The following is a 144,179-nucleotide window of genomic DNA, read 5'->3' as shown; positions in this document are numbered from 1 at the left end:
GTTTTCGAGCTGACGATTATTATAATCATACAGAATCATTCAATACATTTCAGTCTACACAGTAGAATGGAATAAATATTTATTGACACGCAACTCTCTCGCGAAAAAAAAAATACATTTTGCAATAAAATTAAGCAAAAAGTAGCAATAAAAATATCATCACACTCCATTTTTATCATTTAACAATTTAAACAAACAAACTGTAACTTGAAACAACCTTCCACGCGAGGCAATTTTTGTTTTGAGTAGGTTCTAAAAATGCAGACGATATTTCTGAAATCTTTTGAAGGCTTAATATGTTTTGGCCGAAGCTCTCACGAAATAGATCGTTGCGTTGGTTTCAAGATAAAACTTTTGCAATGCCAGCAACTATAGAACATATGCAAACGACATTCGCTGAAGGCTGGAAAGATGATCGCTATTTATTTTCGTTACACTCCTGCACGCGAGATCCGTCTAATGATTTTTATAATAATGTCCTTCCAAATGATACAAAATCATGAATTGTTTAAAATAAAACAGATAAAGATTAACAAATTTAATTTCCACATAGGGTGAAATTTTATCATATTCATTATGCAAAAAAATTTCGGGCAAAAACTATAAAATAGAATATTTTATATTCATTTGCTAGAATAAAAAAATCTTATAACGTAATAAATTTAATTTTCTTTAGTAAGCTTAGAGCTCTTTTATTACAATATGTAAGTTACTGGAAAGAAATATGGTACGAAATAAAAACTTATACAAAGTACATATACAAAGTACATAAAACTTATAACTTCCATACATCTGAAATGATTTTGATGCATCGCATGAATCTTGAAAGGTTACATTCTTTATTTCTTGTCAAATTATAAAAACTTCTAGCTGCCTAATTAAGAAATTAAGTTACTAATTAACTAAGTCATTATCTCAGTATGTAGGTCTCCTAACCATTTACTGAAATCAACTGTAATTTAGTATCTAGGCAATTTATTAAGTAAATCAATGAGCAATTAACTACGTAAACGAATAACAAATTACTTAGACAAGTAACTAACTCTCTAAATAATACGAAAGTAAGAGACAAAAAAAAGTAATTAGCAACTAACTACCTAAACAAGTAACTAATTGTGTAAGTAACTAATTAAATAAGCAATTAACTAAAAATGCAGATGATATTTCGGAAATCATTGATATTTCTGATCAACTAGAATCCTGATTTAGAAATTAAGTTACTAATTAACTAAGTCCCTAACTCAGTATGTAAATCTCCTAACTATAATTTAGTATCTAGGTAGTTAATTAAGTAACTCAATGAGCAATTAACTACGTGATGGAATCAAAAATTACTTAGACAAGTAACTAACTCTCAAAATAAATACGAAATTAGCAGACAACAAAAGTAATTAGCAAGGTAAGTAACTAACTGCCTAAACAAGTAACTAATTAAGTAAGTATAACGAATAAAATAAGCAATTAACTAAAAATGCAGGTATTTCTGAAATCATTAAGAGGCTTAATATATTTGGCCGAAGCTCTCGCTCTCATTAAATAGTTCTTTATTTGATTCCCGGATGAAACAATGCAATTGGATGCCTGCAAGTGACGTCATTGCAAGTATATCGCGGCATTTGTAGATTCAGAAGCCGATCAGGTTCGAAACCCACACGTGGTGTCGCTTACAGGTATCCAATTAAATCTGATTAAAAACACATGGATAGGCATAATTATTTCACTTCTTCTCGAGTTGCAAGTACCCATTTATAGTACATATGCAAATGACATTCGCTGAAGATTGGGAAGATGATAGCTATTTATTTTCGATAGCTATTTATTATTTAATGTCCTTCCAAATGATATAAATTCAAGAATTGTTTGAAATATGACAGATAAAGAGTAATAAATTAATTTTCCACTGTAAAAAAAATTTCATCGTGTGAATAAGACAAAAATTGTCGGGCAAAAACCATAAAATAATGTATTTTAAATTCATTTGCTTATGTAAAAAATTCCTGAAACTTAATAAAATTACTTTTCTATAGAATATTTAGTACTGTTTTATTACGATACGTAAGTTACTGGAAACCAATGTGACATGAAATAGGACTTATAATTTCAATATGAAGTACGAAGCATATGAATAATTTTGTTGCTTTTGAAATGTTTGTCTTTATTTCTTGTCAAACAATAAAAACTTTTTTTTTAACTACTGAGCTAAGAAATTAAGTTACTAAGATGTCAGTCTCTAAATTTAATTTGATGTTATACCGCTTATCAAAACGTGATGAAGTGACGTAATACTGCTGTAATATCAACGTGACGTAGTACCGCTTATAAAAAACACAACAACCGAGATAAGTGAAAAATGTTCATTGTGAGGGACATTTTCGAAAAATATTTGAGATTTACCAGGGGAAATATCTTGCTTTTAATCCTATTTAACTATGCAACATTAATTCATTTTGCCAAGTCTTTAAATTTAGCAGATTTAAGTAGTAAAAGTACCAAGCAAGAAGCTTTGAGTGTTAAAGATTTGGCAACAATTGCCTTCGAATTAACTTAGCAAGTCTCTCTTTTGGCAGCAGATCAAAACGCAGTAAGTGCAAATGCTATGACGCGAACTATTTAAATTAGTGTTTAGAATATATTAATTTCGCCAACTGGAACTGCAAGGAATAAAGGCAAGGCATCATCTTTAAAGCTAGTTTTCTCAATTTCATTATGTTGCTTTAGAAGCTTTATCCACTAATTTTTTCAATTAGATATTTGCAATCGGAAAAAAATTAAGTGATTATGCCCAAACCTGACATTTAAATCAGATTTAATTCTATACCTGTAAATGACGTCACTCGTGTATGTTGAACCTGATTGGCTTTAGAATCAAAAACTGAACAAATACCACTATTAATCTACAATGACGTCACCATTTGCAGACGAAAAAATTCTATCATTATTTTGAAAATTGTTTATGTAATCAAACTAACTATTGTAAAGTATAAATCTTATTTAGTTCATGTCATAGGGTTTAGACGTTACCATCAAAAAATCCAATTTTTCAGTTATTTTAATTTAATTTACTTCCTAATCCTCTCAAACATATGTTAATGAAGAATAATTTAAAAGTATCAAATTTTCAAATTATAGCAAATACTACCAATATAATAGGAATCTCGTGACATTATTTTATACATCATTTAATTTTTAATATTTTCATTTGAAATATTCTACTACAAAAAAAAAAGAATTTCTAACTTATGCGGAGAAAAAAGTACGAGAAAAAGATATGTTTTCAAAATTCCGTGTTGTGTTTTTTTTTACCCGTTCTTTTATTTTTTTCCTCCTGTATTCTATTTCTTCTTCTAGAAAAGTTGTTGTTATACATGAGCTGTCACATTTTTTTAAAAGATATGAATTTAAAATCAAGGAGAAAAAGCATTGCTTTTAGACAACGTCCCTGTTTTTTTCCATAAAAATGACTTTTAATGCATTATTTATATGCGACAAAGACTGAAATAAAGTCTGAGATGTACCTATTTTATAACAACTCATGTGCAGTGAAGTTGTCTAGTATATACATACTAGCCGCCTTATCTGGTACAATAAAGTGAAAAATGAAACAAACCTGAATTTAGATAAACTACGAAAAAGGGAAAAATAATTTGCTAATTATTTGCTACTTTAAAGTTTTAGGCTCTCTGATTCATTTTCTAATTAGTTTTTTTTATATAATTGAAAACTCAATAGCAAAACAATGACAACTTACAAAATAGGATAATAGAAATATTCTTGTTTTATGTAACATCAAGTTTGAGTTTCAAATCTAAACTGTATGCAAGGTGTTCCTTAACGGGTTTAAGGCATTTTTTAAACTATTTGTCAAAATTGAAGATGAAAAAATAAACATGTGAGCAGTCGCTGATTAATATTAAAATGAAGAAAAAACAAAAATATTTTAAAAATCTGACAAATGGCTACTGGGGAAGACCTAAACTAAAAAATCGAAATTTATCTGATTGCTAGAGAAAAAGAGAACATTTGAAAGGTTTTAGAAGCACCATCGTCCAATTACACTGGTTTTAATATTTTCGCCACGCATCTTTCACTAGTGATTTCACAGATTTCGATAGCTTTTCTGTCTCTTACTCACCTGAATTTTAATTTGCGGCATGAAATGTGATTGCTTTCATGATGTTAGCTTGATTTCATATTAGACAAAAGTTTTACAAATAAGTTTTTAAAGTGATGTCTAGTAATTATGATCATAAATAATTGACTTTTCAATTCCTTCCTTTTCTAATTTAGGGCAAACAGCATATCTCTAAACCCCCCCCCCCCACACACACACATCTGAAAAAAAACACGCTGTTATGCAAAGTGATATCCTTTAAGTCATTTATAGTAAATGTAGCTTAATTTCTGCATAATGAGTGTGTATATATATATATATATATATATATATATATATATATATATATATATATATATATATATATATATATATATATATATATATATATATATATATATATATATATATATATATATATATATATATATATGTATATATATATATATATATATATATATATATATATATATATAAATCCAATACACAGCCAATATCACGATCAAATAGCTAGGCCTCTAATAATACTAATTTTCTTTTTTTTAAACTTTACCAGGTTTTAGAAAATTTTCAAGCAAATCAAAAACTCTTCGCATACAATTATTAAAACTTTTATCTTACAATAATTTTTTGTGAAAAATAATTTTCAAAAAAATTTTTTTTCGTTAATTTAGTATTCAAAATGCAAAACTTTCATTCGAAAAATTTTTGATTTGCAAGATACATAAATTTTTAAACCAATTTAAACTATGCAATTTTAAATAACAAAATATAAAATTTGAACAAAATTGGTAAAATGGTTCTGGCAAAATGAATTGTTGATAAATAGAGCAGTTTTCTGATTAAGAAACTATTAGATCGATTTTGTTCACATTTTTTTTTCTGTCATTTAGAATGGCGTAAAAATCCAAATTCAAATTCATTCATTCAAATGGCGTAAAAATTTTGTTTTCATTTATTATTATTTATTTGTTATTATTATTTGTTTTCTATAATTATTTGTTTGTTATTATTATTAGTTATCATTTATTATTATTTGTTTGTTCATTTAGTTTAAGCTCAAAATTTTTCAGCCCTCATAAAATAAAAAATATTAAAAAATATTTTTTACATTAAATTATATTTGGATAGATGAATTTCATAATTGTGTGCAAAAATTTTCAATTAGCTTAACTTCCAGAGAAATGATGAAATATGTAAAAATTGAAATTAACAATAAAGGGTCCAAACTTTCAACCGTTCTCCTACCTAAGAAATAAAGCCATATTTTCCAGATTGCTTCTATACCCCATATTTAGTTTATCAAAAATCCAAATCAGTCAAAGAGAAGTATGTTTATTCAGAGAAAGTACGTTTTCGCGTTTGATTCTGTAACTTCATTAACAGTCGGCTGTAATTAAATAGCCTATTTGAGATCTTTCCTTTGATCCATTAAAATTAGCAATAAGGTCATGAAAATCTGATCAATAGAATAAAAGTTGATCAGGGGATTTTGTTTTCTCTTTTGTTATCAGCACACACATTATCTAAAAAAGTCATGGTTATGATTAGTTATTGCAGACCAGAATAAAATATTTTTTTGAAACTTTCATCCCAAAAATTAAAATCTATCTATAATTTTTTTATTTTCTAGCATCGCTCAATTACTTATGTAATTTTCTGATAACGCTCTATTACATATTTTATGACAACAATCTATTACTTATTATATTTTGATAATGCTCTATTAGTCATTGCTCCTGAACTTCTAACTTCTATCTGAAATATGCAATCCCACATCAAAATAAACTCTAATGAAATTTAATTTTTGTGGAATGTAAGGGATGTTAGAATCATTGTTTAATCCATAGGGTCTATATATGGAATCTATAAAATCGAGAAAAAAAACTATATAAGAGAAAAAAAATTATATAAGCAAAAAAAAACTATTACTTTAGATTTTTTTGTAAAAAAATATTTTTGATATCTAGAATTTAAATTACTTTAAAAAATCCTTTTTGACTTAATGATAATTACTTTTGACCACGAAAGTGATAGGCAGCATTTAAAGATGATGCCTTAATCTCTTCTAAGTGATTAAATTGTTAATTATTGGAATATTTTTAAATTCATTAATAAAAAAATTTGCATCTTCTATGCTGCAATGCTTTTACTTTAATAAATGAACAGAATTTTATTAAAATATGCGTGTTCTGTTTCAGAGAGTTGAAGAGAATAAAATTAGACTTCGCTTCTCGTGTATTTTCTAATGAGCTCTAATTTTCCAATATGCATCATCTAAAATAAATTAAAACTTTCAGATTTTTATCACCAACTTCGAACAAACTTTTGATGATATAGATCGAAACTGATTGTGAAGCACCATTTACATTCTCCAAAAAAGAATTATAGTTGTTAGTTAAAGCAGCCTAGAATATAATCTTCCTAAAATTCCATCCCATCAACTATACACTCACTGATATTTCTCTACTAATTGTAAAGAACTTCTACCGAAAAGAAGACAAATAATATTTTTAATTGAGATTCTCCAGAAAGGGAGAGCTTCTGTGTCTAGAGACAGTGATTCATCTATCTTGTTGCTAATGGAATTCGACGCCCAATCAACAAATGGATCACTTCAAACTTCGCCCAATCAGGAACTTTAATGGCGACTGCCGAATCGAATGCTAATTGGTGTGTCTCGGCCGTTGATTTATGGAAATCTCTCTCGATTGTAGAGTGGAAATCCTTTTGTGAAAGTGATTGAAAAATAATCTCGAACCATAGTCAACAAGCGGTTTGGGAAGAGAAAAATAAAGAATTTTTTTTATTAGATGGCAGCAATTAGATTATCGTCTGAAAAGAAATAGCTCACGTTTTTTTAATCGGAAGTTAAAACGATTTTTTAAAAGAATTTTCAGCTAATTTATGTCCAATTTAGTTTGTGCTTTATTTCTTTATTCCATCAATAAAATCAGTAAAATCGTGTTAGCCAACTAAAATGACAATTTTTCTGAAGAAAGCTTTAAGGGAATGCAGTATCGCAAGAACCACGTGTTCATTTTTTATTTTAAAACAAATTATAGTAACATCATAGCCTATTGTTTAAGTGTAGAAATATTCCTGATTCATTATTAAGGAATTAGCATTCAAATTGAGTCGACTATCGAACGATATCTGAGGAATACTTTGCAACCTTCTTTTTACGTAAATACAGATACGAGAGTTAGGTCATAGGTTCCTAGGTTAAGACATAGTTAAGACATTTAGGGGGTGTTAGAAATATTTTGGGTATTTGAGAGGAAGTGTGATTTCTTAGAGAGCTGATAAATTCTTTTTTTTTTTTTTGGTTCGGTATTAAATAATTATTTACATTTTTAATTCAACATGTAATATGTTTTTAAAACAGTTATGTTGAAAAAATTATTTATTAAAAATAAATAAATAAAATAAAAAACGTTTTGTTAAGATGGTAAAAAAATGCCTTAATATCCACATTATATTTTTATCATTGCATAGCACCACTTCGTAAGAACCTGAAAAGTATGTCCCCCTTCCGTTTCCTTAGATCTTGTTTAAAAGGCTTATCTACTCTTCAACTTAAACATGCATTTTTTTAGCATTTCGTAAAAACGTTAGTTATTTATTTTTTGAAATTTTTTTTTACTCTTTTTTTTCTAACGTGCATGATAAAGAACTTGGATACATTTATTTAAGCCAGCAGAGCGATCAGGGTGCCTAGCTCAACAACTCATAAGACTTTGCGCACTGATGAATTTAGTAGTCCGATGTAACGAACATGAACTGCAAGTGGGGGAGAATCAGACAGATGTCAGTCACTACGTCTTAAATGTGCAGTGTTTAAATGTAAGAAAGATATCACTAAGTTAAGACTACTAAAGGATCGGATTTCTCATTTATGGTAGCCCGTGCGAATGCTTTCTCTCTTCTAGGAGGTGTTGCCTAGCTGCGATACCAATGGTCACGGATTCGAATAATACTTGGGGCACGAATGTTTCTCACAGTGTTTGTCTTCTGTTGCGTGAATGTGATCCACCCTATGAACGGGTACCTGTAGCGGTGTAGCGTGAGCAATGTTGCTCGCCTCCGTGACTCAGGTTGACAGGTGCCCACCTTGTAACGTTAAATGTGCAACACTTCCAGCATCCTTCGTGACTCAGGTCGCAATAGTTCAGTGCCAGACATTCGATACGAAAAAAGATATATATTTAAGTTAGTTCATTTGTATAAGATATGAAATTGCTTGTTAAATAACTCAAAGGAATATTTCAAAATATAATTATAACTATTCCTTTTCACTCCGAATTGGGGCATAGGGCTTCTATCATAGCTTTCTATTTCACCCTATTTGTGGCCAGATATTTTGCTTCGCTCCATGTCTTTCAATTCGTTTACAATCGTCTTATGTCAAGTATTTTTAGGTCTTCCTCTTTTTCTATTGCCTTGAGGGTTCCAATCAAAAACTTGTTTCACTTTACATTTTTTCAGGCTTACGTAGAATATGGCCAACCCATTTCCAAAAACGCTTTTTTAATTTCCTGATCAATAGGTTTCTGTTTCGCTTTTTCAGGATTTCTGCATTACAAGTTTTACGGAACCACTTGATACGCAAGATTCTTCTTAAACAGTTGTATGCTTGAAGTTTTTTCAGGTTATTTTTATTACAGTGCCATGTCTCAGATCCTAATAGTAGAACAGATTCTGAAAATTCTAATTTTTGTTGAATTTGTTATGTTTTTGTTTTTCCAAAATTTATTGAGAATAGCTAACTGCTTCGAGCTTTGTTTAATCTATTTAGTATATCTTCATCGATTCCTCTTTTGTTGTTAATTATACTTCCAAGACACGTAAAACTGCTTATCTTCTTTAGTGCACTATTTTCTTAGAACATGTCATTTGATTGTTGATAATTAATTTTCAAAATTTTAGTTTTATTTTGGTTGATAACAAACCCCATTTTCTATGCCTCTACGTTTAAAATGTTTGTGTTTGTCTGCATGTCTTGAAGGATGTTTGTCAGTAAACATAAGTCGTCTACAAAATCAAGATCTGAAAGATATTCAACCATCTTATACCCATTTTATTCCCTGATACTTTCTTCATAATTCAATGTGGTAAATAGCAATTAAAAGGATTGTTGGAAGAAGTATACAACCCTGATTGACATCCGAATCAACCTTGGAGGATTCAAAATGTTGATCGGCACGGATAACTCGTATATTGTAATTTATATATTTCAAATAATGTTCACAAATTATTCGGGAATTCCATGGTATTTCAACAGCTTCCAGAGTGCTTCTCTGTGTAAACTGTCAAATTAGATATGTCAAAATCCATGAAATTTAAATGTATTGTAGATTGCCATTCAATAGATAGATTCAATAGTTCGGCTATAATTTTGAATGTATTGTTGATTGCCATTCAATAGATAGATTCAATAGTTCGACTATAATTTTAAATCTATTGTTGATTGCCATTCAATAGATAGATTCAATAGTTCGACTATAATTTTAAATGTATTGTTAATTGCCATTCAATAGATAGATTCAATAGTTCGACTATAATTTTAAATGTATTGTTGATTGCCATTCAATATATAGATTCAATAGTTCGACTATAATTTCAAATGTATTGTTGATTGCCATTCAATAGATAGATTCAATAGTTCGACTATAATTTTAAATGTATTGTTGATTGCCATTCAATATATAGATTCAATAGTTCGACTATAATTTCAAATGTATTGTTGATTGCCATTCAATAGATAGATTCAATAGTTCGACTATAATTTCAAATGTATTGTTGATTGTCATTCAATAGATAGATTCAATAGTTCGACTATAATTTCAAATGTGTTGTTGATTGCCATTCAATATATAGATTCAATAGTTCGACTATAATTCTTAATGTCGCAGTGTGGTCCTCTTTCATCTCTGAAATCTGATTGCTTTGGTCGCAGACTTTTGTCAATTGTATTTTTCATTTTTTCCAGCATTATTCTAGTGAAATTTTTGCTACATACATTTAACAGAGTGATTCCTCTCCAGTTGTCATATATCGCCAAAACATCATTTTTTTTGGTAGTTTTATCAGCAGGCTTTCACCCCTGTCATTAGGCCACTCTTCGCTCATCATGATTTTATTAAATAGGTCAGTTAAAGCTTTGTTTACAGTTTTTTAACATTTTCGAAATATATAATTAATTTCAGATATCTTATATATTATTCTTAAAATAAAACTCTCCAAATAGATTTTTAAATATGTTTAATTCAGTATTAAGTCTACTAAAAAAACACCCAAGCGATGATTTGCAGGTCGACATGATTATATTAATAATCACAATTTCCATTTTTCCTAACGTATAAGAAAAATAATGTTTTAATTTAAACTGCAAAGGGATTTATTGAATTTATTTTTATGCAAACTAAAAATTTTACACATTTGTTTGTTTTTTTTTTTGAAAAAATTAGTATAAAAACGTTACCAATATAAGTATATTCATCATTTGGTATATTCTCTATAACATAAAGGCATGGATATAGAAGCGAATCATGACAAAAATATTAAAACCTTTTAAATTATAATTTATTTATTAAATAATAATTTAAAAATTTAAACTATTAATAATTTCATGTTATTTATTTATTTTATTCTTGGAAAGGGGAATTGCCCCACTACTCAGAAGACACGCAAGAAAATCCGATGCCTCGAAGGCATTCTTTCAGCTTTAGAAAGAGATGGTAGTCACTAGGACTCATGCAAGGTGAGTATGGAGAGTGTTACAACATTTCCCAAAATCAGATGTTAACCCAAAGGAAAGCTATTTTCTTCGCGCTGAGACTTTCCTTTCAGTATACTCCACATAGCCCCACTTCAAAACATAATCAAAGAGTGGTCTATGGGAAGATGACCACTCTTTAAGCCAATGTATTGTATGGGTAGTCAACCTGTGAGGTAAAAATCCACAGTCTCAATCTGACCAACACTAAACGCTTTAACCCGTCATGCAAGAGTTCTGTACCGTTACACATTCTCACCTCAGGATCCAGATAACCATTCATAACATAATGATGCATTTTTGCTAAGAGCAACTTCGATTTTGATCTAAGACTACTAATTACTTTCTGTAAACATCATTTAGAGCAGTAGAAAGGACTCGGTCTGCGTCTACGTTACTCAGTTAATACCCATTTTACAGGAGTGGCGATTTTGTATTCTCTACACATCGACAACAGCGACGCACAACCTCTTCGATAACCTTTTTTCGCATGTCCAGTGTTCCGCGATTTTGTTGCCACCACTTCATTCAAAACTCTAGTATAAAAAAATAATTATACAACAAAAGGAAACTGTGAAACTTTAAAAAGTTTGAAATTTGAAGGCAATTGGTGAAGATTTGTTTGAGTAATTGTTCACCCAACTTAAGAAATTGTAGCTTCGAGAAAAATGCGTTTGAAATTTTCTGGACGCGCACATTGAACTGTGAGGGACTGCACAAGATATTAAAATTCGAGAACTTGGGTATTTGTCTGCTTATAAGCTTTTTGAGGATATCATTTTAATCTGTTGAGGTACACTGCAAAAAATTTCGTATCAAATTACGGTATAATTTATCGTCACTTTGAGTGCATCATCCTTAAAATCCAATTTACCGTAAAATATTATACCGTAATTTTTTCTATAATATTTATATAATTAAAGTGATGCACTGATTTTACTGTATTTATTACTATAAAAATTGCCGTATAACAGATTTTTTGTTGCGTAACACGTATCATTAAATATGGATTTCACTGTGAAAACTCCTGGCACCCTGATGGTCGGTACTTTTTAATGTAGTTTAATCCGGAATTTTTAACAGTTTACTTTTAGGCAATATAATATATTATAAAAAGTGGTCTCTAAGGATTATCTAATACTACAGTAACATAACAGTAATTTCTTTTTATTCGTTTTAAAAATATTTAAAAAAAACATTTCAGAAAAAAATAGATCTTAAAGTGCAATATTCTTTAATGACTGATTTGTTTTAATAAACATAAACAAATTATTTTTCAACAAAACGCATACATTTTCGTGTCAGAATTGCAATTCATAATTCCACTTCCCCTCCATTGTTTCAACAAACATAAACCAAAACAATTTCTCATTGGAACAAAAAAAAAAAAAAAAAAAACAGATGGAGGGAATATTAATCCCAACACATAACCGCGCCATTTTATGGGCCAAGATAAGTCTTCCAGATACGCAACAATTTATGCTTGGCGATCCAATCTTAATCCAAAAATATTTTTCGACACCCGTACCTAATCGGAAAACAATCTTATTTATGTACACAATCGGGGCAGATCCTGTAAATATGCGTCGATGATTTACGGGTGGATATTACATATTGGACCATTCCTTTACCTCTCGTCTGAATCAAACAAATAAAGCTTACGATGTAATTTATTCCACTTGGCATTACGGAGAAAACGCAGCAATGCTTTTACTGTAACTCTTTAGGGAAGGCAGTAAAAAAAGCTTCCACTACATTACCTCCCTTTTTCCTTTTGTAGCATAATAAAAGAAATGTTGTTTACCGATCAGCGACTATCGGGTATTTTTTCTTCTTTTTTTTTTTTAAAGGAATCGCAAAAGCATTAAAGATGGTTGTTCTGTGAACTAAGTGGAAGAAAACAATTTAGCCTTGGTAACAAATTAGTTAATTCCTAATTTTATTTAAGTGTTTAATATGATTGAGTAAGAGTTGTGTAAAGTTAACTGACTAATGCTATTTAATGTTAAGTGTTAAATAGCAATAAATGTATTTTATCTAAACAATTATAAATTTGGAATTGTTTTAACAATAAAACTTTATCCTGTTATAACCTGTTAAAATATATAATTCGTATGAATATCCAACTCAGTGAACAGCGGGAATTTTTCAAAGGAATTTCAAAAAGATTCAAGATGGTTGTTCTGTAAACTAAGTGGAAGAAAACAATTTAGCCTTGGTAACAAATTAGTTAATTCCTTAATTTTATTTAAGTGTTTAATAAGATTGTGTAAGAGTTAACTAACTAATGCTGTTTAATGTTAAGTGTTAAATAGCAATAAATGTATTTTATCTAAACAATTATAAATTTGGAATTGTTTCAACAATAACACTTCAGTCTGTTATAAGTCAATTGTTAAAATATATAATTCGTATGAATATCCAACTCAGTGAACAGCGGGAATTTTTCAAAGGAATTTCAAAAAGATTCAAGATGGTTGTTCTGTAAACTAAGTGGAAGAAAACAATTTAGCCTTGGTAACAAATTAGTTAATTCCTTAATTTTTTTTAAGTGTTTAATAAGATTGTGTAAGAGTTAACTAACTAATGCTGTTTAATGTTAAGTGTTAAATAGCAATAAATGTATTTTATCTAAACAATTATAAATTTGGAATTGTTTCAACAATAAAACTTTATCCTGTTATAACCTGTTAAAATATATAATTCGTATGAATATCCAACTCAGTGAACAGCGGGAATTTTTCAAAGGAATTTCAAAAAGATTCAAGATGGTTGTTCTGTAAACTAAGTGGAAGAAAACAATTTAGCCTTGGTAACAAATTAGTTAATTCCTTAATTTTATTTAAGTGTTTAATAAGATTGTGTAAGAGTTAACTAACTAATGCTGTTTAATGTTAAGTGTTAAATAGCAATAAATGTATTTTATCTAAACAATTATAAATTTGGAATTGTTTCAACAATAACACTTCAGTCTGTTATAAGTCAATTGTTAAAATATATAATTCGTGTGAATATCCAATTCAGCGAACAGCGGTTAATTTTTCAAAGGATTCGCAAAAGCATTAAAGATGGTTGTTCTGTGAACTAAGTGGAAGAAAACAGTTTAGCCTTGGTAACAAATTAGTCAATTTCTAATTTCATTTAAATCTTTAATTAGATTGATTAAGAGTTGTGTAAGGTTAACTAACTAATGCTGTTTAATGTTAAGTGCTAAATAGCAATGAATGTATTTTATCTAAACAATTATAAATTTGGATTTGTTTCAACAATAACACTTCAGCCTGTTATAAATCAACTGTTAAAATGTATAATTCGTATGAATATCCAATTCAGCGAACAACGGGTATTTTTCAAAGGAATCGCTAAAGCATTAAAGATGGTTGTTCTGTGAACTAAGTGGAAGAGAACAATTTAGCCTTGTTAACAAATTAGTTAATTCCTTGATTTTATTTAAGTGTTTAATTAGATTGAGTAAGAGTTGTTTGTAAAGTTAACTAATTAGTTATTTAATGTTAAATGTTATATAGTAAGAAATATATTTTATCTAAAAAATTATAAATTATAAATAAATTGTTTCATCAATAGCACATTAATGAAAAAAAATATGTGACAATGCAACTGTTTAAATGAATAATTTGAATGAATAATCAATATAGTGACAGCGGATATTTTTTCAGTGAAATCGTAACTAATTAAAAGTGGTTGCTCTGTAAATTAAGTGGAAACAGAACTGTATAACTTTGGTAACAAATTAGTTAATTCCTAATTTCATTTAAGCATTCAGTAAGATTGAGTATGATTTGCTCAAAGGTAACTAATGAATGTTTATTAAAGTTAAGCATTTAACTAGAACTTAGTTTCTTTAAATTGAAAACTTATAACTTTGGAATTATTTCAACTATAACACGTTAATGAATAAAAGTGAGTTACAAAAGCTTGTCATTCTCCTCTGGATCTTTTTGTCATTTCTGTACAATTATGTCAACGAAATTAATATGACTATTATGACTCATTATAATTCACTTGTATCATTAATCGTACGTTATTTTATACTAATAAATAATAAATATTATTATCTGACCTACAACTGCAGCTCTTTATAGTCATTTTCCATCTAAACAGAAGCTGAATGTGGTAGTGACATGGAGCTTTTGGAGCTCTAACTTCTTTCAACTTGTGAAAAGTAAACAATCATTTAATGATCGACTTTTCGGGCGAGCAAGTTCACACTTTTCACGTAACGTTATTGTTATTTATTTGATAATAATTCTTTTATCAATATTTTAAATAATTCTGTGGAAAAATGAACTACAATTAAAAAAAATTCTAAATTTTAAAGAATAATGTACTACAATTCACGGTTTTTAGAAACTTCAGGAATATTCTTACTGTATCTTGCTTGAGCGTTCTGCCTAAAATGCACCAATAATGTACTCAATTTCTAAATGTATATTTCATATGAACTTTTATTTTAATGAAAAAGTTATAGTTAAAAATACTGTCGATGCAGCGTTAGAAAGCATTTTGTAGTGAAATGAAAAGTTTGTTTTCAAAAATTTTTAATTCAACACAAAGTCATATTAAGATTAAAACCGATTAAACTGTTTTCTAATGGTATAATCGAAACAACCTAGAGCGAGTTCCAAATAATCCAAGTCAGGTAACTGATCCACTGATTCCTATTAGTTTCCAACGATAGCAGCAACTATTTGTGAAACGCTTCTTTTCTTACACCGACCACAGAAATTGATGTTAAACTATTTCCTGTTATTTTCTGATAAATAACAGCAACTTTATGAACACTTAAAATTTTATTTCAAGTCAACTCTGTTCCTCATGTAATTTTGCAATAAACAGAAGTATCTATATTATATAAAACGTAATTTGGAATTCTCCTTTCTTATTTATTGACCAACAACAGCAGTTTTATGTCATTTTTTTCTATTTAACGAAGATATTTTTTCGTAGTTTTTGATCATTAGCATGTCTATTATTCTCAGACTAACAACAGAAAATGCTTCATCATTTATTTCCAATTAAATTATTTATTTCCAAGACTCTTATTTGTTAGTTTTGAGCCAAAAGAAGTACCTGTTGAAACTATTTTCTTGTTATTTTATGACTAACTGCTCCATTGTTATATTTCCTTTAAAGAGAAATTTCTTTTTAAGTTAATTTTCAACCAATAGTTGTGTAGTTGCGAAATTGTTTTCTTCTTATTTTATGATCACCACAAGCACCAGTTTACTCGTTACTTTTAATTAGAGGAATCTTTCTTTCTTAGTACTGCTACAATAACAAACAATACGCAACAGTACTGCTAATTAATAGCAGTACTGTTGCAAATTTCGTTATTTATGTACATAACAATAGCAGCAGCTATTTCATCACTTACTATTTAAAGATGTAATTGTACTATACAAATTCCGAATCAAATTACGGTAAAAAGTACTGGCACCCTGAGTGCCGGTATTTTTTACCGTAAATTCCATTTTTACTGATACATTTTACTAGTGTTATTTTTTTTTCGTGTTACAGAAGAAAAATCTGATGCACCGTAACATTTTCACTAATAGCTACCATAAAATCACTTACTCACTCTTATTAAATAAATATTACTGTAAAAATTATGGTATTAAATTTTACTGTAAAAATGAATTTTACGGCAAAATGGATTTTACGGATGATGCACTCGTAATTTTATACAGCGTGTTCCTTAATAGTTTCGAACACAAACAATAGTTTCTAAAGCTGTTTTTTTTTCTTGTGATTTTTCCATTTAGAGCAGAAACCTTTCCTGACCAGTGTTTAAAATATAGCGACACTTTTCCAAAATGTTCCTTGGTATTTTTAAATCAACGTCAGCTACTGTTTCATCGTCATTTTACTATCTAAAATATAACCTTTAACACTTTAAGTTCAACACAATAATAGCAACTATTGCTAAACTTTTCCTTTATTTTATGTGACCAATAAAGGCAACTGTTTTAACGTTATTTCCCTTCTACAGCAAAAGCTTTTACACACATTAAGTTCTAAATAATCGCATCAACTGTAGCTAACCTTTCCTTTTTTCTTGTGATTTTTCCATTTAGAGCAGAAACCTTTCCTGACCAGTGTTTAAAATATAGCGACACTTTTCCAAAATGTTCCTTGGTATTTTTAAATCAACGTCAGCTACTGTTTCATCGTCATTTTACTATCTAAAATATAACCTTTAACACTTTAAGTTCAACACAATAATAGCAACTATTGCTAAACTTTTCCTTTATTTTATGTGACCAATAAAGGCAACTGTTTTAACGAAATTTCCTTTCTACAGCAGAAGCTTTCACTCACATTAAGTTCTAAATAATCGTATCAACTGTAGCCAACCTTTTCCTTGGTTTTATGTGACCAATAAATGCAATGCTTTATCGGTATTTCCTGTCTAAAGTAAAACATTTCACATGTTAGGTTTTAAATATTCGTAGCAAAAATTGCTAAACTTTTCCTTGTTTTTATGTGGCCGATAGATGCAACTGCTTTATCGCTATTTCCTGCCTATAGCAAAACCTTTCAAACGTTAGGTTCTAAATAATTGCAGCAACTAAGGCTAAACCTTTCTTCGCTATTATTTTATCAACGGAATTTAATAGAAAAAATAATAAATAAAACTTTAACTTCAAGAAAAATCTATTTATACCAATATTAATATTAATTTTTAACCGTTTTCGAATAAATTAATGAAACAAAAATTGAGTTTAATTTTTTAAACAAAATAATTTGAAAACATAAAAAGATAATATAATAGATTATAAACGTAAAAGAAAAATATGCTTCTAGTGTTTCTTTGCATTTATTATACTTAACGAATTTAAATCTTAAACTTGAATTAATTAAGAACGAATAATTTTCTGAGAGCCCTTATTTTTCTATAAAAATATAACCCAAAAATAAATCTTCGGAAACTGCCATTTAATTTTGTTTTTTGTTAGCTATGAAGAAAAGTTGTTCGTTAAAACAATTTTCAAAGGCAAGTTTCAGAATCAGCTTTTTCCCCCTTTTTTCCCTTTATTTTAGTTTTCTATAAAGAAAAGGAGAAGAATGCATTCTTAAGTTTCTTTTCTTGGGATTCTCGTGAATGGGATGAATTAAAACTGCTAAATAATGTTTTTGAAGAATAAGGATTAATATAAATTTGATTATTATGAATTATATAATAATTAAAGAACACTTAATGATGAGTTAAAACGTCGCATATAACATATAAGTAGTTTTAGTTCTATTTTATTTCTTGAAAATAAAAACTTAAGTTTTATAATAATATAGAATATATAAAGAATGGTAAAACTTCAATTTTCAAATTTTTAATAAGGTAAACATTAAGTAGTTTACACTAAATATATAAATTTTTAATAATATTTTAATTTTAATTATCATAGGTTGAAATTAATTTTATTTTTCCAAACAAAATGAAACTCCTTGCTAAAAGAACAGTAAAATGGAATAAAAAGTAAAAAAGTGCAGCCACTAATTCCACTCCAAAGAAAAAAAATATGGTCAAAACTATCAGAATATGGTAAAATTTACCTAGTTTCTGGTTCTGTAGGAACACTAAAAAACCGGTATTTTTACCAAATCGTTTTGGTAATGATTTTGGTAAAATTAACAATAAAATATGATTTTATTGATAAAATTTGGCGAATGTGGTAAAATTCAGTAATTTTATCATGATATCTTAGAGCATGACATAAAAACCATTTATACGGTTAAATTTGCTTTTCAGCTTTGCATTTTTACTAATTGTGTGGTAATAAAAACTAGAAATTTAGGCGAACCATTACCATATGAACGGAAATATTACCAAATAAATTGTTTAAATATCGTATATTTCTCTTTTATTAGCCAGAATAGTGATGTTGTTTTTTAGCAGAAATCTCATTACCACATACAGTACAGTAATTTTACCAGAATTTTTTTTCTCAGTCGTAGATATCGCGAACAGTATCTTTAATGAATATTTATCTCGTTTACAGCGTGATGACAAGACTATTTCAATCTTGAACACTTTTTCCGTTTTCCCCAACAACTTCCCAAAAAGAGTCTTAGAAAATTACAAAACGTTACTTTTACAAAATTGATAAAAATCAACATATATACAATTGATAAAAATATTATTTTCTTCAAATTATTTTTTAAATTCATTTCATTACCATTTTTACAACAAAAAGTTATAATCAAAAGCATCATTTATAGCTAAACTTAAAGATAGCTGCTAATCAAAAGTAACCATTTGGACAAAATAATGCATTCATCACAATAATGTTTTGTAGTATTACTAGATTTAAATTATTATACTTATTAAAATCTTCTAATTTATTAACCCTAAAAATATTAATTGATCCCTAATATAGTAAAAGCAACATTTTGTGTGTCATTGCTAGGATCCTGAAATTTGGACAACGGATACAAGAGGTAATTCCATCCTCAAAATTCCAAAAATCATTTAAAAAGTTTAATTAGTCTTTTCATTTAAGACGTAAAACAACTTTTCTACTACGATTAGCATTACGTTTTGTTGCAATTTAAACGCAACTTAGCTGTAATATTGCCGCCGCAACGCATTGGTGTATTCTTGCTAACTTACAGCTCCATTTTAATCAAAAATAAGTTTTGCAGGGAGCTTTATATTATTAATTGATCATTAATAATTAATTAATTTTTTGATTTTTATTATCAGGTAACTAACTACAAATCAAATATTATTATGAATGGCATGTTCGTCACCAAATTAGTATGACGTAAACAAATTAGTATGACGTCACCGAATTAGTATGACGTAATGAAAATGCCATCAAATGAGTATTTTGAAAGCTGTCTGAAACCCTGCTTTATTTTATTTTTGTACACAATTATAAAATTCCTTTATTCAAAGGCAATTTCATGCACAATAAAATTTTCAAGAAATCTTTATTATTTTTTAGTATTTTATCTAACGATAGTCGAAATAATTTTGATAAGTAAGGGATAAAAAGTTTTACATTATTCTAAAGCATGTAATTTTAAATTGAAAAATACAAAGTTTGAGGGAAATCAGTGGTACAGTTAATGAGGAATCGAATTTTAAAAATACGACTTCTTTAAAATTAGATTTCTCATCGACTGATTTCGCTAAAATTTTCTATTTTGTCATGTAAAATTACATTCCTTAAAATGATGCAAAAATTGTATACCTTACAATTCAAAACTTTTTTTGGCCATTATTAAATAAAATAATAATAAATTTTTACTAAAAGTTATATTTTTCATGGAATTATCTTTGAATAAACAAATTTTACAATTGTGTGCAAAAATTCTTCAATTCGCTTCAAAAGTTCCCGATATACGAATATTTTTTTACTTTATAGTTTAAATAAATATCGTCTATTTTATTTTTTGAACCCATATCCATTTGAAACATTAAGCTCTCGTTTATAGCTTCACTATTAGTTAAACATTCTATATTGTTGCCATTATATGTTACATTCGCTTCATATCCATATATTCTTGCTCGTTTGCAAATCATTTATGTTTACTTATCCTCGTTCATTCTCTTATAGTTTACAAAAAAAGGATCTATTTTATCAGTTGTATAAATTTGTTTATATTTGCATGTTTTATCATTTTCATAAATTTAATCTGTAATATCTGTTTGTTTCATAATTTTCGTAAATTTAATTTGATTTATCGTTTTCTAAAATTTTATATGTTTTATTGTTTAAATTCTTAACCATTCGTAATATGCACTTAGGCACCTTTTTTGCAGGTTGTACTATAAATTATACGCACTCATGCTTTACTTTACAACATTCCTATGAATACATACTAAATTATACATAATTGCAGCTTTACTATAATACATATAAATTAAACTGTGACTGGTACATTTTTTTGCATATGTTCTACTTTCCTTTATTTTCTTACCTTTGCAAAATATTTATGTTTGTTTATTGTTTTTCCTTTTCTTATCGTCTGCTAAAAGAATTAATAAGCATCTTCATTTTCATTGATTTATTTTTTTCTTTCGTTTTTGGTAAAATTTTATTTGTTTTATCATTAGCATAAAATTATTTTCTTTAACTGTTTAAATAAATGCCATCTATTTTACTAGCTAAATAAAATTTATCTATTTTATGCTTTGAATTAATATCCTATATATTACTTATTCTATTATTTATAATTCTACTGCCATTATTAATTACATTCTATTGCTTAATAATTCGATAGTTACGCACGTAATAAGCTCAACACTGCTTATTAAGAAACACAAATGATATTCTTTAAATAGTCTAGATGTAAGTTCTACATAGGCATGCGCTAGTTTTGCTTAATAAATGAATAATATAAAATAGAATAAAACCATTGATTTCGATAATGTAGGGCGCATTTTAATTATTTCCATTTTGGAAGGTAGAGCCATTTTGTACTCATCGAGTTTTTAATGTGATACTTTTAATCACGTCACGGAGTTAATAAAACGATTCAATTTTGTAACATTCGAAATGGTGTTCTCGTTGATAGCTTTACCACGAGTAATGAAATTATGCAAATGAAATTGCTGGAGTTGGAAAATAACCTCAACTTTTGATTCATTAAACTTCTTACAAATTTAATAAACCTTTATGAGTTTAATTAAAAGTCCGAGAACATTAAAACGAATGGGAAATAGTAAGTTTTAAAAAATGGAAAGATGCTGTAAGCGCTTAAAATTATTACATTTTATAAGTTTTAAGACGTAATTCCGTGAATTAACTTTTTTTCTTCTTTTCTTTACCCCTATAATAAAACTCGAAATTAATTTTCTTAATTTCTTAAATGTTTTTACTCTAATTAAATTATTAAAAAAGTTGAAGACTTTTTTTACTTTTGTGTTGCTTAAATACTGTCGAGGACATAGTTAAAGGATTTTTTTCTTCTTCTTTTTATTTCAAAAAAGAAGTTTATGAATCATCGCCAACTTCGCCAAGGTTTGCGTGACTAAGGGTATTTTATCTACCGTAGTTTGACAAATATTAAAAACGCTTTCATATTTAGTATATTTAAAACAGACGCTTGCAAGCCAAATTTACAGTCATTAAATAAAACGTCAGGAAAAGAAGAAAAAAATCAAAACAAGTAGATTTATGAGTTCTAGAAATTTGTATTCTTTTTTCTTGGAAAATTATGTGCGAAATTTGCTTCTGTTTACTTCGAACCATATTCCCCCTAGCAAAAGCCCTGCGTGTTGTTAAAAAATTCATAATGGAAGATAGCACAGTATGGCTCCATGCTTATAAATTTATGATGATTTCAATTATCGTCTGAAGGCAGAGTCGTTAATTTATTTCATAAAGCATACTCAAAGTTGTTTTTAACATTTTACGCTTGTTATTCAGAGTCTTATCTTGAATTAAATAAACTTGTTGGAAGTATTTTGAAAATATTTAATTAAGAACACAAAAAGGAACTGTGTAATATTATAATTAAATCGTGTACAAACTATTTAGTAGTTGCAGTAGAATGATATAATGTAAAGAATGAATTATATAGCAACAAAAGATCATTTTTATTAAACTTTTTAGTAAGAAAGCTGAGAAAATTTCATAAAATTTGAGCAATTCTAAGAAATTTTCTTCGTTTTTGGTCTTTTATTTATCATCTAATCATCATATGCCGTAGTTTGACAAATATTAGAAACGCTTTCATATTTAGTAGTATATAAAACAGTAGCTTGCAAGTTAAATTTACAAAAAACTGAAACAAATAAACTTATGAGTTCCAGAAATTTCTGTTCTACAAATTTATAATACATAGATAGTTTTTTAAAAATATTTAATTAAAAGCACAATAAAAAAGATAAATATTATAATTATATCGTGTACAAACTATTAAGTAGCTGCAGTGTAATAATATAATCTTAAGAATGTATTATATAATAGCAAAAGAAAATATAAAGTTTCATTAAACGTTAAAGTAAAAACACCGAAGAAAATTTCATAAAATTTGCGTAATTTAATAGCATTTTAACTTATCATCGAATCATCAATGTAGTTATAAGTGTTTTGAAAACCTTTAAATACGAACAGAAAAACGAAATTTAAAATCCTATAATTAGATGGCGTATTTAGTAGAATATAATGTTGAGGATGAATTACATAGTGAAAATTAAAAATTAATTAAATGATGTAGCAAAAACGAAGAAAATGTCATAAAATTTGCGCAATTTAATAGCATTTTAACTTATCATTGAATCATCAGTGTAGTTAAAAGTGTTTTGAAAATATTTAAATACGAACACAAAAACGAAATTTAAAATCATATAATTAGATGGCGTATTTAGTAGAATGAAATTTTAAGGATGAAGTACATAGTGAAAATAAACAATTAATTAAATGGTGTAGCAAAAACGAAGAAAATGTCACAAAATTTGAGTAAATTAATAGCATCTTACCATCTAATTAACCATCTTTTACTCTTCCCATATTTTATTAAATAATCTGTATCAAAAAAATAAGACAAATTTGAAAAAAAATACACGTTGACACCTTCTTTACAACACACCACTTGTATGAATTTTTCATTCGAATTGAAATAATGGTAAAAAAGAAGTTCGCTAATTAAAGAAATTCATTACGACTTTTTTGACAGACAAAGTAGCTAGCTTTCGCGACACGAGAGCGTCGTGCAATTATCGATTTGACTGGAGAGAGAAAAAAAAATCTCTCTCTCAATATGAAAGAGCAAATGCTAAACGGATTTTGCATAATGGAAATAGTGACATCTTCTTAGCTGAGTGTTACAATTGATAATCTTCTTATTATTTTTAATACAGAAGTGTCGCCAAATGGTTATTAGCTTTGGCGAATGTTTTAAAAACTTTTCTACTTTGCGCTAATGGATCTGCAGATTCGGAAACACACATAATCCTATAAAAGAAAACTTGAAGTAGCTTGCTCTTTGAATACTATCCATTCTAATTTGATGTAATATAATGCGAGATGCTGTTGAAGAGGGTTAAAAGCCTAAACCTTTCGAATATCTTTCATAATTAGGGTCAAACTTGCGATACTACTCAGTGCACAAAGGGAAAATATTTGTTTGAAAATAAGGCATAAAATTTTAATGACAAGAAGCTTTTTTATTTTCCTTTTTGGTTTAAAAGTGCATCAAGAGAAAATGCCGACATTGAGAGGAGTTTAATTAAATAATCTTTATTTTGTTAACATAATATAGGGACACTTTGTTCATTGAAATAAATTATCACTACTATTATAGTTATTTTTGCTCCGAATGTTTGCGTTCCGTGTGTATTTCAATTTTTCTTCTTTTAGTTTTGTTGATAAGAAACGCAACTTTGATTTTTCAAACTAGGCAGCGCTCCTTTTGTAATAATTAATGTCCAATAAGCTAATAAACTGAGATTTTTCTATACCTTTTTTGAGAAATTTTTGATTTAGATGGCGGTACAAGTCATAAAGAAGAGTTTGAAGATAAGTTGTTTGTTATTATTTTAATATCTGGGACTCTAAATGAGAGTAAAAGATACATGCTAAATCGGAATTTTTACATAATATCGAGTACGTCGGGCAATATTTTCATTGGGAGAGAGAAAGATGCTGTCGAATATAGAAATCCCGGCTGGCGCCGCCAAATTATTCTCACTTTTACATAAAAATAAAGAAATTTTTTGAAGTTACATGCAGAGTGATGAAGCTCTTAAAAACGCTAGCGTCATGGCTTGATGCCAGATGTAAACAATATGCGTCTCGATATAAAAATATCACAATGATTAATGTAAAAAAATAGTGCTTCGTTTAATAATGTTTTAAATAAAAATTGTACTCTAAAGTTTTGTATTCTTTTCGTTTTGGGACTTCCAATATGATATTCAATTGTTTTTTAAGTGATTTATGCTTAGTATTAAGATTAAAACATTTTACGAAAGGAAAGTTTATTTTTTAAAACCCAAGGCGGCAGCATCCATTTTACTCTTAATGGAAAACATGTGAGAATACATCTTTAAATGCATTTATAAAACTCAATACAGCATCAACAGACATAATTATTTACTGAGTTTCTACCTCGCAATGGTATATCCATAGCGGTGTGAGTGAGTTATAGAGTAAAAATCTCATAAGGCTCTTCTAGAGTAAAAATCTATAGAGTAAAAATCTCATAATATATAGAATAAAAGTATATAGAGTTATAGAATAAAAATCTCATAAGCAATAAAAATCTCATAATGGTCAAAATTTTTTACCTCAAAAGGTAAAAAATTTTGACCATTTTTATAATTAAGTATAAAGCATTCCCACAACAGCTGTTGTGAGGCAGATAGTCATGAAGGCTAAGGTCAAACAATTTCGAGACAGATAGTCTCTGGCCATATTATTAAACGCACTATAAGATTCTATGTAAAATCTTAATTATCAGGTGATACTCTTCAGCAATATTGTTTTCACGTGGCTGAAACCAGTTTGCACTCGTTTACGTTCGTGCATCAATTGGTAAAATTAGACGATGTATAATATAAATTCGACGATTGGATAAATTAGACGATATATTTATCCAATCAATCAATCAATACAATATTATCAATACAGGGTTATTCATAATTCCCTCCGGGGTTTCGAAGGCTTATAGTAAAAAAACGAAGACGAATATGGCAAAAAAGAGCCTATGAAATTATTCCGAAAGTATTCAAGTTTTAACTTAAGCAGTTGCCGGTAGATGGCAGCAACAAGTACCACTGAAGCCAGTTGTAGTAAAGAAAAATGGCGTTTACAGGTGGAGGGAACTACGAATAACCCTGTATAAATATATAATATTCATTTCATTAGGTATTATATTAGTATATTATAATAATGAGACCAAATTATTAGACGACTGTAGTTTTTTAATGATTACATGTTTTGCACGAGTTTATAGGCAATGCTTTTATCTTTAAACATACATGTAGTGGGTTTTTATTCAGGAGATTTTTTATATACTTTCTATTTGTATTTCTTTTTAACGTATTGCATTACAATGTTAACCAATTAATACATGAACGTTAACAATTGTAATCCGGTTTCAGCTGCGTTGAAACAATAAAACTGTATAGTATCACCTGTTAGTTAAGATTTTACATAGAATGTTATTGTGCGTCTAATAATTTGGCCAGGGACTGTAGGCCATTATTTTGGCAATGTAGCCAGCTTTATATGCAAGACGCCTTTGCTTTCCAGATAAACTGGTACCCAGAGCCGCGATGGCTCAGGGGATAAAGAGTTTGCCTTCCAATGAGGTGAACCGGGGTTCGATCCTGGTGATGGCTGGTGGATACGAATTCTGCATCCGGCTTGCACCGACCACAGTGCTGACGTGAAATATCCTCAGTGGTAGACGAATCATGGGTTAGAGTCTCCTTGCCGTTTGGCTAACCGTGAAAGGTTCTCGTGGTCTTCCTCTCCATGTAACGCAAATGCGGGTAGGTTCCATCAAAAAGTCCTCCACGAAGGCAAATTTCTCCCAATACTTGATCCGGGAGTTCCCTTGTCTCCCGGATTGGGATCAAAAGGCTGCGGAGTTGAACATTAGTAGTCGTAAACCCAAAAATTGGGTCAGCTGTTCAACAACGGTTATAAAATAAAATAAAACTGATACCCAATCGATCTGTACCCTTCCCTATAACAGCTCAGTTCCTTTAACTACAGAGTCATCGTTATTCAACTTTAATAATAATAGTAAGTTTCTATGCATAATTATACATTTCTAATAAAATAGTAGAAACATCTTTCTTTTGCTGTGATAAAGGTACAAATAAATTATATCCTATAGTTTGAGTTCTGTTTTAAGGGGTGAAAAAGGTTAAACTATTAAACTACTTAAGGTTCAGCTACTGCAAATTAGAAAATATTGTTACACTTTATTGCTTAGAAAACGTATTTGCTACGAGATATTTGAAGTAAAACAGAACATTTGCCACATAAAATAATCATAGGAAGCAAATTCATTACATGTATGCTATATCTTTGATATTGTCGTTTTCAAAATGGCGGACAAAGCTGAAAATCAACAAAAAAAAATGACTATCAGATAAGAAAAAGATTTCTGATAAATTATGCTATATTTGAAGAGAAAATCAACATTTTGTATAAGAAGTGCAAGACGAATATAAATATTTGCACATCATATTCATTGTTTAGAAAACTTATTTGCTACGAGATATTTGAAGTAAAACAGAACATTTGTCACATAAAACAATCATTGGAAACAAATTCATTACATGTGTGCTATCTTTGATATTGTCGTTTTCAAAATGGCGAACAAAGCTGAAAATCAAAAAAAAAATGACTATCAGATAAGAATTCGGATAAATTATGCTATATTTGAAGAGAAAATAAACATTTTGTATAAGATGTGAAAGACGAATATAAATATTTGCACATCATATTCATAAATACATTAATAATTAGAGATGGCCACCGCCCCTAATGAAAATTTCAACGCTATGATCCTGCAGACTGTACTTATTTTACATTCTAAAAACATATATATTTTAAACATTATTTAAATTTTAAATGAGCCTTTGTTCTATGCATCGTAGAAAGATCTTGAAGACCATATGTTATTTTTAAGCCATTACGTTGAAGTCATTATCGTTTATCACGCTCGTTTTTTTCTTCTTATCTCCTCCATACATCTCAACATTTCTTTAACTAAACAAAGTTTTAAATATATCTCACTTAATTAAAGTCTACGTTAAATCATGTTATTTATATATTTTTTCTTATGATACGTTTTCTTATGTTTTAAATTTACTGTAAAGTCAACATGTAAGATCAAAAACTAATTGAAACAAGTAAAATAGAATTTAACTTATCGCAGTGTGTTTAGAGAGTCTAGGGACATTTAAAAATGAGAAAGAACAACAGAGCTTCAACTCAAAAAAAATTTAAAATCATCGCAATTTCTTAAATTTAAATAGATTTCGTTTTGAAAAACAAAAGCAGATGTTTAAAATTAAAGTTTGATGATGATTAATATTTTATTTTTAAATTTGGTTACAAATTTTAATAATGCAAATTTATAATTTTGTATGTCATATTTGAAAGCTAGAAATTATTTTTAATATTAAAAATACACTACATTTTAAGAAAAATCTATAATTTACAAAATCTATAATTTAAAATAATGGCTTTAATTTTTTGTCGAAATTATTTACAATAGTAGAATAGAAATTATTTACAATTTTTTGAGTACTGATAATAAATTTTTCAACGGAATTACTATAAATATATGAGAAAGTTTTCGAATTAATTCATAGAATCTTTCTTGAGAAATCATGCATGAAAATTTTAAAATTGACCCTTTATTTATTTTCACATAGAAAAAAATATATTTTACGCAAAATATTTTTTCAAGCTTTCAAATTTGAACATTAAGTCCCTATGTTTTGCAGTATTAATTTTTTTTTCGAATACTTAGTGTTTACGTGTGCTTTTATTCTTTTTTTTTCCTTTAAGGGGTTCGATTTTTTTTCTTCGTAAATAATACAAGTTATCAACTATTATTCTGAGCAATTTGTCACCAAGCTTAGGATAATATGAAAAAGACTTCTAAAATTGCAGCAAAAATACTGAAACCTACTTACTGAAAACAGGAAATACATCCATTTTCTCAACTGGAATCGCCTGCAAATTTAAGTATTTTGTTTAAAGTTTTTTCTTTAAATCTAATTTTTTTTCAAGTCAATTTTTTTTTCTTTTGGCGTGTAAGATAATTCAACTTCAAATGAACCTTTTAAGCTAAAATTTAGTGATTGATTTGAGTATACTATGTTGCTTAAATTGATCGTTACATTTAGATAGAGTGGGTTTACGTGTGCTTCCCCTAAGTGGGTGGCTTAGGGGATAGAGCGTTCGCCTTCCAATGAAGCGGAAACAGGTTCGAATCCCAGCGATGGCTGGTCAATACGAATTCCGCATGCGGCTCGCACCGACCATAGCGCTGACGTAAAATATCCTCAGTGGTAGACAGATCATAGGTTAGAGTCTCCTTTCCGTTAGGCTAACCGTGGGAGGCTTTAATTGTATTCCTCACCATATAACGGAAATGTGGGTTAGTTCCATCAAACCCTCCTCCACGAAGGCAAATTTCATCCAATACTTAAAACAGGAGTTCCTTTGTATTTTGGATTTTTTTCAAAATTACAAGACTACGGAGCTGCACATTAGTAACAATTAAACAATTTTTTTTTGTTCTGCTGTTCAACGATGGTTATAGCACTTAGATATTAATAAATATTTTAAACTTTGGTCAAAATAACTTCTTTTTATAAAATCCAATAAATTCAACTTCTGTTTTTTAATTTACAAAATACTTCTCATTTTTCAATTTCTCTTAGCTTGCATGGTTTTAAAAGGTAGGTTTATATTTGACTGCCTATCTAAAGTAGTTTTAAGTCATTAACGTGCTTTATCGTGCCCGCAAGACGTTCTCTTTTCTGCAAATTTTAGCAGTTAAAAAAAATTAAGTTGCAAAAATTTGAAGAATTGTTCCAGAAATGAGTTGGTATTTAAATAATATCTATGCTTATGCTGAACTCCTGTAAATAATTTAAATTAGAAAATTTGGAGAATAAGTCATAGAAAGTCTAAACACATTGATCAATATATTTCTCCTGTTTTTTCTACTAATTGCTTCTATCACTAATACTCTATTAGTTGAAGAACATGATGTTTTTTCAACCAATACAAAGTCTACAACAATAAACAATGGGATATTTGTGAATTCGTTACTTAATCGATACTCAACATGCACAAAAAGAGCTCACAATTTCGAAAAAATTTAGACCCCCTTGCTTCTAGAGGTCATAAAGATAATTTTCGTTTGACCGTTCCGTGCATTTTCATTGAACATAAGATATTAAATGATATTTAATAAACAAAGATGATCTAGACACATTCGTTTGACTTAGCATAAAACTAATAAAAATTATGAATGTAAGTTACTTATTTTTCCCATTAATAGCATTTATCTTTAATATTTAATTATCACCCCTTTTTAGGGCTATTCTCTGCTATTATTACGTTTTGGATATTGATTACTATCCAAAATTAAAGCCACAAAGCGTAAGTAGTGCTTGGTTATATTATAAAGTAATCCTATAAATATTAACTTATTACGCTATATTTTATAATAAATAAATTTAGCTACGGTTTTATAATTAAAATAGTAAACGCTAATTAAGTTTTATTTACTTTTATTGAAAATTCTCATGTAAAATTGTTTCCAGTCAACATATTCACGTAAGATAATGAATGCAAAATTGATTAACATTATTTAGAATCCAAGCGTTATTAAGAATTAGTTTTTGTAACATTGCTTTATGCTCTCTAAAGCGAAAAACATTTAAATAGTTTATATAGCAAACTAAATTATTCAGTGGAATCAAATATTTGTTAACTTAATGACTCGAAATATTTGGGGATTTTTTTTAATTTTGATGTGAAAATCTGTTTATGGCACGGAGAAAAAAATCTTGGTGAAATTACCATACTGTACGGTAACGACTTTTGTAGTAAAATAAAAAATTAATTCTGGTTAATCAAACCAAAATTTACGGTGCTTAAACCATTCATTTAGCAATTTTTCCATTCATATGGTAACTTTTTACCGAAATATCTGATCTTCAAAATTACAATTCTTATTACCATACATTTAATCAAAAATCGAATCCAAAACTGAAAAATAATCTTAATAGAATAAATAGTTTTTAAGCAATGCTCAAAAAAATCGTGATAAAATTATAAAATTTTGCCACAAAAATGTAAAACCATATTTTATAGTTGATTTAACCAAAATCATTACCGAAGAGCTACGGCAAAAGTTTTCAAGATTTTTGATGTCCTAGAAGCAAGATAAATGCTACTTTATTCTAGTAGTTTAGTAATTTTCACTATACTTTTTTTCTCAGTGCGTAAACTAACAAAAAATAAATATGCTGGGAAAAAAGATATAGTCCAAACTAACAGAATTTGTCGTGTTTCTAGCTTTAAGGGAACATCAAATAGTTCGGTAATGTTAACCAAAGAGGTTTTGTAATGATTTTGGTGAAATTAATAAAATATGGTTTTATATGTTATGAAGTATGCTAAATTTGCAAAATTTAAGCTATATCATCATACCTTAGAGCATGATATAAAAACCATTTATTCGGTTAAATCTACCATTCAGTTTCATTTTTTAACTTAATGTGTGGGGTTTTTTTTCCCAATGCCCAGCCGGCCTGTGTCATAAGGGTAGATTTGTTCGAGATTGATTTCGTCATAAGGGTCAATCTTTCAGGGGCACCATATAAGGTGGGCCAACGTTGCTTCCACAGTAAGGACAGATAGTACAGTGAAGGAAAGAACATCCATGCCTTGATTGAGATTCGAACCCTGACCTTTCTGCAGTGAGGCCCGTTCCCTGACCCCTACACAGGCCGGTCGGCATGTGTGGTTAAAGGAACTATGATTTTCAAAACCAGAATTTCCAGCAAACCATTGCCATGTGAACGAAAAATTTGCTAACTAAACAGTTTCAAAACCATATAGTTTGGTTTTATTAACCAAAAATTAAGGTTTTTATACTAGAAATATCATTACTAAACGGTTTCAGAACCATACAGTTTGGTTTTATTAACCAAAAATTATGGTTTTTATACTAGAAATATCATTACTAAACAGTACGGAAATGCAATCTGAATTTTTTCTTCGTGTATGTAGTAATCATTTAGGATGGAAAGTTAAGTGAGCAGGGGCCAAAATATTAATTTTATAATAATAATATTGATTAATGCTAGTAAATATCTGGGGGGGGGCTGTAAAATATTTATTTAAATCCAACAGACACTTTATGTATCCTTATATAATTAATTTCTTTAGCTCCTATATTACATTTTTTGTAAACGTAGCAATATATACTTTCTATACTTTGTTGTCCTACATCGTGGAATGAATATATTAAATATAACTCCATAATATATCATAAAATGGTTAAGAAAATCCTATATAGTTATGAAGGTTATATATAGTTAGTAGACATCTCGATAAGAAAAATCATCGTTACACAAATAAATTTACGGGTCACTAAATACTATGATTGAGTAAATTGTGTAACGAACCCTAATATCTTCTAGAATTTTATGTTTTAGCGAAATGTCAGTAAAAAGATAATTCTATCGCAGATTTTTCTTTATTCATTATTTTTTTTTAAATGTTCTATATTTAAAAAACTTTATAATGTACTTATAATTTATAACGTACTATATAAATTATAATTTATAATGTACTATTTAAACCATCTTATGCTTATAAAAATGAAACTCGGAATATATTTGAATAAAAATGAAAAGCTTTAAATTTGGTAGTGGTATAATATATAAATAAAACTGTTAAAGTGCCTAAAAATGATAATTTCTTTTTAAAAAATTAAATTATCTCTGATCATCGTATTATTTTCTGTTATGAAAGAATAGGTCATTAATATAATAATTCTAAAATTAAGTTTCATGAATAAGTACATAAATGATGCTTATTTTATAAAACAAATTCGTTAATATCAAAGTATAAACTTTTGAATTCATAATCGTTTCTGAATTATATAAATAATAACAATAATTAGTATTTTACTACATAAATGATGGATTTTTAGATTTATTTCATTAACTTTTTTGTTCTTTAAGATATTACGCTTTGGAATCATTACTATTTTTTCATGTTTAATTTTTAAAAATTTCAAAAATTTATTGATCTTCATCCCATAAAAAAAAAAAAACATTTAAGAATAATTTTATAGTTATGACACATCTACATAGCACATTTTTCTTGATATGTATAATTTGAAAAGAAATATACAAAGAAATAATTTTGTTAAATATATAAGTTAAGAAGAAAAATACAAATAAATATAATTGAAATGTATTTCAATACGAACAGTAATCGACCGACCTCTTGGTCCCTTCATTAGTATGTTTTCTTACAATAACTCTCAACTCCCAGTAAAGCAACTTTTAAAGGTTTTTCGCGCCATCTATTATCGAAAGAATCAACTAAAACACACATCAGCTAAAACAACATCCAAATTTTGTTAAGATTGATTAAACAAAAATTAATTAAGGACAGAAAAAATATTGTACATTTTAATAATTTTATTCAAAATTATGATACATAAGAAGCGTAAAAATAATTTATCTACAAAGAAAATTACAAAACCAAACTTATGTCGCAATATTTTAAAAAGAACAATCGGAAGAATTATAATTGAATCCATTTACACAAATTAAAATTTAACTTTTTTAGCGTAGATTTTTTTCCTTGTTATAATATATGTCTGCATATCAGAAAATTATAATTATTGCCATACTATTTCAAGTATTCTCATTGGATGTGGTATTTGATATACAAAGATCAGATATTCGGCTATCATCAGCAGTAAATTAATTGATAGTCGTAATGGTATTTTTCTGCAAATTATTTTTTTATCCCTTATTTAAAGGTATATGCCAATTATGTCTTCATCATTCCTTTTTAATATTATTCTTTGTTATTATAACATCTTTAATTGAGATTATTATTTCAAATTAAAGGTGCTTTTATTTTTTACATTAAGTAATCGTATGAAATTACCATGTTGCGCAGCATTTTATGATAAAAATATTATTTTTACAATTATTTAATTGTAAATTAAACGCACTTTTAAATGTAATTAATTTAAGTAATTTTAATTAGTCACATTTATTTTAATAAAAAATTTAGATTAAAGCTCTTATTTGATGTATGCGATTGAAATATGAATAAAAAAAACTATTTAAAATTCTAAAGCCATATTAAGAAAGCACTTTTCTCACTTTCTCTATGGCGACAAATTTAAAATAGTTTTGTTACTAAAATTTTAAATTTTGATTTCATAATTTTTTAACTTTCTCGACTGATATTTATTTTTTATTCATATTTCAACATTTTTGTGGGAGCGTTTTGAGTGCTGCTCCAACTCGGGTAAGAGAATATTAGATTTTATTCGGCGTCATATTGAGAATCAAAAAATATTTTCTAAATTTTATTTCATATTGACATCTCTCTTACTCTCTTTTTCGCACTTTCTTTCAGACATCGATCTTACAATGGCAAGTAGAGAAGGGAGCTAAAAAGCAACGCCCCAGGCATCCAGCCAATATATATATATATATATATATATATATATATATATATATATATATATATATATATATATATATATATATATATATATATATATATATATATATATATATATATATATATATATATATATATATATATATATATATATATATATATATATATATATATATATATATATATATATATATATATATATATATATATATATATATATATATATATATATATATATATTATATATATATATATATTATATATATATATTATATATATATATTATATATATATTATATATATATATATATATATATCATAAATTTTCAAAATGCTAAATATCATATTTTCCCCTTATTTTGAACTAAATTAATACGAAATAAAAGTATGAAAAAAAATATTTCATAAAAATACTGCGTCAAAGGTTTGTGACACAGCGAAAAAATGTAAGATCAAAACTACCAGAACATGGTTTCTGGTTCTATGGAAACACAAGGAAGCTAGGTAATTTTCACCGCAACACTTTGGTTATGAATTTGATAAAATGAGCAATAAAATATGATTTTAAAATATGAAATAAAATTCGGTAAATGTGGTAAAATTATGTAATTTTATCATGATATCATAGGGCATAGCATTAAAACCGATATCGATGACTGAAAAATATATATGATATCTCTGTGAAAGAACTCACGAATTTTAACGGAAGAGTATGTTGAGCGAGATCAGCATGGTTAATCCTAAATGGTTAAATCGATGTGAGTATGGGCGTTACTGTAACACATTCTTTTTGTTCATCAGCACTACAGTCTAATGCAGGCTTTCTCTATACTCCCATAGAAGCCGAAGGCTCTACTTCGAAATCTCTCCCATAGTTCTTATATATTTCTTAATGCAGTCCAACCATTTTTATGATCGACCTCTTCTTTTTAATCCTTCCATTTTTAGAACAATTAGACATGTCCAACCCCTCTATTCCTGTGCGATATGATTATTCTTACTAAGTTTGGTTGTCGAAATTTACTGTATAGTTCATGATTATACTTCATGTTCAGAAATTGATCTGAAAATTTGTTTTTCAAACTGGCAATGATAAACCTTTTAGAAAACATCAACTTCTTTATTAAGGCCATAAATTTGGTAGACTCAATAGCTACAATACAAGCAGTTACGACGAACCACCGGACCGAATCTTGAATCATCTCACATATTAAACAACAGCTAACTTTGTCACTCTCTACAAGTTCTTTAAAGAAGTGCATTTACAATGAAATTAATATAGCACACAGAATCTAATCATCTCACATATTAAACAAGCAATGAAATCCCTTAAAAGTAATAAACAAATAGTAGTATTTCAATGAATCCAATGAATCTCGTTACCATCGATAATAAATGGTATAAATGGTAACGAGAAAGCCGACTCTTTAGCAAAGATGGGTACGTAGGAAGAAAAACTGACTTTGCCACTCTCTATGAGTTCTTTAAAAAAGCGTATGTACTATAAAATTAATATAGCACACAGAATCTAATCATCTCACATATTAAACAAACAACGAAACTCCTTAAAAATAATAAACAAATACTAGTATTTCAATGAATCCAATGACTCTCATTACCATCTATACACGCATGTACAAATGGTAACGAGAAAGCCGTCTCTTTAGCAAAGATGGGTACATAGGAAGAAAAACTGACTTTGCCACTCTCTACGAGTTCTTTAAAAAAGCGTATGTACTATAAAATTAATATAGCACACAGAATCTCATCATCTCACATATTAAACAAACAACGAAACTCCTTAAAAATAATAAACAAATACTAGTATTTCAATGAATCCAATGAATCTCATTACCATCTATACACGCATGTACAAATGGTAACGAGAAAGCCGTCTCTTTAGCAAAGATGGGTACATAGGAAGAACAACTGACTTTGCCACTCTCTACGAGTTCTTTAAAGAAGCGTATGTACTATAAAATTAATATAGCACACAGAGTCTCATCATCTCACATATTAAACAAACAATGAAACGCCTTAAAAATAATAAACAAATAGTAGTATTTCAATGAATCCAATGAATCTCATTACCATCTATACACGCATGTACAAATGGTAACGAGAAAGCCGACTCTTTAGCAAAGATGGGTACGTAGGAAGAAAAACTGACTTTGCCACTCTCTATGAGTTCTTTAAAAAAGCGTATGTACTATAAAATTAATATAGCACACAGAATCTCATCATCTCACATATTAAACAAACAACGAAGCTCCTTAAAAATAATAAACAAATACTAGTATTTCAATGAATCCAATGAATCTTATTACCATCTATACACGCATGTACAAATGGTAACGAGAAAGCCGACTCTTTAGCAAAGATGGGTACGTAGGAAGAAAAACTGACTTTGCCACTCTCTATGAGTTCTTTAAAAAAGCGTATGTACTATAAAATTAATATAGCACACAGAATCTCATCATCTCACATATTAAACAAACAACGAAACTCCTTAAAAATAATAAACAAATACTAGTATTTCAATGAATCCAATGAATCTCATTACCATCTATACACGCATGTACAAATGGTAACGAGAAAGCCGTCTCTTTAGCAAAGATGGGTACATAGGAAGAAAAACTGACTTTGCCACTCTCTACGAGTTCTTTAAAAAAGCGTATGTACTATAAAATTAATATAGCACACAGAATCTCATCATCTCACATATTAAACAAACAACGAAACCCCTTAAAAATAATAAACAAATACTAGTTTTTCAATGAATCCAATGAATCTCATTACCATCTATACACGCATGTACAAATGGTAACGAAAAAGCCGACTCTTTAGCAAAGATAGGTACATAGGAAGAAAAACTGACTTCGCCACTCTCTACAAGTTCTTCAAAGAAGCGCATGCACAATAAAATTAATATAGCATACAGAACAGAGAAAGAATTACTATCCAAAAAAAAATCTGGAAAAAGATCAAGGAGAATTGAAAAGACTATAGTTATACATCCTGTGTGGAATCCGTTGCTAATTTCAGACTTAAAACAGGTCTTGATTGCTTCGTAGAACATCTAAACAGCATTGGCATCCTTCTAACAAGTGAATGTCAAATCTGCAGAGCAGGTAAAATGCATGCTAAACTATTGCTATCGTGTCCAGGATCTTACATATCATGTCATAAAGAATTGCAAAGAACTGGCGATAAGCAAAATGTAGAGCTTTCGTGTCTCCGTTTGTCTGACACTTTTAACTAAAGTTCACTTTAATTTTGTTATCCTTAATATTTACTTTTCTCGTTATTGATCAGGTAATTTTAATTGTTGTGTATTTTTATTGTTCACGTATTTATATTGCTCATAATCTCGATTTTTGCATATATTGCCTGTATTATACGGATTGATTTCCAATAAAAGCCCTATTAGTGTTACGTAGATATTTTTAGTGCATCAGGAAAACAAAGTTGACATAATTTTACCAAAGTAGCATTTATTTTTTTATTAAAATCTTGCTATTTATTTCGCATTCAAAACCGCTATTATAAGTAATGAATGTGCCTTAATTCTAATAAAATTTTCAGACCCCCCCCCCCGAAAAATGTGATTCCTAGTTTTAGCACTTAAACATCTTCAACCACTTTAATATTACACTTTACAACATATTTAAATTTAAAAAAGAACTTATAGCTCTTAAAGCTATTATGATACGTTATGATACGCTAGTTTAGCATAATTAAAGGAAATATAAAGTTTTCTAATTCGTTGTTTCAAGGTTATGAGCGGAATTCACATATTTTTTCGATTCCTATTTAAAGTTTATAAGAAATTCAATTAGCTAAATAGAATATGAAAAAAACATCGTTCTCCTATTTAAAAAATGTATGAGTTACTAGACCAACCTTTTACAAGAACAGAAAAGTAATTCTTACATCTCGTTTGAAAAATATAAAAATGTTGATCTAATAAAATATAAACTGCAGGAAAAGGCAAGTATTAGGAGAAAATGCAGTTGGCATGAATTTTATCAGCCCCGTTGCTTCTTTATTGCTTTATATTAAATTTTATACAAATATAATAAAATAAAAGTCATCCAAAAAAACGTAAGGAAACGTTTACAAAATAAAAATACAAAACACGCACAATTTAACAACTACCCTATTGCTTAAAAATAGGAAAAAACAGTCATATATCTTTTGTTAACGTCAAACTATTTTTTAAAAGGAAAAATAAATTTAGGCTACATCACAGTGCCATAAACATTTGAAACAAATTTATTTCTAATCCAGTTTGAAAAATAAATCATTACTTATAAAAAAAAAACATTTAGAAATCGTGTTTTGTTATTTGCTTCAAGTAACAACTAAATTTCGGGGAAGAGTGACACAACTCAACTTTATTCTACTAAGCTTTCTCTGTTAAAACTACGTTATTATTTTATTCTATGTTTTGTCATGATCGATTGAGTTAACTTAACTTTAAAAAAAAATATACAATCTAATTGAGTATTTTAATTTCACATGTAATAAATATCACAATATGTTATTTTAGTAAAGTTATTATAATAAATATATTTCACGCCATTTTGTCTCTAAAATGGCAAAGTTTATCAGTTTTCGTTTTATTCTATCAAACGTCCAGAGAGCAATTTATTAGCGACAAAGATGGTTATAATAGATGAAAAAGATCATGGGTTCTGAAATCCGAATTTCGTGACAAGTATAATACCCTGTGGAATGCGTTCAAAAAGAAACTATCATTTTTAAACAAAATTTTTCTGAGGAAATAAAAAGAATTCAGAGAAAAAGTACTTGCTTTGGTCAAATACCCACAAATCCTCCACAGGCTTCAAGGTTTTCTTTTCAGCATTCTCAATCCTAAATTGTCCCCGAGAAACGTAAAGAAAAATAATTTAGAAAAACGATTTTTTAAGCTTTCTGGTCCTCTGACGTTCTTGACTATGAACGGATGTTTTGTGTGTGGCAGAAATTGAAGTAAGAAAAAAAAATTGTCTGCAAAAGATGAGTGGAACGTAACAAAAAGTGTTAGGCTTAGCAGAGTTCCGAAAAAAGGATTTTTCAGTTTCGATGGTGTTTCTGACGCCCTCAATCGTAAGAGGATTACGGTGATCTTTTTTCAGAAAACATTTTTCGGTTCCTATTTTTACAAATAATAATAACCGATGAAAAAAATACAGAAAGCATTTATGACTTTTATTTATTTCTCTAGATTGGCAAAAGTTAAAAAAAGCCAAACGATTTTTATTTTATTTTGAAATATATTGATAGATAAACCAAACGATTTTTATTTTATTTTGAAATTACATTGATAGATAGGAATCCAAGGATCGTGCCTTAAAGTTAAGTTTTATTTTTTTGCAATTTTCAAACAGTTTTTATTGCTATATACATTTTTAATTTTAATGTTCTTTTATTTGACCGCTAGAAAAGTAAATACAAGCGAAGAAAAGGGAAACCATTGAAACGGATATTGAATTCGAATTCCTTTTCATTCAATTGCAATTGAATAGGATGAAATTGTAAAGAATTGAGCGATAAAACTGTTTCCTCAATTTGAGGAACTGTGGCTATAATGGAAAGAAATTCTCGAGAGAGTTAAAGAGAGAAGGAGAGTTATACTTTCTCATAATAGAATTCAACAATTGTATTTCATTATAGAAAATCTTCGAGTGTTTGAACTTAAATTCTTTGATCAAACTTAAAAACATTGAGTACCAAAATTTTTAGTTATTTCTTTTTGAATGGAACTTTTGTATGAATTAAAAGAAGTAGTAGACTGTTAATTACTGCAAAAAGGGAAAAATAATTGTTTAAATATGGAGAAAAAAACTATATTAAAGGCTGTCATATAGAAATATAGTTTTAAAAAAACAGCATTAGGAAGTTAACTTAATAATACTAACGTTTACACATTGATGCTGTGAATTGAACAGCAACGATTCCAATATAGTTTTGCTTTGTCGTTGTCTATAGCTGTGGGGAGTACTCATAGCAATAGGAATGGCTTATTGTAATACAATGACTAAAGTAAATTGCAGTCTTTTTATTATTATTAATTTTTTGAAATAAATACCAAAACAATTTGCCGCATTTTAAGTTAGAATCCCTCTGATAATAAATGCTTAAAATTTCAGTGATGGTTGAATCAAAAACTATTTGGTCACAAGTTTAAACACTATTTATCTTCGAATTTTCTTTCTTGTAATTAGGTTAAATATCTTTCACAATAAGCACTATATGTATTTTGGACAGAGGAAAAAAATCGAATTACTTGTTTGTCTTTCGGACACGAAAGCTTCATATTTTTGAATCTTGTTTCATTTCTGTTGACTTGGACTTTCTTAAATGATCACTCCTGCCTTGCGCATGGAAATGTATTACGTCCTGATTTGTCTCCTTCAGCCTCTACAATCCTCTAGACTTCCATGGTCCTCCATATATTCCTCCATTTATTTATTTCTCCCATTTTTTGTTATAGGTTGAACCTTTTCTTGTTCTATTCAATTTCCATTCCTGTTGGCGAGCTCACAAAGAGTGTCATATTTAGACCACGCGAATCATATTGATTTTTCCTCCATTTCAACTATGAAGCAATTTTTTTTATTCTCAGATTCTACTTTATAATTTGTGTTGGAGACATTTTTTCATAACACTTTTTTAACAAAAACAAACAAACAATGCAAACAACAAATCATGTCGATATTTCCTCTATTTCAAATATTATGCAAATATTTTGACTTTTTAGGTACTACTTTATTACTATTTTATTTGTGTTGCGTTTTTATTTGCTAAACACTTCGTTAAAACACTTTTTTTTTATATTGTTAGAGGGTTTTTCGAAAAAATTGGTTAAATAACAATTTATCTCATTATTATAATACCATATTAAACCAAAATAGTCAAATAAGTATAAAGAAGATGGTATTCAAACCGTTAACCGCGTGAAAAATCGTTAAGTGACTCACCTAATACGGTTAAGCAACCCAAATTTTATCCACGCTAACTAGGCCCGCAACCAATGAGAATCGAACGCACATTCTTCGAAAGCTAGAAGCTAGGACACGTGATAAGGATTGCTGATTCGTATTTTTATTTTCCATCTTCGGATGCCGAATACAACAGTAGATGCCTAATACTCTTACTTGTGAGGTGAACACTCCATGAAGTCACTTAGTTCTTTGCAGATAACTGCAGACTTCAGCCTAGAGCAGAGGTGTCAAACTCAATTTTGCAGAGGGCCGTATATTAAATTTAGAATGTGTAGGCGGGCCAGATTCAAATAAAAAAAATGTACTGAACTATTATAACATTTTATTTATCGAATTATATGGTATATAATATACGGTTGTTAAAAATCATATCAAAGTTATAAAAGATGGTAATTATTTTGAGCTCGAGAATCCAGATACTTGACTTCTCTTGTTCTCAGAATGCGTGCTGCATGCTTTTTTAATTCCGGGTAGTTATCCAAACTCTTGAAATATTGTGTATAAAATGTAAGAGCGTTAACCTCTTGAAATTTTTCTTTCAAAATACTGTCCGATTGAAGATTTATCAACTCCATTTGCAAATGAACTGGTGCCTGTGAAACTTGAACTTAAATTCTTTGATCAAACTTAAAAACATTGAGTACCAAAATTTTTAGTTATTTCTTTTTGAATGGAACTTTTGTATGAATTAAAAGAAGTAGTAGACTGTTAATTACTGCAAAAAGGGAAAAATAATTGTTTAAATATGGAGAAAAAAACTATATTAAAGGCTGTCATATAGAAATATAGTTTTAAAAAAACAGCATTAGGAAGTTAACTTAATAATACTAACGTTTACACATTGATGCTGTGAATTGAACAGCAACGATTCCAATATAGTTTTGCTTTGTCGTTGTCTATAGCTGTGGGGAGTACTCATAGCAATAGGAATGGCTTATTGTAATACAATGACTAAAGTAAATTGCAGTCTTTTTATTATTATTAATTTTTTGAAATAAATACCAAAACAATTTGCCGCATTTTAAGTTAGAATCTCTCTGATAATAAATGCTTAAAATTTCAGTGATGGTTGAATCAAAAACTATTTGGTCACAAGTTTAAACACTATTTATCTTCGAATTTTCTTTCTTGTAATTAGGTTAAATATCTTTCACAATAAGCACTATATGTATTTTGGACAGAGGAAAAAAATCGAATTACTTGTTTGTCTTTCGGACACGAAAGCTTCATATTTTTGAATCTTGTTTCATTTCTGTTGACTTGGACTTTCTTAAATGATCACTCCTGCCTTGCGCATGGAAATGTATTACGTCCTGATTTGTCTCCTTCAGCCTCTACAATCCTCTAGACTTCCATGGTCCTCCATATATTCCTCCATTTATTTATTTCTCCCATTTTTTGTTATAGGTTGAACCTTTTCTTGTTCTATTCAATTTCCATTCCTGTTGGCGAGCTCACAAAGAGTGTCATATTTAGACCACGCGAATCATATTGATTTTTCCTCCATTTCAACTATGAAGCAATTTTTTTTATTCTCAGATTCTACTTTATAATTTGTGTTGGAGACATTTTTTCATAACACTTTTTTAACAAAAACAAACAAACAATGCAAACAACAAATCATGTCGATATTTCCTCTATTTCAAATATTATGCAAATATTTTGACTTTTTAGGTACTACTTTATTACTATTTTATTTGTGTTGCGTTTTTATTTGCTAAACACTTCGTTAAAACACTTTTTTTTTATATTGTTAGAGGGTTTTTCGAAAAAATTGGTTAAATAACAATTTATCTCATTATTATAATACCATATTAAACCAAAATAGTCAAATAAGTATAAAGAAGATGGTATTCAAACCGTTAACCGCGTGAAAAATCGTTAAGTGACTCACCTAATACGGTTAAGCAACCCAAATTTTATCCACGCTAACTAGGCCCGCAACCAATGAGAATCGAACGCACATTCTTCGAAAGCTAGAAGCTAGGACACGTGATAAGGATTGCTGATTCGTATTTTTATTTTCCATCTTCGGATGCCGAATACAACAGTAGATGCCTAATACTCTTACTTGTGAGGTGAACACTCCATGAAGTCACTTAGTTCTTTGCAGATAACTGCAGACTTCAGCCTAGAGCAGAGGTGTCAAACTCAATTTTGCAGAGGGCCATATATTAAATTTAGAATGTGTAGGCGGGCCAGATTCAAATAAAAAAAATGTACTGAACTATTATAACATTTTATTTATCGAATTATATGGTATATAATATACGGTTGTTAAAAATCATATCAAAGTTATAAAAGATGGTAATTATTTTGAGCTCGAGAATCCAGATACCTGACTTCTCTTGTTCTCAGAATGCGTGCTGCATGCTTTTTTAATTCCGGGTAGTTATCCAAACTCTTGAAATATTGTGTGTAAAATGTAAGAGCGTTAACCTCTTGAAATTTTTCTTTCAAAATACTGTCCGATTGAAGATTTATCAACCCCATTTGCAAATGAACTGGTGCCCGTGAAACTTCAAAATTGAATGGATTGTTGAAAATTGGGAATTCCGTTTCATTCATTTTGTGGAAGTCTTCAAAACGATTGTTGAATTCCGTGATCAGATTTTGCAGAAGTTGAGAATACTGATCCAATTTTTTTTGGTTCACTGTGCCAAATTATTTTAAATGAGGGAAATGGTCCAAAGTTTGAATTTTTACCTGATTTTCCCACAGCCTCAACTTTGTTTCAAAGGCTTGAATACATTTGAGTGACAATCAGATTTTTACCCTGTAACTTTACATTCAGATCAGTCAAGTGTTAATTCATATCTACCAAAAAGACACAATCAATCCACCAGTCATTGTCATAATCAATTGGGTTGCCTTTTTCTTACATGAAAGCTTGAATAGAGTCACGTAATGCAAAAAATCTTTCTAAAACTACTCCTCGACTGAGCCAACGAGCTTCAGGGAAATAAGGGACATCAAAAAAAAATTTCGTCCAAATCTTGTAAAAACTGCCTGAACTGTCGGTGATTTAGTCCTCTGCTCCTTATAAAATTTACTATTTTAATTATAGATAGCATGACATGGTCCATTTTTAAATGCTTGGATGCCAATGATTCCTGATGAATTATACAGGGAAATCCCACAAAATTCCCTAATGTTTTCTGTTTTAATTTAGTTACAACGCCCGAATGTTTGCCAGCCATGGCAGGAGCGCCATCCGTAGTTGTGCTGCTAAGTATATTCCAGTCGAAGATTTCGCCTGTTGCTAAGAAATGTCGTTACTGTCTATCTCTCTCGCTTGTCTAGGCACGCGCTGCCCTTGAAATTACTTATAAATGTAGTGTGCACATTTTAAAACTTCCGTAGAGGAATCGAGTGAAGTCTAAAAGCTCAAAAAAAAAACACGATTCTTCTTTCTGTGACATATCGCGATCGCGGGCCGTATTGATACGAACCGGGGGTCGGATGCGGCCCGCGGGCCGTATCTTTGACATGACTGGCCTAGGGGGATAGTCTGCCAATATCATGATCAGCTGAACAGGAGTTCGAATCCTAGTGTTGACGCCATAATATTTCCTCCATTCCTTCAACACATGAGGAGTTTCCAGTGTCCTCCGTGATCCTGGACAATCGGAATATGAATCTCTCATTCACGCATAGATGGCAACACCACAGAGTTGCTTAACACAGAAAGTCCAGTATTTCCCATCTCTCACGACAGGAACCACTAGATAAACTAATTAATACACATTCCACTGTTCACTTAACAAAACACAACTCAGCCATAACCTACAAAATAACAAACAGATAATGTAAACAATAAAACATGTCGATCTTTCTTCCATTTCAACAGTGAAGCAAAAGAAATTTTTATTTTCAGATACTATTTTTTTTTTTTATTTGTGTTGCATTTTTTATGTTGGACAATAACTAACATTTTTTACAAATAACAAGATGTTTTGCAAATGTATTAAATTTCAAAAATTCGAATTCAAGATCTTTAAAATCTCGATGTAGTTAATATGAAAAATATTGCAGAATATTGTGAAAAAAAATTTATTGCATGTTTAGGAATATGTTTAAATTTAGTTGCAATGTAATTGATATGAAAAAAGTATTTTATAACTCTACTGCATTTGTTTAGCGATATGATTTTTTTAGGATAAATAAGAAAACCTTTTTAAAATAATACATAAAAATATAATGCGCATTGCTCGTTTTCTTATGTCACCCGAAAAAAAACTAGTAAAATTCTTCATGAAATTTCGGAAATTTACAGAAAACATCATAAGGATGAAAGGCTGATTAGCATATTTGTGAATTTATTGCAATTAAAAGTACAAAAAATCTCTTCATATCATTAAACCTCATCAACGTTCATTCTTTCTTAGGAACAACAATGTGAAAAACTACAGACCGGGAATCTTTTTCTTCCGTCTATTGTGTTAGTCCTAGATTGAAGAGAAGCTACCCTCCCTGAAGTGCGCCATTCTTGTTCCCATAGCAACAGACTGCTTCAGACTTTGTGGCGGGGGGAGTTCTTCCCGTAGACAAACTACACAAGAATTGCCTCATACCATGACACCACAGCGTTCACTCGTTCTTACGGACAGCAATGAGAATCGATAAATGACTTCAATTTTCGTAAAGAGAAATTTCAATTATTTTTCAAAAGATTCCATACAAAGAAAAGTAACAATAAATTCAAATGCAATCGTCTCTTTATTTAGTTGTATACTTCGGATTTATTGAGCTTATTTCTTGTCCCCGACTTGCGCTGTTTAATAGAGTTCATTAACCAAAAGAGAAATCTAGAACAAGCAGCTTCAGAACTGTCCAGGTTCAGGTTGAGAAAAAGAATGATAGTGGATCCAAGTAACAAGTTTAGCTATCACAGTTTTTTTTTTTTTTTACATTACACATAAAATATGGACATTTAACACCAATTTTGCATATAATAGATATTTTGAATAATTGCGATCCCGGTTGCAAAAGCCTTCTAGCTCGGCAGATGGCGCTTCAGATTTCAGATTATTACAACTTCTACAGATCATTTTCCACTTCCAATTTTTTTTTCTCTTATTAAAAGAAAAAAGAACATGTGGAAAAAAATTACAAGCAAAAAAAAACCCAAGAACAAATAAAAATTAAAACAAAATGAAAAGGTAAAAAATTTTCTCTCTTCACTTATAAAAAAATAAGGAACAGTTTTCCTTTATTTTTAAATTTGATACCGCAAAAGACACTTATTTAATGTTCAATTTTTGCTTATTGTTTCATTCGCCAGCAAAGTTTGTTTATTGTTTTATTCTCCCGTATGGCAATGAATTTCATTTAAAGAAACTTAATAAGCACAAATCATAACACCACAAATTGGGTATAATATAAAAAAACCACAACTACTTCCACTTAGTAGGAATAACATTTACCATGACGCAATGCTAAATTCTATGCCACTATTCACATAAATGCCACTATCCACATAAATCAATTATTAATCAGAAATGCAATAAAATCTGGCGAGCAGCTATTTAAACGATCAAACACTTCGTTTGTTTATTTGTGGCTTGAAGTTAGGCTAGCAGAAAATGCCGTTCATGGGTTAAATTTAGTAGGAATAACACAACCTGTGACGTAGGCTATAGTATACCCAATTACAATGGGATACCCGCAAGTGACGTAGTGTGGGTATCAAGATCCTGATTGGTTGTTAAAACGTGGCATTTTTTAACGTTAGCAACTGATGTTTTCATTTATTTCGAGTCAGTCAAGCCCGTCAAGTATTCTTTCACAAAGAATTTAATTCTTTCACTATATATTTCTTACTTAACACAAAGACAGGCACATAGCCATGTAGAGCATAAATAAATTAATTATGCATCGAAGTTGCCAGGTACACAAAACAAAAGTATATCCTGGTTACAATTAAATACATAAACAAATAAAAAATCTAAGTTAGGTAAAAGACGGTGAAGAGAAAGAATTATATTTCAACAAATTCGATGATACAATACTGAGCTGTATTTAAATAACTTCACATTAATTAACGTTCTAACTTATGTGGGGAAACTTAGCTCAACTTTAACAAGCCATTTTGCTCATCAACTAGCCATTGTGGCTCAGGAGATAAAGCGTTCGCCTTCTAATGAGGTTAACAGGATTTGAATCCCAACGATGGTTGGTTGATACGAATTCCACACCGAGCCAGCACCGACCACAGTGCTGACATGAAATATTCTCAGAAGTAGACGGTTTATGGGTTAGAGTTTCCTTGCCGACAAACTAACCGTGGGAGGTTTTCGTGTTTTTCTTCTCCGTGCCTGCAAATGGGTTAGTTCCATCAAAAAATCGTCCACGAAGGCAAATTTCTCTCAATACTCAATCCAGGAGATCCCTTGTCTTCTGGATTGGGTTCAAAACTACAAGGCTGCGGAGTTGAACATTATAGTAGTCGTAAATCCAAAAATTTGGGGTGGCCATTCAACGACGGTAATAAAATAAAAATTTTAAAAAAAACTATCAGCTGGCGCTGACATCATAGGTCACATGTGTGGGTATCTATGATCTTCTTCTCCTTGAAGTGCAAGTACCCAATTATGTTTATTTCTTACTTCAAAATCAGATATTCTTCAATTACTTCAAGATTTTATTTTAAATGGAAGGATGGGTTAATTTTTGATGTCATTATTATGCTTATCGCAAGCATCTTTTTTTTTCTCATTTTGGGCAAAGCTTAAATGTGATCGTATACAATACAAATCAAATTTAAACAATACAAAATTTTTGTATATAATTTTATTATATTTAATATCTGCAAATTGTTCTGAATATATGTTAGAGTAAGCTTAATTTAACAATGATATTCTCAGCTTAGTTTTAGGCAAATTTGAATTTTTGAAGATAATGCTGCAGGCAGATTGACTCCTTAAATTATACTACCGAGTAACTTTAAAAACAAACAAAAAAAGAGAAAGAATGCATAAATTTAATTTTAGGATTCTTCTTGAATAAGATACCTCGTCAATGAACTAATTGTAAACTCTACGGGGAAACAAAAGGGGCTTAAAACATTTAAAGTTAAGTTTCTCATTAAAAGTCTCAATATATGAGAAAAGGTATAAATTTTAGAATAATAATGCCTAGATCGTACATGTGAATATTTTGAACTTTGAATATGATGAATTTCCTTCTTAATAATTTCTACAAAAGCAAAAAAAATTTATCACCTTAAATGAAATGAAATAATATCATTAAAAATGAAGAATGAACAAAAGAAATAAAACATATTTATAAATACATCACATTAAAATAAAATACGCCTTTCATTGAGTTTTTTTTAATCGGGAAAAAATGTATTGCTAACGTGTTAGAAAATTTATTCAAAAATAAAAAATTAAATATTCGTCTTTTTCAGATAATCTCAAAATGCTTAAAACAGGGAGTTAAAACTGTATCGATTAATCATTTTTCAAACTTTAATGACACAACACGATAAAGAATATAAGAAGTTTGTTTGATAATTTACCTTCATGCTTATCTTTCAACAAATATATTGATTAATATCCTCTCAAGTGCAAAGTCGTGTCATCAGAATCGAAATATTTTTGCAAAAGATTTTAGAAGGAAAAAAATCGTTTGACGAATTTCATTAGAAAGATTTTAATCGATGCATTTTCTAAATGGGATCGTTTGACAGGTATTTAATTATATTATGTCAAATTTAAAACGAACAGTTAATTATAGAGACATATAATACGAGAACAAAACTATGACAGTAATATTACTTCGAAGAAAGCATTTTGTCTTAATCAAATAAAAAAAAATCTAGCAAAAAAAAAATTTAACGTATTTCTGTGTTCTGATTGGAACTTTCTCGATAAAACTAATACAAGCTTGTTCCGAGAATAAAAGCAGACGATATTAATAATTAAATTTCAATATTTGCTTCTGCCAACGGCTAAATTTTTTCTTATTAGATTTGGATGAAAGTATGGCGTCGCTTCGTATGAAGAAGTGGGATTTAATTAGAATTATGTGTTTTTAATTTACTCAAATAGCCCCAAATACGCTTCTAAATAAAAAGAAGAAATAAGTTGCCCCGTAAGACAAATTGAGATTAATCATGTAACAAAGAAAAATGCAGAGGCAAGTTTAGACAGATATGTCCAAGTCACTTCCAGCATTCAACAAGAAAATTCATTACAAATTAGTGGGAGAGCCAAAAAAAAATTCTTTGTTAGTTTGGCTGAAGTTTTCATCTTTTTGCAAAACTGAAGTATTGATTGAGTTTATTTTTCATATCTTTCTCATTAAAAAATGCATTCTTCGATAAATACTAGAGAAAGGGTTGTACAGTCAGAATAATAAAATAGCAAAAGAATAAATGAAACGGAATAATTCATTTACAAAAGCCTTCAACTCCTAACTTTTACACTTCTTTTTTAAAAAAAATAAAAACTACGTTTTTATTCGCTTGTTTTCCTTTATTGTGTTTCTTTTTTCCATTCGCTTTCAAATGTCAACAACATCTGAAAAGAAAAAATTTGTTAAAATGCTAAAAAAGAATAAAATGCAAAACAGTGATTTGAAAGGAAGGAAATGCTTTGGCGCTTTCAACATCCTGTTAGTTTCGGAACATATAACGGGGTTGTATATAAAATAAATAAATGCTTTGGCACTTAATTTTAAGATGATGTAATTCTAGAGAAAATTTCATTCGAAACAAGCGATTCTACGAATAACGCGTTTTCTAAATAATTTTCTAATCTTTAATTTAAAACTTTTAATATTTAACAAAATTTGATGTCAGGCATTTATTAATAATAAATTATTCTACAATGGGGAATTGTAATTAACATAATTTTTCCAACAAAGTATTCCTCATGAAAATATCATTTTAAAATAATAAACCAATCCCTAAAGATCTTAATCCTTGTTTTTATTTTTATTTATTTTTCAAACTTTTACTGTTATTCTACTTTTTAATTTTTATCATAAGAAACGAATTAAAAATAGCTTTCAAATTTTGCGCAAACTTATCTTGTAAAATAATAAGTAATTTTGTATTTTTGAGGAGTTGAGGGCTTCAAAAAATCGTCATCTCTTGAGTTCAAATTGGTGGAGTGATTTTATGAACGACCCGAACGAACAGTTAGCTGTCTGCTATTTCTAAAAAAGCTTTTATTTACAGTTCCTGACGATTTTTCTTCACATTTTGATTTATTCTTATTTTGTATTTTTATCACAATGAATCAGTTCCCCAACGCAGAGCTTTTGGAATCCGCTCCGAACTGTTCTTACTCTGACGATGCTGTTTGAAAATAAACTGAAAAGGTGGATCGGTTTTCATCTACATAGAAGAGCAGAGATATTCTTTCCTTCTCTTTTTGTTATATAAACTAGATTTTGTGTCGAATTCAAATGTTTAGAAAACAAACTTTTCATTTTAATATAAAATATTTTCCAACGCTACACCAAAAATATTTTTGTCACTTTTTCATCAAAATAAAAATTTATACAAAACATACATTGAGAAATTTAGAATTTGATTGGTGTATTTAAAGTAGAATTATAATTGTTTTCCGTATTTTCTATATTTTTTAACTTCACTGCTAACTTCTATATTAAATCTGAAAATTTAATAAAAATGTGAAATAGTAATAAATTCGTTGTTTTCGTCGTAGGCCATTAAGACAAGGAGTGCGATTGTTCTTGTTTTCAGTGGAGCCATCTATGGCCAAGAATTCGAACCCATTCATTCATCCACAGATCGTAATTTTAATCTGAACCAGAGAATGATCAATCTCCAATCCACTACCCCTAGAGCAGTGTTTCTCAAATTGTGGTACGCGCACCCCTGGGGCAGTTTAGCGGGGGTACGCGTTTTTATGCGAAATATCTTCCAACAAACGAAAATTTCAAAAACTTTTATTTAAAAACAAAGCTAGCCATGAAAATTTAAAATTACGTATTTTTCTATTGGTTATTTTTTGCAGAGTTAACAATTAATAATTAGTGGTGTCAACAACCAGTTGTGATTTTTAACTATTGTGCAATTTTTTATAGTAAAAAATACATAAATTTTTTATTAGTGGTACACACAGCTTTACGAAACATGTAGAAAGAAAGGGTACGCAAAAGTCATAAGTTTGGGAAACACTGCCCTAGAGGTATAATTTGCTATGAGAACATGGAGGTTTTTGTGATCCGACAGGTTTAACGTGCACCAGTCATCATTTACTACTCGAGGAGTCTTCGACAGGCTGGATTCGTACCCCCGTTCTCACGAGCGTGAGTCCATCGTCCTGCCAACAAGACTATCCCGGACAAATAAATTAGTTAAGACAAATGAATTTAATTCGTTTTTTTTATTTTTAAATCAAGTAATCTTTTAACATTTTTACGAATGTTCAAACAACAACTGACTCCAATGTTTTGGTGTAAATTATCAGTATTAGCTTTTAAGAAACACCCAAAAGTAACGATTTAGTACAGCCTCGTTCCGGAATATCAGAACCGATTAAATTTTTTGTCACATTACTAACGTCAAACTCTGAGTGCCATCAACTGGGGTTACTTAGCCCAGTTTTGAACTTCCGTCACAAAATTCACATACTCTCCATTAGTGGGTAAAAGAAAATAATTTCCAGACTTGGTTCTGGGATTATTGGCTATCGAAATGGGCTCCAGGTGGCGTAGAGCAGAGCTCTCTTCCTATAGCAACACTTCGCATACTTTCACCATTAGGGTATGAAGAGTCATAAGCAAAGGAAGTACGTTAGTTTCTCTCTTGATTTTTATATAGATTAAAAACTTTTAAGCTGGGAAATATTTGGAACTGAAAACTATATTTAACATAGTTCTAAATAAAGCGTCGTGGAAATTTCAAAAAATATTTTTAACAGTTAAATACAAAGAATATTAAGAAAAGGAAAATATCGCAGTACATTCCTATTCAACTGAGGAGGAAAGAGAAGGGGGAAGGGTTAGGACATGGAACTGGTCTTCTCCCCAGATGGCGCGTTCGAGCGTTGCGATCGTGATTAACGATGATTTGTGGCGTTAAAACATATTTTCGTTTCTTCCATTTTCAGTCAAAACTCAAAATCCGGTGGTTAAAAGGTACCCATACAATCTGGATAACTTTGCTCACTAGATGTTTTGTTTACGATTGAAAACTACCTCTAAAGATAATTTCTGGAAAATGCAATTGACAAAAGTCTGTGACCAGAGCAAACAGGTTTCAGAGATAATAGATCATATGTCTACCACATTGCGACATTAAGGATTATAGTAGAACAATCTATAGAATGCCAATCAACAATATAATAAAATTTCATAGATTTTGAAAAGTCTTATTCAAAAGTTTACACGGATAAACACTCTGGAAGCTGTTGAAGTACTATGAAAATTCCGAATGTTTTGTAAACATTATTTGAAATGTATATAAAAATTACAATATATGAGTTATCCAAGCCGGTCAACAATCAGAATCCTTCAAGTTTGATTCGAGTGTTGGACAGGGTTTGATGCTTTCTCCAACAATCTTTTTAATTGCTATTTACTGGATTATGAAGGGAATGTCAGAGAATAAAATTTATGCGAGATGGCAACTTGTTGAATATCTTTCTAATCTTGATTTTTATTATTTTAGTTTTGTAAACATTATTTGAAATATATAAATTACAATATGCGAGTTTTTCGTGACGGACAACAATCAGAATCCTTTAACGCAGGGCTCGAAAAACAGCCCGTCCGCCCGTCCTCGACGGTCAAAAATTCTCCGCGGACAACGAATTTCTCGAATCCGACGTCCGCGATGACGGCCATTTTCCCGTTAATGTTCGTGATACATTTTCAATTTTTGTTGTCTTACAAAAGCCTTGTAAGTTACAAGGCAGCAAAATGACCCACAATACAGCAACATACTGCGCATATATTGATGTTTTCTCTGTCAGGGAGTACTGCAGCGGTTGAAAGGGGCTTTGCAGCAATAAACTTACAAAAAAACACAATACGTACTGGTCTTAAACAAGAAGCTTTAAAAGCAATTATGAACATCTACCTAAATGGAAAACCCCTTTCAGATTTCTGTTCAGAAACCCCTGTAAATCATTGGCTTGATTGTGCAACTGGCAAACGACATATTTGATTCATTTAAAAAACGCAGTACCCTCGGATAACTTGACATTCCAGATAACTTGACCCTTGTCATTTAAATTATTTCACAAAAAAAATACTAGGGTACTATTAGTAACATAGTATTTCTTTTATTACTGTATAATATAATCCTAGTAACTACTAATTCATTGTGCAATTTATATAAATGTTTGTAATAAATAGGAGAAAATTATATTTTTATTTATTTAAAAGCGACGGGTTAGTTTCAACGGAGGACGGGTGCATTGTTGGACAAGGCGTCCTCGGGGACGGGTAAAATTTCTGAGTTTTTTCGAGCCCTGCTTCAACGTTGATTCGGATAGGGCTGTATACTTTCTCCAACAATTTTTTTAATTGCTATTTACTGCACTAAATTATGAAGAGAGTATCAGAGAATAAAATGGGTATAAGATGGTTGAATATCTTTCTGATCTTGATTTTGCAGACGACTTACGTTTACTGACCAATACCCTTCAAGACATATAAACAAACAAACATTTTAAACGCAGAAACAAAGAAAATGGAGCTTATCCTCAACCGAAATTAAAGAAAAAATTTTAAAATTAATCCTGAATGACATATTCTTAGAAAACAACAAACTAGAGAAGGTAAACAATTTTACGTGTCTTGAAAATAAATAGATTAAACAAAGCCCGAAACAATTACGCGATTCTCAATAAATTCTGAAATTTTTTTTAAAAAATTATAATTTTTTATAATAATGTTAAATTTGTCCTACTCTATAGATCTGAGACATAGCACTGCAATAAAAAAAAACTTAAAGTATTTATTAACAACAGCTGTAGAAAACTCTTACGTACAAAGTGGTTCCATAAAATTTGTAAAGCAGAAATCCTTAGAAAAGCAAAACAGAAACCGATTGAACAGGAAATTAAATACGTAAATGGAATTGGATTAGTTATGTGTTCTACGTAAACCTGAAAAATTTAAAAGTAAAACACGTTTTTTATTGGAACTCTCAGGGCAATAGAAAAACAGGAAGCCCTAAAAATACTTGGAGCAGGACGATTGTAAACGAATTGAAAACTATAGGAAAGACATGGAGAGAGACAAAATATATGGCCGCAACTAGAGTGAGATGAAGAGCTACGATAGAAGCTCTATGCTCCGATTCGGGGTGAGGAGGAACATGGATGCATGTCTTGCAACTCGAAAATAAGTGATTAGGCCTAACCATATGATTTAAATCAGATTTAATCAGATACCTGTAAGCGACGTCACGCGTGTGTGTTGAACCTGATTAGCTTCTGAATCGACAAATGCCAGGATTTACTTAGGATGAAGATACTTGCAGGAATCCAATTAAATATTTATATAAGGTCTCGGGAAGTATACTTCCCAGCAAGTGCATTAATTTTTAAAAAGCCTTGAGAGACTATTTCCCCACCTATATGATTTGTGCAGCTATCTGCTAACTTTAAAGATGCGCAAAAAGAAAAAAATAAGAATAAAATAAAATTAAAAGCAAATACTAATGAAGGGTTTTGCGTTTACATAAATTTGAGAAACAGTAAAGATTTGCGTGGGATTAAGAAGAGAGGCTAACACCGGGAAGCAATTTTTTCCTGTGCATTATTTCATTTTTATCATTTCTTATGATATTTGTAGTTATAAAGACAGAATTTTTAAATTTGGTTATTTACTCTCACAGAAAAGTTCAAGCTCATAACCAAATCTTTACAATAGATAAAATGTTGAAAATCCCACGTACAAAAATAGCCCTGAATATTAAAATAATTTTAGGTAATAAGCTAAGTTAATTTTCTTTCATAAATCAATTTTGACCCTAAGATTAATTTAACACAATATTAATCAAGAAATGAGACCTTATAAAGGGTTTATGTACAAGTGCGCTCCTGCTTCCTGGAAGTCTTATAAGGAAAATGAAAGAATCAAATGAAAAGCAAAAGAACCTGAAAATCAACTACATAAAATGAAAGAGAATTCGAGTATTTTTCTCTCTTTTAGGAAAATCTTTTGCGTGAAGAGATTTTTAAACTTAGCAAAAGGCTAAAAAGATTCTGAAAGAGAGTTGGATGTATTCTTTACGTTTTATAAAAATCTTGACTTATATTGACATCATAAGTCACGTGCTTAAAGTATTCTTTTTCCTTTAGAATCCTATACTTAAACTTTTTATCTTAAAATGTTTGTTTGAAATTATCTTTGATAAAAAAATAATTAAAAAAAACTATATTTTGTGATAATCAGCGTTTCAAAAACTTCTACAGCATGATATTTTTACAGCGTTAAAATTTGTTAATTAACCCACCCAAAAAATAATTTTTAATTAAAGAAAATTTAAGGCTTTATTCTTTCTTTTAAAATATAAAATATGTTATAAGTATATATATATATTTTTATTATTTTACATCGAAGAAAAAAGAAGCAGTTTTTAATCTTTTTTTTTTCAATTTCAAAGCAAATTATATATAGTATATATATATTACCTATCTGGTTTTAACACCCCATTCTCTCATATATATTTTCTAGCGGACAAATTCTGGATTACACTTTACTAGTCAAGGACTTACCATTATGGCGTGCTGTTGTTGGTAATTCACGGCTTGTTTTAGAATGATAGGCTTGTTTTACAATGTCAATTCTCTAATGTTCTCGTTTTTAAACTATCCTTATTAATTGGCCATTACAGTTTTAAAAAAAATATTTGTAAAGACGAATATATGGTGAAGTTTTAAAAATCGTTATCGCTTATAAGGTCATTTTTATATGAGGCGAGGGGAGCTCTTTTCTAACAAAAGCCTATTTAACTTCTTTACAAGGAAATTACCCCTCTCGAGTTCTATGAAAATGTTGCAACCAACGAACAAGCTACCATTTCTGAAATTGTTTCACAGTGAGGACAATCACATTAATCCTGAGACTGTAACCCAAGCGGAAGCCTTCAATGCAATAAATGTCATACGAAATTTTTTTTACAAACCATAAGGGAGCTGAGGAACATTTTGAGAAGTTACAAAATCTAGAAAACATTGTTCGAAAAATGAAACCAAAAACGAGACAGTCCTGCATAAATGATTTATTTTAAATAAGGTAAGATGTAATGTATGTATGTACACTTTGAGGAAATTTGTAAGCAACTTTATTTTAAATAAAAAAATGTTTTGAAAAATCTAACTTTCTTTACTGATTCTGTTAGAATTTATTGACTTGAATCCGTTAAAAGGTCACCCCGCTTATAAGGTCACTTTTGCGATGTCCCTTAGGGTGACCTTATATCGAGGTTTGACTGATATATATATGGCCAGAGCTAAGGAATTCAAATTTTTAGCTAAATATCAAACGTATTCGCCAATTTTCGAGTCTCCGCCAAATGCTAATCTTGACAATATTTCAAGATTAAATTTTTTTCCCACAGAAAACTATATTATTTAACCCAATTCTAGCCGGTTATGCGGCGCATCTACTGAAAACTACTGTAATCCAATAAAAAACACTGATTTGTTCATAAAAATTCATTTTGACCGAAATTTCGAAGATCCAGTTAAATATATATATTTTTTTTCAACCAGTGTAAAAAATCATTCACAAAATTTACGATTTTATCACATTAGGTGAGATGGCGAATGTTTAGCGTGGGCCCTTGTGTGTGTATATATATGGTGTTAATGCAAATGCTTATTAATTCAAAAACTAAAGCCCTTAAATGTAAAAAGCCTTTTTTTATAATAAATAATATTATTATTTTAAAAATAAATTAGCTTTGATGTAACAGAAAACTACAACGAAGAAATAACTACTAAGAAGAAATTTTGTAGTTTAAATAGTATAAAATGCATTCGCTGTATGAAATAAGAAGTTCACGATTTTTTTTCTTCCGCTTTTTTAATAAATTTCACTATAACTTAAAATGCTTAAAGGAGGGAAAGGACAAAATCAATGAGAAAAAAAATTTCTTAGAAGAAGTCTTTTCCAGTTTAGAAAGATAAAGGCTTAAGTTTATTTCTTCCCTAAATTAACAATTGTTTTTGGTGTAAATGGACAACTGTCAAAATTTGAAAAACAAGTAAGCATATTGGCGAAGTTTCTGAACGGTAGAATAAATGAATCGAGATATATAACACTTGATTGTTATCATTTAATCAATTGTCCTAATATTGTGGTTTTTTATTCTGGCAACCACAATCGGATACCTACAAACGACGTCATCGTGGCATACAGTTACGCCACGATTCAGAAGCCAATCAAGATTTAAAAACACGCTGAATATCGCTTTCAGATATCCAATTAAATGTGAACGTTAACCTGCTAAGCACAGCCACGTGACTAGGCATAATCATGTGACTTAAATCATTAAGACATAAAATGGGTATTTGTGTTCTTTGGGGGTTGTCGGGCTACCAAAGCAGGGGAGCCATCCCCTCTGAAGAGGATCAAAATTGCGATGACATGTCTTTGGATCATCCTCAGGGATGTTTGCCAATTTTTAATAAAGTACCTACCTGTTCTTTGGGTAGCTAATTTTGCGAAACTAACGTTTTGAACTCTTTTACAGCATTAAAAGCATTTGTTTGATATCCTTGAAAAACGATTCAATGTTTTACAACAGCCATTTAAAACTAAAATAACACCACACAAAATTAGGCACCTAACGTATGTTATTTTCTACCAAATGTAAGAGTGTTCTTCAAAGATCTTTTGCAAAAGGAAAAATAAAAAAGCGACAAAGTTTTAGAGACTTAAACTCGGAACAAAGCTTTAAATTGAAACTAAGTACACTATTCCGCTTAAAAAAATTTACTTCAATGGGCTTCAAGACAAGTAGGTTAAAAATTTAAACAGTTTTCGTATGCTTAAAAAACAAAAAATCACCACTTTGGCGAGATTGCACAGTTTTGTAATTGTGGAAAACTAAGCATTTTTCGTATGCCTTTAAAAGACCAAACAATACAACTTTGGAGTAACTTTAAAGAAATTAAAAAATTGAGTCGTTTTTCCTTTTCACAAAGCTGCGGTTTTTTTTTCATTTTCACATTTTGCGCCACTTTTAGAAATAGCTTAGTGGAGGGTGGCTAAAAACGAACAAAACTTAACCTAAGACTCATGACTAACAGTTAAAAACTCACAACAGTTACAAAAGTAGTATGATATTAGCCAAAAGGCGCAACTTCATTCAATGATAAAAACTGTGACGATCAGCCTTAATCTTATCGGAAAAGGATCATAACAAATTCTATTAAATCCAAAATGCTTCTTTAATTTACAGAACTATTTCTGAGATGAACTTTTCAACAACCTTAAAAATATTTATCCAATTCCATGCAGCTTTTAATGTCATTTACAGTTGCTACATCTCAAATGCATGGTAACTAGTAACCATAGTTAAATTACTAAAACTATTTTAACTGAAACGAAGTCATTAGTGCATACTGATTTAAATGCATTATCAAACATAATTTATGATCAATTATTATTTTATTTAAACTTATCGAGCATAGTTTTATACAGTTCCTAAATTTTGTAATTTTCCTCATCTTAAAACCAGGATCTGGGGATCGTAACTGCTCTGGCAAATCACAGTGGCAGAAGTGATCTCTTAAAATTAAATGCTTTCATGATTTGTTTTTGTGATTGTCATAATTCATTGCTTTATGATTGGTCTTTGTGAGTGCCACACTTAGTTGCTTCATGATTGGTGATGTATATCCAAAATTATCATAAGTAATAGTTGAAAACCAAATTAATTCTTTTGAAATATGAATAGCCACCTTTCATTTTAAATGATCATTTTAATGATTTGATTAATTAGAACAAGAACAGAGCATTGACCTCTGCTGTACCTTATATCTATACCTTTATTTTTCATTTACATATGCATTTTGGATTCTCATTCGCATTACAAAGAAGGATTCAGACATTTAATTGAATAATTAATAAAAATAATTATAAAATATCTATTTAATTTGATTTTACAGTTAATGTTGCAAGTTTTTGAACATAGTCAATGCTTTTTCCTAAAAACAGACCAGGTCTGTTCATGCTTTTAGACTGGTTTATTGGAGGAAAAATGTCTACTCATGGCACTTTTGCAATCAATTATATAACCAAACTGGGTCCATTCACAATGCTGCATCGGTTTAACCAACATTTTTAAAACTAGAATCCATTATAAATGCATAAAATTTGCCAATACAATAATTATAAAAATAAAGTTTTTAATAATACTCAGATGATATGGCAGATATATTAAGTATACCTCAAATATTTTTAAATTAAGTGATTGCTATATCAAGAAATATACACATCATATGTTTTTTTTAATAAAACAGAAAAACAAATTTATTAAATATCCTATATATAATACAAAACAGAATAACATACTTAAAAGCTGTATTAAATAACAGATAAATAGAGGTGTAACTTTAATTCATTAACGCTAGAAAAAAAGAAGAGGGTAAAATGATTAAATCTCAAACTTCAGTAAAATGATTAAATCTTTAAAACTTCTAAGACTTTACATAATTTATTATCAGATGTACAGAAAGAAAAAGTCCAGGATTAAATACTGGGATATAATAATGAGAAATAACAAGATTTGTGGAGTTTACCGAATTTTGAAAAAGGACAATTTTTTCATCAAAAGAATGATTGCCACCGTTGTGTTACTATAATGATAAACTAAAAAAATTAATAAAATAAACTATCACAAATGAGATAGTATATTAGGAAATTTAAACTCTGTTATGTTTGAGCAATTCATTGATTCAACATATTTAACAAAATAAATTAATTAATTAAGTAGTAACATATCTTATTAAATATAAATTAAAAATTTTACAACTAATAAAATAACAAATATTTCATTTAAGCATAGTTCTTTACATAACATTGTTATACATTTAGGACATTAAACATCAGCAGCATAATAAAATATCTAAAACAAACTAATAAATTGGAAGACGAAATAGGCTTTAATAAAAGTGAAACTATTACCAGTAACATATTTAATTCATAAATTTAACTTATAAATAATCTCAAATGTAAAATTTTCATAAATGATGATTTTCTAATCTGATTCTTTTTTTATAAATGAAGAATTTACAGGCGTTTTTTTTTTAATGTTTGTTACATTTCTGAACATGCACAACAATTTAACTTAGCAAAAACTTGCAAAAAACAACAATTAAAACAATGACTCTAAAAATATATTTACTTGATGTGACCTTATCCAAATCCAAAACTGTAATAAGATATGTGATGAAGGTATACTGTTTCATAGTAAAACAAATTTTAAGATAAGGAAAAAGTAGATATTAAATATAACCAATCAATAAAACAAGAATTTAATAAAATAAATACAATAATTAATACAATATTAATCTAAAAAAATTATGCCCTATACATTTAAGTTAACTTATTTATTTAAACAAATCAAAAAATTAGAAAACATTTAAATTAGCAAGAGTAATTGTAAATTATGTGAAACTTAAAAATACAAAATTGTTAAAAATAAATGCTCTTGTATGAATAACTTAAAACTTATATAGAAACTTGTAAATGCAAAATAAATGCCATACAATGTAATAAAAGAATCTAATTTCCTTATTTTGATTATTATTCCAAAATAGTAATATTTCAAAATAGTAGTATTTATAATCCAAATTTGTAATTGGATATTAAATTCTACCCAATCTATTAGTAATCTACATTAAAAATGCTTTTTCCTTCTTTTCACTCCTTTCAGATTTTTCATTATATCAAGTTAAAAATAAGTTTAAAACCATCAAACAGTCTAAACATTACCTAACATAAATAAACACATGCAAAAAAATTAGCAGTCAAAAGCAGTTCGATAAGAGTTATATAACTCAAAATACTTTTCCTAGCCCTTTTACACACACAGACAGACATGATAGGGTATTTCAAGTATCAAACTCAGTATATATCAAAACTATATTATAAACTCTAAACAAAATATAAATCATTTCGTTTGGCACAAAATATCCACAAATTGTGCAAGATTATCAACAACAGCATCTGGTTTGACTTTTGACTTTACCAAATCAATTTCCCTAAAAAGAAAAATAATAAATTACATTTACAACTTCAAAGAGTAATAACTGTACAGTAGAAAATAATTTTGTACCATGTTTTCCTCATTAATAAAACTTAGAAATTTAAAGCTTATCATTAATTGCTGTTGACCATAGTAATATTAAAATTCTCTTTGTAAACACTAACTGCCACTGTTTACCAATATTTTTCTCTAGGAAAAAACTTTAAATCAACCATATAGAGCTAAAAAATGCAGAAGAAGCCAACATCATTAGTAAGTGCAAATAAAATAATTATTCTGCCATGTGAAACAAACTCACAACAGGGTTTTAAATTTTAAATAGAACAAAGTAAGGAGCCGTTTAAATATTACTTAAGCATATATTTGACAGTTTTAGACATCCCTTTCCCCCATGTCAGAAAAAAGTAAGCATATCGCAAACCCCCTCCCATGTAAAAGTAAGCAAATTTCAACCCCCTCCAGTTTACTAACCAACAATCTCCTCCAATATTCAATTAAATCATCTATATTATATAAAACGCTAATACGTACGTATGTATGAATGTATCAATAAAACCGATGATATTTCTTTTCTTGCGCTGGCAACAGTTTTCATTTTTAATTGATTGCATTCGGCGCGCAAGAGCACGCAGTGAGCAACCAGATAACAATAACCAGAGTGAGCATTATCAGGTTGTTCAATTCAGATTCATGCACTAAAAACATGACAATATTTAATTTAAACTCAATTAGGAATTAATTAATTAATTGAAGTGAGAATGCTTTAAAAGGCCGCTGTTGAATTGATATTTTTCTACTGGGAGCTACCTAAATGTCTAAAAAACGTTTAAGTGATTGTATTGAATTTTTTTATATTTCGCGTTTGTTTATGCATTGAATTTTCACGCTTTAAAATGCAGAATATTAGTGAAGCAATATTTGATAATTTATTTTGCTAATATGTTTCTTATTTAGCTAATGTTTTGATTTTTTCACCATGTACAATTTAAATAGCTAATATACTTTTTTAAAGGCCAATAAGAACATTGGTAGAATTCTTCCACATAAGTACAATACTATGTCTTTGATGATAAAATACTATGTCTTTGATGATAATATATTATGTCTTTGTGCTAGAACATTGTGTTCATTGGCGAGCGAGCGCAGCGAGTCATGGTTCACGGCGTGAACCACATAGGATTGCGTAGCAATTCTCGGGGGATGGCGAGCGTTAGCGAACAGGGGTGGAGCCTCCTAGTTATTCAATAAATTTTGATAATTTCTATAAAAATCATCAAAATAAAAAATTTTGTACTTAAAATTCGACCTTATATTAATTGTACATTTTAAATTATACAGTATGACATACTATTACCTTACGCAAATCCAGTTTTCAAGCCAATTGAAGGTAATGGACAAATAAAATGCAGTTTTTCATGTGAACATCCTTTAAAAATATATATCTTACTACCCTCTATTCACGCATTAATTTCATATCATGCAATCTGGCGACTAAGTCATGAAAATATATTTAAACTATTTTTGCAAGTTATTCGCAAGTACATGACATGTTCTCATTTGTGTTTCTTGAATTTTTTAAAATATTTTTACTTGATAAAATTAAATTTACGAATCATTCTTTTTTATATGGCGCTCCTCACACTATTGTATTGATATATTTTCCTTTGATTATATTATTAAAATATTAGAAAGCACAACTTTTGCAGATATAATTGAGTGAGCTGATGATATATATATAACAGTTTTTATACATAGATCAAAACTGTTTTGCAATATATATATTACAAAACAGTTGACCAGGACAGGAAAAGGTTCGTCTGAATACTGCCTGCCACAAAGATGATAGAATAAAATGAATGCTCTAAAGAAAGGTAATATCAAGCACAAGATCACAGTAAAAAGGAAAAGCCTGAGAAAAAAACGAAGAATGTGATACAAATCAATAAAGAATATAATTTGGTGTGCAACATAAACAAACAATATTTTTGTTTTATTGGTCCTTGATTTGATAAATAGTATTCAATTTAATGATATTACATAATAGATTACGCTTATTATTCAAACTTTCAAAAAGAGTGAAGACATATTATGAATAGGTCAGAAAATATAGCAATTGGAAAATGTTTAAATTATCTTGGTATTACTGAATATTGGTAATAAAAAGTCGTAATAAAGTTATGCCACTACAAAAAGAATAAATTAATATAAATATGAATGGCTTAGATTGTAAAACTAATTATAGAAGCCTTAATTTAATTGATAAAACTCATAACTTTTAATTTGTGAATGATGTTCGAATAAACAACATTAAAAAATCATGCACTCGATCCCTGACTTTAAAATCTTCCATTGATTTAAAGTTTTATGTGAATGTTTAATTTGATAGATTATTATTTCCATAGATTTAAGGTTTTTATACTTTTTAAATATTCGTAATAAGAAATTTTCGACAGTGTAGTTATATTTATCAGCATCAAAAGTATAACAAAAAATTGGAAAATTAGAAAAATGGTTAAATAAATAAAGAAAATCACAAATTCAAGAAAGAATCTCATTCTTGAGTGATAGTATACCACAAATGATTTTTTAGGATCAAAAGTGCTAGGAGATAAATGGAGGTCCATGTGAAGTCAAGTTTTAGAGCGTTGGTTTCTCAAAGAATACGGACTTAGCAATTTAGAAATGCTTTAATAAATTATCGCCATTTTAAATAAATTTTTTCTTTAAGAAATTGGCCTAACATTTTTTGAACTAATAAAATACATTAGGGAAGATGATGTAAGGATGGTCAAATTAGATCTATACATCATCATATATTATATTAAATGCATTATCATATATGCATCATATATAAACATCATATTATTAAAAAAACATATAAAAATGCTTATTTGGCGTATTTATATGTTTATTTGGCAAAAAATGGCTACACTGCACCATGAACTAGGTCTAAAAACAGCTTCTTTAGTTTAGAAAACAGGCATTTTTATTTTAAAAGCTAGATTGAGGTATAAGATCGAATGTCCTTAAGGTAAAAAAAAATATTATCTTGACGTTTATTACCAATTAATAAGTTTAAAGTAGGATAATGACATCAGTAAAAAAGCTTGTCATACATTCATAAAAAAAATAAACCAAACAGATAAAATATTAAATTTAAAAAATTTCTACATAATTAAACAAATTCTATAGCAGTAAATCATAATTATCCTAGGTACATTATCCACATAAAATTTAAAACATAACATGCCTGAATTTTCCAGTTCTAACTAATACACCTTTCATTCCACATTTTTGAGCAGCATGAACATCACTGCTAATATCATCACCCACCATGACAGCCTGAAATAATAAAACTAAATTAATATAATTACAAAAAAGGCACAATTAAAGTTAAGTAATTAAATAAAGTACACAGACTGAAACATTATAAACAGTGATGTATGCAAGCATCCAATTTTACAAAGTAAGGAGAAAACAAGTTTAAATTAAAATATCAAAACAAAAAATATTGAACTTTTGTTCTTTCAATATTATAAATGCTAAAAATCAGCACAAATGTAATATTTTTTAAAACAGTCAAGGTTGACCTCCTAAGCAAATTCACGACACAAAATATGGGATTAAGAACCCAAAGCTGTCTAAAAATATACAAAACTGTTCAAAAGTGTCCGAAACCTGCAATTCTGAAAATTGTTTAAACTAAAATTAGACTTATTGCATATAAAAAATAATTATCTCACAATATTTTTACTACTATTTAATTTGAAATATTATTATGCTTAAATTTTAAATATTAGTTCAATATCAATTCAATATTAGTTCCATATCAATTGGTATTCGCACAATTTATTGTATTTTTAAGAATAGTACATCTAATATATGTTTTAAAATATTTTAAATATTATTTTACTTTAAATATTAGTCCAATATTATGTGATATTGCACAATTTATTGCATTTTTAAAACTATTAAATTTAGTATATATTTTAAAATATATATCAATAAAGAAGATACGTAGAATGAACATTTAAAGACCTAAAAAGCAACATTTTTATGAGGGACATCCAAAACATTTTCAATACTGATAATGGCAGTTTATGAACTAAATTAATGGGGCAAATGTTTAACACAAAAAATTGTGATAAGTAAATAAAAAGAAAATTTTTTGATTTAATTTAATAGTCCCAATCATTGTTATATAGTCTTATTTAGAAAACTTCATCAAAGAATATTAAATTAATCATATCACACTCAAGATTATTAAGACAAAAAAAAGTTATTATTATGCAAAAAAATTAAGAAAAAAAAAATAAAATTATATGAACTAAAATTGAATGTAATAACATAAACATATAATTATAAAAATTATTTTGCAAGTGATAAAATAAAATAATAATTATAGAGCTATTTACACTAATTTACAGTATGAGAATGATTTTTTTTAAATTTTATTTTGTTATTTATTCAATTTCTACTTATTAGTGTACCATTGTTTTTGATCTTAAGAAACCAAAAAATATTTTCAATTGCCACAAATATTTTTTATTAATCTTTACAGTATTTATTAACTAATGAATAGCCACAGGAGCTTTGTTTTAAAGGACATGGTGCAATAAATAAATAAAATAAGTAATACTTAATGCATGAAAAAAAGTATTGAAAACTAGTGCCAGTGAGATATATCAAACAAGCAGCTCGTAGTTAGCCAATTTAGAAAAATAATCAATCATCTAAACACTTAACAGCTGATCAATGATTTTAAAAAAATAGTACTAAATGAATTTTTGGAATATCTAATTCCAGTCAAAATAAAATTTATTAACACTTTAGACAATTTATTTTTAAACTATTTAGTCCACTTAAGTAGCAAAATATCATTGACTATCTCATTAATATAAAAGTCTTGATTGTTCTACAGACTACAGAAAGTATTGAGATTGTTCGATTCTTCAACAATGATTAGGTTCTGAAAATAATTTACAATTTAACAATATCAAATAACAAAAATAGTACAGAAATAGTTATGTAAAACAATATAAGATATGTTATACAATTTAAATAATTGTCCTATTAAGCAAATACCAAAAAAGAATTACATTACCTCTTCAGGTTTTACTCCCATCTCATTTAAGGCACTCAAAAAATAATCTGGACTAGGTTTACCAATCACTTTAGCTTCAACACCAGCAGCATACTAAATAATAGAGCAAAAACATTATAAATTTAAATAAACATTAAGACACAAATGAATAAGATAGAAGAAAAAACAAACCTCTAAGGCAACTGTATATCCACCCAAATCCATAACAAGCTCATCTTTTTCTTTATAATATTTCCTACAAATATAAAGATTTAAAAAATAAAAAAACAGGTTAAAATTTAAAACAACACATCAGATTTATTTAAAATATTCTTTAAAAAATATATTTGTTGTTATAATCATAAAAAGGTATAACATATGTATATATATACCATGTGACAGAATTGCGGCAACATGGCGACATTGTCACAGAACATTACAGAGTTTTTGCAGAAAGATTTTTCATTTGGGAAGGGGAAAATTTTGGTTTTCCTTTCGGCATAGTTTTTCAAAAAATTTTGTTTTTTTTCTTCTTTTTCTGCAGAATTTTTTTTCAAAGAAGTCTTTCTTGCGCATGAAAGAGGAAAGAAGAAATTGTTATTTTTCTATTCTCATTTGGGATTTAAAGAAAAGTCTGTAATGACTGACTTCAACTAGAATTTCAATTTAACAATATAAAATAAAAAATTTAGAAATCACGAAAGTTTAAAAGATAGTTCGCTCTAAAAATGATGTTCTTTCTTTAATTTTTTCTTTCTTTAAAGAACATCATGTTTTACATACACTTATATGAGAATCTCGTTAGTTCCTATATTTTGCATCGATTTACTACACGGACTTCATGATTTTCAGTTTAAGTACGAGTTTTAATTTTTGTACTGATTTACAAAAATTGAAAGACACTAGTGCATTTTTTCGCCTACAAAATGCAAGAAAGCGTCCAAAATATTAGAATTAAAAAATATTACTTTTACAATTAAAACTTTTTATTCTATACTTTCTTCTGTAAACACAACGTTTCTGTAACTCTAGTAATTATTATTATTAAAAGTATCTAAAACAGAAAGTCTGAAAAAAGTCTGCCACAGTGCATATATATACATATGTTGTGGACTAATTGAAAAATCTGGCTCATTTCAAATTATTTACATCACTTTGCAATGTATCCTCAAGGTTTACCTGCAAATAGTCTAAGAAACGATGTTGACAGTCAAGGAAAAAATTAAACAAGGAATCAATGAGGTATTATGAATATAAACATTTTCTCATAGACATCATTTTAAGTTTCAACATTAATTGAATTTTAACACACTAAGTGAAAACCCTGTTAGTTATGCAAGAAAACAGACTAACCAAGTTAAACATTTACAAGTTGCAGGTAAGGAAAAAAAATTTTTTGTTTCAATGAAGAAACTGTAGAGAGAAAAAAAAAAGATCAACAGATTGTATTTCAAATTAAAAGCACTGAGAGAATTAAAGACATTGCCAGGAAATAAGTAAACTTTGTGCATATATATATATATAAAAAAAAATGATTCAGAAATTGAAGTGCAGACAAAAAAAATTCCTGCCTACCCTTTTCCCATTGATATAAGTAATGGTTTTTCTGATTTCATAAGCACTTTAAAAGCTTCATTTACATTTTCATATGAAAAATAATCAGCTGCATCTCCAACAACAACACAGTTTGGGTTAGTACGTTCAGAATTATGAAACTCTGGCAAGATATCTGAAAAGAAAAAAAAAACAGTAATACTCAGTGCTAATATTTGAATTTAATCTGAAAGTTTGTTTTTAAAACATTCACATAAAAATGATCCATACATTAAAAGTGAAAAAAAAACCTAATAAACAATAAAGTTCATATGAAACTTTTCTAAATATTGTTAATAGGGATGCCACTAATTATTGTTCTATACAATTTTTTTTTAAAAAATGACATTTTTGAATGAATAATATTCAACTCTATCTTTACCAACAATACAATTTGGTGCAGAATATTAAAAATTACAATTCTCTTGCAAGATATTTGGAAAAAAATTAATTAAAACTTTATTATTTTCAAGCATTAAATTATTATTAATTTAAAATACAGTAAAAGAACATTCCTTAATAGAAATGAAATGATAAACTTAAAGCTATTCCATTTCATTTAAGAAAAACTCCTCCAAAGGTCAAATTCATCATTTCATCAATGGCTCGACAGCCCAGAGTGGGCCTGGGCCTTCTCAAGAAGCTTTTTCCAGGCTAACCTTTTTCCTGCTAGCGTTTTCCAGTTTTTATTTTTTAAGGCTTTAACCACAGCCAAAGACCAAAAGGTTTCTTTCTTAGCCATCTATTCATCTCAAATCCGGCCTGCCTGTTTTTTGTGTGCCAACTGGTTTGGCATTGGAAACTCTTTATGTGGTACGGTCTTCATCAATTCTGATAACGTGGAAAGCCCATTTTATTCTTTGTCGTCTAATGAAGTTAATAATGTCATGTTTATTATATGAGTGATAAAGCTCTAAATTTGTTCTTCTAAGCCACACACTATTTTTACATAGATTGCATCCACCACATATTACCTTTTTGTGCATGCAATAACCAATCTTTCGTATCTCCACCTTTATCAATACATGAGATTATCTAACTTCACGGCTTCTATTCTCTCTTTTCTTATTCTCAAGTCATAACAAAACAAAATCTTACAGCAAATACAGTACAGAATCCCTTATCCGGAAATCAGAAAACCGGAAAACCAAAAAACCGGAATGAAATTCGATAAATTTTCCCGCCATTTAAAAAAAAAATTTTTTTTTCCTCGTAAAATTTTTGGATTTTTCTTTTTTGAAAGATTTTTACCTTTCCATCATTTTGGAAATAATCATTAGTGTATTACTTCATATTTTTTTCTTCTTTTTAAGATTATTTCCAAACATATTTTTTTTAGTTGCTTTTAACAATAAAAAAAACGGCTTTTTGTAGCGATTCAGAAAACCGGAAAACTCAGTTATCCGGAATAGCGATGGTCCCAATCGTTTCGGATAATCGGTTCCCTACTGCATTTCTTTTTAATCAAAAATTTAATTTTTAGAGAATAGAAATAATGTATAGAAATACAAATAATAAAACATAAAATAAATTTAAATAAATGATTAAAAAAAGAGTAAGTAATTAGGTTAAACTGATATAAATCTCACCTGTTCATTCAAGGCTGATGAACAGGTAATATAACAGGATATGTTAGAATTTTCATGACTTAAAAATGCAAGTATTAATTAACGAATATCAAAAAAATCATAATTATAAAACATTAATGTTTAGACTCATAATATAAAAGTATACATTCTTTTTAATTATGGTACATTTTATGGTTTATTTGTATGGTCATTTATGGTACAAAAAGTTTATTTTATGGTACTAATAACAGGATTTGTGAATCAGAAACTTGCTTTAATAAAATATAAACTCATAGAAAATTTATATTCTACTTATAATAAAATCTATCCACAACAATAATTAAAGCTCAGAATAGAAAATTATTATTTTCTCTTTAACAATCTATTTTTTAGGAGTTAAAAAATATAAATTATATTTTTAGTGTGTGCATAATTTTAAACACTGTTGAACAAGACAAAACTCTTTCAGACAAGAAAAAGTTTCTAAAAGAAACTAAATAATTCTGATTTAGAATAAGATTACTATATTTCTCATTAATGTCAATTCTAATTCAAGAAAGCATAAATTTTTTTTTGAGGTAATTCTAATTTTCAACACTGATTCCATGAATACAATTACAAAAGTAACTCCTCAATTTACTAGCATTAGAGGTTATAAAAGCACCCGCCTACATTTCTAGTATCATTTGCATTTTCTAGTAAGAAAGAGTTAAACAATTTTACTGTAACAAGAAAAATGAGACAATTTGAGAAAGAAAAATAGGTAAAAGAAAATTATATCTCAACAAAATCACTTGGTTTGATTAAAGTGCTGTACCAATATAATGCGCTCATGAACTTGTACAATTAAGGTTACAAATTTTGCAAAAGGTTAGTAACATTTAAATAGATATTTCTGGCACAATAACATTAAATTTTTTACAGACCAGTGAATATAACAAGCTTATTTGTGATTACATTAGTTATATCACTGAAAAGATACTCTTATCTTGATTCCTTGACCCAAAATATTATACTTCAAAGCAGAGTATCAAAATACTGTACTTGAGAATAAGAAAATAATATCTCAAACATGCTTTTAAAAAAAAAAAAAAAAAAATCTTAAATTAATTATTATACAAATTAATTATCATACAAATATAGAGATAAATGTTGTGTTAAAAATCTTACAATAAATAAATTGTTTTTGAAGGAATATTATAGGTGCTATACGTCCCCGTGGCAGAATCGCAGCGATACGGCGACATTGTCGCAGAACGATACAGAGATCTTGCAGAAAGAATTTTCCTTTAGAAAGTAAAATTTTGGCTTTCTCTACTGCAAAAATTTTCGAAATTTTTTTTTCACTAAAATTATATTTAAACGATGCCTTTTTCCGCATCGGAGGGGAAAGAAATTTTCAAAATTTTTAGATTCTTATTTGAGAAGAATGCAAAATAAAAATATTGAAGCAAAAAATTTCTTTTCTGTAGTAATGTTTGAAAGATTTTTTTCCTCCACAATTATATTCAATAGATGTCTTTTTCACGCATCAGAGGGGAAGAAATACTCGTGATTTTTTTAATTCTTATTTGGAAAAAAAAAAATTGCTTTTCTTTTCTTTCATGGATTTTACGATTTTTAAATATGTGATGATGATTTACAAAATGCGAAAAAAGAAATAATTAATATGTTTTTCTCTTACAAAATATGAGAATATCGCCCATGGTATTAGAATAAAAAAATATTACATAATCATTTAAAAAAAATACATACAATTTTATTACATCCAAATAGTCTTTTCTTTGTAAATACAACGTTTCTGTTACTTTAAATTTAAAAATTTAATTAATAACATGTATATTAATTATTATTAATAGTTTCTTGCGGAAAGATATTAGTGCTAGAGAGGTTTATCGCAGAAAACCTAAAAAAAATCTGCCACAGAGCAATACGTACAAACAATACTAAATGCAAATATTTCATAATTTTATGCTGTTACAAATCAATTAATTTAAAATTAATTATGATTATTAATATTTTATTAATTTCTATAGGATATCACTATGTAGTAATTATATTAATATATAATTATAACATATTGATATATTAAACCTGGGTGAACTAATAGAAAAGCCTTTAAATATTCATGATAGAAATACTGTACTTGAGAATGAGAAAATAATAACACAAACATGTTTTTTTTTTAATACATAAATATATATATATCTAACTGTAACACAAATTATTTCTCCTATGAATCTTAAGACAAATTAAATGTTTTGCTAAAAATCTTATGACAAATAAATTATTTTTGAAAGAATATAATTGGCACAATGTATACAAATAATAAATACAAATGTTTCATTTCTTATACAGTTAAACAAAATTAATTTTAATTAAATTATTAGTATTTATATTTTATAAAATATCAAGATGTGATAAATTTATACCTGGATGAACTAATAGAAAAGGCCTTAAACTGTGCTTGTTCAAATAGTTAGCTGTCGCTATGCCTGGTGAAATAATTTGTTGTTCTGAGAAGGAATATCCAAATGAATTTAATTTGGATACTAAAGAGGAATTTGTCCTTTGTGTTTCATTTGTGACAAGACGGAAGGGAATGTGTAGAGACTGTATCCTGAAAATAAATTTAAATAGTTAAAATTTAAAGAAATAAATTGTTAGATAAGTGTTATTTAAAATCTTTAAAGTACAACAATTTATAACTAAGTTTTTAATCTTTGCCTTCACAATTTTAGCCTTTATTTTTTTTAAATAAATATAGAAGAGAAAATGTTTCACAATTTATATATATATTTTAAAAAAATAACTAGGAATCAATAAAAGATTCAACAATGAAACAAAACAAAAATAATAATAACCTAGAGTATTAATTAAATTTAAAACTAAATACTGTCACTTGATAATAAAATTTGACCCTTCGATTTGTAAAAATTTATCAGGGTGATAAAATTATTTAATAGATCAGTCAGAAAAAGTTAGGATTTAATTTTGAAGCTCTGATGAGAAATATTTGCACTATCACAGTGTTTTCACTACAGCGCGAGAATCTCGCATATCTTTTTCTTTTCTCGCATTAAAAAATTATTACCGCGAGAAATTTGCGCGTTCTATAAACATAATACATCTCGCATTTTGGAAAAAGTTTCTCATTACGCTATTAAGAATAAAATCTGTTTCACTTTTCCTCCAGGATCTTTCATTATTTTCAACATCTGCCCCGTTTTATCTAGCTTCCCTATTTACCAGTATTGTTTAGAACCTTTTCGAACAACAGAAAATAACCTTTCCGAACCACGGAACCCCTTTCAGAACACATTTCTCTGCAACCACGTGTTTACCTTAGGTAAGGTTTTGTCATGTAAGACATTCAAATTCTTTATGCGCTAATGTAAGATGGATAAATACCTTGTAAAAGCAAAATCTTCTATGATGATGCAGCAAAAATATTTAATGCTTTAAAAAATGGAAGACGTTAAAAATGTATTACAAATTATAATTTATAATTAAAGAAATGATTTTTTTTCAAGTCTATTTGTGTTTTTTTAGTTTTTAGAAATCTCACTTAACTTTTTGAAATCTCACAATGTTTTTGAGAACGGGTGAGAAATTCTCACCCATTTTTTTTCTATGACGAAAACACTGTATCAGATACATCAGAATATTGCGAAATATTCGAAGCAATGCGTGAATGAATATTTTTTATTTATCAAAGATTAATAGATACTTCAAACAAATCAAATATATAATAATTTTATATTATTTAAATTTTTAATACATTTATAAACAATTAGAAATTTAAAACTATCAAACCTTTGAATAGCATTCACCGAACCTAAAATAGCTCCACTATTTCCACTTTCATACAAAACGCCTGTAATGTCTAAAAGAATCCCTTTGATTTCAGAGCCCATAAAAGAAGCCATCTAAAACCATAAAACATATGTGCATTCATTTACTTATTCTAGAATGTTTTATAAAGTAGAAAATAGAGATAAAGTTAACTGATAAAAATTCTGAAGTACAGCTTGATTAATATCAAATTAAGTAACATCAAAAATATGCAAATTAAGTATAACTTGAAAGAAGTGTAAATTAAATATTGGTTCCATTTTTAACGACTATAAGTAATTTATATTATTTCAAAAATTAAATCACAGCAAAAATATTATAATAATATAATTATTTATTTAGAATTCAATTAGTTTAAACTTTGTTTTATACATTTCTGATAGCAAAATTAAAAAATGGAAATTGTCTTGATTTTCTCTCATTCAAGAAAAATTTTAATCCTAAAGAACTAAACTTCCAATACATTAAAAGAGTTTAATGTCTGTGTTAGAATAATTTTTTTGTCAGCACTTATAGTGCTTTTTAATTTTATTTCATGATTTGTCAAGATCTCTAGTATTTAATGTTTTCACGATGGTTTCAAAACAAAACAAAAACATTCAACGTTCACACAGTTGTAGATAAGAAAGGGTAAAACGATATTTTAAAAAAATATCTAAAAAATTCATTTATTTATTGTATTTCACATTTATATTTATACAAAATATATCTTCAAGTTCATATCAGGAAGAATTTGCACTTATTGCCTTTTAATAAGAAATTTTGTTTCCTAATTTAATGAAATGTTAATCTGAAATGAAATGAAGTGGCTCTCTGTTTAAATGGTTTTGATGTTTGGTCTGTTGTTGTTTTGATTGCGGTGTTGCGTTAGCTTCTCACAAATTAATTATTATTTAAAAATTGATTAAGTATTAAAATTCATTGATGTGATGCTTTTAAAGCAAGAACTCTAATTTGTCCTCATATGCCTAATATATTCTATATTTTATTGAGGGTGAGATCTTTGTTTTATATGTGTAATCTTTATTGTTTTCCTGGGAATATATCTCCGTTTTCTTCAACTTTTTAAGGTATTAGAGATCATGTTACAATGAATTAATATTATTTCACACCTTCTTTTTTAGATGTAGTACCGTTTTTATATTATTTGTGAATTTACTAGTTATTAACTAAACTACACAACTAAAAATCATTTTTCCTATATCATCAAGAATTTGATAAAACAATATAAAGTTTAATTAAATTAGTTTAAATATCCTGTTAAATGAAATGTTATTTGTGATGGATGGGTTATCATTAGAAAATAAATTTCAAAATCTTTAAGTGCTTCAAATTGCATTGCAAAAATTTGATTGCTACAAAACAATATTAAAACAGAAAAAGAATGCGTTAATAGTTTCTTTCATAATATATATATATATATATTTATAAAAAAATGAAACCAAATAAGTGTTTACTTATTTATTTTTATAAATTTATTATAGTCTCTAAATTACAGGAATAATTATACTCATAGCATAATGTTTGTACAATTTGAAAAAAATCGACTTGAAGAAGCCCCCAGATTATCTAACAATTTAGATTTTTTGACATTACCTTGTATATTTTTGTATAACTATATAGTTACTGTTATAAATGTACTATGAAAACTTCACATGCATTTATGATTTTGTGACTATCACCTTAGATTTTTGCATATTTTAGCCAGTTTTCGACACTTTCAAGTTGAAAACCAAATCTTATTAAATTATTTCATGAAATATTCATATTGTTATTTTTACCAAATGAGGCACTAGCTATTATTCTTAATAAAAGCTGCAAGTAAATATAATATTTTTATGATTATGGAACCTATGCAAACATCAAAATATGAAGTTACTATATGACTTAAATCTACAACAGGGCTGAGGCCGGATATGAGGCCTTGTATTTGGATATAAGCTGAATTTATTTTGTTGAAAAGTAAAATTTTATGTGCATTTCAGGCATAATTCTTACATATTTAGCAATTAAAATGCATAATTTTGTAAAAGAAATTATTTTGGGAGCGAATTTGAAAGAATATTGATAAAATTTAAGAAATAAATGACTAAATTTTCCTTAAAAATTTTCAAGAAATAATAAAATATAAATAAGTAAGTCTGTTTTTAATGAACCCTCATCATCCAAATTTTGTATCCAAAGTCTTTAGATAATAATTCGAATCATTAACTTTTAAATTGAATTTAAAATGAAATAATTAAAAAAAGGATGTTTTTATTTAGTATATTATTTGATTTATCTCTACTTGAAAATTGTTCTTACGTTGTTTTATCTTTTATATTTCAGACTCATGATACAATAATTAAAAATGAATTTCGAAAGCTATTCGATTCCAAAAATCAATGAATGTGAACCAGCTGTACCTACTCTGAATTCTTTACCAACTTCAAGTCTTTCTAATTCTTACTCAGCTTGTTCTGAAAAGAATGAACTTCATACTTTAACTCTTCCAGAGAATCATGACAATCCAGATAGTCCGCCTCCAATTGAATCCAATGATGGAAACAAGTACAAAAACATTTTTGAAAGAACTATTTAAATTGTGGCTTATAGTTGTGTTTAAAACATAAATCTGCTATTTATTTATTTTTTCTTTGTGCATCTGTAATTAGATTACATTTTCTGATTTGTTAATTTTGCTTTTTCTCTGTACTCATTTTCTTTATCATTGTATTTGCTTATGGATTTGTGGGTAAGGATTATCCAGATATTTCTCATATTGAATTGATTTACAGAAACAAGTAAATGCATAATTTTTAATGTTCTTTCATTTTGTATTATTATTTATTTTTGCTCTATAGTTAAGGTATGATTATGGAGAAATATTTCTGTATCAGTACCTGCTTAAAAATAGTCATTTCTGCTGTGATAACTCTTTGCAGTTCTGACACTGGTGTCTCTTTTACATATTTTTTTTTTCTTGCTCTCTAATTGCAAGCAAAAATATATTTTTGCTCTTTTTTTTATTTTAAAAACAGTCTAATGGTTATTTTTAAAAAAATTCTAGATTATCAGAATTATATTTATACTAAAATCCCAAAAAAGTAGTTGGAAATTTTGTTTTCATTTGTATTCAAAAATCTATTAATAATTTATTTAATAAACTAAAAAAAATTCAGTGATAAATAACTTTTTTTCTTAAATCCTAATAATTGCAAATAAGTGTAAATTTGAAAAATTAACGTTTGAAAATGAGCTGTGTTTGAAAGATTTTACCTTTAAGGCTGAAACCGGTGTTTCTCACTGTATTTCATAACTATAAGTTATTAATATGCTAAATATAATATTTTTCGCATTTTTTGACCTAAATTAATACAAAATAATGAAAGCATTAAAAGTATGTTTCATAAAATTTCTTTGTCAAAGGGATAAGCCAAAAATAAAACATCACAAAATGGAGCAGTTCAGAGAGTAAAACTATTAGCTATCACTGGGAGATTCACTTAATATTTTCTTTCAATTTATTCCAAGTGCAAGAAAGTACAAGTGGTTTAAAATTCGCATGTCGTAATAAAAATCCGAGTTTTTAAACCACTCAGGAATGCATTGTAAGAACTGCCAAAAAAATTTTTTTTTAAATAACTTGCATTTATGATGAAATCGGCAAAAACTAAGTATGTCCAAAAATTCTCACTTTAATATGCGATTTGAGTTTCGCCTGTTGTATTAATAAACATTGTAAAAATATTGGATTTTCAAAATCATGTAGAAAAGTGCAACAATATCTGCCTGCCTTTAGAAAAATGAAAAAAATTTAAATAGTCGTTTTGATTCATGAGGAAATCGGCATAAATAAAGCACGTCAAGAAGTGGTCAGCTAAATATGTGATCTATTTACTCATGAGTTGTAATATTGGAATAACTGTCTCAGAATTTTACGAACCACATGGAAATTGGTATTTATAAATGTAAAAAAAAGGGCTGAAACGTCATTTGGATTTATGATGAAATTTGCAAAAATAAAACGATTCAAAAAGTGATATCTCAAATCCGAAATTCTTGCATTGTAATATCATATTATAAATTATTGGGCATTTTAAAACCTTGAGGAATTTCATACCAAAAACCATTGAAAATCGATCGAGAGACAATATACACTATCTGCAGAAACAATACATTCACAATAGAATATGTGCAAATTCAGTGCATCGAAAAGTTTTGACTAAAATGTCTGATTCTTTTCATTATTTTTTTATTTTTCAAAAAATAAAAATTGTTGCTTTCAAAAGGTCCCGCGGGCTGCACATCAATAGTCGGCGGGCCGCAGGTTTTGCACCCCTACCTAGTACAAGGAATTAGTACTGTGGTCAGTAAATTAGAACTGAAGTATTGTAAAAATTATACAAAACCTCTCAAAAATGGTTCTTACTGAAAATTTAATCAGAGTTTTACACATTTAATAACTATACCAATATTAAGAACAAATTATGGTTAGAAATATACATCATACATTGCTGCTTATTTACTATTTTAATTTGTGTTTGATATCTGAACAGTTGTTACTTTTTTGAAATTCTAGTAAATGTTTTCTTTTTCTTAAATTTTTCAGAGTAAATTCTGATGAATGTCATTTGTGCCAATATTGTGACCGTGTTTATCCATCCAGGACAAATCTATCAAGGCATATATTTCGAGTTCATAGAATTCCTGATACAAATAAAACTCCTGATACTCCTGGTAAAGCATATTTGATATTTGTAAATTTTTCTTTCATTATTTATAAACTCTGCTAATTCTTACATTGTTTAAATTTTTGATTTTTTTGAAGTTTTTTTTAATAACTTTTGATTTTTTTTCTTAAATAAATCTAAACGAATATTAAAATATTTTAATTAATGGTAAATAAATTTTAAATGTTTAGAATTATGTGTAGTTATTAATTTTTAAAGATTTAGTAATGCAACAATTTGATATTATGCCTTTCCTAAAATAAATTATTTCTTTGTATAAATTTCTATTTACAGTTATAATATGTTACGATATAATAAGTTAATATGGAATTTGTGCATACAATTATTGAAATGTTAATAAATAACTTTGGAGCCTTTTCTTTAATTATTTTTAAAAAGTACTACTTAATAATGCTTAAACAGTCGTTCCTATGTTTCAATATTAATTACTTTTTTATCCCTATAAAACTCATGAAAATTGATTAAGTATACTGGTTCTTAGAATCCCACTACTAGTCACCAGTAAAATTCTCATTGTAAAAATAAATTAACTGCATATTATAATACAAAATTTTATAAACATTACATAGGGCTTAGTATTCGTTTTCTGAATTTGATTTTATTACTTTAATGCTTTATACAATTACCTGTGATAGAATATAATTTTAAAATTTGTTACTGAATGACTTTTTGGTGAAAGGTTTTCTGTGATTATGTAAAAGTACATAATTCAAGATATTAAGCTGTTTCTTTCAAATACTGTATATTTTTAAAAAAAAAGCATTAACACAATTTACCCATTAAGTAATTGTTATGTATTGCAAAACAAATTCTCATGGTAATTTTTATTAATGCTGTTATTATTCATTAAAACAACTGTTATACATTTTGTTTTATTACAGTTGCTTTAACTGTCAGTGGCTGTGATTAAAGTAACTATTTTATTATTGCTGAAGAAATTCATAAATTTGGTTCTAATTATGAATTCCAATGAAATTCTAATTATAAATTTAACATCCAGTTGGCTATCAGCATTTGTAAATTTAAAAATTCTTTTCGTTGCAATTTGCATTTTATTTTTGTTTTGTCAATGCGTATTGGAAGCAAAAGTTACTTACTGTCCTAATAAAAAAAACAGGTTAACTTTGTGCTGCTATTTTCTGTGGAAAATTAAAGCTGTGAAACAAACACAAATAATGTAACATGTACAGTCATGTAATCCTCCCTAATATTTCAAAATTAAAAGAAAATTGCTAAAATATTACTAACTAAATTATTAAAATGTTTCAAAGCATAAAATGATTCCCATAAGTATAATTCAGTAGGTAAGAAGCAGTGGTTAATAATTTTAGCAGAAGAAAATTTAAACCTTTGTAATTGTACTTTACAAAAAATGTAAAAATTGCTTTTTTACTAACTAAATTATTTTTCAGCTGCTGATTCAAGAGGAGCTGTTTGCTATGAAGAAGGGTGTAATAATGAAAAGTTTAAAAGCACTACTGAATTACGCAATCATCTTGTAAATAAGCATAACTTCATTTTTCAAGTCATCAAAAATGTGCTGGACACTGAACAAGATTTCATAACATGGAAAAAAAATGTAGAAGAAGCATGCAATATTAAATGGGTTAAACAGGCTGCTAAAAAGAAGGCATCTGGATGCACTGTTGTAACATACATTTGTCATAGAAGTGGTAAATTTCGTAGTAGTGGTGCTCGAAGAAGGGCCCTAAAATCATGTAAAATAGGTCATTTTTGTACAGCATATCTAAAAGTAGTTATTTTGGAAGATAATAAAGGTTATCAAGTTGAGTTATATCCTGATCATTATGGACACGATGTCTCCACCTCTGAAGATAAGAAAGTTAAAGTTCAAGTAAGTTTTCAGCACTCATTAAGAAAAAAATATGTTAGGATAGGATAAGAACAAATGTAACTTTATATTTGTTCTATTTATCATCCATTTGCATAAAATCAGGATTGAGATAATTTATTAAGTTAAGATATGAATCAATCTGAAAGTTTAAAGCAACTTAAGTAAAATTTTGATATATTCAGCACAAAAAACTTATTTTTTTAGTTGACATTTTATTGACTTTTAAACTTTCATTAAGTGAATTTGAAATGTATTGCATGGAATTTTTAGAACCAAATTTTGTATGTAAATAGGTTAAAAATATTATGTAGCAAATCATTGGGGGAATAGCTTTGTATTTAAATTACTATTCAGTCTAAGTTATTTTAAAAACAACTGTCTACAAATTTAAAAATTTACCATCAACAATACTGTACAAGTAGTTTTTTATTGCTTTTCAGATATTAAATAGAAAGTTAATTTAAGCAACTTTAATCATCTAAACATTTATTATCATTTATAAGAATTAATGTACTTAAAAACTATTTATGGTTTTGTTTAAATTGGAAATATTAACTTTACATAATTAAAAAAGTACTTCTTCAAATGTTAACTATTTTTTATATTTTGAACATGAAACTAACTTTTATTATGGAAAATACATTACATTTTAAAAATCGTAAAATACTTAACAAATTTTATAATCCATTGAGCATTTTTTTTTTTCCTTTTAAAGATAATTTGTTTTATTACAGGTTGCCAAATGCTTGAATAATCCAATTAGAGGTATTCTTATCAGTACAACTGGTGTTCTGTTTGAAAATGGGAAATATGAAGCTATTAAAGGTTCTGTAATTGCTGTTGAAAGGTATATTATTTTGTTTGTTTGCATATTCCTTTTCCTATGTGCTATTAAATTGATTATTCTTTTTTAAAGTAGAATTCTTTTTATGCATAGAAAAGTTAAAAATGTGTTTATTTAAATAAATATTTTACTGTTTTGGAAATAGTAAATATTCTGATGTAGAAAGTTAATACTTTAATCATAAATCGACTTATTTCTTAGAATTTAATGCATGCTCTATATACTCTTACAGTAGAATATAAATTTCATTTTTGAAAGACAGCATCTATATTTACAGACAAGCAGGTTTTACTATAGAATATGTTATTTTTCTTTTTGAGTTAGACAATTCAATGCTATTATTAGCATAATAATAATTCAATAAACCATCAGAAATAATTTAAATCTCTGTTTTGTTTCATAATATCAGTTATTCCACAGACTTAGGAAAATGCAGATTCTTAAAACCACGTATTCTATATTTTGGATTCTTTTTTACTATAAGTGAGCCTTATTTATGATATGAATTTGCTACCTCTTTATTTATCAATTAATATTCACATTTATACTATTATTTTTTCTATTCATAAACAAAACATAGGATTTCAAATCAAAAGAGTTAATATTTAAGCTATTAAGGCTTTTAATTAGGACTGACCAAACACCTGCATCAAGGAAAAGCAATGATGCAATTTGTCCCTCAGAATCATTCAAATTTGTTTCTACAGCTATTATGACAACAAAAAAAAAATAATAGTTTTTGATACGTATTATTTCGATTTTTATTTTCCATATAAAAGTCAGCTGGTACACTGCTTTTTTCCCCCTCTGTTGGATAATTATTTACCTTAAAGGAAGCATCATAACTCATTTTTTTGCATCCCTTTTCTGACTTTTGAAGCATTTGAAAGGGGTTATAGTGAGTAAACAAATTCGCTGAATTATCAATTCAGTGAATATATCATTGACTATATTAATCTATGTGCATTCTCATTCTTTGCAATCCAATACCCTAAAATTCCCAAAGAAAACCTAAATGTTTATATTGGAATAAAACTGTACAATAAAAGGTAGTTTTTGTTTTGATTTCAGGTTAAGACAACTTGGTATTACTATTAGATTCATCACAAATGATTCACGGAGAACTCCCAGTGACCTAGTGAAAAAGTTGCAGACATTAGGTTTCAGCGTATTTGAAGAAGAAATTTGTTCCCCTATACCTGTGGTCATTAGTACTTTACTAACTTTAAATTTAAGACCTTATTTGATGGTTCATCAAGGTAAGGATTAAAAAAAGAAAGGTTGTTGGCAATACAATGGAATCAAACACTGTTTCTAACTAAAAATGTGTTTTTGTTGTAGATATAAAACCTGCCTTTGAAAAATTAGATCAGTCCTCTCCTAATTGTGTTGTAATTGGTGATTTGGGTGGAAATGTTTCTGCAGAAATGTTTAATAAAGCTTATAATGTTTTAACTTCTTCTCCTAGTCCTGTTCTTGTTAAGTTAGGGAATGAGTAAGTATGCTTTGGAATAATATATATTTTACATTATTTTTTTCACCAAAGACAATAATTTTGCCTTTTATATTATAAATAATACATTATATACAGTGTTTCCATCATAGAAAAAAAAATGGGTGAGAAATTCTCACTCTTTCTCAAAAACAGGGTGAGATTTCAAAAAGTTAAGTGAGATTTCTAAAAAATAAAAATAATAAAAAAACACGCAAAGAGACTTGGAAAAAAATCATTTCTTTAATTTTAATACATTTTTAACATCTTCTAATTTTTAAAGCATTGAATATTCTTGCTGCACATCATATGGAAAATGTTCTACGTCTACTTTTTTATCAGCTATTCTCATTAGGTTGCTCAAATGCATATTTGTTTCGTTTTGATCGTTTCTACCCACATTTGTTTCATTTTCATTTGTCCGTTTCGGAGTAGAAGATATTGCCTTTACAAGGTATTTGTCCATCTTACATTAATGCTCAAAAAATTTGAACGTCTTACATGAAGGAACCTTACCCACAGTAAACACGTGGTTGCAGAGCGTTCTGAAAGAGATTCCGTGGTTCGGAGAGATGGTGTTCTGTTGTTCTTAATGGTTCTAAGCAATACTGGTAAATAGGGAAGCTAGATAATGGGGCAGATGTTGAAAATAATGAAAGATCCAGGAAGAAAAGTGAAACGGATTTTATTCTAAATGGTGCAATGAGAAATTTTTTTCAAAATGCGAGAATTTCGCAAATTTTGAAATTGGTTTATAGAATGCGTGAATTTCTCGTAGTAATAATTTTTTACTGCGAGAAAAGAAAAAAATATGCGAGATTCTCGCGCTGTAGTGAAAATACTGATATACATGGTGCATAGCGTTTTTAAAAAGTGCTTAAAGGAGCTTATTTTTTATTTTCGTTTTTCAAAAGCCCTTAAAGGTGCTTTTATTGGGTGTATTTAAAAAGTGTTTAATTTTCCCTTTTCGAAAATCAAATTTTTTCTTTACCGTGTAGATTTTTGCAATGTATTATGCAAAAGCGTGGTTTTTCACATTGTTCTATTCAACGTTTTCACAATTCCTTCGAAGACAATGCATTTTGGCTTACCATCGGTCCGTTGGGTATAAAAGCGCCATTCATTGTACATGTTTGATGAAATAATTTTGGGTCCACATGTACATTGAACTGGGTTCGGTGAGATTCTTACACTGTCGCTTGCAACTCTGCTGCGTTTTGCAAGATATTCTCAATTTCAGACTTCATTTCCACCCTCTGAAATTGAACCGAAAAATCTCTCAATCTTTTTATGATGGCAAATATAATCACGAAAAGAGTTCTTTCTCAGAAACTGGTTATTTTATCATGATCATGTAAAGTCTTTGAAAACTGTTTTGCATTTTGTTAGCGTATATGGTGCTTAAAAATATTCTTTTAGTGCTTAAAAAGTACTTAAAAGGTGCTTATTTTTTGATGAAAGATTTGACTACGCACCCTGATATGTTATTATAAAACAAATTATCATGTAAAATTTTTATTTGAGAATATTTTTCTATTGTATTCTAAAAATCTTTTATACTATTTCTTGCTTTGTTTATGGAGATTGTTTTTTATACTAAAGTTATTGTGAAAGTCAGATTTGTTTAATATTGCCATACACATAATTCTTTTAACAAATGTTCAAAACCCATTAAACAGTTTCACTATTAACTAAATACAATTTAAAATGACAATTGATAATGTGTGTTGAAATTATTGTCGTAATTTCTTTTTTTCAATGCTGCTATTAGTCTATTAGTGTATGCTGAACATCTACATTTATCATGTGAGAATAATAATGTTTAACAAAAATACTTTATTCACAACGGGTGGATGCAGAGTGTCAACATTTTCCAGTGTAAGTGTGACCTTATATTTAACAATTATTTTAGACACTCAATGAAGTAATGTGTAAATGTCAACATATGACTGGAAAATGTTGACCTACCTTAATTTTAGTATTTTACAATGACTCGGGCAAAGTTTAGTAAGATCAAAAGTTTAAATTTTAATCCAAGTTCTTTTTCTTTATTTCCATTGACTTTTAATATGTGAGATTTTTTTTTATCAATAAATATTTTCCAAATATATAATTACAAAACAATAAAGCTCAACAACAATGATACAAAGTTAAATTTTAAAAAATAATTTTGAATCACACTATTAAAATATCTCAAAGTACATTAAAAGATATTAGTCATCTTCATCTCTATCAAAATTTAAACAATAGAACTGAAAAGTATATTTGCAGCCTTTTAATATATTTTTGCCAAAATTGGATATACCCTTTATTGTGCTTTTATCAATTGCAGCAAATTAAAAACAAAATTGAGAAATTAGGGACGTAATTAATAAATCAAAATTGTCTGACTTTAAAATTAATAAAATTGAAATGTACCACAGTTAATGACATTTGTTGAATTTAAGAATAGTTTTATCTAATTTTATTTTGATAAAATTATTCTTCATGAATTTGACACAAATTGATTGGATTAAATTTTGATGTAATAGACTCTATGTGCATTTAAAGGGTAATGGCTAATATAAGAATAAGCCACATCTTTAAATTTCCATTTAACATTTTCAATAAAAAAAACATCACAATTTCAATGTAGGCTATATAATGTTCTTCGTTATTGTACTACTATCTTGAACAAATTTCAAAAACATGTAAAGTATCTGTCTGGAAACAATACTAAGGAATAGTAACTTGAACAAATTTGAAAAACGTGTAAAGTATCTGCCTGGAAACAATACTAAGGAATAGTTTGATGTAAAAATTTCATCTATGGAAAAAGTGTTGCATGTCATTACATTACCCAAAGCTCTTAATTTCAAAGTATGTTTTTTTTTAGTCTTACATATTTCTGAAATCCACCAAATCTTGTAGGAATATATTATTTATTTGATTATTTATATTAATTAAATAAAACTATATGTTAAAAGTATTAATTATTTTTTTTTCATTTGCTTTTTAGAAAATACTACAAAGAAAAAAATGAATTGGTTCTTGGTGCTGCATCTTACGCTGCTGCTCTAGAAGTAATACCTTTATCTTATTTATTTAGCTTCAATTCAATTTGTCTCTACTTTTTTTCTGTATTTAGTTTAATCAAATGTTATTATTATTTATTTTAATTATTTTTTTCAATTTCCATACATTTAACTTTTTTATACCTATAATTTCAATTTTATGAAACAGGGATACCCGTGCCCAACGTATGGGCTGAAATAAGCTCGCAAAGCCCTCTAACTTGGTCCCTTTAATGAAGCCCTTTAACTGTCTCAAACATTAATAAATATAAAAGAAAGAAAAATATTTCTTCAGTTGTGTTCTGTACTGATCATTATCAATATATTGTAGAGTATTGGATTACAACCATTTCATTCTGCTAACGGTATTAGGTTCAGTTCATGTAAATTTTTGAAATAAAATGAAAAGAAAGTGATTTAAAATTGTGTTTATTTTAATGATTTAGGGTTGCATGTTTTTTATAAGAAGAGCATTAAATTCAATATTAAAAGCAAGAAAAGTTATTAAGTGAAGTTTGAAAAAATTTCTCTGGGTGTTCCAGGTTTGGCTGACCACCCAGCCAGAACATCTACTCCAGATCCCAAAGTCAAGAAAACTTGGTTGGGCACCGTTGGTTTTGACCCTCTATGAGCTGATGCAGCACTGAGTTAAGTTTAGTTTAGTTTAGACAAAAATTTACAGTAAATATGTAATCTTCACAACTATGATGAAGAAAAACAACAAACTGTCCCTTTATACTTAATTGACAGTGATTGGCCGATAGTTTTAGATACTTTTATTATTTCATGCTGACCCAGGTTGGTTTTTAGTGGTCCTTGCCCTTTGTACTATGTATTATTAATTTCTAGCTGTAGTGATTAAAAAAATTTCCTAACGTTTTCCATCATAGAATCTAGATTTTTTTTCCATGTTTAACTATCAGATTGGATTATCAATCTGAGTAATCTATAACATGTTGCCAATTAGTTTGTAATTTATGCAATTATAAATTGTTTTCTTTTCTAAAGGGATGTAAAATATAAAATGTAAAATATTTATTTTAGTATGCATGCAGTACTGAAGCTATGGTTGTTGGAAAGCCTTGCTATGATTTTATAACGAGTGCTGTGAATGGTATGGGAATATGCCCCCAGGAGGTTTGTAAATTTTATATATTTTCAACATTTTATACTCATTCAAATGAATTAGTTTTCTTAAAACAATGAATCCTAGTTCAAAATTTAGCTTTTGTTTTTGTATATTTATTTACTTATTTAGCTGAAATAATTATTTAAGAATAAATTAACTCCAGTTTAGAAATTAGTTTTGTCTGAATTTATTAATTTCTTTTTATATTTTCACACAGTAAATCCATTTAATATTTTTAACTTCGGCATTGGAAAAAGTTATTAATTCTAGTTAATATTGAAACGAAATGTGTTCCATCGTTAAAAACTGTTTAACTTGTGAATGAAAGAATTATTTATTTCTTTAAGATAATCATGGTTGGTGATGACATTGAAAATGATATACAAGCAGCCCAAAGATGTGGTATGAGAGCTATTCTAGTCAGGACCGGAAAATTTAGGTAAGTTTGAATAAGAACTGGTTTATTTCTTTTAAAGTATCAAAAGAAATTTGGAATTGTGCAATATTTTGAATGATTCATGCCTGTTTTATGATAAGTTATCTTTATTTTAAAATTGCTAAAAGCAGTGCTTTCTGTGTATAAAGTATAGATGAATGTAAGGCAATAGTATAGATTTTTCCAGTTCCAGTTTCCATCTTTTTAAAAGGAGTTTGTTACTAAAAAATTTACATGTGTTGTATCTATTATTTAAGATTAACATCTCGATCATACAGGTTTAAACTTAGAATACAACATATGAAGGAAAAATAGAAAAATACAACCCTGTGGCAAGCCCTCATTCTTCTCATAGTTACTAAAGGTGGAAACTTATGTGAATAAATCAAAAGAAAAATCTTCTGTTGCTCCAACTTTTGCGATTGAGCTAAAGGTCTCCATTCATAGGTTGTGGGCCGTTGGGGGAATCCATCTCTGGTTGAGGTGCACGCTATCCTTGTAGTGGTACAATTTAATAATTATAAAATTACTGGCCATATTACAACTTGTTTGTTATTAACTGTTTACTGTATTACTTGATGCATAACAGATGTTTGTTATGCAAAATCATTTTTTGAAGTGATATGACGACCTACAGGGTGTAATTCCCCTACAACATAATCCAAAATTTGAATAGTTGTTGTCCATATTAACTTAGGTTTCCTTTGGCCAGATTTTTAATTTTTTAAAGATTTCAAGTCATTATGAACTGCTTTAACAACCTGCAAAGTGTAATTTTCATTCAGTTGTTATCCATAACAGCCTATGTTGTGGTGTAATTACACCAGAATTATGGTGGATTTCGGCTTGGCCAGAGTTTTGGTGATTTCATGTCTTTCTAAACTGTTACACCCAATTTCATCCAAAATTTTAACAGTTATAGTGCATAACAATTTAGGTTTCTACTTACCTGATATTTGTACAGGGTTATGTCAAGTTATTCTGTTATTAGTTTTTATCATATGGTTAAATACTAATAATTGTTAAATTTTGTACAAAAAATTTCTTATTATTGCTTTAATGTCAAAATGTCTTTAAGTAATATGAATTAAGTCTAAACTTCTTATTCAAGTTTTTTGATAACTTTATTTAAACATTTTTTTTATCAATTTTATTTTTAATCATAATCATATTTTTCATCATTATCATATTTGTTCTTTTAAAGATAATTTTAAGCATTCTGAAATTTTTTAAGAGATTGGGTCACACTAGCAGCTATAAAAATAAGCATATTTTGAGAATTTTGTTTCTGCAAGACAACAGATCATAAATCAAAAATTTGAAGAAAAAAATGCTCATTATTATGCACTTGGTGAACCGCAAATATTAATTTTTGTGGAACTATATAAAACATATTGGTGACCATATACCATTTCTTCATTTAGCCAATCTTTTCGAAAGGTGTATGGCCAATTGAATAACACCTGCAATTTTTTATGCAAAATGAAAAGCAAAAAAATTTTTTGATTATTTTTGTGAATAGGTTACAAAAACTGTAAGTTTTTTTTAATATATATATATTTAACAGTTGGGCAAAAGTATCAAATTCTTTAAAAAAATATATTTAGAATTACTAAAAAGTTGTAAAAGAGAAAAAAAACTACACTAATATTAAACAATGAGAGGTGCTTTCATAAATAGTGTTATTATAAATATACAGTTAAAATTTGAAGTCAATCACTGAAGAATGCCAAGTTATGACTTGAAATTTATAGCTTTAAGGTATATGCTTTTGAAGTTTTCTAAATGCATCTAGTGGACTAAAAAGACTGGTAAAAAATTCAGATTTTAGTACTTATATACCAGGGGTTTGCAACTTACAAATTAAAAGAAGTAGATTTTTAAAAATATTTAATTGTTATTAATAATATTTTTAAAAAATTAAAGAAATAATAAAAATTCAGGCTACAATAACTATAATGTGCAACTATGCATTAAACAATTAATGTGCCACAGATATCTAATTGTTAATATATAAAACTTTAAAAGGGTTGGGATTAAAAATTACATAGTAGCACACAAAATGTTCAATGAGAAAATTGAGGTTTGTCTGCTGCAACCACCAGAGAATAGATATTTACATTTTAAATTTAAACTTTACAAATGTGTGTGTGAATATTTTCGTCCTTAATGAGTGGTTTTAAAAAGTTAAATCGGAGGATTTCTTCAAGAAAATTTCTGATACGCACATACTAGATTATATTCACAAAATACAGAAAAAATCAAATAAGAAAGAGCAACATACGCGATTATTTTTGTATTTGAATAAATATTTTCTTGAATGCAAAACCTGAGAATAAAATTTTTTGCACCGTTGGTATGATAAATTTCCCAAAAACGAAGAAATTAGGTTTTTATTAACGAGAAGAATATTTTAAACCCATATAGATTTTCAACGAAAATTGTCCGCAAAAAATGACACTAATATATTTTAGTTCGCGGACCACAAAAGAAGGCTTCGCGGGTCGCCAGTTGGAAACCCCTGTTATATACTTTTTCCTCACATAAAATTTTCGGTGGATTGTTTTAAGGTATTAAGGCTTCTTTTAAGCAAAAAAAAAAAGAGAAATTTTTTTTCTCCAAAGTCCTTAAGTAGCCTAACATTTTTTTGCATGAGGGGATCTTAACTTATTGGTACCTGCTTGTGCCAAATACCATCACTGAGGCCCAAAAGACTCTATACATACGTATTTCAAATGTGTCTATATATATATATATATATATATATATATATATATATATATATATATATATATATATATATATATATATGTATGTATGTATGTATGTATGTATGTATGAGAGGTGCCAACTTGCTCCGGACAGCAAATATATATTTTAAAGTGGTAGCTTATCAATTTCATATCTTGGATTAGTAAATTCAATTCAATAGATTTTTAGCCACCACTGTTTCTAAATAATTCATAGGTTTATATAATTAGCCACTTCATGAATCTTTTGTCATGCTATACCTTTTAAAAAGCAAGCAAAAATAGTCAAATATTTGCAAAATTTACTTTGCCATTTTTCTAATTAATTTGGCTTGTCCGGAGCAGTTGGCATCTCTGTATATATATATATATATAACACGAAAAGGATAAAAAGAAAAAGAGAAAAATGAAGAAACGTAACGAAAATTGATAAGTTTTATTTACTGGGCATAAGCTGCAAGTTTATAGAACTCATAAAATAAGCTCAGAAAGTAGAGAAAACATGGGAAAAAATTACAGAAAATGGAAAGAGAAGAAAATTATTGAAATAAAATAACATAATTTAAAAAAGAAAAAATTTCTCCGGATTTTTATTGAAAAAATTTTTGAAAAATTATTTTATTTTATTTTAATAATTTTGTTCTTCTCTTTTCATTTTTCTGTAATTTTTTCCATGTTCGAGCTACATCTTTACAGTTTGTCCTACTCTATGAAAAATTTTCATCAAAATGTGTCGACTTTTTGGTGCAATTATTTATACGGAAATTTTCCTATGCATGATGTTTTAATGTCATTATCTATAATTTGTTTTTTAATATAATTGATGGTTTTTTAGACCAGATGATGCAAAACATGAAGTCATCAAACCTGATACAATAGTTAAAAATCTTGCTCACCTAGTCGACATGCTAGTTCTTAAATCTAGGCGTGAGAACTCTACTAAGTGTTCTTCTGATAGCATTCCTAAATATCCTCCAGAGCAGTGCAAAAAAACAATGAACAGAACTTCAAAACCTATGGAACAACAACCTCAAATTCCACCACCACCACCCGCAACAACATATGATGTTTATCCTTACTTATACCGTTCAGATGGCAGCTAATATTTATTTTAAGCTTAGAAGGAAAAAAAATTAAGCTAATTTTACCATATCTTTGTTTGTATAAATCCTAAATTTTCCTATATTCAGCAATAATTTTATAATATTTTAATTATTCTAAGAATTGTCCTCGTCTTATCTACAAAAAACTTTTTGAAGCTGAGAATATTTTTCCAATAATAATTGCATTATTTACTGCTAAACTGTCTCTAAATCAAAAAAAAAGTTTCTAGATTGGTTTTACCATATCTTTGTTTGTAAATCCTAAATTTCCCGGTGTTCAACAATAATCTGATACAATTTTAATTATTCGAGCCTTATCTACAAAATACTGTAGGAAGCTAAAAGTATTTTTCCAAAAATAATTGAATTATCTACTGCTAAATTGTCTCTAAATCAAAAAATTATTTCTAGGCTGGTTTTACCATAACTTTGTTTGTAAATCCTAAATTTCCCGGTGTTCAACAATAATCTGATACAATTTTAATTATTCTGAGAATTATTCGAGCCTTATCTACAAAATACTGTAGGAAGCTAAAAGTATTTTTCCAAAAATAATTGAATTATCTACTGCTGAATTGTCTCTAAATCAAAAAATTATTTCTAGGCTGATTTTACCATATCTTTGTTTGTAAATCCTAAATTTCCCGGTGTTCAGTAATGATCTTATACTATTTTAATTTTTCTGAGAATTATACTAGCCTTATCTACAAAATACTGTAGGAAGCTAAAAGTATTTTTCCATTAATAGTTGAATTATCTACTGCTAAATTGTCTCTAAATCAAAAAATTATTTCTAGGCTGGTTTTACTATATCTTTGTTTGTAAATCCTAAATTCCCCGGTGATCAGCAATAATTTGATACAATTTTAATTATTCTGAGAATTATTCTAGCCTTATCTGCTAAACACTGTATAAAGCTACAAATATTTTTCCAATAGTAATTGCATCATCTACTGCTAAATTGTCTCTAATTCAAAAAAAAATTTCTTGATTGGTTTTACCATATCTTTGTTTGTAAATTCTAAATTTCCCAGTGTTCAGTAATAATCTTATACTATTTTAATTTTTCTGAGAGCTGTCCTAGCTTTAACTTATCTACAAAAAGCTGTAGAAAGCAAAAATATTTTTTAGACGATAACTGTATTATCTACTGTTAAATTGTTTCTAAGTCAACACTGTAATGACTATGACTTGTTATAAATTCAAAAAGTGATCAGAATGTAATAGTATTTTAAAACCCAACCATGGAACTAGCAATACTAAATAGCATTTGATGCTAAATGCCTTTATGATGATTCATTGATATGAACTGTCACTTTATGGTAAAGAAAAAATTTATTTTGTTTTACAATAAAACTGCTTTCAAATAAGTTTTTTTTTTTTTAACATGCATTCATGTTTTTGCTAAATTTCAATCATAATGTATTATTTCAATATTTGTTACTCTCAAACTGAAAATTTCTGTGAATTGAACTTTTAATTTTAAAAACTAAGCAATGTTATTTCTCAATGTTTCTATATAATAATTGTTATATAATAATTGTTTGGTAGAATTGGAATTTGTCATGATAAAATGTTACATAAGCAGTTACTATTATATTACAGTTTTTTAATATTTAAATATTAAATTTTTTTCTCCATTTTCAATATTTAACTTGATTAAAGATGTTTAAAAGATTTCTGCTGCTGAGATTTCGGAAGTTCCTCTTTTATATTGCTCAAAATATATTAAGCAATATATATACAAGTAAATTATTTTTTGTAATTTGAATTTTTTGTCTAAAATATTTATTAAATGGATTCATTTCTAAAAATATATTTTAGAAAATCTATGCTTTATTATAAGAACAACCAATGTCTATATTTCAAAATATGATATATTGATCTTTTCTTGATATATTGATTCAAGAAAGGTGATTCTTTTTTTCTGATAAAAATAAGAGGCAATTCTTTTCATTGAACATTAACTTTAGTTGTTTGTACACTAAGTTTAAGAAGAACCTGAGTTATTTTCTATTAGTACAATCTGCTATATACCAATGCAATAATTAATGATAAAAAGAACTTTGTTATGAAGCAATATATAACTATTAAAATATTTAGTTGGTAGTTTTAATAATATTAAATTAAAAAAGCTAATATTTAAAAGTATGCTTCTTATTATGTATATCACAGATAATTTAATTGTACATTAATAATTTTAAATTCTACTCAATTTAAGAAATTAATAAGTAACTGAATGCTATTTTAATTATAAAATTGTTTATAGTGATATGTTTAATTTTTTTGTTATGAATGATTATATTAAAATAATTTGAGTCATATGTGTACATACTAATCATATTGTATTATTTTTGTAAGCATATGTACAAAGTATTCAATGTATATTCATTATTATGCTTGTCTCATTTTCATTCATTGTGTTAGTCTTGTATGAATGAAATTTACTTAAAAGAAAAAATGAGAAGTGAAGAATGGAATAAAAATAATGAATGTTTTTAGAATTGGGATATTTCTTCATCTTTCATACTCTAGGTGAAACAAATTACAAATTTGTTGAAATGTAGAAGTAGATCTAGTTGGAGATTAAGGTTCAGTCTGGCTAACACCAAAGAATTTAAGTGACTAAAATAATGATTCTGTTTTTTAAGTTATAAGATCTAGAGGTAATCAAAATTACATTGATTATCATAATTTAATATTTTTTCTTCCTTAACACATAGACTGTCGCCTCACTCATATTTTCTTTTTGAAATTTCAATGAATTAGGGTAAAAATTTTAAGTTATACTCCTCTTTACTCGGCAAAGATTCAAAAACTGAACGCGTAAAGTGGCGAGATGAGAAACAGAGGCAGAGCAACGGGCACAAAGAAACAGGCACGATACCATAGCAACAAATGGCGCAAGATATTATTCTTGTTACCACCTAAGACTGGCATTATTAAAATGTCGGCAAGAGCACTTAGCAGAATACGCTTCATGTAACAGTACTCGTGGCCTGAAGAAGATTTCACTGTAAAGAACTGCGTCAGTCAATGTGTTAAAATGTCACTGATTTGGCAAAAACTATGGTAAAAATTAAATCGCATAATGGAGAAAAAAAATCTGCTAATGACAATGTTAATTTGCCTACGTATTTCTTTCTCCTGACCTTTTCCATTTCATTTTAAACTTCTGCGCATTATAATAGGGGGCGTTATTTTTTCAGTTTTTAGTGTTTTCTTTTCTTCTACTTGCTTTTGAAGTTGATGCTTGACCTGTGACTTAGTGAGTTTTTATTTTTCTGATGATTTTGATTGAGTTTCTTTTCTTAATTTGTTAATTATTTTGAATGTATCTTGTTTTTCCTGGACCTCTATACAAAACCATCGGGGTACTGAGGGAGTTATTTTAAGCATTTGCTTCTCCCTCAATTAGAAATGGTTTTGTTTTTAATGGCTACCAAGGCCGGTACCCCCTGAAGACGGCAGCTTTGGTGGTCATATTTTTATTTTTATTTCCTTCGTTTCTTTTATTGATTCTTTTTTCTGAAATTTCTGCTGCTTCTTAGCGCGTTTTTTTTTTCAAAGAAGTTTTATCCATTTCGAATTTAATTATTTGTGTTTTCTTTTAGTATTACTAAGGACTAAATGCTATGTAGTGGACATTTAAGTTTATGTGGATGTTATTCTAAAAATGCAGAGAGAAAAGTAATTTGTTTTTCAAGCAAATTTTATACTATATCTTAATTTGCACTAAGGATTGAATTACGGAATAAAAGTTAAATTTTTTGTAAGTCTGTTTTTGATACTTACTGTATCAGGTTACAATCAGATTGGACCTAAACAGATATTAATTTGTGTCTTCAGCGCAACTCCTTATGTATTCATAATACACTTTTTATTATTTGAGTTATGTGCGTACATAGTAATCATAAAAAAAGAGTATTATGTTTTTAACTAAACTATTTAACATATTGAGAATACCCAGTTGATTATGCTTTATCAGTTACTTCTGAAAGCTCAAAAATATATATTTTTTAAATTGTATTCGAGCCAACATATAGACCAGATATCTAAAAAGTGGAGGGTAATATTTTAAAACCACTCCTTGGAAAGTTGGAGGAGATAGTAATATGGGTTTGTTGCATTCTGTTTAGGGAATTATATTTTTCTATCCAGTTTCAAAATCAATTACAAAGTATACTGATGATGCTGCTCACTGAAAAAAAACATAACACTATGTTTTAAATAACAACCATTTACAGTGTGGTGCAGTCTGAGAAAAAAAAATTAGCGCATGCTTATGCTAGTATTTTCTATTTGAATGATCTGGTATGCAGAAAAATACATTGTTTTACCGTCTGAAGCACCCTCTGTTGACAAACTTTGTAACTATAGTAAATTATCTAGTGTTCTTAGCAGAACAAAGCAAACTTTATTTCGCCATTTGTTTTTCCTCAACAAAAATCAAGGGAAATAAATTTAAAACCACTGTAAAAAGTGAAAATTATAATAAGTTACTTTATTTACAAGAGCGTACACATTTCTACACTTAAAATAAATAAACACAAACTTGACAATTTTAAAGCACAGAAAATATATGCTTATTTATGTAATACATAGATATAATGCCTCGTTCATAGATATCTATCTATATATAATCTATTTATAATTTCTATCTATGTCTATATGTAAAACTAATGTCTGATCTAAAAAATTTCCTTTAGAAATTATAGCGAAATAGTGTTACATTTTAGTTTTCTGAACCAACTAAGCAGTTTGAAGGAAACTTGCTTGTTTGGTATTCCTTTTCTTAACAACCCCAAGATCTCTGCTGAAAAAACGTAAAATTAATAAGATTTAAAGTTTGCATAATAAATTATTTTTATAAACTTTCTTTCCGTTTTCAAAAATGTTATTAAAAAAAATGACATTGAAATATCTCCTTTGTAGGTCTGCAAATGATATTTGAATTCTATTGTTTAATAATTACTATCACAAAATAAACTTGATAAACATTGGTAATTAAAACTTATCTTGTTCTACATCGTTATAATTATTTAAAAAATAACTTAATGAAATATTTTTTTATAAAACTATAATTTATCAAATATTTGATATTGTAATCTTAATTACTGCGTCCTAAAATTGTGGTATTATCTGCCCAAAGCAGGTAATAATCCTCCAAGTCCAAGCAAACCAGCACCAGCTGCTAGCTTTCCAACTATCTTACTTTTCGACCTGGAACCTGTAAAAGATAAAAGCATTACTAAGCGCTGTCAATAAATTACGAGGCAAGTTATAGGTTTTTATGAAAACCCTTGTTAATGTAAAAAATTAATTATTTTTTCCTATCGCGAATCTGTGACCGAACGTCCTTATCCCTCCCACGTTTTTACCTCTACTACACCCCTAGATTTAATTTATTAACAATCCTCCGTTATTGCAGTCCCGTAGTGGGCTGATCGATAAGACACGGCTCACCGAAGTCAAGCATCACTTGTGCGGGTGGGTGGCCACTAGGATCAGTCTGCATAGGGACCGAGGGTATGCGGTATGGGTCCTCGTTAAACTGTTCTACCGTAAAGTGCTCGACTTCGCATGCAGATCGTCGGGCTACCGAAGCGGGTATGCCATCCCATCTGCAGAGAATCAAAATTGTAATGGCATGTCTTCGGATCATCCTCAGGGATGTTTCCCAGACCGTCGCCAATAGCCCATTGCGCAGCTCTAGTGCGACGTAAATGAACTACAACAACAACTCCGTTATTGCAAAAATTTTGTTTTTGGGAAAAAATCTGTTCACAATTTTGTAAACAAATAAAAATAAGGTCCTGTTTTTTGGTGAATAATAACACACGAATACCATCTATTTCAATGAGTTTTAATCTTAAAATTGGGTATTAAAGATGCCACTGACTCCTTTGTTCTTAAAAAAAAAATGTGAAGGATCCGTTTTCCTCAATAAAATATTTTGTGAAGTGACGTTCTAACGATAAAATATTTTGTGAAGGGTCCTTTTTTACAATAATTGTGATGGGTATTTTGTGAAGGGTCCGTTCTAACGATAAAATATTCTGTGAAGGGTCCTTCTTCACTGTAAAATATTTTGTAAAGGGTCGGTTCTAACGATAAAATGTTTTGTGAACAGGCCTTTTTTACAATAATTGTGATGGGCATTTTGTGAAGGATCCGTTCTAACAAAATACTTAGTGAAGGGTCCGTTGTAATGATGAAATATTTTGTGACGGTACTGTTCTAATGATAAAATATTGTGTGAAGGGTCCGTTCTAATGATGAAATAGTTTGAGCAGGTACTTTTTTACTGTAAAATATTTCGGGGAGGGTCCGTTCTAACGATAAAATATTTTGTGAAGGGTCCGTTCCAACGAGAAAAATTTATGTCAGACCTCAGTTTTGGATGTAAATTTCTCCAAAAATGACCCCTGTTAATTTATACCCTTCCGTATCTAGTAACAGTAACTCAATTCGTCTTTAAGCTAGAACCTGTTGTTAAATTAAGCTTTTTTCATTAAAAAAAATTTTACATTAAAAAAAATTCAATTACCTATACAGTCTTCGGGCAATATGCATTTATTGCTAATCGAGCTTTCTTTCACAAAGCCGTCTTCACAAAAACAGGCGTCCACACATTTATTGTGGCATGGCTCAGGATCATCCATATTTTCACAAGTTTTAGGGCAAGCTGGAGCACAACGCCTAAAAGTCATTCCAACTGGACAGCCTGCAAGAATGATCATTAGTTATCCATATTATTCATAAAATATGCATACATTTTATTAATATAATTCAGTAGTTGTAACTCACTCGCTACTTGTAACAAAACAACTTAATTACGTCATTACTTTTTTTTATGTATTGTAATGCGTTTATTTATTTTTTTTAATTGAGCTAGTTCGATAAGTTTTATTAGTATTAGAGTCGAGTTTTGATTTAAACTTAAATTTTTTAGTAATTCCTAAAATTACAGAACTTACACCAGCTAATCCTCTTGATGTAAATATTCTATCGCTAAATAATATTAAACTAGCAGATGAAAAATTCTTTATTCCGAGTCCTATTGATTTGTTGTTAGGAGCAGAACACTTTTATGAAATCTTAAAATCGGGTCAAATTTTCCTTCAGGATACAAATTTAAGATTACAAAATAGCGTTTTCGGGTATATTGTCAGTGGGAGTCTTCCGACCAAAAACGAAAATAAAATACATTGTGGGCTCGTTACAGATAATTATGAGTTAGAAAAAACATTAAAAACTTTTTGGGAAATAGAAGATGTAGAGAGAGAGTTTGAAATTTCTAAAACTAACGAAGCTGAAATTTGTGAAGAGCATTTTCTTGAAAATTATTCAAGAACGGAGAGTGGAAAATATGTTGTTAAAATGCCCTTTAGAGAAGATCCGTCGTGTCTGGGTGAATCTAAGAAAAAAGCTGTAAAGTGGTTGAATTCGTTATGGAATCGCCTTGTTAGAGAACCTCAATTTTGTGAACTTTACAAAGCATTTATGTTAGAGTATTTAAATATGGGTCATATGGAGGAAGTACAAGAGTCTGAAGAACCAGATGTGCAGTATTATATTCCTCATCATTGCGTGTTTAGACCTGAATCCAAAAGTACCCCTTTGAGAGTTGTGTTTAACGCAAGTGCATTAACTTCTACTGGTAAATCATTAAATTGTTTACAGTACAACGGAGGTATAATTCAGGATGATTTATTGTGCATCATGCTTAGGTTTAGAAAACATCAATTTGCCTTTGTTGCTGACATCAAAAAGATGTATCGCATGATACTTGTAGATCATAGCCAAAGAGATTTATTGAGAATTTTATTTAAGGCAGAGATTAATGATCCAGTGAAAGTGTATAAACTGTCTACTGTTACCTATGGCACAACAAGTGCTCCCTTTTTGGCAACTAGGACAGTGCAGCAGTTAGCCAGAGATGAAGGAAGAGACTTCCTATTAGCATCAACTGTGTTGTTACATGATGTATATATGGATGATATAGTCTCCGGTGCAGAGAGTTTAAAAGAAGCAAGAGACATTCAACAACAGCTTATATCGTTGTTAGAAAAGGGAGGAATGGAGCTTCATAAATGGTCAGCTAATAACAAATTCCTTCTCCGTGATGAAACTAATGAATCGAGTTATTCATTTACTAATGAAACTAAAACATTAGGTGTGCTTTGGAAACCACAACAAGACAGTTTTGGGTTTAATGTAATAATTGAACAAAGTGAGGTTTTTACTAAACGAACAGTGCTTTCTCAAATCGCACGAATTTTTGATCCCCTTGGTTTGTTGGGACCAATCATCACTAGAGCTAAAGTGTTCTTACAAAAACTGTGGTTATTAAAATTGGATTGGTGTAATGCTCTTCCAGTTAAAGAAAACGCCGAATGGCACAGTTTCCTTAATTCCTTGAGTGCAGTGAACTCAATCAGTGTCCCAAGATGGATTCTCAGTGAACAATTTCTCATCGTAGAATTACATGGATTTTCCGATGCCTCAGAAATGGCGTATGGTGCAGTAATCTATTCTAAATCCATCAACTCTCTTGGTGATTCAAAAACAAAGCTACTTATCAGTAAATCCAGAGTAGCTCCTCTGAAGTGTGTCTCAATACCTAGACTAGAGCTCTGCGCAGCAGTTTTGTTGGTGAAACTAATGAGGAAAGTATTAAGTGCCCTGCAGCTAGAGGTTTCTAAAACTTGTTACTGGACAGATAGTACTATCGTTCTGGCGTGGATGAGAAAAGAGTGTAGAGACCTAAAGACTTTTGTTGCCAATAGAATCTCTATAATCCAAAAATTAACTGTGAGTGAACAGTGGCATCATGTTGCTTCAAAACAGAACCCTGCCGACCTCGTTTCCAGAGGTATCGATCCATTGAGACTTAAAACATGTGACTTGTGGTGGAGTGGCCCTCTATTTCTGCAACAATCGTCAGTAGATGATTGCACGGATAATATATCTGTAGAGTCTGATGAACTGTTTCTTCGAGAATTAAAACCACCAGTAGTTAGTGAAATTTGTGCCCTAATTAAGACATTTGAGCCTCTAAGTGTTATTAATGAATGTTCTTCTTACATGAAAATCTTAAGAATTGTGGCTTGGTGCAAGAGATTCTTGCATAATTCTTTGAATCCATTGCATCCTACCAGTGGAACGTTGACAACAAGTGAACTTTCTCAAGCTTTGTTGTGTGTTGTAAGAAACGTTCAACGTACTTCATTTGTGACTGAAATTCAGTGTTTGGAAAAAGTCTTACCAATACCTAACAATAGTAAACTTTTAAATTTGTGTCCCTTTCTAGATGAAAATGGAATTCTGAAAGTTGGTGGCAGACTTCAAAACAGTGACTTAAGTGAATCTCAAAAACATCCAATGGTTCTGCCTACCAAACATAATTTTACTTCAACAGTGATTAATTATTTTCATATTCTTTATTTTCATGCAGGTGCAGAAACTACATTATCTCTTATAAGATCAAAATTTTGGATTGTTTCTGCAAGAAATGTTGTTAGAAAAATTGTCTTTAATTGTATTGTGTGTAAAAAGGTAAGTTCTAGGTCTAAACCACAGCAAATGGCTGACTTACCAGCTGCTAGAGTAACCATTTCTAGAGCCTTCTCTCGAACTGGACTTGACTTTTGTGGACCATTTGTAGTTAAAAGCTTTATTGGTAGAAGTAAGCAGGTAAAAAAGATATTTATTTGTGTTTTTGTTTGTTTCACAACAAAAGCTGTACATTTTGAAATAGTGAATGATTTAACAACAGCTGCATTTTTAGCTGCTTTTAAAAGATTTGTATCTAGAAGAGGCAAACCTTCTGAGATTTTTAGTGATAACGGCCGAAATTTTATAGGTGCAAATAGAGAATTAAAGTCATATCTTAAATTACTATTTAAATGTGAGAGTAAAAAGGAAATAGAAAATTTTATGACTAATGAAGGAGTTAAATGGTATTTTAATCCCCCTTCTACTCCACATTTTGGAGGATTATGGGAATCAAGTGTAAAGTCTCTGAAATATCACCTTAAACGAGTAGTTGGAAAAACAATCTTAAGTTACGAGGAATTTTTAACTTTCGTAGTTCAAATTGAAGCAGTCTTAAATTCTAGACCACTCTGTCCTCTTTCAAGTGATCCAAATGATGTTGAAGCACTAACACCTGCTCATTTTCTTATTGGTTCTACTTTAGTAGCAATACCTGAACCTAACTATACTGAGGTTCCAATGAATCGTCTTAGCCGATGGCAATTGGTTCAAAAAATGACTCAACATATTTGGAAAAGATGGTCAGTAGAGTATCTTAATAAGCTTTTAAATAGACCTAAATGGTACAAGGGTAACATAGATATAAAGGAAGGTGATTTAGTATTAGTAAAAAATCCAGATGTGTATTGTCATTTAAAATGGAATTTAGCAAGGGTTATTAAAACTCATCCAGGTAAGGATAATAGAACCAGAGTTGTAACTCTTAAAGATAAAAATGGTACATTTAAAAGGCCAGTAATTAAATTAATAACTTTGCCTCATGTTAATTAAAAATTGTGTTGATATATGTTTATGTTTTATTGTTATATATTTGTATTTTTTTGGTTTGTTTTTATTTGTTTTGTTTTTATTTCTATTTTGTTGAATGCTGCGTCATTCAACGCCCGGCGGTATGTTGACGCCAGAAGCGCCATCTATGAAAAATTAGTGTATCTTATGAATCCGAAGAGCTCGGATGTGTGAAAACAGCGTTTCTCTAATTGACTTGTGTTAATAAAGTGGTGTTTAATTATTACAGTCCGCTCATGAGATTTTTGAGAACTTTTATTTTTATTATATTGAGAATTTTGTGACTCTGAGTTATCGTCGGACCCACTTGATAAAGTTGGAAATATTTGACAATTTCTTGAAATTAATATTTGTTGTCAAAAAAGGTACAAAAATTTGAAGGTTGAAAAGGAAAAACGTCTCATTTATTAGTCTAAGCCAGTCTTGACGATTTTTTTTCAATAGTTTACTTGTTTGTTTGTTTGTTTTTAATTTTGATCAGAAGGGCAAATTGAATTCTTCAACAAAATTAATCTCCTACAAGTAGTTAAGTATTGACTACATTTTGAAAAAATACCTAGTTATAGTCCTTTGTAATAAAGTTGTAGTGAAGCAAAAAAAAAAAGATTTAATTTTTCCGACCACTGATCTAGTAACGTAATTTGAACTAAGAAAAATATTTTTGTGTGATTAAATTAATTTCATCAAGTCTTTAAAATAAAAATACTTATCAATCTCTCGATTTTATGTAATATACCCAAAAAGTTACAATAAAAGGGAACTAAAATTATTTGGCTAACAGTTGTAAAATTCGTTCGTTCGATATCATCTGATAGTTCGATGGAAAGAAAAATCTTTTCATAAGCATCTATTGCTGTTTTATTTTTATTTAATTTACTTATCGTCAAAAAAGCACCATTTTAATCTATGTAATTTTAAATGTCAAAATGATAAATTTGAGGGGAATCGGTCGAAAATTTCTTGGGAAATGAAAGTTTGAAAAGACGAACTCTGAGATGAGAAACGCAAAAAAAGGAATTATTATTGAGTAATACATACTTTCGTTCGCTGTCCTAACCGAAATATTTTGATTATATTTCCTAGGTTGCGGCTACCCCTTAAAAACATCATAAATAATTTGATTATCTATAATTATATTTAAAAAATAATAATTATGACGATGCAAATCGGATTGATGATAAGGTATTGAAACGAGGTTGAATCTTTAGTTTTTTGGAAAAATAAATTTGAAAATGTACATGTGCTGCATATTAACCTGCATAAAGTCGCTGCACCTGCTTAAAAAAGTCAATCTTTAGAAAATATTTCTTAACATTATTTTATACCTCTACAAACATTCAAGAAAAATAATCAAATGAAAAAATTTTATTTCTTTATCTAATAATTCAATTATTCAAATAATCATCCATTAAGTAGCTGACAGCATGATATGGAAAAAAATCCAGATTTTATGATACTATAAAAATTCTCAGACGATGAAAATGTTACCATTCATAAAAAAATATATTAAGATTTTTTTTTTTTTTTATATAATTCGCAAAGCCTGAAATTAACAATGGTTCACAATTAAGTATAATATGTCACTTAGGTGTATTTGTAAAATAATTATGAATATTACGTACTTTCTATAAATTTTCATCGAACTTTTCAATTTTATTTAAGTTATAAATTTTATAACGTTTGTTTTCACTTTTAATTTAAAATACAATACTTATAATGCAGCCTTAAATCCTTTTTTTTTTAAATTTAATGATATAATTTCAAATTATACAGAGGTTTTATTTTATTTTATAGTCGTCGTGGAACAGCCGACCCATCTTTTTGGGTTTGCGACTGCTAATATTTAACTCCGTAACTTTGTAATTTTGAATCCAATCCAGAAGACAAGGGAACTCCTGGATCAAGTATTTTGTCTTCGTGAAGCTTTTTGATGAAACTAACCCGCATTTGCGTTACATGAAGAGGAAAATTTTCCACGGTTAGCCTGACGGCCAGGGGACTCTAACCCATGATCTGTCTACCACTGAGGATATTTCATGTCGGCACAAGCTGTATCGGCCAGCCATTGCTGGGATTCGAACCCGGTTCACCTCATTGGAAGGCGAACGCTCTATCACCTGAGCCATCGTGGCTCAAAGCTTTTATTTGAACATTTTAGCGAATTAAAATAAGTATTGGTTAAATTCATTTTGAGAATTTTTACCCTTATAAATACTTGAATTGCTTACTTTCATGTTTAGTAGAATGTGGCGGCGGAGGTGGTATGTGAGATTGTTGCGTTACATTTACTTGATGATTAACCCAAGGTGTATCATCACCAGGTGGCGAACCACCGTTTACTCGAGATCTAAAGCTAAAGCTTGATTCACTAAAGCTTGATGATACTTTTTCAACACTGGAATCTGCTGCTGTAATATCATTAACAATAACAACTCTAAGTCTCCCTAGACTTGGGACAACAATTCCTAAGGAAGGTTGAGAAATGTCGATAAAGAAAAACTTGTCTTCTTTTTCCTTTAGAATGAAATCAGTGAGAATAACTTGCACTCCGAGTTGTATTTCGTTTTTGAGAAAACTGATATCTCCCTTTGTTGCACGATAATCTATTCCTGCTTTGGCTGTTCCATCTCTGGTTTCGAAGAAAACCGTCAGAGGTATGTTAAAATCGCCAGATCTTCCTATTTCCACTTTAACTTTGCCTTCGCTCCTCTTGACTGTTATTGTTGGGTTGACAAAGAATATCGTGATTTTTTCTGCTATGGTCTCTGGAAATAAGTATAGACTGATTAAGCTTTAGCATTAAAGACACCGTAAGTTAATATTGATTTTAAATTATGAAAGCTAATTTCAATTACAAATATTACCATGGGGACATATTTTTATCAATTTATTTTAACTCGATAAATAATTTAACCCCTTATCGATCGGTTAATTTTCAAGAAAACGATCATAAAAGTGCCATTTTTTTATTTGTGCTATTTGATTAGTGCTGACATCTAGTTTAAAATAAATTAACTATCTACAATTACCTTAAAAATATCCTGGTACTGCCATCTGGTGCGTAAAATGAGAAATAAGATATTTTCCGGGCAAAAGAGAATTAGTTTTATTCTTATTAGCACCTTACTACTGAGCACTCCAACCCGAAAATATCACGGGAGCGAGAAGGAAGCGGTTAATTGTGTTCAAGAGCTGACTAACCAGTAAGCATACTAAGCACGTGTGTAGGGCACCAGAAATTAGGAGGGGGCACCACCATAAAATTTTGAGGAAACTGAAAAGAGTCATTTACAAGAAACGTAGCAGCTTGCTAAAATCTGGAGTTGTTTTTCTGCGTGATAATTCTCGCCTTCACATTGTCCGAGAGCAAGATCTCGTACACCAGCTCAAATGGGTTGTGTTTAATCAGATTTGCTCTTTCTGATTGGAGATCGAAATGGACTACAGGTGGCGTAGATCAGAGCTCTCTACCTATGGCAACACTTCGCATGCTTTCACCAATAGCGTGTGGAGAGTCATAGAAGAAGAAAGTACATTAGTTTATTTCTTGATTTTCGAATAGATAAAAATATTTTAAGTTAGGAAACTGTATGGAACTGAAAACTACATTAAACATAGTTCTAAAAGAAAACGTCATGGAAATTTTAAAAACTATTTTTAATAATTTAATACGAAACATATTAAGAAAAGGAAAAATGTAGTAGTACATTCCCATACAACTGAAAAGAGGAGGAGAGGGGAAAGGTCTTTTCCCCACATGGCGTGTTCGAGCGTTGCGATAGCTTATAGGCAAAAAGTGAAATTATTAACACTTTCGCTGCCGATTCCACACCAGCATGTGACGAAGTTCTTGCTAGTAGTTTGTGTCGATAAAACAGATAGAGATATTTATTACCATCCAACTAATATTGCAGAAATTCTGATATTTTCTCTCAACATAACGCATTGCTTATTGAAATAAATTTTTGGTTTTATTTTTATAGGTTACCACTTTTCGATGCTAACCATAATCACCTGTTCTCGACAAGCAGTGAACATGTTTAGGGGACCCAAACTTCCTACCGCTCTGCCGTCTAAACTATCTGGGCCATATTTTCCAGATTCCGACGTCCCACAGTGGACTGATCGTTAAGACACGGTTCCCAGCAGATCACCGAAGTCAAGCATCACTGGCTGCGGTCCGTGTGCGGGTAGGTAGTCTGCGTAGGGACCGAGGGTGTGTGGTATTGTTCCTCGTTAAACTGTTCTACCGTAAAGTGCTTGACTTCGCGTGTAGTTCGTCGGGCTACCGAAGCGGGGGCACCATCCCCTCTGCAGAGGATTAAAATTGTGATGGCATGTCTTCGGATAATCCTCAGGGATGTTTCCCAGACCGTCGCCAATAGCCCATTGTGCAGCTCTAGTGCGACGTAAATTAACTAGAACTACAACTCCAGATTCCGGTCAACCCCCATATTTTGATGGTGAGGAACTTAAATTTGAGGTTAAAAGTATGTTTATTCAGGAAAAATATTTCTTTGTGTCCGAATTAGTAACTTAAAATATCGTCTACTCAAATTAATTTGCAACATTAAACCATCGAACAGTAAGATTGAGTCCTAGTGCGCGAAAAATCATTAAATCATCGTCGGGCGCGGTCAGCACTTGGCAGGGTGACCATTTGCCTTTTTAATTTTCTTCCATTCAATGGTGACTTTTATTTATTATATTCACTTATTTTAAAGTGAATTTCAGAATATTAGAATGAAGTAAATTCACTTATTTTAAAGTCAATTTGAATTAAGTAATTAAAGGAAGTGAAATCCACAACGGCCAGACCAAAGTTAAATTAGATTTTTTTTTCTATATAGGCATTCTTTTTTTACGCTCTGTACAAATGGTGAATGCATTGAAAAGTACTTAAAGTAAAGAGAGCAGCTGTACCTTTTTAGGTGTAAACTCAAAATTTTGCGAATGAATACGGTTTTTTTTTTTTATTTATAACGAAACGAAATTTAGTTTCCGAATAGGCCTTCTATATTGACAAACTGAAACAAATCAAGTATCAAAATTTTAGCACTGTACTTACTTATTTGTTGGCCAATTCCAAAATTAGGAATTTGAGGGAGTTGCTGCGATGTTAGTTGTGTGTTTTTGAACTGGTTGACTGCCGTCAGAGAAGATCCGTCAAAACTTGAAATCTGCCCGTCACCCCCTATAATTGATCCTTCTTCGGGTGAGTTCCTTCCGTTTAATCGAGCAGAAGAATCGTTTTCTATTATTACTGTTGCTGTTTTATTTCGACCTACAATTCCTCTGCTTGGGGCAAACATTTCGTAATAGAATATTTTGTTATCTCCAATTCGTGGGTGGTTATAAGTTCGAACTGTCACACTAATACTCCTTTCACCTGCGTAAAATTCAACTTTACCTCGCATTTTTCTATAGTCCTCTCCACCTTTGGCTGTGCCGTCATTGGTTGTCAAGTAAACAGAAAGTGGCTCTAAATCACCTGTTCGAAAGATATGCAGTTTAACGAATCGTTGGTTTCTTCTTATTATGTATGTCGTTGGATTAAAATTTACTTCGATCAAATTGTCGGAAACAGCCGTGTAATCTGAAAAAAAAAATTAGAAAGTTTTATTAGAAGAGGTTAGTAGGTTGGTATTTTATTTACGTCGCACAACTGGAGACGGTCTGGGATACATCCCTTAGGATTATCCGAAGACATGCCATCATACTTTTGGTCCTCTACAGAGTGGGTCTCCTTCCTGAGGCCAATTCATCATTTTAGACATAGATCTGAAGTGGAAGGAAGTTTTTACAGATCCCTGTACCCACGATTCAATTCCACAGATTTTACAAGTGTATCGTATGTACTCTGTGGAACTTCGAAAATCGAACCCCAGTCGCTCTGGACCCCGATTTTGAAACCACTGGAGTACCACGGCCTCATTAAGAGAGAACAACACTATGTAAATTGGAAAAAAAACTTTTAGTTTTTACTTCATTAGCTGAATACACATCGTACGGGGGGAAAAACATCCTAAATAATTCGCGAATCTACACGATAAATTCTACGCGATCATGCACAAATCTGAGAAGCATACACCAGAACAATTTAAAAAAAAATAATATATATATACATCATATATATATATATATATATATATATATATATATATATATATATATATATATATATATATATATATATATATATATATATATATATATATATATATATATATATATATATATATATATATACACATCATAATAAATAAATAAATATTAAAGAACGTGCAATAAATTCCCGATGAAACTCGTTTTGGAGTAAATGGAGCTATAAATTAGCAAGCATAACTGACGCTATCTTTTAAATGATTGAAATGAAAATAAGTCTGCAAATTAACCTGCAATAATGTGCATTACTAATGGTATCATAAAAATTCATTTTCTACATTCTTCCTCTCGACTAAAATTCATGACTAATTTTTGAGCACGCTACAAATTTATAACATTTTGATCTTAGCTCGGATCAAAATGTGATTCACAGATCATAATACTCACCATCGTCGTCTGCTATGGTAACTGTTACTGTGTTAACTGCTCCCAAGACATCTGTATTAGATGGACCGTGCAAAGCAACAATAAATTTCTCATCCTCTTCTCTAGTTTTATCATCTATGATAGCAATCGATACCGATTGTTCCATCTGACCATCAGCAAAAGGGATTAAGCCTTGTGTAGGATTGTAATCGAGTCCACTAGTTGCTGTTATATCTCTAGCAGTCCATCTCAGAGTAATGGAGCCATCCGACCCACCAAATCGTTTCACTATCAGAGTAACTTGAAAAGCACTCTCTTGCACTGTGATACGAGACTGGTGGAATTGAAATTTACCGAGTATTTCTAAAGAAGCAAAAACATCTATCAGTATTGTTTTAAACAATTCAGTGTTTTTTTTTCCATCAAAATATTCAAATGTATTAAATCTGATAAGTATTCGTAAATTTTTTCAAATATATAATTTCAGTATTTTGTTAAAATTACTGAAATTCAAAAACAGTGCGTCGGAAACAGTGCAGTTTCATCGAAAAATAAGAAAGCTGTAATAGTTTTTTGTTTATTTGAAATATAAATGAGAGTGTAAAAATTAATGTCTATAATGGTAATTCAACGTGTTTTTACGATTTATAACAGACATATATTTTTATTCAATTTAGTTATTTTAAGGAAATTGTTTTGTTTTCCATGAATAAACTGCCATATGAAGACAGAAACTTGCATGAAAACTCATCTATATCTTTAAATATGCTCATTACGTTGTACCATTATGCTATTTTGCTTTAATCGTTATGTCTGTTACATTATTATTTCCCCTCCACTCTTCTCTTCTTCATTCTTCTCTTTAAAAAATAAAATCTGAAAGAAATTTTGTTTTTAATGTTAAAATTACTATGTAAGGCCATCAAACCAGTAATTTTTTTAAAACTTTTTCATTATAAAATATAGAGCATTACATACTTACTAAATTTAAATAAAATAAATAAGAAATAAAATAAAAAATCCCTGACATACAGCACTTAAGATAAGCCTAACCATATACCCATTTAACTCCACCTAAGAAAACAATTCTTATATTCTTAAATTTCTATGTAAATCCGTTCTTTATGTGTTCTTCTATTAGTCTGAACTAAAATTAATAGTTTTTGCCAGTTTTTAATGGTATTAGAAGAACGTTCATGAACAGCTTAAACTAACATACTGTATCAGTTGATCATAAACAGATATTTATTAAACATTAAATTTTTTTCATCAGTTTCATTTCATTTTTTCATCAGTTTCATCACTGTATCTTAGTATTAAAAGAGTTGGAAATAATGCAGACATAGCAAAAAGAAATGAAAGAAAAAAACATATTTTACTAAACCAAAATTTATGATATACTTACTATCATCATCAATTATAATAATATTTGTGCTTCTCAAAGCTCCCAAACTACGTGGCTGTACGCCACTGGAGATATCCAGTAATTCCACTGTAAAACTTTCAGCAGATTCCTTCAAGATGTCATTTATGAGGCGAACACTAATGGACTTACGAATTTCCCCATTTCGAAAAGTAATTTCTCCACTAGAAAGAATATAATCGGCTCCACTCAATGCTGTTCCATCTTTGGTTCGATATCTTACAATTAAATTACCTTCAGATCCACCAGTACGAATTACATTGATTTGTACTGTAACAGCATTTTCATTGACCGTAATGTTTTCTTTCTCCATCGAAGCAGATCCCGAATTCCCTAAAAAAAATTAACAGAGAAAGGTATGTTAAAATACAGGTAGAACCCGAATTCCATAAAGAAAATGAACGGAAAAGGGTATAAATATGCAGACAGATCCTGAGTTCCATAAAGAAAATAAAAGAAAAAGGTTATAAACATACAGACAGGTCCTGAGTTCCATAATGCGTTTTAATGTGTGCACTATTAGTTGCTGGCTGGAAGTATTACATCAAACGGCTATGAAAAGAATGCGATTTGAAATTTTTATTTTCAATTTTGACAGCATAAAAGTAGCTAATTTAACTCAAGTAGTTTTTTTCTCATGCTTAATCTTAAGCAGAAACTAAATATTTTATGCATGTAGTCGTAACTGCTTATGAAAGATGTTTTGAATGGAAGCTTGTAGCTGTCTGAAATCTCAATACTAATATATACTTTTAGAGCTATAGACTTTTTAGGACTTCTGACGCTGGATTACCTTATGCTTTCGAGATTTTAGTTTAAAATTTTTGGTATTTTCCACGCTTTATGGTGTTTGCAATGCCATACGAACAGATTTTACATGTTATGAAAGTTAAACAGCTGTAATATAGAAACTTAAACAAAAAGAAGTTCTTGGCATGTCGTGTCAGTGTGGTTTTGCGAGTGTGTACATTATTACACTCTCAAAAAAAATTTTCAACGTTGGCCCGTAATATCAATATTTCGAACTATATTACCATTCAAATTTGCTGCAACCGTTGCAACGTTGAACCACCTGTAGTATGGGGTAGTCAAGTTTAAAATGGTTCAATTTACAAGGTCATATGGTTAAACTTTAAAACTTTATTAAGGTTTTAGGGAATTTGGACGATATTTTGATGCAACTCATTGTAAAAAAAGTTTTAACACCACATATAAAAAATAATTATAAAACAAATTCACAAGGCCTGCTACTTTGCCAATAGGAGAAGATAATATCTTTAATTGTTAAAACAATGCACTTTGGAAACAAATATTTTAATTTCTTATTAAAGAATTCGAAATTTATTCGATCGGTTTTAGAGATTCACTATTAGAGAGATTTTGCAAAGTGTTATGCTTCCCCCTAATTCTAACGTTCACGTTATTTAAGTTTCACAGCCCTTGTGCAATTTTTATTTTATTTTTTTTTACAACTCATGGTGTTGCCAAGGGATAGGAAATAATTTTAGCGTTACGGTTCACACAAACTCTCTAATCTCTTTATTTTCTATAATAATAGAGTAATAAAGAGGATGAAGTAATAATAAAGAGAATAAATCTCTTTATTCTCTTCCGATAAATCCCTTACAGATTTTTTTCTCTGAAAATTAAAGCTTTGCTGAAGGAACAAGGAATAACTCGTTGCGAACGTCAGGATTAAAGAACATTTCGTTCGAGGACTTAAAAAGCTGTTTCTAATTTTTTACAACTGAGTACTGAAGCGCATTACGGCAAGTTGAGATTAATTCGAAATGTATTAAACAGGTGAGTAAGTAACACAATGTTTTCAAAAATTATTTGATCAGTATCGGAAATTCATATCCACACCTTATAAAATTAAATAATTGTTTGAAACTAAACTAGTTTTAAAAGGATTAAAATAATTTAACTTACGATCGTTATCCATAATAACAATTTGTGTTTCTAGAAGTTTCAAGTTGTAAGATCTTCCACTTACAGGGCCTGCTTCATCTCGGACATCAAACAATAAAACAGAAAAGTACTCACTACTTTCTGCCATCGTGTCATCAACGATTTTAATGGAAATATTTTGTTCGGACTCGCCTTCTTCAAACTCTAATTCACCCATATCGAATACGTAATCAAATGAAGATGTTGCTGTGCCATCTACTGTTCTATATTTTACCCTTAAATGACCATCTGTTCCATCTTTCCTTGAGACAGTTACTCTGACCCTTCCAATATCTTCCCAAACAGTCAGCCTTGTCGCCACCATCTCAACGTAGCCAGGTCTTGCTGAAAAGGTAAACTCTATATAATAAGGATTCGTTTATCAATGAAGATATGATCATGATAAATATTCTGTTCAAAGCTAAGTTGGAAGTCTTAGCTAATTTGCTTTAAATAAACAAATATCCCTTATAAAAAAGAAATGCTCACTGTATTTCTGAAGAAAAGCTCACCTTGTGAGCGATAGAACAAGACAAAGACTGAACTAAATCACTATTTAACTAAAAGTCTATAAATTATTAAAAATTATGCAAACAGTATAAATGCTAAATAATAATAATGCTTAAAAGTATGCAAACGATAGTTTTCTGATACAATACTTAACCTTTTAATTATATTTTATAATTAAAATAATAAAATTACATTAAAAATAGTTCAACAGTCAGTTTGAATATAAAAACAGTCTTTCATGTATTTTTGCTTTCCTGCCCGATTTAATTAATTTGGTTACCCAGGAAAATTCTTCTCAAGTAGTGTCTTATCTTTCTTAGATCTCTATTTGGAAGTCATAGGTGAAGAATAGACAACTGGCCTTGAAATCTCTATGGATAAATTCTTTAGCTAGGGCGAAAAAGTGCGATAGTTGCAGTTTGAGTCCTGATTAACTTAACGTGACCATCTTTGCCAATAAGTAACTGGATAATTTATCCTAAAATCCAGTTTATTCGTTTGGTGTTTCTAATCAAAACTCTAATAACAGATGAAATAGTTTGATTTTGTTTTGTGTTTCCCACGTTGAACCAAAATTACAAGATATACTCCACTTTAAATATATTCCTCGATACTTATTGGAGAGATCGTCTGTTTCTACGGTTCATGCTTTTTTGATAAGTTGGGTCTATATCCGGAACTTAGCATGTCACTAGCGTGCTAAGCACAACGTCAGTGTCACATTCAAATAAATTCGCCGGTCTTGTATTGATCACAGCTTGATAATCACACAATACTGTTGAAATTTCTTCTTGTGATGAAAGTGGTCGACCTAAAACTCTCCTTAAAACATATTCCATATTTATTTTTAGCAAATGAATATCATTGAAAATATCATGGCATCATTGAGAATATCATGGAATATTGATATTTTTAGATAAATCAGCATAATCGAATTTCTCAATTAGAAAAATGTTTGTTGGTAAATATTTTAGAGGATTAGTGCAAAATTTCTATCCATTTTATCATAATATCCCGTAGACTGCAACTAGTCCCTTTTACCCTATCCTGTAAATGAAAAATTTATGCTTGAAGATGATTTTTGGAATATTGAACCCAAAGAGTTTGGAGGAAAATTATTAGTTTAAAATATTAGTTGAATGACACAGATCATTAATTCTTCATTAGTCAATTTATTCATTCCTCTTATGCGACAGCTAGATTAGAAATATGATAGCTGATTATTCTCTAGTTTTAGATTAATTCTGTCCAAATTGTATAGAAGATTTGGGACAGATAACTTTCTTTTATGTTTAAATACTTAAATAAAAGAAATGAAGCGAGAGTTAGTGCCATTTTTTAATTAAATAGATTTTCCATGACACTTTACATGAAAGTTATAATATATTGTATCTTTGTGAGTACAGAAAAAAATCTTTAATTTAATCAGTAAAAATCTGTTATCTTGCATTTTATTTGACAAAAACTTTTTTAACTGCAAAAGGGTGTTTGAGTTGTACTATGAATGTATGTATAATATTGACTTTCTCATAATTTTATGTTAGTACTGTGCCTCAAAAAATATTAATCAACAGTCGTAGTTTGTCTATAAAACGAACTCCCTTTGCCATAAAGCCTAAGGCTGTCTGCTGCCATGTAAACAAAAAATCGTGCATTTCAAAAAAGGCAGCTTCTCTCTCCACTGATTCCTTTTCTCTCGCTGACCAAGCCAAAACCTCTCTTAAATTTTGACTTACTTGAAATAGTTAAACTTCGTAATCGTAGTCACCGCCATTACTCCAGATGAATGGAGAGGGGAGTTCTTCACATAGACAAATATAGAATTTCGAATCCTCACAATTCTAGAGAATAAATTTCTGAAGAAAATTTCCTTCCCCTTCAGATATATTTCTAAATTGAAGAATTCAGCTCTATTTCCCCTTCAAATCTATTTCTAATAAGTGGTGCTGCCATCTATCTGTGGAGTTCTGAGCTAAGATGCACTTATACTTTTGCGGTGCTTTCTTGTTGAACGAAAGGCGCACCCTCCTGACTTAATTCGCAAAAGGCCAATGGCTGGTGAGCTTGGCTTTCCAATCCAAGTATAGAAACAACAACAAATACAGATTTAAGTTATTTACATAACTTTTTTTTTACAAAAATATGTGAAACAAATTTAAAATTAAAATTTCTACTTACTATCGTCATCGAGGATGATTACATCTGTGGTTAAAGTCGATGCACGATTTCGATAATTAAAAACTTGGTAGTTTGAAGGTATGGACTGATCATAAAGCTCAACTCTAAACGTTTCTGTTTGTTCTCTTTCAGCATCATTAACTATTTTGATGTGAATTGTCTTCTCAGTTTCAAGTTGTTGAAAGATAAGCTCAACAGGCGGAACAATTTCGTAATCTTTGTTCAAATCTGCACTAACTGATATGATTCGATACTTGACTTTAATTATTCCATCAGTACCGCCACGCCTGATCACGACTAACTTTGCAATTCCAATGTTCTCATTTACAGTAACAGTGTCTGTTTGCATTTCTAAGTAGCCAGGTTTCACTGAAAATAACAGGAAATAATTAGTAAAAAAAGTAATAATTACTCACTAATTTTCAAGCATTTCAATTACTTCCTAACTGCTTTTTCTAAATTTGGATCAGCTCAGCAATATTCAATTAAAATTTCATGTCAATCAAACAAAAACTAGGTAAGTTACGAAATTTAGAAAAAGTACCAATCATTAGTCGAGGCTTTAGTTCCAAAATTTGAAAAAAATTTTAACGGAGTAAAATTTTTAAAAAAGAAAAATTAATATTAAATATATTTCTAAGTTTTTTAGAAGTCTTATGTTTATTCTTTAAACTTTTTAAAGAATTCCAAAAGTAAAATGAATAAATAATAAAAAAATATAACTCATCTGAATTTACTTTCTTTAAACCTTTTTTTATTAATATTTTACTTTTTTTGAAAATATTTCGAAAATAAATGTGAGTACTAAAAGCCAAGATTTTCTTTTGAAAAAAAGTACTATTTTATAAATATTTAGTATCATTTTAATAAATACGGTGCAGCCACATAATGTAAGCATTTAAGTTTTACTTCCTTCCGAAATCGGCAAAAATAAAAAGAACCAAATTGGTTCAACGCAACAAATAAGTGATTTAATTGCAGTATACTTATCGCTTTATCAAGCAGCAAATGAAAAATATTCAGGGGGCATTTAATTCAATTAAATTATATGAATTCATGCGTCAAGGAATAAATTTTATTCTCAGAGTTTTTGATTTTAGCTCAACATTATTTCAATAGATGGCGCTGTGATTCGTTTTTTACAAATATTTTCTCGGCACTAGCGCATTTCGCCCTTTGATTTTACATCAAGTGATTACGACTGACGATGAGCATTTCAAAAATATTATAATCTTATTCACTTATTTTTTCGTAAAGGATGAAATATTTTGCTGCATTTCCAAACAGTTTTCTTTCATTAATAAGTATTTTTGTCTACACCATCTATCGAAAAAAATTTATTTAAAATAAAAACTCTCGAAATAAAAATAAACATACTCTTACATGATTTTCTGCATTAATTGCTTTTCAATCGTAATCGTTTTCCTATCTTTTTTTTAAAAACTGTCAATCTAATTAAGAACACGCTGAACTTGCAACATTTTTAAGCTATTTTAGACACTGAATAAGTTATATTCTTGCAGCATATATTTGCTTGCATCAGGTGCATGCAAATATATGCTGCAAGAATATCACCCATATATGCTGCAAAAAATGAGTGCATTCAAATATATGCTGCAAGAAATGAATGCATGCAAATATATGCTGTAAGAATATCACCCATATATGCTGCAAGAAATGGGTGACATACTTGCAACAAATTTAGGCAATATTAAGGAGCAAATGAATGATATACTTACACTATATTAGGCAGTAAGAAAGTAATACAACTTCAAATTTGGACTATTTTAGGCATAAAATAAGATTATTCTTGCAGTACCGTAAATCAGTATGATCCTAACCATTTTTGAAAATGCATTGAATTCAAAAATTTGAAAATATCACAACGATTTCGTGATTTTATAGTAAAAATTTTCGCAAAATAGCATAGTTATTTAATTCATTTCATCCAATCAAAACAAATCATTACTTACTATCATCATCGTTGATAGTAATCACAGAGGATCGTCTTGAACCAAATCCTCTGAAGTTGACACCTCCATTTCCATCTATCAGATCAAGCAGTTGAATTTCGAAAGTTCGCGATGATTCAAACACTTCATTATCCTTTATTTGAATCTCAATATATTTTGTTGTTTCCTTATCATTAAACACTAGATCACCCTCAATGGGTACAAAATCTCTAGAGGGCACAGCCGTTAATGGTATCGTTTTGTACTTGACATGCACCAAACCATCGGCACCATTAACACGTTCGACTCCAACTTTGATGACTTTATCGTTTTCAAAAACTGAGTAAGATGGTTTTTGAAGCTCGAACTTTCCTGGATTAACTGCAAAACAATAAATAAATAAATATTATGTTGTGTTAGTTTAATGGGAGTATAAAATATTTATAAATACTTTCTAATAGCATGGTGTAAATTGAGTATAGTTTGTCTAAAGTAAGAACTCCCCAGGGCTCGTCTAGACCTGCGGCGGTGACTATGGCAACGAGGTATAACTATTTCAAGTAGGGGTGTGGGTCACTGATTAGAGTAAATTTTGGCTCAGGTCGGCGAGAGAAATGGAGAAAGGGAATCTATATCTTCGGTTTATTGTGTTAGCCCTAGAATGAAACGAAGCAACCCTCCCAGAAATGCGCTGTTCTTGTTTCCATAGCAACAGATGGACACAGGCTTTGCGTCGGGGGGAGTTCTTACCGTAGACAAAATATAACACTGTTTTGCTAATTGCTTTATTGTTATTGTATAGTGTTTCATTACAACGTTGACTCAACCATCTTTAGTGCTATGCTGAAGTGACTACACACCATCAAACCTTGACCAAGCACCTATCCCTGTTTTACAGGGCTCTATCTTTTATCAAGGTAGGTCACATAACAACCGCGTAATTTTAACCCCAGTCAGGCGACATGGACAGCGCTTATTCTGGTACTCCTCTCTTCAAATTATAATTATTAAATTAAAAATACAAAGAAGATAAGAAAAAAATATAGAGAAGAAGAAAAATTATTACTAATTATATTGCTTTTAATAAAAATTAAATCGGAAAACAAAATAAGGAAAAGATATATCTCGTCGTCCTCTCATACCATTATATAAGCTATTAAAAAGTGCGTTTACTATTGTATCAATATAGCCAAAGCAAAATATATCAATACAAAAGTATGGAAAGCACCAAAAAAGTGAAACGAAAATAAAGCATACTAAGCAAAAAATTTGAAATAAAACATGTAAGAAAAGGAAATGAAAATTCAAGGAAAGTACAGAATAAAACGCAAAATTTAACATATAAGGCAAGTAGCGAATTCAAATGTCTTTACACTTACCAGCATCTTACAAAAATGATTAAAGATATTTTAGTAACAAGTTTGCCAGATTACAAAATTTGATAATAAAAGTCTAAATAGAGAATAGTGGGATGTGTTCCATGGCCCGTTTTTAAGGAATATATAGTATATATACGTATATACTAAGTTTGAAATAATAGTTCTTGAAAGAGAAAAACTAAAATTGGAATAAATAATTTGGAATGAGAAAAAATATCTATGTATGTGTGCTTTATTAAATCCATCCATATATCATCATCAACATTTAAAAAATAAAAAAAAAATAAAAAATTAACTTACTGTCATCATCAATTATAGTGACTGTCGTTTTCGCTATAGAACCAAGGATTCGGCCAGTGATGAAGTCGTATTCGGAAGACGGATCATATATCTCAATAAAAAATGCTCTATCGACATCTCGAATCTTATTGTCAATAAAGTGAAGATGCAAATGTTGCAAAGTCTCGTCATCTCTGAATACCAATTCTCCAGTCATTGGGTGGAAGTCTTTTCCTGCTATTGCTGTGCCACTCACCGTCTTGTACTTAACTCTAAGTAATCCGTCTGATCCGTCTTTTCGTTCAACACAAACCATCAGTTTATCGGCATTTTCTTTAAAAGTGTAACTAGGCAAAAGGAATTCCAAGATTCCTGGGTTCACTATAAGAAAAGATGACGTTTACTTTTAGAAAAATAATTTTTTTTTAAATAAAATTTATTTTATGTAATTGAATTGGTATGTAAATGTAATTGAATGGTTCTGGGGGAGGTTGGCGCATCGCAAGCATGTTCAATAGGACACACTGGTGGACAAAATTAAGAGATGGACGACATTTTCCCAAATATCACAAAAAATACTGAATATAAACAAATAAAATTTGGTATGGATATAGCTTATTCCATGATAATAAAGTATGCAAAACAAAAATGTGCAATTCACTGGCAAGACCTATTGCCAATAAATCCAATGTAGTCTGAACTTAAGGATAAAAGATGACAATAAAAGTGAGGCTTGTACAGTGTGTGTTGCCTCTAGTATGGTGTATGGTCACACCTGACAGACAGCATGCACAATGAGTATGCATGCTGTTAATAAGGGAGTCAAGGAGGACTTTTGGAAGACCCTCTCATTCTTCCACCAGAGAAATTTTTAACTCTAGAATGGTTCTGGGGAAGGTTGGCGCATCGCAAGCATGTTTAATAGGATTCAGGTCAAGAGATTTGGCTGGCCAAGCCATTCGTTGAATATCCTCGCTTTCCAGAAACTCATCAACCATGAGAGCCCTATGTGGTCGCGCATTGTCGTCCATAAAAATGAACTCAGAGCCAACAGCGCCCCTGAAAAGACGCACATAGGGCTCTAGGACCTCCTGCCTGTACCTCTGGGCATTCACGGAACCATTGTCAAACACATGGAGTGGTGTGCGGGTATCTTGCATGTGCGAATTTATTATGCGAAAATGCTTTCTGTCTCTTAATTTTGTCCACCAGTACATCAATAGAGAAAATCGATCAAGGAAGCATGTTTGAAAAAATAAAGTATTAATCTCTAACACATCGTGTTTCTGTTGACTTCACTGTTCCAGGTATTAGAGAGGAGTAAGGAGTCAAATAACAGATATAATATACGACAGAATAATATATAACAGAATAATATATATATCATATAATACGAAAAGACTTAATGACAGTGTTTTCTACACTAGGGAACACTGCAGGCTCTTTCTCCCACCCCCACCCCCGTATTTCCGGGTCACTGTGTTGTGGATTTTGAGGCAATTTGGCTCAACGTGTTCACCGTGTTAACAGTGAACACAGTATATGTAGTTAGATAATAATAAGCATAAATGGTGAAAAGAGAGTATATATGTGGTTTGAGAGGTAATAAAAACTTCGAATCGATATTGGAATAAAAATCGTAATAAAACACATTACCGTTTCAACAATATGAATGGTTGACTGGATATAAAAAATTACGAACTTCACATAACCGGAAGAAATTTAGAATCCTTCCGGTGTATCCATCCGCTTATGTTATGCATACGAGGCGATATCTAAACAGGCTTAGTATTCTAGGAAGTTTTAATTTTGTGATTTGTGTTTAAATTTAAGCTTAATTTTATCATTCATAAGAGCCTTTGTGGAGGACTTTTTGATAGAACTCACCCATATTTGCGTTAGCTAGAGAGGAAAACGACGCAAACCTCCCACGGATAGCCTGACGGTAAGGGATTTCGAACCTATGATCCGTCTACCACTAAGGATATTTTACGTCAAAACTGTGGTCGGTGCGAACTGGGTGTGGAATTTGTATCGACCAGCAATTGCTAGTATTCGAATCCGGGTTATTTCATTGGGAGGCGAGCACTCTATTCCCTTAACCACCACGGATATATAAGACCAATATTTATGGAGATCAGTGAGACTTGTTTAGAATCATATCCGAGTCATCCGATTCTTTCTGCTGTGTTACGCTGTTATTTGAGCTGTAGTTATCAAATCTGAGTGCTAAAATATTCTACTATTAAAATTTAGAAGTGTTTAAGCACTGTTTTATTTGTCACCAACTCAAAACGAGCCTTTGTACTTGGTACAATCAGGGCCGTTTTATCCATTAGGCACTGTAGGCAACTGCCTAGGGGCCCCGCCACGTTCAGGGACCCTGTGCTACAGAGGAAAAAATTGACAATGTTTCTTAAACAGTAAAAATTTAATTCAAAATTTCAATGCCGATTGTCTTGCTCTGTACGCTACATCGACGCTATTTTAGTACATTTCTGAACGCATTCCAAATTAGATATTAATATTATGGTAGTTAGTTCATATATAACGCAGTAATATAATCGCAAGCAATTTTATCGCGGTAATTTTAAAGCCGACTAATCAGATGACTATACAGCAAGAGCAGCTTTTTTAACACAACACGCTTGAAAAACGCGCAAAAAACTACGTTGTGAATGCACACTTACTGTTCTGGTACCTACCATAAGTATGTATATTCTATGGCCAAGCTACCAAAGAGTATGTAAAAATAAGGTTGGCAGTACTGGTTCTTTCCCCGATCCGCTAAATACATACGCTGTATTGTGTCATAGACAACATTTTTGAAACATTTTAATGTAATCGTTGAATTTTCACTTCGTGCAATTTGTTTGCGAGTTTTAAGGCTGTGAATGAAAAGAGAGTTTTACAGTTTGTGTTTCAAAAGTAAAATGTAGTAAGCAATGTAGTAAGTAAATGTACCTATGTAGTAAAAAACAGCGTAATTATGAATAAAGTGTTGTGTTAGCGAAAAAATATATTAGAAAGTAAGAAGACGGTAGGAAGGGGGGGGCGAGACGAGCATTGCCTAGGGGCCGCGACATGCATAAGCCGGCCCTGGGTACAATAATGTATTACAAAATTTTAGATTTTTCGCGTTTCACATTATCATTATTTTCTATATCAATTCATTATCGGCATTGGCCTATCAATCTTTTTTTTCTCCTTTTTTTCCGATTACCAATTCAAATAGCAAAATCTTCTCAGTATATTTTTAAGAAAATGTATGAAATATAACAAAGTACTTACAATCATCATCATTAATTGCAACGATGGTGGATATTATTGTACCCATTTGCCTGAAATTGAGTACACCTTCACCAGGCGTAATATCGAAGAGCTGTACTTGGAATTTTAACTGTGAGTTTTTGACATTGTTATCATGAATTGGAAGATCTATGTATTGTTTTTCTTCACCATCCTTGAATTCAAGTACACCTTCAAGGTTATATTCTCTGAAAAGTTGTGATGACCTCATCACTGTCTTGTAATTCATTTTTAGCAGTCCATCTTTTCCATCCACTCGGACAACTCCTATGCGTAGGGTTCCACTGTTTTCTAAAACTTCGTAAAGTGGTTTCTCGAATTGTAAGAATCCTGGCGTCACTGTAAAGGAAAATATAAAAATTATTTTTGTTTAGGAGACTTAATTGTTGTATAATAATGGTAAATGAGTGTCGCATATGAAAGTTTGAATAACCTATAACATCTATATCTTATCTATAGCATATATTTTTAATTCAAATGCACGTTGATACGACTTTTACTTTTTTTTCTTCATAAGTGTCAGTATGAGTCTCTGAATAACATATAATTGAATAAAATTAGCATTATTAATATGAACAGATAAGTTAATTTTTAAAATTTTATGTATTAAACCACTATTTTTTTTCTAAAAAAAGAAAATTCAGGTTAAGAATGAAATAATCGACGATAGATTTAAGAGGGCACATACTTACATATCGAAAACCGCATAACAAAAATTTCAAATTACTAATTATAGTATTTATATTATGGGGATAAAGTAAAAATAATTATAAATATAATTATCTATCTTCAGATTTTATAGGCGTTTTAAAGAATTTCGTTCAAGTCTGGACATGATCAAGAAATCCTAACTTGTTTTCTACGTATTCAACAATAATTAAAATTATTTTCAAATAAACAAATCAAAATCAAAACGCTTTTGTTTTTTCAATAAATTATCTAACATTTGTATTTCCAAAGTGTGGACCATACTAATGCGTAATTATTTTTTGCAAAAGAGTTATTAACTGAACAGTTGGAAAAAAGTCCTGATTTCTTTATTTCGCCAACACTTTTGCTCATCCTGTACTTTTAGTGCCGAAAAGATTTTGACCAAGCGCGAAATCCTTTTATTTGAACCTCTGAACACTTGCTGCAATGTTTTTAAATACTTTTTTTAAAACATTTTATTTATTAGTAATTTTTCTTACCTTTAAAAATTCATATTTTTCCATGCTTTCTTTGCATTTTTAACTTATTTTATGGATTCTATGTTCTTGCAGCTTATGCGCCGTAAGTAAAACTTTTTATTATTTTCCTTAATTTTCTTCGTTAAGATTATCCACTAATACCTTATCAACGAGCTTATAAGCTTATCAACGAGCACACTACCGAACTAACTCGGTTTCCTGTTGTGTTTGTGCATATACGTTGTGGATGCTACACGAAATGTCGAATTTCTTTATTTGTTATTAACGCCATTGTCAAGCAAAACCATTTCTACAAATAAGGGAAGTTTTATAAACTAGAATTGAAACAATTAACGTTTACTTAAGCTCGATCATTTTAAAATTAGCAATCTGTATATTAAGATTTTCTTAATCATAACACAATATTATCATCTTTGATTGTGATTATTGATATCTTATCTGAGTCTAGAGATCTGAAGTTAATGACACCCGGACCAGTTGTTGACTCAAAGAGATGAACGTGGAACTCTTAGGTTATTTCCTTTAGTTATTGTCTTTAATTCTAATAGAGATAAAAATTTCACAGTATTTTCTCAATAAATAATTTCGCAACTTAACTATGCATTTAAAATTAGCGATTTGTAAATTAAGATTTTCTTAATCATAACTCACTATCATCATCTTTGATTGTGATTATTGATATCTTATCTGAGTCTAGAGATCTGAAGTTAATGACACCCGGACCAGTTGTTGACTCAAAGAGATGAACGTGGAACTCTTAGGTTATTTCCTTTAGTTATTGTCTTTAATTCTAATATAGATAAAAATTTCACAGTATTTTCTCAATAAATAATTTCGCAACTTAACTATGCATTTAAAATTAGCGATTTGTAAATTAAGATTTTCTTAATTATAACTCACTATCATCATCTTTGATTGTGATTATTGATATCTTATCTGAGTCTAGAGATCTGAAGTTAATGACACCCGGACCAGTTGTTGACTCAAAGAGATGAACGTGGAACTCTTAGGTTATTTCCTTTAGTTATTGTCTTTAATTCTAATATAGATAAAAATTTCACAGTATTTTCTCAATAAATAATTTCGCAACTTAACTATGCATTTAAAATTAGCGATTTGTAAATTAAGATTTTCTTAATTATAACTCACTATCATCATCTTTGATTGTGATTATTGATATCTTATCTGAGTCTAGAGATCTGAAGTTAATGACACCCGGACCAGCTGTAGACTCAAAGAGATGAACGTGGAACTCTTTAGTTTGCTCCCTTGAGCTATCGTCTTTAATAACAACATCGATGAATTTCTCAGTCTCATGTTCTAAAAACGTAAGCTCTCCAAATACAGGGATATAGTCCACATTCTCCAACGCTGTCTTTTGTACTGTCTTGTACTTAACATGTATTTCACCATCTGAGCCCCCTGTGCGCAGTACTTTGACTCTGATTTTACCAACATTTTCAAAGACTTCGTAGCTTCTTTCAATTTCGAAAATTCCAGGTCTCACTAAAAAAAAAGTTAAAAATCAATCAATGATAATGCAACATAAATTCTAAGGAATTTGTTCGGATAAATTTGACGAAGATAAGCTTTAAATATTCAATTTCTTTTTTTACTTTATCAATGATAGCAAGTATCAAGTGTTACTGTTTTTAAACTGGTAATTTTTCTTTTCAATTCTAAACTGAAATTCATTTTAATGTTAAGAAAAAAACATAAAGCTTTTTAGTCTATTTATTTCTATTTGGCAAGCATTTGGCTAAGTGCAAAACATGTAAACCAAAATACTGTAATAATATTTAGGAAATCAGTAGCTAATTTGAAAAAATATATTATAGTTTAATTGTAGCAGTTTAGTAAATACACAATTTGTTATTTGGATATTAATAGATAATAGTTACTCCTTTTTTATTTTAATTACTAAAAAGCTGAGTTTCCTGTTCATTTCCCAGCATCAACTCATGATTGATTAACTATAATTATTGTTTTTTGGCATTAAACTGCTTTTTTTTCTATGAAAGTTGAAATGTATTCACTTAAAGTATATGTACTAGAAAATTCTGTTTGCTTACGCCACTTCCCACTTCCAATCATTTTTCGTATGATTCTTTTGAGATCTATTATTAAACATAAATAATTTTGCTTGTTTATTATTTTTTTTAAATAATATTTAAAGTTAAAGGTATATTGTTATTACAAATTTGTTTTAGCGAGCGTTAGTGAGCAAGGGTTGGAATTTTCTAATAGCATATTATTGTAATTAGCACCAAAAAATAATCATTGTGGAACAGTTAATAAATTTAGGCACTAATTTAAATAAGTTTACCTTAAAATTGAGCGCAATAAGTTGATATCATAGAATTACATTATAACACTTTTTTTAGTTTTTAATTCTCAATTTAGAAAACAATTTAAATTAAAAACGCATTAATAGCAAAGTGGAATACGAAAAATAAATATTGCAGTATTTAAATTAGGGACTTAATTGACTTTACTTTTGATCGTGTTTCCTGTTCTCAACGGTAGGGAGCAGTACAAGACTCCGGTACAAGACTTCCGGTGCAAGATTTACTTATACTAATTTCTATTTCTTTTTATATCGTCTTTCGATTTATAATTTAATATATTTATTTGTTTTTGATGACGAAAAATTCGTTTGCAAATGGTGACAGTTGGTTTGCTTTTTAATGCACTATGTGCCGAAGCAATAGTTTGTAATCAGAAATTATGAGGTTCAAATTTCCTCAAGGTAGTTCGATACAGTTAAAATAATTTTGGTGCAGTGAAAGAAAGCGAAATTCGAGATAAATTTTACAAAGTACATTAATGACTCTGATATCTTTCTCTTTCACCACTTCAATCTGGTCAATTTTTGAAGCTCCACAACTATGTTAGATACAGAGACTCCATCTTAAACGAGGAACGATTGTTTTTGATTTAGAAAAAAAAACAGAGAGATATTCTTACTGTCATTATCAACAATGGTCACCACAGATTGCATCACTTTCCCGCTGTTTCTGAAATTTATGACTCCTATTCCTGGAACTGGATCATACAATATGATCTCGAACTTTTTGTCGGGCTCTCTAATGTCATTGTCCACAATAGGAATATCAATATACTTCTTCTCTTCATTTTCTGCAAATATTATTTCTTTATCAAGCGCTATAAAGTTTGTAGTAGCCAGTGCTGATTTGGCTACTGTTTTGACGTGGATTGTTAAGCTTCCATCTGTTCCACCGAGACGAACGATTCCAACTCTCAATGCTCCGCCTTCTGTTACAGTGTATGACTCTTTCTCCAATTCAAAGTATCCAGGTTTCACTGTGGAAAGGAAAATAGATATTTAATGTATGTTATAATGCAAAATATATTTTAACTGTGCTGTTTGAAGAAATATTTGTAATTAAAATGTTAGTGATACACAATTATGAAAGTTACGTTTAAAAATTATTAAAGAGATTCTTGCACTTTAATGTAATATCCCGCGTTGTGTTCACATACGTTTGTTCTGCCTAGAGCTCTTGCTGCTGAATAATCTCATTTCTCCACCGAGCTATAGCAAATCATACATACGCGAACGTATAGAATGCTACTTTAAAGTGTAAAAAGCTCACAATAGTAGCACTAATATATGATAGTAGCACAAAGGTATGTTTAATTAACACGGAGGGATCGACAAGGTCTCTTTTTCAAGCGGAATCTAAAAAAATTTCAGCATGTATATTTCTTTTTAAAAAATTGCTCCTTAATGTGAATTATCATATATTTTGTGAAATTTTAGTTTTCGGAAACTATGATTTATCAAGTTATCTATGATATTATACGACAAGTAAACAGTGGCATTTCTTAATAGAGTTGTCTAAGCTGCCATCACTTCACTTACCTGTCCACTGGAAGTCCATCGTTGATCAATAAGTTAGACAGCAAGTATTAGGAAAACGCTTATATTTGTATGGAATAGAAATGGCGCAAATAACTAGTTGCCATTCACAACCCCCAAAGTTGCGACAATAGATTAATTTATTCCACATAAGGATGTAATTTAGCCGCTAGCGCTGACAGATTTGCAAAACATTAGTTTTTCATCTAAAATGCTATTTATGGTAAAGAATTTCGGCAAGAAACAAAAAAACATATTTTTCGATTCAAATAACTGATTTAATAATTCAAAAATTTACATAAATTTGGCGTCTTATTTGGCAGTGAAAAGCGAAGAAAGCCTAGCTTGATAAAGTTAAAATGATTTTGATGCGGAATACTGAGTGTGTAAGAATCTTCACCAAGTGTGGAAAATACTTTGGATATTTTTCTTTTTCGGTAAATTTTGAAGGGGCTTGTCGTAACTCCGTAACTACATTTGATAAAGGGACTCTAATCGTAATAACAATTTAAAAGGAGACGAAATACTTACTATCGTCGTCTGTAATCGTAACCAAAATGAATGTTTCCTTGAAATCATTTTTCCGGAAATTAATCACACCAGGTCCGGAGGCAGGATCAAACAGAAGAATCTGGAAATTTTTATTCGGTTCCCTCAGATCATCATCCAAAATCTTAACTTCGATGAAGTTTCTACTTTGCCCTTCAGCAAATTCCAATACTCCCTCAACAGGATTGAAGTCAATGTTCGCTTTTGCAGATTTGACAATCGTCTTGAAGTGCACACTAATTTGTCCGTCAGTACCGCCATTTCTAAGAACTGGTATGCGTACGATTCCAGCGGATTCAGGGAAAACGTAGTTTGTACTTTCCACCTCAAAGTTACCTGGTTTCACTGCAAAGAGAAATTATTCTTTAATTGGTAGGCATTAGGGTTTTAATCAGGAAAAAACACTTAAGAACATTCTCTCTCGGATACAGAGTATTATGTAATCGCCATCTAGGGCAGGGATGGGCAAACTACGGCCCGCCGACCAATTGTGGCCCGCCGGAAAGTTTTATCCAGCCAGCGGATAAAATTTGAACTTGCCAATCCGTGGCGAATATAAGCAAATATACATCCATTTTCTTGTGTACTTTGTACTACTATTTTCGTTCTTTCTTTTTTAGCAAAGTTACTGATGACCTTTTTACTTTCTCTATTTTCGTTCTACAAAGCATAAATTGATGGCTTCAATTTGTAAAATGTTGAAGTTCTTTATAGAATAGTCGTAGATTGGCGCCATTTAAAGTAGTTGTATATAAGTTTACCAAAGTTTGAGTTTTACAAATCATTACCAAAAGCTAGTTTCCCAAATTTAATATTTCATGCCCAGAAAATCAGTGCTATGTATGCTTCATCTTATATCTGTGAACAAGTGTTTGCGATGATGAACCTTAGAAAAAATCATTTCAGTAGTAGACTAATAGACACAGAAGTAGGCTAATAGACAAACATTTATCCTCGTTCCTTAAAATAAGTACATCTCACTTGGAACCTCAATATAAGGAACTTTTAAAAATGAAGTCACAATTTCATTCATTTCATTAAATATGTAAATTAAAACTTGTATATCATTCTTTTTTTCATTTTAGACGTTTTTACCTGGCCCACCAAACTTCTTTTTTTCCCGATTTTTTGCCCTCGGTCAAAAAAGTTTGCACACCCCTGATCTAGGGTGAATCTGAAAAACGTTCACAAACTTGTCGAGGAGGTAAGGGCATATTATCGACACACTATCGAGGAACCCTGCTTTCCCCTATTCTTTTACTTTATTTTTTAAAAAGCGCCATGAAAATATTTATTAGAGATAGTGATTACAGAACACCGTGTTCACGAAATTTGAACTAAATAAGTTTATTGTATTAAATGAAACAATTGAATGAAATATGAAAAAAGAAAGAAAAAGAAACTTACTGTCATCGTCTGTAATGGTGATTGAGGCGATTTGACTCAAACCAGTTCTTCTGAAATTGACTGTTCCATCTCCAGGAGCTTGATTAAAGAGTTCGACCTCGAAAAACTTCGAATTTTCTTTTATATCATCATTATTTATGTGTATGACAAAACTCTTTCTCGTTTCCCCTTCTTCAAAGATCAATTGTCCAAGTGCCGTCTCAAAATCAGTACCACTTAATGCCGTGGCACTTCTCGTTCGATAATGAGCTAGAATCTTGCCATCAGTGCCGTCTTTACGAACCACAAAAATTTCAACCTTGCCTTCACCCTCTACTACAGTATACGAATGATTTTCCAATTCTAAATAACCAGGTTGCACTGAAATAAGTAATTTTTTATCAATTAATACATTATATAAACTTCTTAAGTGTAATATATCACTACAATTTAGGCCAGAATTCACTTTTTAAAAAAATACTTTTAATTGGTACTTTTAGAAAAATTTACGATTTGTTTACAAAATGTTTTATGAGAAGAACATGAGGAGTCTTAACCAGAGTCTGACAAAGGCATGGGCATAAGGGGCAATTGCCCCGGGCCCCACATAAGAGGGGGTCCCAAATCGAATAGAAAGTTTATTTCAGGTTTCCTTTTTCAATGAACTTTTTTTAAACAAAATATCAGTACAATGTAAAATGCGTCTGTTTTATGTTAGCTTCCTCGTTAATCTATCGTATGAGTACAAAAAATCTATTTTTCGTAAATCCATGGCTTTCCAGTGCGGAGTTTAGGTAAATTTCGCAATTACGGTGGACAAATTTGGCCAATCAAAAGACTATTTTTATATATCACAAAATGGGATATGTTTTCCAAAATACAGGCTTCTGATTGACTTAAGTGAGACATCGTAATTTAAAAAATTTAGCTGAATTCCCCCCTAACGTCAGCAAGGATATGAATTTTTTGCAGCTGGATGACAAAGTTAACAATTAGAAAACTACATTCGGCATGATGGACATAGATGCATGATGTCAGCAAGGATATGAATTTTTTGTAGCTGGATGACTAAGTTAACAATTAGAAAATTGCATTCGGCATGATGGTCATAGATGCATGATGTCAGCAAGGATATGAATTTTTTGAAGTTGGATGACTAAGTTAACAATTAGAAAGCTGCATTCGGCATGATGGACATAGATGCATGATGTCAGCAAGGATATGAATTTTTTGTAGCTGGATGACTAAGTTAACAATTAGAAAATTGCATTCGGCATGATGGTCATAGATGCATGATTTCAGCAAGGATATGAATTTTTTGAAGTTGGATGACTAAGTTAACAATTAGAAAGCTGCATTCGGCATGATGGACATAGATGCATGATGTCAGCAAGGATATGAATTTTTTGTAGCTGGATGACTAAGTTAACAATTAGAAAACTGCATTCGGCATGATGGACATAGATGCATGATGTCAGCAAGGATATGAATTTTTTGTAGCTGGATGACTAAGTTAACAATTAGAAAATTGCATTCGGCATGATGGTCATAGATGCATGATGTCAGCAAGGATATGAATTTTTTGAAGTTGGATGACTAAGTTAACAATTAGAAAGCTGCATTCGGCATGATGGACATAGATGCATGATGTCAGCAAGGATATGAATTTTTTGTAGCTGGATGACTAAGTTAACAATTAGAAAACTGCATTCGGCATGATGGACATAGATGCATGATGTCAGCAAGGATATGAATTTTTTGTAGCTGGATGACTAAGTTAACAATTAGAAAATTGCATTCGGCATGATGGTCATAGATGCATGATGTCAGCAAGGATATGAATTTTTTGAAGTTGGATGACTAAGTTAACAATTAGAAAGCTGCATTCGGCATGATGGACATAGATGCATGATGTCAGCAAGGATATGAATTTTTTGTAGCTGGATGACTAAGTTAACAATTAGAAAACTGCATTCGGCATGATGGACATAGATGCATGATGTCAGCAAGGATATGAATTTTTTGCAGCTGGATGACAAAGTTAACAATTAGAAAACTGCATTCGGCATGATGGACATAGAATTGTCAGAAAATCAATAAAATGGACGGAACGATATTTCGTCTGACCATTGGAGGGGTAATAATTCTCTTAATAATTCTCTTGCTATAAATGTATCTTGCTATATATGATTTTAATAAATTCTCTTGTTATATATGTATAATGAGGTGAAAATTTAAATACCTCCATATAGTTCGATTCTTCATTACTGAATTAGTGAAGCAGAGAGGAGCCCCCAAAGAAGTTTTTGCCCCGGGCCCAAATTAAGCGAAGTTGGGCCTTGTGCTTAACCCAACCTATATTTTTTATAGTTAAATAGTAGTTTAACTCCTGAGCACACTAGATAGTAGCCTTGTATCAAGGAGAATAACAAGGTTTTTCTATCCATCAACCATATTATCATTTTTATTAACACTTTGACGCAGGTGGGACACTGGTATGTATATTTTTATATAGATTTTTTCATGACTCTCTAATTACAGGTAAAAATATACTTTAATGTTTTTTAATTATAAACAAACAGTCTAATAGTTACTAAAGAAACTGTTATATTATCGAAATTATATTAGTACTAAAATATAAAATCCAAAATAAGCAGTTAGAAAAAAAAAATTTCATTCATATTCAAAAAGTTCTTAATAATAGAGTTTGCAAATTAAGGAAATTTCAATGCTGAATAACTGCTTCTCTTAAATCCAAATAACTTCAAATAAGTGCAAATTTGAAATAATATTGTTTGGAATTGAAGAGTGTTTACCTTTAGTGCAAAAAAGACTACGGTGTTTCAGGCTGTATTTCAATTTTATCAAAACTTATTGAAATGCTAAATATATGTGACTTATTTTGACTTAAATTAATGCAAAATTATGAAAAAGTATAAAAAAAAATATACTTAATAAAAATTCTGCATCAGGAGTAGTTTTCTTTGTGGCAAGTGGCAACTTCTTTTCTCCAGTGCTATAAGTCACTGAACACATGATTAAAAAAGTTACATTCTTTGATTAATTTACTATAAATCAAATTACTGATTTATTTTAACGTTTTTATTTTATTGTATATATTATTTTTGTTTAACAAAATAGCCACTAAGGTAGATTTGAACCATGGCACAAAATCAAGAAGTTTGACAAAAATTTGTGAAAAGGGAAATTGTAAAGCAGGATAACATGAAAAAAGAAATTGATAAACATCTCAAAATGTTGCGATAGAGATGTAGAAATAAACAAAAAGAGTATAACCAAAGATAATTACAGTTCAATTTACTACTAGCGGAACACTGACTCATTTAACAAATTTAGTTCAGAAATATATAAATAGGAAATAACAGTCGACATGTTTTAAGCCCTCAAAAACAGGCTCCCATTTTCAAGACTTACCAGACGAGAATGAGACGAAAGTAAAGTGATTTGAAATAACAAACGAAAAGTCGTCAACGAGAAATAAAAAAAAATTCTGAGAAATGAAACTAGAAAAACCACAATTGCTTAGAGAAGAAAAAGAAAAAAATTAAAATTAATCATAATTTTTTCATCTTTTTTCTCTCTCGATTACTGTAATTTTTCCAGTTTTCTTTTTTTTTCTTCCAATTTTCGTTGGCAGCTTTTCGTTTTACATTTCAAATCACTTTTGTTTCCTCTCATTCACGTCTGGCAAGTCTTGAAATAAAGGGAGCCTGTTTTTGATCGCTTGAAGTACGTCAACTGATATTTTTTATTTATATATTTTTGAAGCGAATGAAATTTTTTATCAGGTTATATCTTACAGCTACAGTTTGAAAAAGTCAGTTCATATTTGTTATTTTTCATCAGTAAATCTTAATTTTGATTGAGACATTACGATTTATTACAGCATTCAAAATGAACTCGAAGCAATAAATTTTTACTTACTGTCGTCATCTTTAATAGTTAGGAAGGAAAACGCATGATCCAATGCGATTTCTGCCTTTTTACTGGCTTCATACAATTCGAGTCTGAATGAAATATCGTGTCCCCTGATAGTATCGTCCACTAATGGTATTTCAATTATTTTTCTCGTTTCTCCGTCTAGGAATTCAATAATTCCTGTTTTTCCACTGTACTCTGGATAAGATATGCTACCTTCGAAGACTAGGCGCCAATGGACAGTTATTCGGCCATGGGAGCCACTTATTCGATCGACTGCGATTCTGAATACTTTTTCTCCTTCATAGACTTGCTGTTCGTCATTTACAAATCTCAGAACACCTGCACTAGCTATTTGAAAGAAAAAAAATAATAAATTTAATAAACATTTTATAATTGTATACTACAAGATTCAAAAGTGAAACAAAATTACAAAATTTTACAAATTTTTTTACTAAATTTTTAGAATATTATTGCTGAACATTATTGGATTCACAGTCATGCAATAGTTTAGATGATAATGTAAAAATTGGAACTTAATAGTAAAAATCTTGAAATCTTTCGCATAAATATTTAAATTTAAACCGGTAAAAGAAAAAAACAAGTTTTTTTTTTAACAAATCAAGAATAATTTTAATAAGAACAAAAAAATAATACAGGGTTATTCATAATTCCCTCTGTTTACTACAACCTTATGTTTACTACAACTGGTTTCAGTGGTACATGTTACTGCCATCTACCGGTAACTGCTTAAATTAAAACTTGAATATTTTTGGAATAATTTCATATGTTCTTTTTTGCCATATTCGTCTTTGTTTTTTTACTATAACGCTTCGAAACCACGGAGGGAATTATGAATGACCCTGTATATTTCCTACAAAATGTTTAAAAATTCTCAAAATTAACTTTTCAAAAAAAATTTTTTTTGGAAAAATTAATATTTTTAAATTTTAAAAAATTTTACTTTTAACATCATGCTTTTTTTTTTTTTAAATTTCATAAACAATAATTTTCCGTAAAAATAACATAGTTCCATACAAATATACGAATTTAAGCCTTTAAAATTTAAACAAATGTGAATGATTACTCCGTCTGACGAGTTTTGAGCATGGAAGTTTATTTTTAGCGCTTGAAAAATTTAGCATCACCTTTGGCGAGTTTTCAGAATGGGCGCTCTTTGAGCCCTCGAAACTTGGCAACTTTTTCGCCTTTACTTTTTACAAAGCAGATGAGGTTTTAATTCAATGTAAAACAAGTGCATTTTTAATATTTTGATCCGATGTGTATTTCTTTTGGTATTTGACGGTTTCTAACCGTTTTGTCACCTTGTACACATTTTCATCTTCAAACAGAGTAGTGCAAAATAAATTAACAATGATGGTATTTACTTACGGCACGATTGTAAGGGTACACATTCTCCATTTTCAGTAAATCTCATGTACCCATCTTTGCAAAAGCAGCCAGCTACACAAACAACTTCACAACATATTTCATCTTTCAGAATTTCACAATTTGGAGGACATTTTGGACCGCAAACTCTATATTCTTCATTTGGTGGGCAAACTAGAATAATTGAATGGTAAAGATAATTATTAAACACAATAATGTAAACAATTATATCTAATTCTTTTATTACAGGAAGAATTAACTAACAATATAGATAGTGCATGTACTTGCTCAATCATGTTCTCCTCTATGCTAGTGGTCATTGGTCAACACTTTTTTTCCCTGTTGTAACTTCTTTGTTATTTTTTTCTGTATCTCTGTGTTTTCCGTTTTTATTCTGCGTTTCCACGTTGAAGACGCTTCTTCATTAAAGTACCGAAAAGTAGTATGTCTGTTTATGTGGCATTATTTTTGCTCTTTTAACTTTGCTGTTGCTTTATTCCTATCCAATGTTTATTTTGTTGATATAATATTGAAGCAAGAAATTAATGGATAAGATCGGTGATACGGAGCTATAGAAGCTTGCTTGAACTCGTTAAAGCGTCTACCACAGTTGCCATTTTTAAAGAGTTCAATCAGTTTTATTCCTAGAGAAAAAGAGGGGAAATATTCCGTCTTTCTCTCTCTTTTTTCTCTCTCTTTTTTTTAAACAAACAATTTTGTGTTAAATAAAACATTTAAATAACGAAATTTTATTTTAATGCAATATATCTACTAACGCTTTGCCGATAGTATTCTTAGCATGTATCTATCATGATAACATCTTTTTCATTAAGCGGAAATTCACTTTAAAGTTTCATAGAGTAATTAAGAATCTGATCAGTGAAACTTAGGCAAAAGGTCGAAACAGATCAAGTGAGAATGTTACCTAAGTTTCAAGAAATCATGAATGGAATATTATTATTCTTTAAGGTTTCAACTTTTCTGTAATAGTTTGTTTTTCGGCGGAATTACTGAAAATATCAGTAAAAGAATGGTTATTAAATAAATAATAATAACATCATGTGAAAACTTGGAACAAGATTGTTACGTTTTAAGGACTGGGCGAAATTGAAAGCTAGCTCCTCAGTCTCCGTACAGAGAAACTCATGGAATATTTTCTATTGTGGCACCACTGATGATGCATTTAATATTTAAAATTTATGCTTCCTAATTTTTATTGGTATTTCAGATTCAATGAGCAAGCGATTGATTTTGCCACGAAATCCAGCAATCCGAAGTATTTATTATATTTATTACTCTTTTCCGCGTATTCTAATTATTAATTTCATAGGGGAGCAAATATTTTGATGCATTTATACAAATACTTGATCACGCCCGCCTAATTCAGGTGTGGTGATTTCAAGTCTGAAATTAGTTTTACTCGAAAAGCTAAAATTTTATTTTTGAAATGGCATTTTTAATCCATTTTTTGTGGAAATAACTATTTGCAACTCTAAAGCAATATCTATTAAAAATTTACTTTTTGCACTATTTCTTAAGGCGAGAGCCGCTGTGAATCAGGGGGTAGTGCATTCGCCTTAAAATGAGGTGCCCAAGGCTCAAATCCCAACGGTGCCTGGTTGATGCGAATTCTGCTCCAGACTCGCACCGACCACAGTGCTGACGTAAAATGTCCTCAGTAGTAGAAGGATCATGGGTTAGAAGCTCTTGTCGTCGGGTTAACCGTGGCATGTTTTCGTGATTTTCCTCTCCATGTAACGCAAATATGGGTTAGATACATCAAATATTCCTTCTGGAAGGCTAAGTTTTAGGACTTCTCTTGTCTTCTGGGTTGGGTTTAAAATTACAAAGCTGCGGAGTTGAACATCGACAGTCATGAACTCAGAATTGGATTGGCTGTTCGAAGCCAGTTATTAAAATAAATAAAAGCTTATTTGCCAAAAATATTCACAAAAAAATTTATTATAACCAAAAATTTTGAAAAAAATTAAAAACAAGTTTGTGTTTGATGTTACAATAGTAACTGAGAAAAATTATTAGGTTCTAATTTTATTCCAAGTAAAAAAGAAAAAAGTCTGCTTTAGAGCAATAAAAAAATTTAGTGTTATTTTAATATCGCTGTATTGCTAGAAAAGTATAGGGCAGGGGTGGCGAACCTTTATACACCAACGTGCCAATTTTTCTAAAAAATTGTTTAATGAGGTCATAGACGTGCCGTCAAATAATTCTGACTTCGTGATTATTGAGAAAATAATAATACCAAATACTCTTTATTTACATTGAAAAAAAATATATTTTGCAATATCTTAAAATAACTTAAAGTAACATCAGTGTGACTTCTGTTGTTGCAGATTAGATGACAAATAACTTATATTAGGTTGTAAGATGTTAGTTCAAGCAGGACTGTTGTTTTTTATGCTAGTTATTTATTGTTATCTTGTTTTTTATGGTTATTAACTATTTTTTTAGCATTAATTGTTTATTTTTTTATTAATAATTGATTATTTTGTTTGTTTTTGTGAATTTTAATTTAATTGTTACATATGCTTCATAGTGTAATAATATTTGTGTAATAACAATTGTGATTGGTGGCGTGCCCAAAATATTGTATCTCGTGTCATAAATGGCACGCGTGCCATTGGTTCGCCATCCCTGGTATAGGGAAATGTAAAAAGTTATTGTTGAAATCTCTTATTATTAAACCATATGAGGTTAAAAATTATGCATTCAAAAGTTGATGCATTTGACATTTCAAAGCGCAATTTATGTGCTTTCAAAAAAGAGCATATATCAGGATTATTATTTATTTAAGACACAAAATGTAAAAAATATTTAATATCACGTACCAGTTAAAAGACCCTCGGTGAAAGACGAAACTGTTAACATCTGCAATATCACCGCCAAGCATGTTCGAATCCAAATTTTCATAATGAGTTCTCATCTGAAATCAATATTATTTCCATCAAATAGTGACACACAAAATTAACTTATAGTTCATTACTAATTTTTCATTAAACTGAATGAATTATCATGAAATCAACGTTATTAAATATCGAAGATACTCATTGAAGAATTATGAAATATAAGGACTAAGTTAAAATAAGCTATAATATAAACTTATAGAAATGTCTAAGCTGATGTCACTTCGCTTATCTGTTCCTTGGTAATCCATCAATGATCAATGAGTTACAGATAGCAATCAATAGGAAGTCATTTCCATTGGGAAGTGCATAGGAATCGTCTAATAGGAATGGTGCAAGCGTCAATTGATTGATTTATTCCACTCAAAGATACAGTCCAGCTTCTGGTTTGGGTATCTCTATTGCATAATGCAATAGAGTAATTTGGTACACATTGGTTCATAATTTGTATAACAATATTGAAAATTAAAGAATGATTCTAAAAAGTTGCCATTTAAACAAGTTACGATCATTTTCTAGAAAACTGAGCCCTTTTCCTCTATTTAGAGTATTTTTAAACAAAATTAGACAAATATAAATAACTTTTACGAAAAGTATAAGAACTGCGTTAAACTAAGTCATCATATTTTACACATCTTATACCATCATGCAATATAATACGTTGGTACACATATGTCCTTATGTTTAACAATATTAAAACTTGAAAACGAATTTGAAGAGTTTCCATCTCAACAACGTAAAATCCTTTTCTAAAATCATATTTACTTTTTCTCACTTTAAAGTAATATTATTAGGTAAATAATTATTAAGTAAATAATTATTAAATAATAACAAACTAAAACAATCTTAGATAAAGTATGAGAATTTTGTTAAGTTAAGCTATCATATTTTTCAAATCCTAAAATCTGTTGCAATAGAATAAATTTGTTACGCGTTTATTATTGTTGAAGAAAATAAAAAGCAAAGTTTATTCCAAATCATTGAACTGCTTTCGAATTCCAGCGATGACTAGTTGATGCAAAGTTCGCACCCAACTCGCACCAACTACAGTGCTAACGTAAAATTTCGCCAGTGGTAGACGGACCATGTGTGCCGTCAGGCTAACTGTGGAGATTTTCGTAGTTTTCCTCTCCTGTAACAGAAATACGGACAAGTTCTATCAGAAAGTTCACCTCGAAGACAAATTTTTCCCAATATTTGATCCAGGAGTTCCTTTGTCTTCTGATTTAGTTTCAAAATTACAAGGCTACGGAGTTGAATCGGGTCAGCTATTCAACGACGGTTATAAATTTACTGATTTTTAATAACTTAGACTTCAAAACACTCATATATTATTTGTGTATTAATTTTAATTGATTAGATTTCACTTAATTTGTAACTGAATTTGATTAAATTAATCACAAGTTTAAAATACAAGTTTAATAAATTTTTTTGGATTTTAGTACCTCAGACAGCAAAAGCGAGACTGTATTAAAAAATTATTTGTAGATTAGACTTCATCTAGTTTGTAATAAATAAATAATAAAGTATTAAATATAGTTAATGATACATTTTGAAATTAAATAAAATATAAGAAATGCCATGTACTATGTACGGGAAGCTTACCTGTTAACGTTATGCTTACTTCCTCCGAAGCTTCAACCGTTCTCTGCATCCTGTGAACTAGGCTCTTTTATTAAAGCAATCAATATTGGCGATATGAAAACTAAAAAGAACGAAGGAATCTCTTTTTTCATAATCATTACATGCTTACAAATAACGCAACCTCACCGCGAACTGGATCGAAATTAAAAGGAACTGTCATATGGCCAAACGATTACATCGGTTTTTCGCCCTAAGCCCTCATTTCAAACGATTTGTTACAACGAGTAATTCGATATTAGTTGCAAATTTTTCTTTCCAAAATAGTTCAGTGTATCTTTTTTGTTCAGTGAAATAAATCTTTTGTTTCCAATACAAGTTATAATTGTGAAATTAAAACTTGTATATAATGATCGTTTTATACATTTCTTTATTTTTTTTAAATTCTGCAGAAATAATTTTGCTCAAATTCTAGGATGCTTTTTTTTTCTTTCTCATTTTATTTAAAATACGATTAAATGTTTTAATTATTATAATATTAATTAATTTTGAAAATATATTCTTTCAATCTTTTTGTCGTATCGAAGAATAACCCTAAAAATATCGTTCAGAAATAGCATCGTTTTTTTCTTCTCCACAATTGCGAAATAAAAGTTTGTATTTATAGTGATCGTTTTACGTATTTCCTTTTTTTTAAATTCTACAGGAATAATTTTGTCTAAATTCTAAGATAATTTTTGCTTTCATTTATTTCTGAATTTATTAAAAATACAATTAAATGTTTTAATTATTTCTATTTTAATTAATTTTGAATAATATATTCTTCTAATCTTGTTGTAATATCGATGAATAACCATAAAAATATCGTCAAGGAATATCATCATTTTTTTTTCAAACTTTCAAGGTACAATTAAAAATATTAAATTATCCAATTTTAACAGTAATTAACAGGAACTTTGATGCGATTTTGTATGTAATAGAGTTAAATCTATAAAGTAAAGTTATTATATTCCTGTTATCAACTACAGAAGCTACTCTAGCTGTTTGCGAATTATAGACGCTACTCTTCAAAAGTGACATAAACCACCTTAGTGCAGTGCCGGTAAAAACTTACATTTTTCACTTTTAGTTGTATTATCAAGAATTTTGTGCAAAAAAAGGTAATTCTTTTCATTTCTCAATTATAGTTGGATTAACCTTATGAAGTGTTCTTTCTACATGCACAAAAAGTCTTTACCCCTATATATATATATATATATATATATATATATATATATATATATATATATATATATATATATATATATATATATATATATATATATATATATATATATATATATATATATATATAAATACAAGAAAACACTAAGAAAGTTAAGAAAAACAATAAGTATCATTTATTGCGCTTAAGCTGCAAGTAAACAGCACTCATTAGATAAGTTCAAAATGAAGAATAAAACAAAGAAAAATTATAGACATATGAAAAAAAGGGGGTGGGAAATAATAAGTAAAAATATTTTTTTACTTATTATTTCCCACCCCCTTTTTTTCATATGTCTATAATTTTTCTTTGTTTTATTCTTCATTTTGAACTTATATATATATATATATATATATATATATATATATATATATATATATATATATATATATATATATATATATATATATATATATATATATATATATATATATATATATATATATATCCGTCGTTGAACAGCCGACCCAATCCTAATTTCTAGTTCACTATTACTAATGTTCAACTCCGTAACTTTGTAATTTTGAAACATTCGAGAAGACAAGGAAACTCCTGCATCAGTACCCCAGAGGTATAGTTTTGTTATAGGAACATGGAGGACTTTGCGACTCGACAGATTTAATGTGCATCAGTCACCATTTACTACACGGGGAATCTTCGGTCGGCCTGGGATCGAATGTGTATTGACTTTGTTAGCATTTTTTGAACCTGCAAAATTATTTTATCAATTATTATTTGTATTTATTTAGCCAAGATATATATTTCTACTGGCACGAAAAATCTTTACCCTTATAGTTGTATTGACTTCGCTGGAATTTTTTAAACCTGCAAAATTATCTTAACAATTATCATTTGTTTTGACTTAGTCAAGATTTATATTTCTGCTGGCACGAAAAATCTTTTCCCTTATAGCTCTATTGACTTTATTAGAGTTAATTAATCTTAACAATTATAGACTGCAAATTTAACTTAGCAATTACCGCTAAAGCACCAAAAAAAAAAAATTTCTAAAAGAATGTGCCAATTTGATAATTTTTCTTCAGGCATTTTGTTGTTGGATCATAAACCATATTAAGTTTTACTTGATACATACTAGGTGTCTTAAAAAGACAGACGATTAGCAAAATCAATCTAAAGAAAAAGTAGGAAATAGAATTATATGATTTGTTTCGTTTAGTGTAAGAAAACGAAAAATTTATTTCCATCAAATTTCAAAGTTAATTACGGAATTTATCAACAGATGTCACTATAACCGCGTGCAAACCTCTACAATGAGTTTAAAATAACCATCATTTTTAACAACGGGAGGGGGGTGGACAACAGAATATTTATTCGGCAAAATATTTATTCGGTCTAACATGCAGCAGAAAACGCAATTTCTTACCGAGAAAGATGGAATACACTTTGAGCTATGTAGACTAATTCAGTCAAAGTTTCATAATTTTCTTTCAATCAGCAGCGCCATCTGCTACTAATTTTAAAATTTGGTGAGAATAAATTCTTGGTTTCCTAAGTAGAACGCAGAAAACCGTACATTTTTATCTCCTTTTGTTTAAGCTATTTTTCGAAGTACCGGTCATTTTTGAGGCAGCCGGTATCATTGCTAAATGTGGTATAAGAAAACTTATTCTTTTGACACTTTCGCTGTACTGCAATTTGTGTAGCATTTTACAGTTTCACCATTTTTCTCTGATTTGTGAAACAGTTTAACCTTGAAACTTCTGCCTACATTGCCCTCAAACACAAATTTTCGCTCTAAAGTTAATTCGCGTAGTTCTGTGACATAGCCATTTTGTGTACAGAACATTATAAATTTTTATACATTATGTCATCAGTTCTTTCGAACTATTCAATGACTGCAAGAGAACATGTTGACAAGTAATCATTGGTTAATCTTTGTTCTTAATAATATTCTTTAATCGATAAATAGTAATATGAATGAATGACTTCACAAATCCAAAAACTTTATATCGATTGAAAATCGATTAATCGAGTCTCAAAATAGAAATCGTTTAATCGATTAATCGAGTCTCAAAATAGAGTTCATTTTCAAAATATCGTAGAATTAATTACATGCAATTATATTTTAATCAATCAGAAAGTTTTTGACTGAATCAGTGACAAGAAGTAGTTTAAAATTAAATAGACAAAAAACGAAAAGGTTATTAAAATTATTTCATTTTATAACTGTCATTGGACAATTTACCCAATTTTCGGGTTTATGGCTACTAATGTTCAACTCCGTAGGCTTGTAATTTTGAAACCAATCCAGAAGACAAGGGAACGCCTGGATCAAGTATTGAGAGAAATTCGCCTTCCTGGGGGACTTTTTGATGGAACTAACCCTCATTTGTGTGACATAGAAAGGAAAACCACAAAACCTCCCATGGTTAGCCTGACGCAAAGGGGATTCAAACTCGTGATCCGTGTATCAATAAATATATTTTACGTCAACGCTGTGGTTGGTGCGAGCTGGGTGCAAAATTCGATCGGCCATCCCTAGCTGGAATTCGAACCCAGTTCACCTCATTGGGAATGTATATTTTTAATCACGCCTACCTCAGTATGCTATTCTAAATATTCGTTAAGTTTTTGGGATTCTGAAAGACCGTGAAGATTGAATGTAATAATATATAGTAGCCACTCAGTATACTGTAAAAACTGTGGTATAATATCCTCCAATCATGATGTTGAGCAACCTAAAAAAACTTGAAAAGAAACACTTAACTTCAATTTAACACCAAATGGAGCGGTCATATATAATTTAAAGGATATAAATTATATATGATTTATATCCTTTGTATTAAATCTAAACACCTCTAATGAATAGCTTACACCAAACTCTAGCTCATTTATACCATCTGTGATTTATTTTCGCTTCCGAAAAAAAACCACTATTGTCGCGCTTTGTGTATCTTTTGTAGATTGTTTACAATCAAAAATGAGTTTGATGTTGTATTCTGCGCTGCTGCACATCTACTGAAACAAAAGTTTGCCCTGACAAAATTTACACACACTTTTAGTTATGCAATAAGTATAACTATATTTTAATTTTTTAATATCTGTGAACTGTTTTAAATAATTTTATAATATATAACTTCTCTCCGCTTCTGTTCTGTTAAGCTTAATTCAAATTCGTTTTATTAATATCTTTATACTATGTATGGGTCTGATTTAACTAATTTTACTTAAGAATTAGTAGGAAGTATCCTAAACTAATTATTCTTGCTTCAAATTTTACAGTAAATATAACTTTACTGACTCTTTGGAGCATAATATCTCTTTGTTATTACAAATTTTAGCTTTCGTAAACACCAAAAATGGCTGTGTAATTTTACATCATAAAGAGTCTAAAAGAATATTCCTGGTTTATCAATTCGGTAATCTTGGTGTAAAGCAGCTGCAACGATTTTTAGCATTAAAATACACTAAATTGTTTTAACATTGCAAAGACTAACAATTACACACGGGACTGATCATAAGACATGATTTCCAGCAGATCACAGAAACCAAGCATCATTGGTATGGTCATTAAACAAGTGGTTGACCCCTTTGGTCAGTCTGCAAAGGGACCCAGGGTTGGCGGTATCCGTCCTCTTTAAAGTCTCGACTATATACTGATAATTATTGACCTTTATATTACACAGTTCCATAGGGGACAGATCGACAGACATGATTCTCTGTAGATAGAACTGGTGGTGAACTGGTGTCTGTCAGTAAACTGGTGGGTGATCATAGTCTGCGAAAAGACCGAAGGTGTGCGGTATCGATTCTCTTTAAACTCTTTCGCTCTATCCCCTGAACGGTGGTGGCTCTGGGGTCTGCTGTTTAACGACTGTTAAATATAGTAAAGTGCAGACCCTTGATAGTTCAGGGGATAGAGGTTTCTTTCGCTTTCCAAGGAGGTGAACCGAGTTCGAATCCCAGTGATGGCTGGTCGATACAAACTACGCATCCGTCTTACACTAACCACAGTGCTGACGTAAAACATCCTCAGTGGTAAACAGATCCTGAGTTAGAGTTACCTTGTCGTAAGGCTAACCGTAGAAGGTCTTCGTGGTTTATCTCTAAAATGTAACCCAAATGCGTGTTAGTTCCATCAAAAAGTCCTCCACGAAGGCAAAATTTCTCCCAATACTTAGTCCAGAAGTTCCTTTGCCTTCTGGATTAGGTTCAAAATTACAAGAACATTAGCAGTCGTATTCCTAAAAGCTTCTAGCTGTTCAATTACGGTTATAAAATAAAATGTAATAAAGGACTCAACTTCAAGCACAAGTCGGTTGGCTAGCAAAGTGGGGAAGACATCTTCTCTGCGGAAAATCAAAATTATGATGGCATGTCTTCGAATCATCTTCAGGGATGTTTCCCAGTCTATAGCCTTTTGTGCAGCTCTCTATAGAATGACCATATAGGGTGACGTAAATAAAATACTAATACTTATCTCGGTACTATCCTTTCCAAGAATATTAATATTTAGCTTCGAATATGGCAATAGATTTTTTAGGACTAATCGATGTTACTTGTTGTTGTTGTTGTAGTTAATTTACGTCGCACTAGAGCTGCACAATGGGCAATTGGCGACGCGATGTTACTATGGCTTAAACTCAGTGTTTTCACTGCAGAGCGAGAACGCGAGAATCTCGCATATTTTTTTATATTCTCGCATTAAAAAATGATAACCGCGAGAAATTCGCGCATTCTATAAACCAATTTCAAAATTCGTGAATTTCTCGCATTTTGAAAAAAATTTCTCATTTGCACCATTTAGAATAAAATCCGTTTCCCTTTTCTTCCTGGTTCTTTTATTATTTTCAACATCTGCCCCATTATCTAGCTTCCCTATTTACCAGTATTGTTCAGAACCTTTAAGAACAACAGAACACCATCCTTCGGAACCACGGAACCTCTTTCAGAACGCATTTCTCTGCAACCACGTGTTTACCGTAGGTAAAGTTTCTTCATGTAAGATGTTCAAACTTTTTGCTCGTTAATGTAAGATGGACAAATACCTTGCAAAGCCAATATCTTCTACTCCGAAACGAACAAATGAAAATGAAACAAATGTGGGTAGAAACGATCAAAACGAAACAAATACGCATTTGAGCAACCTAATGAGAATAGCTGATGAAAAAGTAGATGTAGAACATTTTCCATATGATGATGCAGCAAAAATATTCAATGCTTTAAAAATTAGAAGATGTTAAAA

The 144,179-nt window shown here is 29.5% G+C and overlaps 4 protein-coding genes across 6 annotated transcripts; 1 reads left to right on the top strand and 3 right to left on the bottom strand.

The window, feature by feature from the left end:
* Positions 1–59,531: 59,531 nt before the first annotated feature.
* On the bottom strand, positions 59,532–73,999 carry LOC107456891 (phospholysine phosphohistidine inorganic pyrophosphate phosphatase). Its single transcript, XM_043039697.3, has 8 exons — positions 73,769–73,999; positions 73,358–73,470; positions 71,974–72,161; positions 67,956–68,109; positions 66,573–66,636; positions 66,402–66,494; positions 64,548–64,639; positions 59,532–61,292 (listed from the first exon to the last, which is right to left on the bottom strand). The coding sequence occupies exons 1-8, from the start codon at positions 73,859–73,861 to the stop codon at positions 61,202–61,204; spliced, it is 888 nt and encodes a 295-aa protein (XP_042895631.2). The 5' UTR covers positions 73,862–73,999; the 3' UTR covers positions 59,532–61,201.
* Positions 74,000–74,201: 202 nt separating this feature from the next.
* LOC107456884 (uncharacterized) lies at positions 74,202–93,295 on the top strand. Of its 3 annotated transcripts, none has more exons than XM_087151698.1 (12): positions 74,202–74,390; positions 75,725–75,946; positions 77,988–78,115; positions 79,542–79,984; positions 80,719–80,831; positions 81,900–82,087; positions 82,170–82,323; positions 85,319–85,382; positions 86,418–86,510; positions 86,850–86,941; positions 90,524–91,438; positions 91,826–93,295. In XM_087151698.1, the coding sequence occupies exons 2-11, from the start codon at positions 75,747–75,749 to the stop codon at positions 90,789–90,791; spliced, it is 1,743 nt and encodes a 580-aa protein (XP_087007824.1). In that variant the 5' UTR covers positions 74,202–74,390; positions 75,725–75,746; the 3' UTR covers positions 90,792–91,438; positions 91,826–93,295. The 3 variants fall into 3 exon arrangements, with proteins under 3 accessions (XP_087007824.1, XP_087007825.1, XP_087007826.1); XM_087151699.1 differs by having other exon boundaries at positions 74,204–74,466; XM_087151700.1 differs by lacking the exon at positions 91,826–93,295 and adding an exon at positions 91,589–91,774 and having other exon boundaries at positions 74,204–74,466; positions 90,524–91,202.
* Positions 93,296–95,274: 1,979 nt separating this feature from the next.
* Positions 95,275–122,834, bottom strand: LOC107456886 (adhesion G protein-coupled receptor V1). Its single transcript, XM_087151695.1, has 12 exons — positions 122,713–122,834; positions 120,854–121,210; positions 117,584–117,943; positions 115,926–116,285; positions 113,953–114,321; positions 111,247–111,609; positions 109,297–109,647; positions 107,913–108,254; positions 106,429–106,956; positions 103,589–104,125; positions 97,342–97,518; positions 95,275–96,021 (listed from the first exon to the last, which is right to left on the bottom strand). Coding segments are annotated over exons 1-12 (3,837 nt in total). The 5' UTR covers positions 122,714–122,834; the 3' UTR covers positions 95,275–95,929.
* A 330-nt stretch (positions 122,835–123,164) lies between these two features.
* Positions 123,165–137,859, bottom strand: LOC147804023 (adhesion G protein-coupled receptor V1-like). The gene is made up of 8 exons (XM_087151696.1): positions 137,734–137,859; positions 136,054–136,148; positions 133,211–133,381; positions 131,825–132,169; positions 127,901–128,260; positions 126,476–126,838; positions 125,029–125,385; positions 123,165–123,567 (listed from the first exon to the last, which is right to left on the bottom strand). The coding sequence occupies exons 2-8, from the start codon at positions 136,133–136,135 to the stop codon at positions 123,200–123,202; spliced, it is 2,046 nt and encodes a 681-aa protein (XP_087007822.1). The 5' UTR covers positions 136,136–136,148; positions 137,734–137,859; the 3' UTR covers positions 123,165–123,199.
* Between the last annotated feature and the right edge of the window lie 6,320 nt (positions 137,860–144,179).

This window comes from Parasteatoda tepidariorum, chromosome 9 (genome assembly GCF_982258835.1).
Source record: "Parasteatoda tepidariorum strain Cologne lab strain chromosome 9, Ptep-v5.0, whole genome shotgun sequence".
Taxonomy (NCBI): Eukaryota; Metazoa; Arthropoda; class Arachnida; order Araneae; family Theridiidae; genus Parasteatoda; species Parasteatoda tepidariorum.
The sequence above is the reverse complement of the archived record's forward strand: the minus strand, read 5'-3'. Positions and strand labels throughout refer to the sequence as shown.

Excerpts from the sequence above, each read along its gene's own strand:
- LOC107456886 (XM_087151695.1), bottom strand. Across the intron at positions 116,286-117,583 it reads CACTATAATTGATGATGACA|TTAATCCAGGAAAGTTCGAG; the intron begins GTAAGTTAATTT and ends ATTGTTTTGCAG. Across the intron at positions 97,519-103,588 it reads ACATTCTACTAAACATGAAA|GCTGTCCAGTTGGAATGACT; the intron begins GTAAGCAATTCA and ends TCATTCTTGCAG.
- LOC107456884 (XM_087151698.1), top strand. The coding sequence starts at position 75,747 with ATGAATTTCGAAAGCTATTCGATTCCAAAAATCAATGAATGTGAACCA. Across the intron at positions 75,947-77,987 it reads GAATCCAATGATGGAAACAA|AGTAAATTCTGATGAATGTC; the intron begins GTACAAAAACAT and ends TAAATTTTTCAG. Across the intron at positions 79,985-80,718 it reads ATAAGAAAGTTAAAGTTCAA|GTTGCCAAATGCTTGAATAA; the intron begins GTAAGTTTTCAG and ends GTTTTATTACAG.
- LOC147804023 (XM_087151696.1), bottom strand. The coding sequence starts at position 136,135 with ATGAAAATTTGGATTCGAACATGCTTGGCGGTGATATTGCAGATGTTA. Across the intron at positions 128,261-131,824 it reads AACTATTAAAGATGACGACA|TGCAACCTGGTTATTTAGAA; the intron begins GTAAGTAAAAAT and ends TACTTATTTCAG. Across the intron at positions 126,839-127,900 it reads CACCATTACAGACGATGACA|TGAAACCAGGTAACTTTGAG; the intron begins GTAAGTTTCTTT and ends TTCTCTTTGCAG.
- LOC107456891 (XM_043039697.3), bottom strand. The coding sequence starts at position 73,861 with ATGTATTGGAAGTTTAGTTCTTTAGGATTAAAATTTTTCTTGAATGAG. Across the intron at positions 66,495-66,572 it reads GATATACAGTTGCCTTAGAG|TATGCTGCTGGTGTTGAAGC; the intron begins GTTTGTTTTTTC and ends TCTATTATTTAG. Across the intron at positions 61,293-64,547 it reads GTTAGAACTGGAAAATTCAG|GGAAATTGATTTGGTAAAGT; the intron begins GCATGTTATGTT and ends TTTTCTTTTTAG.